A 144179-nucleotide genomic window follows, 5' to 3' on the forward strand; every position below is an offset into this window, starting at 1 on the left:
ACCTCGTCCTCCCTCTGCTGCAACCTGCATTTTGGGTTGGAAGCGAAATGCTTTCCACTGAAAGTTAAGGGAAACCTTGTGCAAACAAATAATCTGCTCAGGGACCAGTCATTTCCAAACTTTACTGTGGTGGTGGTCAGTGGCCTACCTAGCATCTATATGAAAAACATGATTTTTAGTAACAATCCACATATCCCACAACAAGAGTGTACCTAGGAAAAGGCAACATCTGTAGAACATCATTAAAACTACACTTCTCCCTCCGCATTTGCGGTTTTGATTATTCACGGTTTTTAGCTTGCAGGCTCCTCCCCCCCAGATGACATCAGCTTGCATAGAGAAATCACTAATTCCAAGGGTTTACAGAGAAAATCGCTGGTTCCCATCACTTTCTTCACCGTGTTTTGCCTCTCCTTCAGAAACAGGCCAGGTCTCCCGCCAGGTTATTCGCGGTTTCACCATATTCACAATGGTTTTTTTTAGTAGAAAACAGCGAATAACATATGAAAAAGTTATTTGCGGTTTTTCTGTATTTGCAATTCTGTTAATCCCCTATCACAGCGAATACGGAGGGAGAAGTGTAAACATGTCAGACTAGTCCCCATTGATCCTGCACAGTCAATGCTAACAGAGAACCATGTCTTTCGTACACATAGAACACAGAAAACATCTTCGCCCGGTATGGAATATGTAATCATAAACTCCCCCTCCCCCCTTTGTACAAAATTGTAGCGCGGTTTTTAGCACTGGCCGCAACATAACCGCTTAGAAGTTCATAGAATTGGAAGCTAATATTGCCACGGCTGGCGATAAAAAAGCCTGCCTCTGCCCCCCCTCTCCTCCCCGCTTCCATAAAGTGAGGGCCGTTTTGAGCCCAAAGAGAGCCAACAAATATGTTCCTTTTTTGGGCCATGCCATCAATAACGTTTCTCGTCATTCATTTCTGCCAGAACATCTGGCCTTGATCACACGTGCAGAACACAGACCAACTCTATGCAAATACAGGAACACAAATTAAAAGTCCTAATACACATGCACAAAACTCTAATGCCAGACTCTGCATGCATGTAGTACAACACCAGGGAAATAGAAACAGCAGATGTAAATTCTCAAAACCAACATATTTCAATCATTAAGTTGAAAATAAAATCATTTTTCCTACCTTTGTTCTCCATCTCCTTCCTTTTTGTGGTTTGCTATCTCCTCTCCTTCTCTTTCCTCTTCCTATTGCCTACCATGATCTGGCATTTCTCTCCTCCCCTTCCCTTCCCTGCCCCAGAGGTCTGGCATCTTTCTTTTTTCCCTCTCAAATCCCCTCGGTCCAGCATTTCTCTAATGCTCCCCCCCACATATCTCTCCCCATCCTCCCATGCCCAATCTGGCACTTCTTAATTAATACCCTGCTTTTCCCCCTTTGTACTTAAAAAAAAGCAAACAGTTAGTTCAGGGCTGGCATGTTCTTACCCTTCTCTACTGGCTGACCAATGTCGCCTTTACCTTCCGTCAAACTGAAAAAACTGCTGGCCTCGCCAGTGATTCAGCGACGTTGCCCACAGCTCCAGTTCCTGCTTTCCGTCTGCCGCAGTCCACCCAGGCGGAAACAGGAAGTTGCATCATTGGAGAAAGACAGGGCAGACACGGAAAGCAAGAGGGGGAACCGCGGGCAACGTCACTGAATCACTGGCGAGGCCGGCAGTTTTTTTCAGCTTGACGGAAGGTAAAGGAGACCTCAGACTGAACATAAGTCAAAGGCATCTTTAAAAATAAGAGTTTTTAGGCCAGATTTAAATTTGGGGGGCGCACAATTCTTGCCTGGTATGCGAGGCGAGAGAGTTCCACAGTGTGAGACCATGACTGAAAAAATTGACTGGCGAGCGGAATCGTAGTCCAGACTAGGTTGCCTTTGTCTAAACCTTTTTCTCACCTTTTTGTAACCCAGCCTCTCTGTTTTGAAGCCCACAGGTTGCTGTCACAGAAACCTGGAAGTTTTGGGTTGTAGCTGAAGGTGAGCTATGTTCATGAACAGTATTTCTTGTTCTTGGAAGGTTTCAGTCTGTACCTGAGGCAATGAAGAGTTAATTACGTTCCAAAATAACACAGTACACCTGATATCAATGACCACAACACTGGAAAAAGACTTCAACTGTCCCTGTATATAAACCGGACTTTTTCAATACCTGTACAACAAAAAGACATACTTCATAAATACTGTATACCTACCTTTGGCCCTTCCTGTATAGTGTTCCCTCGCAAATTCATGGTTCGTGGATTCACTCATTCCTGTAGTAAAGTCGGGCTAAACCAGTGGTCTCAAACTCGCGGCCCGGAGGCCACATGCGGCCCGCCAGGTACTATTTTGAGGCCCTCGGTATGTTTATCATAATCACAAAAGTAAAATAAAACAGTTTCTTGATCATCTGTCTCTTTAGCTATAAATGACAATATTATTATTAAGACTTGGCCAAAAGGAAAGATTTAGAAACTATAAAGAGTTTTACCTCATGCAAAATTGTCATTTCTTTAATAAGACATTAACTACTTTTTCTGAGGCCCTCCAAGTACCTCCAAATCCAAAATGTGGCCCTGCAAAGGCTTTGAGTTGGAGACCACTGGGCTACACCAATCAGGAGCTGCATGTCAAAGCAGCTCCTGATTGGTGTAGCCCGACTTTACTAAAGGAAGAGGCGGTCGGAGCAGACCGCGAGTGATTTTCGTCACCCGCCGGCGCTCCAGCTGCCCTCTCCTGCCTTTTGACAGGCAAAAAAACCGTATTCGTGGGGCTTTTTTTTTAATTCGCAGGGGGTCCTGGAACAGAACCCCCCCCCCCACGGATTTTGGGAGAGTACTGTATTACACTTTATAGCCCTGTGAAAGCACCTAAAACTGTGCGTAGTGAACTTTGGCAGTGGTCAATGTGCCCTGAGACAGATGGTCAGAGCCACTGCTATAGTGCTTTCACCCCTGGAGAGAGGAGTCAGGATTGGACTCTGATCAGAACAGATCATGCAAGCTTCCGAACTGTGTCCTTCTCATCAAAGAACACTGCTAAGCCTTCTTAATTCATTGCAATTCACTAACCCTACAGAAGGGTGCGTATGGCTGGCTGACAGAATAACAAGCAATTTTTATTAGGCAAATAAAGTAAGAGCTCCTGAATAGTTCATGCTAAGTTTTATGATAAAGTGGTCTGGAATGCCAAACATGAACATTAATATGTAAATGGTATTTTAATTCAAGTCAGCCCAACAAAGAAAATGCCTGTTTTTGTACACACCTACACAAACGCACATACCAGGACCGTGATGTGGGATAATATGCCATTGGCGCCTGTACAAGCCGGCCTGGTTCCAATGCATGTTTCCAAACGCACGTCTGAGTAATAGCAGGCTTTTCCTGGCTCACGAGCGCTGCAAAGAGACACCTGACATTGCTGTGGTCTCTACATCATGCCGTGAACGAAACACGCCTTTTCAACCAGCAGTCACTGGGGAAAACCTAATTGGAAAAGTGTAGGGAGTGTGAGGACCCTGAGGTCACTCCCACACTCTGGAATCTGGTTGGGTTGCTTCACGGTTGCTACTGCATGCATTGCAAAGTTTGGGGGTCATTGCAGATGGTAGAAAGCTGCGCAGAAGCTCAGCACTGAGGGAACACATCACTTTTCGGCAGGGCAGGATTAACTAACGCTGTACTTTCAAAGCCCTAACAATTGCCCACAAGAGAATCTACTCCACCACCCCCTCCTACATAAAATCCAAACTTCCCATCTACAACCCCACTCGCACCCTCCGCTCAAAGTCAGAGACACGCCTATGCGTCCCCCCCGGAAGATCCCTGCTCACAGAAACTGCCCACAAAAGATCCTACAGCCACTTCATTCCACACCTCTGGAACCAACTTCCCCCCCAACTTAGACAACAGAACTCATTATTAGCATTCCGTAAATCGGTAAAAACCCTCCTCTTCAATTAAAGATCTCCTCTGTCTCTCCCCCCCTTATGCCCCACCCTCCACTCTCCTATCTCCTTCCCGAAATTCCAGTATGACCCTCTCTTACTCTATCCACTAAAAAATTGCACCTATACGCTTATAACTTTCCTTAAATTAAACTACTGTATTTCCCCCTTCTCTCTCTCTGCTTAATCTCCCTGTATTTAATTCTCTCCAAAAACTATAAATCCAACCACTAAACCTGTTGTACTACGTATATGTCTAGTTACTCCGCACTGTGTATGTTCATTTGTAAACCGTTCTGAGCTATTGGGAGAACGGGATAAAAATCTAAATAAATAAATAATAGGCCAAGTAGGCACGTGCCTAGGGCCCGAAATGGTCCGGGGGGGCCCGATGAAGGAGGCCATCAACATTGTTTTTTTCCAAACGGCGATGGGCCCTTCCAGCATCGATCGGCAATGCAGGCCCTCCGATCGGCAACCCCCCCCCCCCCCATCGATGGAAAGTAAGACAAGCAAGCCACGCGGGTAAGAAAGGCAACGGGAACTGTAATTGTGCAAGCGGTGCTGCTTCCCTCTGACGCAGCTTCCTGTTTCCGCCTGGGTGCATGGTGGGGTGGGGCGGGGCAGGGGAGGGGCCCAGTGTACTTGTGTGCCTAGGGGCCCTCCACGAATTAATCCTGCCCTGCTTTTCAGTGTTCAGCTTTGTGGTCTGTGTTATATGACCCTATGCTTTGTGGGTATAACACAAACCAGCTTTCTACCGTACATTTTTATGTATTCAATTTTCTATACCAGTGGTTCCCAACCCTGTCCTGGAGGGCCACCAGGCCAATCGGGTTTTCAGGCTAGCCGTAATGAATATGCATGGAGCAGATTTGCATGCCTGTCACTTCCATTATTTGCAAATCTCTCTCATGCATATTCATTAGGGCTAGCCTGAAAACCCGATTGGCCTGGTGGCCCTCCAGGACAGGGTTGGGGACCACTGTTCTATACCATTCTCCCAAGGGAGATCAGAACCGTTTACCTGAATTTATTCAGGTGCTCAAGCATTTTTCCCTGTCTGTCCCGGTGGGCTCACAATTTATCTAATGTACCTGGGGCAATGGGGGGATTAAGTAACTGGCCCAGGGTCACAAGGAGCAGCACGGGTTTGAACCCACAACCTCAGGGTGCTGAGGCAGTAGCTTTAACTACTGCACCACTCTAGAAAGTAAAATGTAGTAAAAGTGAGCCAAGTCTAGGACAATCAAGCCATTGTGACATCACTGATGAGGTTGGCTCTCAGGCATTGGTGGAATGAGGCATTATGATGTCATAATACCAGCTGTAGTTATCAGGGGGGCTCAGAACAGTTTACCTGAATTTATTCAGGTACTCGAGCAATTTTCCCTCTCTGTCCCGGCAGGCTCACAATCTATCTAATGAACCTGAGGCAATGGGGGGATTAAGTGACTTGCCCAGGGTCACAAGGTGCAGCGTGGGTTTGAACCCACAGCCCAAGGGAGTTAAGGCTGTAGCTATAACCACTGCGCCAAACATAATTACCCCTCCCCCTCTACAGCAAATCCTAATTATCAGTATGTGGATTTTATTTTATTACATGTTTTAATTTTTTTTAATGATTGCAAACTGTCTAGATCAATTATTTATTTATTTATTTATTAATTTTCAACAGAAATTATTACAAGCATCTGCTTGTTACAGAAATTCAGATACAGGAAAAAAAAGGACAATTTTTTTGATGCTATTAACTTCAGATCCTCAGACCAAAATAAAGGGAAGATTCAGCCCAATTAAATTAATAATTAGAAGGAGTCAAATTGAAGAGACAGTAAGAAATACAAAAATGGCCCTAACACGATAACAGTGACTTCTAGATTCCTTTAACGCTCCGTCTAGATCAGGGATCTCAAAGTCCCTCCTCGAGGGCCGCAATTCAGTCGGGTTTTCAGAATTTCCCCAATGAATATGCATTGAAAGCAGTGCATGCACATAGATCTCATGCCTATTCATTGGGGAAATCCTGAAAACCCGACTGGATTGCGGCCCTCGAGGAGGGACTTTGAGACCCCTGGTCTAGATAAATTATTGATGGACGGTATATCAACTATCCATTCTCCCCTTCTCTCTCGTCACACCCTCTTCCCAGTACCATTATCCTACCTCCCTCTCCGTTTCGGTTTCCTCCTGGACGTAGCCTATGGGGGTTGGATCGCTGACTGCTACCCCTGGGCCCTGATTTACTTCTTGGAGCAAATGGGGGCATCTTAATAGGACCCTCTGACAAAACCTTTGGAGATGGCAAAACTGAGACCTCTGTGAGGCTGTTTTGTGACTTCCTGTGACTAGTGAAAACAGTTAACAAACACACGGATCATTACTAACAATATCCAACCCACAAAATTGGCAATGAAAAATAAGGTTGAGAAACTATATAGCGGCACAGCAAACCACATTGTCCCCCGACGAACAATGAAACGCTCTAGAATAGTCTGAGCGTCGGGCAGTTCACAACCCATGGGAAAGGGTAAAACGCGGACCTGATGGACCTCGCGGATCTAAACCCGTACGGCCTTAAAAATCTGAGGTCCATGTCGGTCCGTGTCCGTGCCGCTTGTAGTTTCTGTCGCTGACAGACCTTGATGAGATTTTAGTGCTGACGGATCCGTCTCAGCATAGGGAGGGAAAGTGTTAGGATCCGTCAGCGCTAAAAATCTCTTCGAGGTCTGTCAGAGCCAGAGACTTGTGCTGGAGCGGCAGAGCAGAAGCCAAGAGAGCGGGGACATAGGTTTTGGACTTGCGTTACGGAAAAGAAGTCTCCAAAGTCCAGCACTAGTCTCTAGCTCTGACAGACCTGGAAGAGATTTTTAGCACTGACGGATCCTAACACTTTTCCCTCCCTATGCTGAGACGGATCCGTCAGCGCTAAAATCTCATCAAGGTCTGTCAGCGACAGAAACTACAAGCGGCACGGACACGGACCTCAGATTTTTAAGGCCGTACGGATTTAGATCCGCCAGGTCCGTCAGGTCCGTGAGGTCCGCATTTTACCCCTTCCCACAACCCACCAATGTTGGTTTTGGCTGGGAAGCCATAAAGATAAGTGTTGCTGGTTTTTTTTCTTTCTTTCTTTCATACACTTTAATTTAGATTTTTTGATAAATTGGATGAATTGAATTGAATTTTAGATAAGTTTTAAACCTATATAAAAAAAGATTTTTGATATGCTTAATAAAGTCATTTCAAGTTAAGGAATTAAATTATGCACTCAATGAATTAGCTGATAGTTTAACCAACTGACTAAATAAATAAAAATAACAATTTTAAAAGGTAGGAAGGAGGTTCGAAGTAAGTGATTATACCACATGCATTCAGGATGAAAACTTGAAATAACATCTAAGTTATAGGAGGCCTCTTTACTGAGAACAATGCATTCATTATGATACTCCGACCTCTTAAACTAAATTACATTAATTTAATTTAAATTTGATGAATGAATTTATTTATATATTAGGGTAAAAGTGCATGTTCAAGATAAAGATTTATAGGGTAGGTGCGGTTTACTAGTAACAGATCGCTTTATAAATAAGAATCGAGGTGTAAAATAAATACACAAAATAAAATCTATTTAAAATAATTTTTGTATTAATTATCCTTCATACCCCTTTTTTTTTTTTTTTTTTTTGATTCAAGAACACCTCACTGTTGATGAACTGACATAATTAGACAGATCCTTGCTTCTACTGTGCTAGCCAGCCCAAAATAGACTCAGCTCCAAGAATGTCAGTAGAACAGGTGGTAACTAGGTTGTGAAGGCTGACCACTAGAAGCAGGAATGTTCTTTAACTCTTTCTTCTTATGACCTTTAAATAAACGCCAAAGGCAGTGAAGCCAATTGACCCAATTCCAGGCTGGAAACATTTTGGCCACGCCTGGCTTTGAACTTATATCCCAAAGCAGTGTGGGACTTGTAGTGCCCTATCTTGCCATTGAAATCAGTGCTGCAAGTCCCATAATGCAACAAGACGGGGTGGTCTTATCTCCAGCCTGGAACTGAGTAACTTGACATCTCTGCAAAGGGTTGGTTTAAACAGCAGCAGAAAGACAAGATGGGGGAAGATATTTGGTTTTCTGGGTAAATTAATTGTCCGCAAAGAGAAGTTTGTGGCAGGAGTGGGCAACCAGTCTTTGAGAGCCACAACTCAGGGCTAGGTGCACTACGCATGGCCAGTAAGACCGTGTGGGTCGCTGAGGGCCGATTATTTTGGGCCGATTCCAAAAACAGCGATCGATGCTCAAATAAGATTGCGTGCAAATGATTTGCGCGGAGGTTCGCCGTAATTCCCGTCCGATCCCGTCCAATCGATCGCTTTGAGAGCGATTCTCACACATGTGCGGTCTAGCTGATGCAGCGACAGTGTACGCGTGCGCCAGATTTGCTACGTCAGTCACTGGCGCCGTCATTGTTTCCTCTTCTTCCCAGGGAAAGGACAGCCTGCATAAAGCGAAGCCTACGACCGCCATCCATAATGCTGATCGTTGGAGCGCAAAGTGCACGTGTCCCATGGAGCACAAGGCACACACGGTTAACAAACGTTGGTATTTCATGCGATTTTATATAGTACGGCGAGGGGGGTGAAGAGGTAGCAGGAGACTACGCATAAGCGGGGCGTAAATGAGGATGGTACGGTATAAAGTTCTGGCCCAGCTCCTACATATTTTAATCATGAGGGATGAAAATTTTCACCTTCTCTCGTTGGCACCCATATTTTCGCAGCCCTCTCTTATATTTTATATTTTACGCTGTTAATGGGTGTGCATAACGCACGCCTTCAATACATGTGCTCACAATGCGCATATCTAATATAATAAAACCCTTACCTGCGCATGCGTAGTTGAAACGGTGTGATCCCTGCCGCCATGATTTCTGCTTCCGTGGCCGTGTTCTATGTGCGGCATGTGCGGCGGCTTGAGCGGTATGCGCCGGCTTGCGGCACGTGCTGCGATTTCAGCGGCAGTGGCAGTTTGACTTCTGCGCTGCTGCTGCCGGGACACCTCTTCTCACCCCCTGACCAGCAAACGCAGCAGCCACGGGGCATTTGCTAGGCCAGCCTACTTCAATAATGCGAGGTGGGCCGGCCTAGCAAAAGCCCTGAGGCTGCCTGGGCTAGCGGATGCTGGACAGGGGGAGCAGGTAAGGGATGCTGCTGGACAGGGGGGGAGGTAAAAGGAAGGGAGAAGGTCTACTGCTGGACAGGGGGAGCAGGCAAGGGGTGGTGGTAGACAGCCGAGGAAAGAGAGAGAGAGAAAGAAAGAAAGACAGACAGCGGAGGAGAGAGAGAAAGAAAGAAAGACAGACAGCGGCCAAGGAGAGAGAGAGAAAGAAAGACAGACAGCGGCCAAGGAGAGAGAGAGAGAAAGAAAGAAAGAAAGACAGGCAGACAGTGGCCAAGGAGAGAGAGAGAGAAAGAAAGAAAGACAGACAGACAGCGGAGGAGAGAGAGAGAAAGTAAGACAGACAGACAGCGGCCAAGGAGAGAGAGAGAAAGACAGACAGACAAACAGACAGCGGCCAAGGAGAGAGAGAGAAAGAAAGAAAGAAAAAGACAGACAGCGGCCAAGGAGAGAGAGAAAGAAAGAAAGAAAGACAGACAGACAGCAGCCAAAGAGAGAGAGACAGAAAGAAAGACGGACAGACAGAAAGTGGCCAAGGAGAGAGAGAGAAAGAAAGAAAGACAGATAGACAGTGGCCAAAGAGAGAGAGAGAGACAGAAAGAAAGACAGACAGACAGAAGGCGGCCAAGGAGAGAAAGAGAAAGAAAGAAAGACAGACAGACAGCGGCCAAGGAGAGAGAGAGAAAGAAAGAAAGACAGACACACATATCTATTCTAGCACCCATTAATGTAATGGGCTTAAAGACTAGTAACATGTATATATCCCTACTGCACTGTAAACTGTTTTTATGGTACAAATGTTATAAATACTATTATTTTCAGTGCTGAACAGTCGGTAGGACACGTCAGCGACTGGTCTTGACCTGTTGCGTTTTGTGGATTGCTACAGGTGATTGCTGTTTTTTGTGCATGTCGAACCGATGTTAGAGCACTGATCAGTCAGCTACTTTGCATGGCGTTTTAATATTAACAACCTCATTCGCATGGCCGGATCGGTAAGCGAGCGATCACGTGGAAAAAAAACACACAGTGAGCTGTTTTGTGCATCGGATCAGCAAATACGATCGGTCAGTAAACCGGTCAAACCGGTTTAGCGATGATCATTAGGTAATCGGAGACTTTAGTGCACCTAGCCTTCAGTCAAGTTTTTAAGACTTCCAAAATGAATATGCATGAGATCTACAGTATTTGCATAGAATGGAAGCAGCACATGCAAATCCATCTCATGCATATTCATTGTGGCAAGCTTCAAAACCCGACTGGGACCTGCTTGCCCTGCCCTGTTCAAAGAAAGAGAGCAGAGAGTGCCTTGTCTTCAAAACCCTCTTTATTAGCAACCAATGATAAAATCCATGCATAAATCATTTATCTTAAGTATTGTCAATTCTTTATTTCATGTTATGATATCTATGTCACATGGCATTTTATTCCAATAGCTGCACTTTTTACTTAGTATTTTCGAGGCAAAGGAGTCCTTTGCCTAAAAGCAGGATTCTGTAAGCAGTCTGTCAAAAACAACACTGGTTACAGAATCCTATAACTGACTCCCCCCCTACCCCCATCACAGCAGGAGGGATCCCGTCCTCCTGCTGACACCCTCCTCCCCCCCCGAACCCACAATCACCGGCAGGAGGGATCCCAAGCTGGCAAACCTCCCCCCACGACCGCCCCCCTCCACTAACCTCAAATGTTGGCCGGCTGGGTCGTCTCTCTGTCCGTCTGGGATGCACCGGGGAGGGGCCTAGGGCCTGATTGACCCAGGCGCCTAAAACCCTGCCCATAGGAGGGGCCTTAGACAACTGGGCCAACCGGAATTGGGCCAGTTGCCTAAGGTCCCTCCCATGGGTGGGGCCTTAGGCATATGGGCCAACCGAATCTTTGGGATGGGTTGGGAGACTTTAAGAAACAAGGACCTCCTGACTCGTTAGGTTGAGTTTACTAAATATTAACAGTGTGGTCCTTTTTTTTTTTTTTAGGGAATAAACATGCTTGTTTTAAGATTTGACTATTTATCTGCTTTGGGAAATTATGTTTCATGTTCTCTGGTTTGTTGTATCAATAAAGTAGATTTAAAATAAATTAGACATATACACACTTATAACCATAACTAACTTTCTCAGCATATACAACCTTTAGTCTTCATTTTATTTTGTAATGTATATTATACTCGCTGATTCTACATCTTGCTTTCCTTATTTAGAGGACTTGAGTTAAAGTTAAGTTTTATATATATTTCTTTTAAGATAGCAGATTATTTGATTATCTGTTTAGTATCATATTGTATTACATTTAATTTTGGCTTGACTTTACCTTTCTGTACAAGTGGATACTTGATATGTTATTGAAAAATGAAATAAATAAAAAACAAAACAAAACAAAACCATAACTAACCACAACATATGTAGAAAAAACAAAACAAGTTTAGACAAGATTATATAACATCACATTCACAAAGCTGAGCATGAGATCATAATTGCTGTTTCTTTCTCCTCCCTGATACCAGCACCTACTAATTCTAACCAACACATCCTCCATAGCAGCAACTTGTCATGGCCTCCTTGAAATCCAGATACTTTGTACAACCATGAATCTCACTTTTCAAGGCAAAGCAACCAATGTAACTCTGCCTTTCCCTCCTCTGGCACTGTCAAAATCTTGTCCTGTCACATCACACTCTCCTGCAAATACTTAAGGGCCAAACCACGAATAGCCTTTACTCAACCATTTCACTTTTATCCCTATTCTGCAGGGGGCGCTCAGTGGCAGTCCTCGACGTCGAAAATCCAGTCAGGTTTTCAGGATTTCTCCAATGAATATGCATGAGATCGGTTTGCATGCTCTGCATCCATTATATGCAAATAGATCTCATACTTGGAGTTACATAATTTAAAAAAAAAAAAAAAGTTTAAAAACCTGCCTAAATTGGCACTTGGACGATTAAAAAGACAAGTCATCCAAGTATCGAAAATTGAACAGGGTTTTAGATGTATCTAAAACCAGCTTAGGCCTTTTCCTTGCCTCTGTGCACCCAGAGTGAAAAGGGGCATTTTTTGAGGAGTGGGTAAGGCGGGATGTGGGCCGACTTACACTTAATCGTCTGGCAACCATAATCAAAAACTTTGACAGGTTGCCTGGACGGAACTTATACATTTTGACTTAGACCAAGTCAAAACAGGTATAAGTTCTGGATTGGGCCGCTGAACTGATTGCGGCTGCCACGATCAGCTCAGCGGCCAAGGCAACCCATCTCCCCGCCTCCTTAATGATCGCGGCAGGAGGAATGCTCAGTCCTTCCTGCCCAAAGCTGCCACGACCCCCCCCTGAATGATCACCGGCAGGAGAGATGCCCAATCTCTCCTGCCGTGACCCCCCGAACCCTCCCGCAATGTTCCACGGCAGGAGGGATGCACAATCCTTCCTGCTGTGATGCTCCGCGAATCCCCCCAATGATCAACAGCAGGAGGAATGCCCAGTCCCTACTGCCAACACCCCGTGAACCCCCCCTGAAAGTTCACCGCGCCCCCGGACTCCACCAAAAGTTCACCCCCACCTGGACCCCCCCCACTAGGACCCCCCCTGGACCCTCCCCAACCTGGTATAATTGGCCGGCAGGCCCACCTTCAAAGGAATGGCGGGCCTGCCCCTTCCCGGTGCATCTTGGGATGTACCGGGGAGGGGCCTAAGGGCCCGATTGGGCTAAGCACTTAAGGCTCCTCCTGTAGGTGGGGCCTTAGGCACCTGGGCCAACTGGAATGTTAGGCCCATCTTCCAGTGCATTCTGGGATGCAGTGGGAGTGGCCTAAGATTCCAATTGGCCAGATCCCCTATAATGCCAGTAACATCAATATAGCTTAAGATAATTAAATATTCTTTAATAGTAATATGTATGTGTGAGGACTCACCCCACCTTTTACTAAGCCTCAGTAGAGAAGTATTAAATGCTCCGATGCTCATGGAATTCCTATGTGTGCCGGAGCAGCGTTGGAGCATTTAGCCCGGTAGAAACCTCTACCATGACTTAGTAAACGAGGGCCTAAATAAGGAATCCTATGAGTGTCAGAGCATTCAGCACTCCGAGCCATGGTAGAACCTTCTATTGCGGCCTAGTAAAAGGGGGTAAGTAGGTCATATTTCTTTTTGAAATTCAAAGTGGTTGTTGAGAGAATGACCCAAAGCTCTAGGGCGTTATCTTGTTGGGTTGTTGTTGGGTTTTTTTGTTATTTTTTGCCTCGCTGTGTGTATATCTAATATAATAAAACGCTAGCCGCGCATGCGCACTCAGACCTGCGTGATCTGAAATCCCTGAGATGTATATCCGTGGCTTTGCAGACGTGCGCATGCGCGAGTCCCCAGCCTTACTGCTTCCCAGCCGCAAGCGTTTTACTCCCTGCTCTCCAGATCGCGGTGTACAGACAGGTAGGGCACTGGGAGCTAGGGAGAAAGCAAGGGCTCAGTGCATCTTCGTCGTCGTTTTCTCCCCTCCCCCCCAATCCCCGTTGAGCCTCCCACCCGATTTTCTCTTCTCGCGGTCTGGCCAGTTATCTTAGTCCCTTGCCGCCGCCGCCACCCCCTTCCCTTCCCTTCCCACGGTCCACAAACCTCTTGCCTCCAGCAGCGGCTGCAGCACTGTAAATACGCTGCTTCGCAGCCTCTACTGCCTTGATTTGCTCTTCCGTGTCCCTGATGACATCATCAGATACGCGGCAGAGCAAATCAGGGCAATAGAGGCCGCGAAGCAGCGTGTTTACAGTGCTGCAGCCGCTGCTGGAGCCAAGAGGTTTGTCGACCGCAGGAAGGGAAGGGGGGTGGCGGCGGCGGCGGCGGCAAGGGACTAGGGGAGCTGGCCAGACCGCGAGAAGAGAAAATCGGGTGGGCTACGAAGAGACAGGGAGGAACTGGAACGGAAGAGGGAAAGGGGCCTGCTTTGGGGGAGGGGTGTGCTTGGAGGCAGACAGCTTTGCTTGGGGGGGAGACAGAAGGGGGGCCACGAAGACACAGTCAGGGAGGAACAGGAGGGGCAGAGGGAAAGGGGTCTTCTTTGGGGGAGGGGTGTGCTGGGAGGTAGATAGCTTTGCTTGGGAGGGGAGTCAGAAGGGGGGCCACAGAGACACTGTCAGGGAGGAATTGGAGGGGTAGAGGGAAAGGGGGCTGCTTCGGGGGGAGGGGTGTGCTGGGAGGCAGATCATTTTGCTTAGGGGGAAGACAGAAGGGGGGCCACGGAGAGACAGTTAGGGAGGAACTGGACGGGGAGAGGGAAAGGGGGCTGCTTTCTAGCACCTGTTAATGTAACGGGCTCAAAGACTAGTATATATATATATATATATATATATATAATAATGTGTTGGTTTTTATTTATTTTGAAGCTGGCGTTGGAGTCAGTATGTTTTTACCGACACCAGCTCCACCCAAAATTGCTTCCAACTGACTCCACAGCCCTGCTGAGAACTGGTATGAATACCAATAGTGGGGGCTAGAGCAGTGGTTCCCAAAACTGTCCTGGGGGACCCCCAGCCAGTCAAGTTTTCAAGATATCCCTAATGAATATGCATGAGAGAGATTTGCATACCTGTCACTTCCATTATATGCAAATCTCTCTCATGCATATTCATTAGGGATATCTTGAAAACCTGACTGGCTGGGGGTCCCCCAGGACAGGTTTGGGAACCACTGAGCTAGAGATTCTGTAAATAGCATCGAAATGATGTGCGCTAAGTTAGTATTCTGTAAGGGTGGAAAAGTATCTTAATGGTTAGCGCAGTGGACTGTGATCCTGGACAAGTCATTACCCTCAATTGCCCCAAGTACGAACTTTTAGATCAGTGGTCTCCAACCCTGTCCTAGAGGACCACCAGGCCAATTGTGTTTTCAGGATATGCATGGAGCAGATTTGCATGCCTGATTTTTATTCCGCCATTACCTTGAGGTTCAAAGCGGATTACAGAAGAGGATTTCTGGACACGTCCAGAGGTGTTACAGAGTAGAGTGGATTGCTTCAGAGGATTAATATGTTTCATACGGTGTGTGTTAGTCTTCATGGATTTATTGAATAGCAGGGGTTTTATTTCTTTTCTGAAAGTTTTGTAGTCTGGGGTCGGGATTAGTAGATTGTAATGTAATGTAATTTATTTCTTATATACCGCTACATCCGTTAGGTTCTAAGCGGTTTACAGAAAATATACATTAAGATTAGAAATAAGAAAGGTACTTGAAAAATTCCCTTACTGTCCCGAAGGCTCACAATCTAACTAAAGTACCTGGAGGGTAATAGAGAAGTGAAAAGTAGAGATAGAGGAAAAATAAAAATAAAATAAACATTTTAACAAGACAGCATTGATCTAAATACTTTGGAAGGTAGAAGAGAGGAGAGAAAGGAATAGAAGCAGAAGGGGGAGCCGTTGAACAGTAGAATTCTGGAGAAATTTAAATGATAGAAATAGAACAAAACAAAGACAAAAGGCAAAACAATAGATAAGATTAAAGATAAATCATAAGCTGGAAAGAAAAATAAAATAAAACTTTGTCTTCAATCCACGGTTTCAGCGTCAGTGATGAAGTGAGCAAGTAAGTTTAGGAGGAGCGATTGACGTTTCCAGAAAGGGCTTCTTCAGGGAAGAGACTTGGCAGACAGTCCCAGGATGCCTATGTCTCCTCCCCTGCGATGTTCTCCCATCCATGCATTCCCTCCCAGACACACTGCCCGTGCCCCAGCCGCTCCAAGGAGGCTGCCCCAGATGAGGCCCACGGTGAATGCAGGATTCTCTCCTCTGCAGGAAAGCCGCCCGGAGCCGACAGTCGATCTTGAGTTGGCGGTCTAGTTTTGCAGCCTGTGGGGCTAGAAGGCCATTGTACAGTTTTTTTCCGTTTGATGTCTCTGATTGGAGGGTGTGTGAATGGTATCACTTCCAGTATACGCAAACCTCTCTCATGCATATTCATTAGGGCTAGCCTAAAAACCCGATTGGCCTGTTGGTCCTCCAGGACAGGGTTGGGGACCATTGATTTAGATTGTGAGCTCACTAGAACAGAGAAAGCACCTGCATAAGCCCGTCCCCCCATTTTTACTAAAATGTGCTTGGTTTTTTAGCACTGGTCATGGCGGTATCAGGTCTGATGCATTGACATTAAAAACCATTGTAAAAGGGGAGGGTTTTTTTCTTTTTTAATGTGACATTTATTTATTCAATTTTCTGTACCGTTCTCCCCAGGGGAGTTCAGAACTGTTTACATGAATTTATTCAGGTACTTCAGCATTTTTCCTGTCTGTCCCGGTGGGCTCACAATCTGTCTAATGTACCTGGGGCAATGGGGGATCAAGTGATTTGCCCAGGGTCACAAGGAGCAGTGGGGGTTTGAACCCACAACCTCAGGGTGCTCAGGCTGTAGCTTTAACCACTGCACCACTCTAGAAATCAAAACATAGTAAAAGTGAGCTGAGAATAGGACAATCAAACCATTGTGACATCACTGATGAGGGTGAGCTGAGTATTGGACAATCAAGCCATTGTGACATCACTGATGAGGTTGGCTCTTATTGGTGGAATGAGGCATTATGATATCACAATACCAGCTCTAGTTATCGGGGGGGGGGGGGGGGCTCAGAACGGTTTACGTGAATTTATTCAGGCTCAAAGCATTTTTCCCTGTCTGTCCTGGTGGGCTCACAATCTATCTAATGTACCTGGGGAGAGATTAAGTGACTTGCCCAGGGTCACAGGGAGCAGCATGGGGTTTGAACCCACAACCTCAGGGTGCTGAGGCTGTAGCTTTAACCACTGCACCACACTCTACCCCCCTCCCCCCCCCCCCCCCCCCCGCTATAGAAATGATTAATAGTAGTGGTCATAATGACCCGTAGCGAATAATGGCTTTCACTCCTAATGTTGGGCACAAGCATATATGCCTAGCAAAGGCTGGCATAAATACTTGTGCCCAGCTGAAGGCAGGCACACAGATGTGGGCATTCTATAACAATTTACCTAATTTCAGGGAACACCCCTGACCTAGCCTTCCTCTCCCATGACCCCACCCTCCTTGGTGTTGCATGCCACTTATAACTCCTAATTACTAACAATTAAGTGCTTGTTAATGTCCAATAAACTAATTAGTTTGCAGTGGATTTGTGTGATCGAAATGTTGCTCTCAACTTCGGGCAACCTATACAGAATGGGGGGGGGGGGAGGGGGGAGAGTAATATGTGCTGAGGTGAAGTCTTTTTTTTTTCTTCACCTATGATGGTGATTTCTACTAATTTTTCTGTTTAACCTTATAAGAACATAAGAATAGCCTTACTGGATGGGCCCATTGGTCCGTCTAGGCCAGTAACCGAAATTGTAGCAGCATTTCATGCCACCCATCCAGGACAAGCAGTGACTTCTCCCATGTCTATCTCAACAGGAACTTGTCCAAACCTTTTTTAAAACCAGCTACATTGACCGTTTTTACCACATCCTCTGGCAATGCTACTGCATGCTATGGCTGGATGTCTTTTTTGTTTCCTCGGGGTGTCCAACCTCAGCCCTCCTTTGGGTTTTCAGGATTTCCCAAATGAATATGCATGAGATCTATTAGCAGACGACACAAAACTATGTCGGGTAGTTGGGTTACAAAAGGACAGAGAAGAACTTCAGGGAGATTTGAACCAGCTAGAGAAATGGGCGGAAAAGTGGCAGATGAAGTTTAACATAGAAAAATGCAAAGTGATGCACCTGGGTAAGAAAAACAAGGAACATGAATACAAAATGTTAGGTGCAGCATTGGGAAAGAGCGAGCAAGAAAGGGTCCTGGGGGTACTGATAGACAGGACCCTGAAGCCGTCGGCTCAATGCGCAGTGGCAGCAAAGAAGGCAAACAGGATGTTGGGTATGATAAAGAAGGGAATCACAAGTAGATCGGCGGACGTCATAATGCCGCTTTACAGAGCAATGGTCAGACCACACTTGGAATACTGTGTCCAACACTGGTCTCCCTACCTAAAGAAGGATATAACCCTACTGGAGAGGGTGCAAAGGCGAGCCACGAAGCTAGTTAAAGGCATCGAGAATTTGAGCTACAAAGAACGCCTCGGAAAACTGGGATTGTTCACCCTCGAGAAGAGAAGACTGCGAGGGGACATGATAGAGACTTTTAAAATACTAAAAGGATTTGACAAAATAGAGCAAGAAACATCGTTATTCACATTGTCAAATGTGACCCGGACAAGAGGTCATGGGCTGAAACTGAGGGGCACCAGGCCCAGCACAACGAGTGGTGGACGCTTGGAACGTTCTCCCTGAGGAGGTCGTGATGGAGACCAACATTCTGGGATTCAAGAGCAAGTTGGATGCACACCTTCTTGCAAATCACATTGGGGGATACGAGTAAACAAGATTTCTCAGCAGGGAACACCTGGCTTGGCCTCCATGGGTGCGGGTTGCCGGACTGGATGGACCTAGAGTCTGATCCGGCGAAGCCATTTCTTATGTTCTTATACAATGGAAGTAGTGCATGCAAATAGATCTCATGCAAATGTATTAGGAAAATCCTGAAAACCCGACTGGATTGCATCCCACGAGGACCCACGTTGGATCATTTCATATCATTATTTGATCACTGGTGTCAAAATTGGTCCTCGAGGGCCGCAATCCAGTCGGGTTTTCAGGATTTTCCCAATGAATATGCATGAGATCTATTAGCATACAATGGAAGCAGTGCATGCAAATAGATCTCATGCAAATGTATTAGGAAAATCCTGAAAACCCGACTGGATTGCGTCCCACGAGGACCCACGTTGGACCATTTTATATCATTATTTGATCACTGGTGTCAAAGTCGGTCCTCCAGGGCCGCAATCCAGTCGGGTTTTCAGGATTTCCCCGATGACAATGCATTGAAAGCAGTGCATGCAAATAGATCTCATGCATAGTCATTAGGGAAATCCTGAAAACCCAACTGGATTGCATCCCACGAGGACCCACATTGGACCATTTCATATCATTATTTGATCACTGGTGTCAAAGTCGGTCCTCCAGGGCTGCAATCCAGTCGGGTTTTCAGGATTTCCCCAATGACTATGCATTGAAAGCAGTGCATGCAAATAGATCTCATGCAAATGTATTAGGAAAATCCTGAAAACCCGACTGGATTGCATCCCACGAGGACCCACGTTGGACCATTTCATATCATTATTTGATCACTGGTGTCAAAGTCGGTCCTCCAGGGCTGCAATCCAGTCGGGTTTTCAGGATTTCCCCAATGACTATGCATTGAAAGCAGTGCATGCAAATAGATCTCATGCAAATGTATTAGGAAAATCCTGAAAACCCGACTGGATTGCATCCCACGAGGACCCACGTTGGACCATTTCATATCATTATTTGATCACTGGTGTCAAAGTCGGTCCTCCAGGGCCGCAATCCAGTCGGGTTTTCAGGATTTCCCCAATGACTATGCATTGAAAACAGTGCATGTAAATAGATCTCATGCATAGTCATTGAGGAAATCCTGACAACCCGACTGGATCTTCCCCATTCCTCATGCACTTTTCCAAAGCTCCTCCAGTTCCCACTGAAGTGCTCGGCGGCTTTCCCACAGCTGTCAAGAGACTCCGCCTACGCTTGACGTCACGCAGCCCGCGCCCCGCCCTGGCCTGACGTCACCGGTGCTTTCCCCGCGCGGCGCTTGCAGGCTAGTGGGCGCGCGGAGGCTTCCGCCTGGCTCCAGCGGGCCGGTTCTGCCTGGAAAGGGCGCTCGGCAGCGGCTGCAACATGTCGCTTCCCAAAGGTAAGAGAAGGCTCCCGGGCCATGTCCGTGCATCTGCCAACTTCCTTTGCTCCTTCATCGCTTGCATGGATCGGACGCCGGTGCTGGTACCGGTACCGGTATCGTGGGGTCTCTTGGCATCTAATTTCGTAGCGGCAAAGCCGATCGTTGCTGCCGGATTGTTTAGTGGCCGAGCGCTTGGCGATTTCCGCAGACTTTGCAGTGCCGAAACCACCTGCTGTTCGGTTGGGATTCGGATCTGGGCCGGAACCACCTGCTGTTCGGTTGGGATTTGGGTCTGGGCCGAAACAACCTGCTGTTCGGCTGGGATTCGGATCTGGGCCGAAACCACCTGCTGTTCGGTTGGGATTCGGATCTGGGCCGGAACCACCTGCTGTTCGGTTGGGATTCGGATCTGGGCCGAAACCACCTGCTGTTCGGTTGGGATTCGGATCTGGGCCGAAACCACCTGCTGTTCGGTTGGGATTCGGATCTGGGCCGAAACCACCTGCTGTTCGGTTGGGATTCGGATCTGGGCCGGAACAACCTGCTGTTCGGTTGGGATTCGGATCTGGGCCGAAACCACCTGCTGTTCGGTTGGGATTCGGATCTGGGCCGAAACCACCTGCTGTTCGGTTTGGATTCAAATCTGAACCGAAACCACCTGCTGTTCGGTTTGGATTCGGATCTGGGCCGGAACAACCTGCTGTTCGGTTGGGATTCGGGTCTGGGCCGAAACTACCTGCTGTTCGGCTGGGATTTGGGTCTGGGCCGAAACCACCTGCTGTTCGGCTGGGATTCGGATCTGGGCCGGAACAACCTGCTGTTCGGTTGGGATTTGGATCTGGGCCGAAACCACCTGCTGTTCGGTTGGGATTCGGATCTGGGCCGGAACAACCTGCTGTTCGGTTGGGATTTGGATCTGAACCGAAACAACCTGCTGTTCAGTTGGGATTTGGATCTGGGCCGGAACAACCTGCTGTTAGGTTGGGATTCGGGTCTGGGCCGAAACCACCTGCTGTTCGGCTGGGATTCGGGTCTGGGCCAAAACCACCTGCTGTTCGGCTGGGATTTGGATCTGGGCCGAAACAACCTGCTGATCGGTTGGGATTCGGATCTGAACCAAAACAACCTGCTGTTCGGTTGGGATTCGGATCTGGGCCGAAACCACCTGCTGTTCGGCTGGGATTCGGATCTGGGCCGAAACAACCTGCTGTTTGGCGGGGGATTCGGATCTGGGCCGAAACCACCTGCTGTTCGGTTGGGATTCGGATCTGGGCTGAAACCACCTGCTGTTCGGTTGGGATTCGGATCTGGGCTGAAACCACCTGCTGTTTGGCCGGGATTCGGACCTGGGCCGAAACCGAGTAGGTTACAAGCAGGCTGACTTCCCTTCGAACTCTCCAGGCTGCTGGCTGGGCGGTTTCGGACTAATTGAACTAGGATGGTCATTGCAATGGATTGCCTCAGTCCCTGCAATGATAGGTGAGTTTAGGCCAGGGGTTTGTTGCATGATGCTATTTTTGCACTTCTTGGGAGGGGAGTGATTGGAGGCTTCACCTGAATTCTGTTTGGGTTTTTTTTTCCCCTTGTGCTCTCGGGGGTAGCCAGAGAAGAGACCAACCAAGCCTGGTCTGCTCTAGTATAATCTAGGCAAGACCAGACAACAGATCCCCAGGAGAAGGAAGGGTTTCAGAGAACTTGTAAGCTTAGAAAAGGCCATGGTGGTACCTAGGCCAAAGGAGAGCCCACTCATGCTTGGAAGGTTATGCATGTCCTATGTTACTGGACCTGGAGATTCAAGACATCACTTTATATATGTATTTTTGTGATGTTTGTGCATTGGAGCTAGGAAATGTTTGCAATTGGCTATCCCATTTTCTGTGACGTTTGTCCCTTCACAACACTTTCCTGGAAGTGTAAGCTTTTCCACACTGAACTAACTCAAGGGAGGTTCTGTGGGGTACATTGCAGGAGGAGCTGTCGGAGAACCAGGGCAGCCCAGTTCAAATCCTACAGGAGCTCCTTAGGACCTTGCAAGTAGAGAATGACACGGGGGAAAAAAATCTGTCACCGCCCCGTCCCCGGCCCACCATCCTCTGCACCGCCCCGTCACTGCCCCATCACTGTCACCGCCATCCCTTTCACTGCCCCGTCACCGTCCCCGCAGCATCCAGACAGCAATATGGACATTCACCTTATGGGACTGGGTGATATACATTTCAAATGTAGTACTTTTTTTAATATATAAAAATAGGCAAAATTAGTTGCTATTTTATCATTATATTTTCTTGCCATTGGTGCCACACGTGATTTTAAAATGATAAACCAGTTCTGCTAAAGAGGGGAGAATACCCACAACGAAACAGTATTTATGTATTACAGATCTATGAAAGGACTAGCAGCCCCCACCCTCCCTCCACCTCACCTTATATTCCGAGTTTGCCGGCTTTCTTTTTCCCGAGCTGCACGCGTTCAAAAAGCCGTGCACGCGCGGCTGCGCGAGTCAATCAAACTTCTCCTCTCCTGCAACGTCCTGTTTCTGGTTGCGTCAGAGGAGAAGATTGATTGACTCGCGCAGCCGCGCGTGCACGGCTTTTTGAACGCGTGCGGCTCGGGAAAAAGGAAGCCGGCAAACTCGGAATATAAGGTGAGGTGGAGGGAGGGAGCTGGCTAAACGCGACGGGCGGGTGGTGTTTGCGGGGACCGCGCGATCCTTGATGCCTCACTGCGGAGACAAGACCATTCACCGCTCCACGGGGTGGTGAATGGCCTTGTCCCCGCAGCGACTGCTATTTTTATTTCCCCGTTCCGGTGGGTGACCCGCGGCTAAACGCGGCTAGCCGCGGGTAACTGCCACTGTGTCATTCTCTACTTGCAAGTCGCTCAGATACAGTGCCTGGGGTGAATTTCGGCAGTAAATCTACCATTCCTTTAGGTAGAAACTCGGATTGTAAACCATCTTGGGGAGAGGGAAATACCCGCAGGACCTAAATGTGACTTGCCTTGAACTGGGCCTTCTGGGACCTGCCTCCTCCAAACTTCTGGTGGGTCTTGAGCAAGCGTAGATACTCAAGGTCCCATGCTGAGCTGTGATGGGTTTCATAGGTATGTCGGCAGCTACGTTGATGTCGCTTTGGAGGGGGACGGAAGAGAAGCAGCTGAACGCTCCCTGGCCGTGCCCTTCAACCGCAAACCGCCAAACGACATTTCTACTTCCACTTTGTACCGAGCCATTGGAATTGACTGTTCCCCGCAGATTCGATCCCTTGAAGGATGCCTCAACTTTAGAAAAGCAATAGAAACATATCTCTTCACTGGTGTCAGGTCAAAAGCGCACCGGGACAAAGGCGCGCCCAGACAATTGAGTGCAACGCGGGGGTGCGCGCCGCACAAAATTACTGTTTTTAGGGAAAAAGTTAAGTTTACAGTAAAATGTGGACGGTTACAACCCCCCAAACCCCCCATAACGCTGGCGCGATCTCTATTAAGTAAACTGGGGGGGGGGGGCTCCCCAACAAAACCCCCCATTGGATCTCCTAAAAACTGTAATTTTCTTCGACGCGTGCCTCCATCTTGCGCTCAGTTGTCGGCGCGCACCTTTGTCTTTCGAGAGGTTGTCTATGAACCCTCTTCACCTAACTCTCCTGCCCTTGACTGATAGATTACAAAGAAATGTATATTGGTACTGGATACTAGGTTTCTACTGCAGCCTGGAGCGCTAAATGCTCATAGAAATCCTATGAGTGCCGGAGCAGATTCGTGGGTTTAGGACTCGCAACGTCAGTTATTTGCGACTTTCTAAACCCTGGCCTGCCTCCCGGACCTCTCCACGCCGTACCTGGTGGCCTAGCGGTCAAGCGGGCCATTAGCGATCTTCCTACGCCCCTGCTCCGTGCAGAGCCATCAACAAAAATGGCTGCCGTGAGTTCCTGTGGTCTCACGCGACTACAGTGGGAACTCTGCATGGGGCAGGAGCATAGACCACCAGGTAAGGTGTGGAGAGGCCCGGGAGGCGGGGGCGGGTCAGAGTCGGGCCTAAAAGATATTTGCGGTTATTCAATATTCGCGGGCTGGCTCTGCCCCTAACCCCCCGCGAATATGGAGGGGGAAGTGCATATTATGGATATTGATATTAGATCCCTAGTATATGTCGAGTTAGGGAAAGAAACTTGTAACTAGGGAAAATTGTATCCTGTTAACTGTATATTGTGTATATTGACCTGTAACCAATCCTGGGCTCTTTGGAGAGGTCGGGATGGAAAACGAATTAAATAAATCTCTGAGTGGGAAAGAGATATCAAACGCTAGCGGTGACAGTGGGGGTGGGGAGGGAGATGCCGAACACTGGCGGTGGTGATGGGGAGGATAGAGCAGAGAAGATTCTGGAGAGAAGTAGGGTGGAGGAAGGTCCTTGAACCACCCGGAGGACACACAACTGAAGGTTCACCTAGGGCAGGGGGGTCTTAACCTGTGGTGGCCCCCCCCCCCAAGGTGTGCAGGAAGAGGTCAAATTGGGTGAAATCTGAGGCAATTTATTGAACTTTCTAGACCCAGGGGGTAGGATATTCCGGTCCTCAAGAGCCACAAGCAGGTCAGGTTTTCAGGATATCCACAATGAATATGTATGAGATGGATTTGCATGTCCAGCCTCCTACAGATGCAAATCTCATGCATATTTATTGTGGATATCCTGAGAACCTGACCTGCTAACCACAATGAATATGTATGAGATGGATTTGCATGTCCAGCCTCCTACAGATGCAAATCTCATGCATATTTATTGTGGATATCCTGAGAACCTGACCTGCTAACCACAATGAATATGTATGAGATGGATTTGCATGTCCAGCCTCCTACAGATGCAAATCTCATGCATATTTATTGTGGATATCCTGAGAACCTGACTTGCTAACCACAATGAATATGTATGAGATGGATTTGCATGTCCAGCCTCCTACAGATGCAAATCTCATGCATATTTATTGTGGATATCCTGAGAACCTGACCTGCTAACCACAATGAATATGTATGAGATGGATTTGCATGTCCAGCCTCCTACAGATGCAAATCTCATGCATATTTATTGTGGATATCCTGAGAACCTGACTTGCTAACCACAATGAATATGTATGAGATGGATTTGCATGTCCAGCCTCCTACAGATGCAAATCTCATGCATATTTATTGTGGATATCCTGAGAACCTGACCTGCTAACCACAATGAATATGTATGAGATGGATTTGCATGTCCAGCCTCCTACAGATGCAAATCTCATGCATATTTATTGTGGATATCCTGAGAACCTGACTTGCTAACCACAATGAATATGTATGAGATGGATTTGCATGTCCAGCCTCCTACAGATGCAAATCTCATGCATATTTATTGTGGATATCCTGAGAACCTGACTTGCTAACCACAATGAATATGTATGAGATGGATTTGCATGTCCAGCCTCCTACAGATGCAAATCTCATGCATATTTATTGTGGATATCCTGAGAACCTGACCTGCTAACCACAATGAATATGTATGAGATGGATTTGCATGTCCAGCCTCCTACAGATGCAAATCTCATGCATATTTATTGTGGATATCCTGAGAACCTGACCTGCTAACCACAATGAATATGTATGAGATGGATTTGCATGTCCAGCCTCCTACAGATGCAAATCTCATGCATATTTATTGTGGATATCCTGAGAACCTGACCTGCTAACCACAATGAATATGTATGAGATGGATTTGCATGTCCAGCCTCCTACAGATGCAAATCTCATGCATATTTATTGTGGATATCCTGAGAACCTGACCTGCTAACCACAATGAATATGTATGAAATGGATTTGCATGCACTGCCTCCTTGAGATGCAAATCTATCTCATGCATATTTATTGTGGAGATCCTGAAAACCTGACTTGGCTCTGGCTCTCGAGGACTGGAATTGCCGACCCCTGCTCTAGACAGTGAAGGCCGTTATTAAGTTATTAGCTTAGTCATTGATAGTTATCAATGTACATTGCGGTGATTATTGTCAGGTTAGCACTTTTAGCAGCTAACAGTGAACACGGAGCTGTCAGTCACTAGTGAACATATAATTACAGGGGTGTGGGAACCGTACCATAGAGTTTCTTATATACTGCAAATTTCAACAAGGTTTCAATGCAGATTACAATAAGACTCTTAAACCATTAATATGGTTGACAGTCGGTGGAATAAAGAGAGAAGAGGTGTCTTAACATTTTCCTGAATTGGTAATGTGATTCCTGTTGACGTGAGCGCAGTGGGCAGATTATTCCAAACTTTGGGGCCTTGAAATTCAAAAAAAGATTCACACATCTTTTTCCGACGAGCATGTAAAAGAGAAAGAAAGGCCAACCAGAAAGAGTGTGGCGCCACTGGTTAAAGAACCTAAGATTTGCCACTGCTGGGTCAGACCAGCGGTCCATCGTGCCTAGCTCACGCGGTGGACCTCAGGTCAAAGACCAGTGCCCTAACTAAGACTAGCCCTACCAGTGCACGTTCTTGTTCAGCAGGAACTTGTCTAACTTTGTCTTGAATCCCTGGAGGGTGTTTTCCCCTATAATAACCTCTGGAAGAGCGTTCCAGTTTTCCACCACTCTCTGGGTGAAGAAGAACTTCTTTACGTTTCTACGAAATCTATCCCCTTTCAATTTTAGAGAGTGCCCTCTCATTCTCTCTACCTTGGAGAGGGTGAACAACCTGTCCATATCTACTAAGTCTATCCCCTTCAGTACCTTGAATGTTTCGATCATGTTCCCTCTCAATCAGAAACTTGTCCAACTTTGTCTTGAATCCCTGGAGGGTGTTTTCCCCTATAACAGACTCCGGAAGAGCGTTCCAGTTTTCTGCCACTCTCTGGGTGAAGAAGAACCTCCTTATGTTTGTATGGAATCTATCCCCTTTTAACTTTAGAGAGTGCCCTCTCGTTCTCTCTACCTTGGAGAGGGTGAACAACCTGTCCTTATCTACTAAGTCTATTCCCTTCAGTACCTAGAATGTTTCGATCATGTCCCCTCTCAATCTCCTCTGTTCGAGGGAGAAGAGGCCCAGTTTCTCTAATCTTTCGCTGTTCACTCCTCCAACCCCTTAACCATCTTAGTCGCTCTTCTCTGGACCCTTTCGAGTAGGTTGTGGGTTCAAACCCACGTTGCTCCTTGTGACCCTGGCCAAGTCACGTAACCCTCCCTTCCCATTGCCCCCAGGTACATTAGATCAGTGGTTCCCAACCCTGTCCTGGGGGACCACCAGGCCAGTCGGGTTTTCAGGATAGCCCTAATGAATAGGCATGGAGTAGATTTGCATGCCTGGCACCTCCATTATATGCAGATCGCTCTCATGCATATTCATTAGGGCTATCCTGAAAGCTCAACTGGCCTGGTGGTCCCTCAGGACAGGGTTGGGAACCACTGAATTAGATAGAAATTGGAATAAATAATAACCTGCTGTGAACTACTAATGAAAGGATGTCGGCTATATATATGTATGCATGTTTTATATACAGTACTTATATATAATGGGGTCTGTGTGTTGAATACAACACTTGGTAACACATATATAGATGATCCTGAGGGCGGGCTAGTTGCACAAAGTCGCCGTGAGGGAGAGATTGAAGGCAGCTCCAGTTCCCCGCTCCACTGGACCACCAGGGCAGTACTGCAGGCCCGCGGTGGGTCCGGGAAGGGATGCAGATTGACCGCAGAGCCGGCAGACAGGAAGGGAGGAGGGGTCGCTTCTGCCCTGCACCAGTACTTGAATATAAATCGCCGGTTTATTTGCGTCGACCTTTTTTCCTCCTTTTTGGGGGGGGGGGAGGAGAAGGTTACCTCGGTTTATTTTCAGATCGGTTTATATTAGATCAGGGATCTCAAAGTCCCTCCTCGAGGGCCGTATTCCAGTCGGGTTTTCAGGATTTCCCCAGTGAATATGCATTGAAAGCAGTGCATGCAAATAGATCTCATGCATATTCATTAGGGAAATCCTGAAAACCTGACTGGATTGCGGCCCTCAAGGAGGGACTTTGAGATCCCTGTATTAGAGTATTTACGGTTGGGATGGGCTGAAGAGGGCTTTGACGGGAGCTACAATCATTTGGGCTGGTTAAGAAAGGCTGGAGTGAGCTTGGACAGACTTCAACGGCCGAAATATCAAAGAAAAAAAATTAGTCTGTTGAGCAGACTGAATAAACTGCACGAGGTGTTATTTAATACTAGTCTTATAGCCCGTTACATTAACGGGTGCTAGAATATATGTGTGTGTGTCTGTCTTTATTTTTTTTCTCTCTCTCCTTAGCCGCTTTCTGTATTTCTGTCTGTCTTTTTTTTTTTTTTTCCTTGGCTGTCCACTTCCACCCCTTGCCTGCTCCCCCTGTCCATTCTCCCATCCTTTTACCTCCCCTGTGTCCTCCACCACCCCATCACTGCTCACCTTATCCAGCAGAAGCCCTTCTCCCTTTGTTTTACCTCCTCCTGTCCATCATCACCTCCTTCCTGTTCCCCCTGTCTTCATTTTTCTGCCCCCCTCCCTGTTCATCAGCACCTGTTCCCCTGTCCATCAACCCCTTTTCTGCCCCTCCATTTCCGTGTGTTGCAGCATTTCCCTCCCACCCCACTTCCCTGTGCAGTATTTTCCTCCCCCCCCCCATACCTTCCTCCTGAACTCCATGCCCTACTTATGTTAAAATGCTTTCCGGGTTTGGCTGCCGCGGCCTGCAGCCGTCGACAGCCGCCACGGCCGACATCCGACTCGGGCCGCCGCTGTCGACATCCGCCTCGGGGGCGGGGGAGGAAAAGAGAGAGAGAGCTTCGGGCGGCCAGCAGCCGCCGTGGCCAACATCCGCCTCGGGCCGCCGACAGCCGCCGCGGCCGACATCCACCTCGGGGGGAGGGAGAGAGAGAGAGAGAGAGAGCTTCGCGCGCATGCGCACTCCTATCTGCGGTGCCCTACAGCTCACAGAAAACCGGCGCACGCAGATGGGAGTGCGCATGCGCGGCCTAGCGTTTTATTATATTAGATGTTACTATATGGAAAAGTCTGAAGGGTGCCTTGGGTCCCCATCTACCTTGCACCGGTTCTGCTTATGGCCTTTCAATTAAAAAAAAAAGAAATAAATTTATATAATCTGCTTCAAATTGTATTTATCAACTCTTATAAGTTAACAAAATAACTAAAAATTGTTTTACTGAGCTTAGAGAATGACACGGTGTCTTCCCGCTGGTAGCCGCGGGTAACCCGCCAAAATGGGGAGGAGAAAAAAATGGTTGCCGTGGGTCTGAGGACAAAGCCATTCACTGCCCCGAGGAACGGTGAATGGCCTTGTCCCCGCAGTTAAGTATTTTGCATGTGTTGCCTCACATCACCCCTCACGATCGTGCGGTCAGCAGCCCCCCTCCCTTCCTCCCGATTCCTGCAGTCCAGGCATCTCCTTCCCTTCCTCTCACCTTCGTTGGCGATTTTCATTGTTGTATCTCCGAGTGGTACAAGCATTTTTACAAGTCGGTGTGGCTGTCTGAAACTTCTCCTCTGACGCAACTTCCTGTTTGCAGTTGCATTGGAGGAGAAGTCTCAGGCAGCCGCGCGCAACTTGTGAAAAGGCTTATGTCACTCGGAGACAGAACAATGAAAATCACCAACGAAGGTGAGGGGAAGGAGGGAGGGAGATGCCCGGACTGTGGTAATTGGGAGAGAGGTTGTCTGCTGGACCACACAAAGGACACTGAAGGGAAGTAGATAGAGAGGGGGAGGGAAGAGAGGAACAGACGCTGAAGGGAAATGGGGAGGAGAGAGAGGGAGAACACGCTGGAAGGAAGTGGAGGGGGGAGGAGCAGACGCTGCGTGTTAGTGGATAGGAGAGAGAGGGGAGAAAACGCTGAAGGAAAGTGGGGAGTAGGAGAGAGTGGAACAGACGCTGAAAGGAAGTGAGGGGGAGAGAGGGGAGCACTTATTGGATGGAAGGAGGGGATAAAGAAAAAAGGGCACATGTTGGATTGGGAAGACAGATACCAGATCTGAGGGGAGGAAAGGAGGCAAGAGAGGCTAAAAACTACCTGGGAGAGGGAAGGGAAGACAGAGATGCCAGACTGGGGGGGAGCAGAGGGAAGAAGATGGGTGCCAAACCAATGGGGGGGGGGGGTGCGGTGGAGGGAGAGATGGGAGGGAGAGGCGGACAGTTTCTGGTAGAGGCATACAAACAGAGCAGATGCCACATTTTTAGAGCTGACCCCGTGCCTCGGTGCTTCTGATAGCAATGTGCCAGACTGGTTTCATTTTGGAGGGTTAGACTGGAGCTTCTACGAAGCTTAATGGGAATAGACTTCTCCAATGTTAGAGCAGGTATCTCCAGGTCACAGAAAACAGTGTAAAGTTTGGTTTGGGAGCAATCGTGAAATCAGTGTATTATTATAACATATGTTCAGCTCCAAAAATTATTGAACAAAATATAGGATATGATCCATATAAATGTACAAAATACTATAAAAATCAAATACACAATAAAAATGTGTGTGTGAAGTGTTTAGAACCCAAATCTCCTTCAATTGAGCCACTAAAGAGATTACCCGTATTTTTTTGCTCCATAAAACACACTTTTTCCACCCCCCAAAAGGGTGATGAGAACTGACCTCGGCCAATCACTGAGCAGCGCGGGACCAGACAGAAAGTGCAAAGGTCGTGCTCCTGCCTCACGCCGCTCTGCTACCAAAGCCAGCAGGAGAGCGTGCTGGACCACCACAACTTTAAAAAAGTACTGGGGGGCTGCGGACAAGCTCCTTCAGCTGCGGGCGGGCTGCTTTAGGCTTCCTAGCACCAGATGTACCCCTTTGTAGAGGAGGAATTATTTTTCCTTGGTTTTTCCTCCTCTACAGGGGGGTGCGTCTTATGGACAGGTGCGTCTTATAGATCGAAAACTACGGTATCTTGGGGACCATCATCGGACTTCTATGTCCCCATCCATAAAGTATATCAACAATGTAAAGCTGGAGCTGGGCACTTATCTGTATGACTGCAGGCACTTGCTCATTCAAAGTGCTCTCAATGTTCCGCTCCCCCCTCGACCCAGACCTGAGTTTCGCCTAAATGACGTCTTCAGGAGGGGGGTCACATAAACACAGTGAAATGCCTAAACAACAGTGTTCCGGAGCGGCATCTGATCAATGCGCATACTTTGCTGGGTGGTGAGGGCAGTGACCCGAGAACCAGGGAATAGAGAGTACACCTTCTGCTGGTGTTCCTTGTGACCTTGAGCAAGTCACTTAACCCTTTTCGCTGCTTTGGGAAAATTAGATTGTGAGCCCGCTGGGGCCGAAAAGTTACCTGTTGCACGCGATTGTAAGTCGCCTTCAGCTACGACGGGGCAAAGCAATTCCCCTCCCTTCCGATACATCCGCCTCCGGTTACTGCTAGACTCTGTTTTCTGTCCAGCTAATCTGCCTGCCTGGGAAGGCACATGGGTGTGTGTCACCGACATGGAATTAGTGAGGGCTCAGAGTTGCTACCTAATCTTGTATTTTTAAGGAAGAGGGTTTTGCAGGGGGTGCAACACTTGTTTGTGTGTTGCAATAGGTTGAATCGATAAATCATAAGGGGGGGGGGTGTGAAGCAAATTTTTTTTCTTTTTAATTGTGTCTACTTCAGCCTGGAGCAGGTATAAGTATTGCAGGTATTAGTTGCTGAGCAGGGCAGGAACTCAATTGCTGACTCACTGTCACAATAGACATGTACTTGCTGCAACTGACTTCCTGGAAGGCCTTGAGCTGGCCGGGATGCTTAAAAGGGCAACGCAGCCATGATGCAATGTGCCCAGTAGTTGCGTGTTTACCGTTCTCAAGAGCGTGACTGGCACTTCCTTTATCCTGAATGCAGAGGATGCAAGACTTTGACAAGTCTGCATTTCCTTGTAAGAAGGAAAAAAAAAAAAAAAATCTCTCCAATCGCTTCTGTAGAAACAATTTAGCATGTCTGGTACATCATCCCTTCAGAATGAGATTTGCCGTCATGAGCAGGTTCAGTATTCAGCTCCTTAAACCCAGAAATTAAGTAGGAAGTCAGTTTGAAGAGCAAATTTTTTTTTTTCCAGCTCGTCCAAGTGCAGTCCTCAAGCGTAGCCATTGGACAAGATTTTCACCATGCATGCCGTTAGGCAAATGTCTCGTGCATGTTCATTGTGGAGATCCTGAAAACCTGATTGCAGCTCTCCAGGACTGCAGTTTCACACTCCTGCTCTAGGGCAGTGTTTCTCAATTCGGTCCTGGAGTAACCCCTTGCCAGTCAGGTTTTCAGGATCTCCACAGTGAATATGCATGCAAAAAAAATGTGCATATAATGGAGGCAGTGTATGCAAATTACATTTATGCATATTCATTGTGGAGATCCTGAAAACCTGACTGGCAAGGGGGCACTCCAGGACCGATCTGAGAAACACTGCTCTAGGGAGCCACATGTTTTTATGCCCCTGTACCATGCAGAGCAGTGGACCTTGAGCTCCCACCTCCCGATACCGCACCGTGCAACTCTCATTTCTTTCTTCAGTGTCCTTTGTTCCCAATCCTCTCCATTGTGTTCAGGTTGGTCCATACAGAAATATTGGTATAGTGTTCTAGATTTCTGCAATTGAATGCTTGTAGCCATGACTTTACAGCCATGGTAGCTTCCCTCACCTACCCCATGCACCTGTTGCTTCTTCCTGTTTTTTGGAGGGGATGGGGGTCAATCAGGCTTACAAAAAAGAGAAGAAACAAGTTTGAAATGCTCACTAATGCTAGCTGCAGAGGAATGAGCTTTCTGTTCCCTTTCAAACACTGACTTTGGAAAACCACGGGCTCGGCCTTTGGCTCTTCTGCACACTTTTTTGCATCTGAATTTATTTGCAAGAAATTATCTGCCAATCTGAGAGAGTCTTTTTCTTGAGAGAATGCACGGTTTTCTAACAGCCAGCGAATTTACTGCGTAGTGTGGGAGGGAGCAAGATATTGACTCATTCTATGGCTAATGTTAGTGATCCTAGTGCTCCCACAGCCATGAAATGATGGGTAAAGCCCTTAACTGCAGAAATGTAGATCAGCTTACTTTGTGCATATTAACTAACGTGCTGTTCTGGATGCAGATGTGGGTATAATGGCCCACACAGCGCCTTCAGGTGTTGAAATAATTGCATGCAAAATATTCATATTGCTAATCTAGGCTCATGTATGTATGGTTCCATGGCAACCAGCATGTGCTCCTGGGTTTTGGGCACCTTATTTGCATATGATTTGGTTATACCTTTGGGTGTGTTCATTTTTGTGTGTGTGTGTGTGTGTGTGTGGGGGGGGGGGGGGGTTGGAACTATGCTAATGTGGTTCTTGATTTTGGCCACTAGGTGTCACTACAGAGCAATAGTGTGAGATTTCCCTCAAACCCTCTGCTGCTGAGCCTGGATACAATAACACAGGGATCTCAAAGTCCCTGCTTGAGGGCCGCAATCCAGTTGGGTTTTCAGGATTTCCCCATTGAATATGCATTGAAAGCAGTGCATGCACATAGATCTCATGCATATTCATTGGGGAAATCCTGAAAACCCAACTGGATTGTGGCCCTCAAGGAGGGACTTTGAGACCCCTGCATAACACGTTTCTTGGTTGGGGAATCAGACCTAGGTCTCCCATATGGCAGTGTCATGGGGTCAGCGACCCCCCCCCCACCGGATAATTCATGCCGTGGAATAAGTAATTTGTGCAGGGGAGGAATAGACTGGCATGGAATCTCTCTTGCCGATATTCAAAAGGGTTCTCGGGGGCTGCTACTGATTCTCATAGCAGGCACCGAGAATTTATGCATATGCATCACATTTAAATGAGCTCTCCTTGTGATGCATAAAAGAGAGTGCTCCCCCCGCCCATTTTACGGGACAAATTTCCAGTCTCATGCACAATAGCTGCACCCATTAAAAAAGAAAAGTCCACAGCTAAACCAGCAGCCCCTGCTCTCCCTGCCAGCTCAGCTGATCGCAGCTCCAGAGTCACCATCAGCTGAGCAGAGAAGAGCAGCAGCTGCAGGCAGGAGGAGGAGCTGGGCCTAGCAGTTTGTTCTGATCAGGCGCCAGGCACAATTCTCCCCTCTTTTATGGAGCTACTCTGAACAAAATAGCATGCATATGATTTGTAAAAGGAAATCGTTTTCAACACGGAATTTTTTCCTGCGTTGGAGTAGGGTTGCCAGAATTCCTCTTTGAAAATAGAGGGGTGCCTGCCCCTGCCCCATTCCACCCCCACACGAAACTCCCCGAGGTCGAAGGCTGCATTTAGAAGCCTTTGCACATGCGTGGGTGTCGACACGATGATGTCATGTGCATGCACAAGTGTGTAAGATGTCGTCATGGTGACGGCCGCCCGTACGCAGCCTCCGAGCTCAGGACTTCCAAAACCCGTTAAAACTGCCGGGTTTTGGAAATCCCTCCAGGCGACCGGACAGTATCCTAAAAAGAGGACATGTCCGGGTTTTCCCCAGACGTCTGGTAACCCTATGTTGGAACGTTGTGCATCCTTCCCTTAAAGTAAGCAGAAGATTTTTAGCTGTGATTATAAGAGTGGGAACGCTTAGGGTTTTTTTTTTTAAATTGATTCCTCTTGCTGACATTTGGTAATCTGTGTCTTTATGGGAGGGAGTAAGGGGCTGTTAATAATTTTTTTAAATGCTATATTTCCTGTTGCCCTGTAAGCTGTTATCACTGATTTGCCGTGGAATTGATAAAAGGGGGGGGAGAGGCGGGAAAGCCCTTGCTTACGGGGGAGGCAGGTGCCAGTATCCTTCAGGCTCCTGGCAGGGTGGTGATTAAGGTAAACAGCACAGTGTTTCCTTCCTGGGCGTGGGCTTGTGTTCCGATGCCAGCGGCATGGCTCAGTTACAAGCCAGAGCTGGAGGCTGGCATGGGTGGTGGTAGGGAAGCAGCGCCAAATTGGGACCTCTGCTGGGTGCTCCTTGCGTTGGATGTATACGCACAGTAGGTGCTGAGGCAGCTGGGACGGTTGCCCTGTTCTTAAGTGATGAGATTTACGTGAGACCTTGTTCTGTAATTCATATGGAAAGAGGAGTGTTTTTACTTGAGTTTAAGAACATAAGAAAAGCCTTAGTGGGTCAGACCAATGGTCCATCAAGCCCAGTAGCCCATTCTCACGGTGGTCAATCCAGGTCCCTAGTACCTGGCCAAATACCAAAGTGTAGCAACATTCCAGAATCTCAAAGATTAGCAAGATTCCGGAACCTCAAATAGGAGCAACATTCCATGCGGAATCCCCAAAGAGTAGCAAGATTCCAGAATCCCAGAGAGTAACAAGATTCTAGAATCCCAAAGAGTAGCAATATTCCATGCTACCGATCCAGGGCAAGCAGTGGCTTCCCCTGTGTCTTTCTCAATAACAGACTATGGACTTTTCTTCCAGGAACTTGTCCAAACCTTTCTTAAAACCAGCTACACTATCTGCTCTTACCACAACATCTGGCAACACGTTCCAGAGCTTAACTATTCTCTGAGTGAAAAAATATTTCCTCCTATTGGTTTTAAAAGTATTTCCCTGTAACTTCATCGAGTGTCCCCCTAGTCTTTGTCATTTTTGACAGAGTGAAAAATCGATCTGCTTGTACCTGATTAACGCTAGCAGCGTGCTCGATTTTAAAAAAGAAATGGGATATGCATGTGGGATCTCTAGCGGGGTGAAGTCTGGGGGTGGGTCATTAGCATGGGCAGACTTGATGGGCTACAGCCCTTTTCTGCCGTCATATTCTTTGTTTCTATGTTTCTACCTGTTCTACTCCACTCAGGATTTTGTAGATTTCAATCAAGTTTGTTCTTGACTAGAGAATGACACGGGGACAGATTTGTCCCAGTCCCCACAGGAACTCAAATTTCCCCATCCCGTCCCCGTGAGTTTTGTCGCTGTCCCTGCCCCTGCCCCATTCCTGTAAGCTCAGCCTTAACCACACAAGACTTGAACACTTAGGATTTGAAAGTGTTTGAGGCTTGTGCAGATGAGGACGGAGCTTAGGCATTGGTGGAATGAGGCATTATGACATCACAATCTGAGCTCTAGAATGTTGCTATTTAGGATTTGAAAGTGTTTGAGGCTTGTGCAGATGAGGACGGAGCTTAGGCATTGGTGGAATGAGGCATTATGACATCACAATCTGAGCTCTCGAATGTTGCTACTTAGGATTTTAAAGTGTTTGAGGCTTGTGCAGATGAGGACGGAGCTTAGGCATTGGTGGAATGAGGCATTATGACATCACAGTCTGAGCTCTAGAATGTTGCTACTTAGGATTTGAAAGTGTTTGAGGCTTGTGCAGATGAGGACGGAGCTTAGGCATTGGTGGAATGAGGCATTATGACATCACAATCTGAGCTCTAGAATGTTGCTACTTAGGATTTGAAAGGGTTTGAGGCTTGTGCAGATGAGGGCGGAGCTTGCAGGAATGGGACAGGGACAGGAAAAGAACTTGACGATACGGGAAAATAAGTTCCTGCGGGGTCAGGGAAAAATTTGTCCCCCATGTCGTTCTCTATTCTTTACTTCATTTTGTATGAACTGTAAGGATTTTGAAAAAAAAAAAAAAAAAAAACCCAAAACTTCAGCTCTTGCAGAACACAGCAGTAAGACTCATTTTTGGCAAGAAAAGGTTTGACCCTGTTTCCCTTTTGTTGACTTCTGTCTATTGGCTTCCAATCAAAGCACATGTGATATTTAAATTGGCTTGTTTTATGTTGAAAACTTTGGATGGTCTAGCTCAGGGGTAGGGAACTCCGGTCCTCGAGAGCCGTATTCCAGTCGGGTTTTCAGGATTTACCCAATGAATATGCGTTGAAAGCAGTGCATGCAAATAGATCTCATGCACATTCATTGGGGAAATCCTGAAAACCCGACTGGAATATGGCTCTAGAGGACTGGAGTTCCCTACCCCTGGTCTAGCTCTAGAAAGTATCTCGGCTAGTGACATTTCCTCTTCCCCAAGAAGCTTCCAGTTCCCGAGCTTCTCAAGTGCTGATTTTTCCAACTTTTAAGGCAATTCATAACACAATGAGTTTATAAAGCAACTGAAACCTGGACTATTCCCCCTTTTACAGATGAGATGATTTTTGCAAATGTCTTAAGGCTCATTCCTTCCAAAGGTTTTTGACTAAATGTTAATTTCTTATCTTTTGTCGATTTCTAGTTCTGTTATTGTAAACTGCTCTGGACTCAGTGGTGAAGAAAGTGATCTATTCGTGTTAGATTAGGCTTTGCCCAAACTTTTCACCATCAGTGACAGGTGTGTGTGTGTGGGGGGGGGGGGGATTGACCTTTTTCCACCTGTTCTTTCTAATTTGTTGTAGGGAGGTGCCTCTGAGAGGTAGGAGGAGTCAGGACTTGTCTCGGCATGAGAACAGCTGCATGAAGAAGTGGTTTAATCTGGTCAAAGATGGGGGGAGGTGGGTGGGTCGCCCCCATTCCCTTTAATCTGGGCACTGAGTTACGTACGAGGAAAGGCTGAAAAATTTGCGGCTGTACTCACTCGAGACGTTTAAGTATATTACCGGCCGTATCGAGATGGAAGAAGAGATTCTCTTTCTCAAAGGACCCTCAGACACAAGAGGGCATCCGCTCAAACTCAGGGGCGGGAAATTTCATGGCGACACCAGGAAATATTTCTTCACCGAGAGAGTGGTTGATCCTTGGAATGAGCAGGTGATCGAGGCAAACAGCGTGCAAGAATTTAAGAGCAAATGGGATGCCCATGTGGGATCCCTTAGAGCACAGGTGTCAAAGTCAGTCCTCGAGGGCCGGAATCCAGTCGGGTTTTCAGGATTTCCCCAATGAATATGCATGAGATCTATGTGCATGCACTGCTTTCAATGCATATTCATTGGGGAAATCCTGAAAACCCGACTGGATTGCGGCCCTCGAGGAGGGACTTTGAGGGTTAAGCCAAGGGAACCTGTCACCAGGAGTGGGATCCCTAGGATAGTAGACTTGGGGGTGGGTCAGTAGAGTGGGCAGACCTGATGGGCTACGGCCCTTATCTGCCGTCATCTTCTATGTTTCTATAAACTGGAGGGGGAGGGGGAGGAGGTCTGTGTACAGCAGGGATCTCAAAGTCCCTCCTTGAGGGCCGGAATCCAGTCGGGTTTTCAGGATTTCCCCAATGAATATGCATGAGATCTATTTGCATGCACTGCTTTCATTGTATGCTCATGCATATTCATTGGGGAAATCCTGAAAACCCGACTGGATTGCGGCCCTTGAGGAGGAACTTTGAGACCCCTGGTGTACAGGGACTGTTGGGCGTCATTTACGGTTACCAGATTCCCCCGATATATCCTCCTTTTGAGGACACATCTGGGGGTCCGGACGGCTTTTCAAAACCCAGCACTTTTCTCCGGGTTTTGAAAAGCTTGGAACAAATCGCTTTCGGGCAGGAGTGCGCCCGCGCGTTCGCGGATGCCACGTGATGATGTCACACACACATTTGCATGTGCGGACTTCCCCCCCACCCCCCCCCGTTTTACAAAACAGAAGCGCGGTTTTTAGCACCAGCCACTGCGGTAACAGCTCAGATGCTCGTAGGATTCCTATGAACGTCGGAGCTGTTGCCTCCGTGGCTGGCGCTAAAATCCACGCTACTGTTTTGTAAAAGGCAGGGTTTATGAAGAGACGACTGATCTCAGGCAGCAGGTTTTTTTGCGAAAAGCTTGTGCGTCAAGCCATGTGCCCAGCGGCTCTAACAGGTGGCTTTCTGCATTGATGCCAGAATACTCCTGCCTGTGCCCCTTCCCCTACTGGTACCAAGCTCAACATGACTGCCAGAACCTCCAGTGGCAATCTTGCAAGGTTGCCACAGGAACTTTCAGCAGCCATTTTGACGGAGGGGTTTTGACTGAATGGTTTGTCTGTCTGGAACAGACATCAAGAGCCAGGTATCTGCTTTACCAAGCGGATACAGGATATAGACTAGAACAGGGGTGCCCACACTTTTTTGACTCGCGAGCTACTTTTAAAATGACCAAGTCAAAATGATCTACCAACAATAAAATTTTAAAAAAACACAACGCACACTGTACGCATAGAATTGTTAATTATCATTCCTATTCCGGGGTTTTTTCAAAGAGGTCAAAGCAGATGACTCTATGCACTGTCACCTCAGTAACAACCATACAAAAATAGACAAATACCCACCCCCTCCCTTTTTACTAAACCACAATAGCAGTTTTTAGCGCAGGGAGCTGCGCTGAATGCCCAGCGCTGCTCTCGATGCTCATAGGCTCCCTGCGCTAAAAACCACTATTGCGGTTTAGTAAAAGGGGACCATATTGTAAAATATAGACAGCAGATATAAATTCAGACACATTTTGATCACTAAATTTAAAATAAAATCATTTTTCCTACCTTGTCTGGTGATTTCTTGAGTCTCTGGTTGCACTTTCTTCTTCTGACTGTGCATCCAATCTTTCTTTCAGCCTGTATGCTTCCTCTCCTCCAAACCTCATTCCCTCCCCCAACTTCTTCTTCCTCTCTCCCTGCCCTTTCTTTCTTTCTCTCTTCATGCCCCCTTTTTTTTTTCTGTTTCTCTTCTTTCCTTCTGTCTCCCTGCCTGCCCCCTTTCTTTCTTTCTCCTTGCCCTTCCCCAAGCAACTGCCACTGCCATCGGGGAACAGGACCTAAACCTCCACCAATGGATAACAGGCCCCAAAGCCGACGCCGATTCTGCTCCATGCTCTCCCTTCTTCGGGCCGACCAGCATTCCTTTCCCCGACGTCAATTCTGCCGTCAGAGAGGAAGTTCCACCCAGCCATGCAGCGATTGGCTGGCCCGAACTTCCTCTCCGACGGCAGAATTGACGTGGGAGAGAGGAAGACTGATCGGCCCGATAGATCGCCAAGGCAAAGGGAGTCCTGGGTGATCGACTCACTTTGCCTTGGCGAGCTACCCGTCGATCGCGATCGACCTATTAGGCACCCCTGGACTAGAATATGATATAATAATAATTTATTTCTTATAAACCGCCAAACCAATAAAAGTTTCTAGGCGGTTCACAGCAAGATAAGGCTGAACATCCAGCCAATTTACAATACAAGAAAAGCTATTTCTAGAAGATACATAAATGCCTATAGATTAAAAGCATTCACTTTAGAACACTTAAGTTACAAATTTATCAAATAGTTGTGTTTTTAGTTATTTTCTAAAATTATAGTAAGATGGAACTTCTAGCATAATTTGGCCAAACCAGGTATTCAATTTAGCTGCCTGAAAAGCGATTCCGAACTACTAGTTATTAAACAGGAATTGAGAAAACTAGAAAGAACATGGCTTAAAACAAATAAACAGGAAAATAAAAGAAACTGGAAGGAAAAAAAATGAAAAAATACAAAACTCTGATAAAAGAAAAGCGTTCAAAACACTATGCTCAGAAAATAGGAACAATTAAAATAAATAGCAGAGAACTGTTTAAACTGGTAAATAGGTTAACAGACACAACACAGGTTCTGAAAAAGAAAAATGAACGCATCCCATCGGTTGATGCCCTGGCCAGCTACTTCAACGAGAAAATCTTAGACTTAAGAGCAACAATACCTACACCCACACCCGAATTCGAATTCCAGTTCAGACCACATGAAAGGGTGCCCAGAGTGGACATTTTGAGCTCCCCAATTGGCATCACTTTGTTTAACAAATACACCAAATCAAACTGCTTGCTAGACGAAGGCCCATCCAAGATCATGAAAGTGGCAGTACCTGAGTTTAAAAGGGATTTATTTAATTGGATAACAACCACTCTCATCGGAGGGACATATCATGAGGAAATGGGACACATCCTGATCACACCCTTCCCTAAAGACCAGAAAAACTCTATCGCATTGAAGTCCAATTACAGGACCATAGCGAGTATCCCCTTATTCACAAAACTACTGGAAGGACTGGTCAATATGGAACTAATGAATTACCTAGCCAAATGCAACATCCTTAGTGAACACGAATCAGGATTCAGAAAAGGATTCAGCACAGAGACAGTGTTATCCTCAATACTCAATCACCTTTACGGTCTCTTTAGCAAAGGTACTAGTGCTCTGATCTTGCAACTAGATTTCAGCAGTGCTTTTGACCTAGTGGATCATGAAATGATGCTACTTTGCTTGGACGCATTGGGGCTCTCGGGAAGAGTTTTGAACTGGTTTCAGGGTTTTTGACCAAAAGATCATATCAAGTAGTCTGCGATGGGAAATACTCCAGCTCTTGGGAAAATCCTTTGGGGGTGCCCCAAGGCTCTCCACTATCTCCCACCTTATTTAATATCTACATTTCATCTTTAGGTCATCTATTACAAAAGTTAAACCTAAAATACTACCTATATGCTGATGATATCTCTATATTTTAATTCCGCTGAATAACGTGACCAACGAAACTTTAGAACAATAAATAAATTGGAGAAAAATTATATTCATAAATTCACCTAACTTATAATATATCAAAATAAAGTGAATGTAATTATAAATTATTCATCAAAAAATAAAAAAAATATATAATAAAATATGTATTAGAGTGCTCAGTGTGAAATCTTATTCAAAACCAACAGGCTTAAGGAATAAAGATGTATTGTAACTACATCATTGCACTCACCTGCCTACCTGCCCTTCAATACTGGTTAAATCAAATCTGACTCAAAAGATATCAAGCAGTGTAAAAAAGTACTTAGCTGGATCCTGAAGAAGATGAGATGATCTCTGCTGAGATTCTCTGGCGATGTGCTTCCTCCATTAGGGGTTTACATTGTTTCCTCCTGATGAAGCAATTCATAGTGAACATAAGAACATAAGAACTGCCATCTCCGGATCAGACCTTCGGTCCATCAAGTCCGGCGATCCGCACACGCGGAGGCCCCGCCAGGTGTACACCTGGCGTAATTTATAGTCCACCATATCTTTATATGCCTCTCTTAAGGAGATATGCATCTAGTTTGCTCTTGAAGCCTAGGACGGTCGATTCCGCAATAATCTCCTCTGGGAGGGCATTCCAGGTGTCAACCACTCTCTGAGTGAAGCAGAACTTCCTGACATTAGTCCTGAACCTGTCCCCCCTTAGCTTCATTACATGTCCTCTAGTCCGTGTCAAATTGGACAGTGTAAATAATCTTCTCTGCTCTATTTTGTCGATTCCTTTCAGTATTTTGAAGGTCTCGATCATATCCCCACGCAGTCTCCTTTTCTCAAGAGAGAACAATCCCAGTGTTTTAAGTCGATCCTCATATTCCAGTTTCTCCATACCCTTCACTAGTTTGGTTGCTCGTCTCTGCACCCTCTCCAGCAGTTTTATATCCTTCTTTAGGTAGGGAGACCAATGTTGGACGCAGTATTCCAAGTGTGGTCTGACCATTGCCCTATAAAGCGGCATTATAACTTTCTCCAATCTACTTGAGATTCCTTTCTTTATCATGCCCAACATTCTATTTGCCTTCTTTGCCGCTGCCGCGCATTGTGCCGACGGCTTCAGGGTCCTATCTATCAGTACACCCAGATCCCTTTCTTGTTCACTCTTCCCCAGAGTTGCACCTGACATTGTATACACGATCGGTGTTGAGATTTTGGATATTTCAACTTTTCACGTAGTGGAGTTTGGGAGTTTTTGGATACATGGTGATTTTTGTAGAAGCAGTTAAAACAACTTTTTTGTTTTTGGGGGACTCACTTTCATAATACTTTTTTCAAAGCCAGCGTTACCAATATGGATTAGTTCGTTGCATGATTGTTAGCACCTGCAACAACCTACAAGTACACATATTTATATTTCCATCTTGTGAAGATGAGTGTAACAACATTGGACTTTGTATTTATCATCTGATCTCATCTTCTTCAGGATCCAGCTAAGTACTTTTTTTACACTGCTTGATATCTTTTGAGTCAGATTTGATTTAACCAGTATTGAAGGGTAGGTAGGCAGGTGAGTGCAATGATGTAGTTACAATACATCTTTATTCCTTAAACCTGTTGGTTTTGAATAAGATTTCACACTGAGCACTCTAATACATATTTTATTATATATATTTTTTATTTTTTGATGAACAACGAAACTTTAGAACACATTACCCATATCATGACCGAAATCAAACAGTGGACAATCAATTTTAAATTGAAATTAAATGCAGAAAAGACAAAAATTTTCCTGGCAAGCCCAAAAGATAAAATTACCAGAACATCTTCACACCTAAATGGTCACAATTACCCAATAAACCATAAAAATACTAGGAGTCACATTAGACACCCACCTGACCATGATCGAACACACAAACCTGGTGGCAAAAAAGTGCTTTTATGCACTATGGAAACTGAAGACCATTAAAAAATATTTCGACCCTCTTATCTTTTAGACTTCTGGTTCAGTCATTGATCCTTTCCACATTGGACTACTGCAACATCATTTATGTGGGTTTACCTAAAAAAAAAACTGTAAAAAAAATTAAGAATAGTGCAGAACATGGCCGTCCGCTTTAAAAGACAAACTGCTACACTGGTTACCAATGGAGGCGCGAATAATGTTCAAGTTCTCTTGCCTATGCTTTCAACTGGGGTGGGGAATGGCCCCTACCTACCTCTTCCCACATTTCGAGCTACACATTCCCAGTAGGACAACCAGAAACTTCAATCTTTTTGCCTACCCAAGGATCACCGATTGCAAATACAGGTCCTTTATGGACAGAACTTTGACGTCTCAAACTAGCAAACAGCAGACCTGGCCTAGGCGACTCCATCAACAGAGCTAGGCTGACCTACGTCGCATTTTGGAAAGATTTATCTCCTAATCAGTTACCAGTTCTAAACGATTAACTCCATGCTGATAACTTGAGAAATACGTGTACTGTACTAACTGTATTGTATTTTACTAATTGTAATCTGTAATTCGCTGACTGTCCAGCTTTCTTCACTGTGAACCGCCTAGAAGTCGTAAGATTATGGCGGTATAGAAGAAATAAAGTTATTATTATTATTAAAAATATCTTAAAACGACATAATTTGACAGGAGGGTTTGTAAATAACTGGACTTTACGTGTGGGCTTGTTTGAGTAATTTAAGGAGACAAGCTGAAGACAGCGAAAATTGATTTGAAGCAGATTCATGAAAATTTGAATAAAAAACTCTGGCCTCTATCGGTAACCAATGTAATTTTTGGTAATACAGCTTAAGGGACAAGTTAATAGTTCTCAGCTTCCTATGGAGATGCCCATGGATTTTCTCTGAAGGTATTTCAGGAATATTCTTTAGATCCCCAAGAAACATAAGAACATAAGCAGTGCCTCCGCCGGGTCAGACCACAGGTCCATCCTGCCCAGCAGTCCGCTCCCGCGGCGGCCCAAACAGGTCACGACCTGTCTAATTCACCAGAAGGGGCCCCCATGCCGTCTTGGTTTCCCTTCCTAGCCCTCCGGTCTTGCACATGCACGACCTGGGTTTCTATACTTATTTTCTGGTTAGCTTTCTCAATATCCCATGATCCCTTTATCCTTCAGGAATCCGTCCAGTCTCTGTTTGAATCCTTGTACCGTACTCTGCCTGATCACTTCCTCCGGTAGCGCATTCCAAGTGTCCACGACCCTTTGGGTGAAGAAAAACTTTCTTGCATTCGTTTTGAACCTATCTCCCTTCAGTTTCTCCGAATGCCCTCTCGTACCTGTTGTCCCCTTCAGCCTGAAGAATCTGTCCCTATCCACCCTCTCTATGCCCCTCATGATTTTGAAGGTCTCTATCATATCACCCCTGAGCCTCCTCTTTTCCAGAGAGAAGAGCCCCAGCCTATCCAACCTCTCGGCGTATGGGCAGTGTTCCAGCCCTTTTACCAGTTTCGTTGCTCTCCTTTGGACTCTCTCAAGTATCGCCATGTCCTTCTTGAGGTGTGGCGACCAATACTGAACGCAGTATTCCAGATGTGGACGCACCATCGCTCGATACAATGGCATGATGACTTCCCGCGTCCTGGTTGTTATGCCCCTCTTTATGATGCCCAGCATCCTGTTGGCTTTTTTCGAGGCTGCTGCGCACTGTGCAGATGGCTTCAGTGATGCATCCACCAGCACACCCAAGGAATATGCGATTTGGGGGTCCCTTTGACTTTTCACGGTTGCACAAATCACGCAACCACAGAGCAGTGCAAGTGCAAGACAACAAAGTCCTATGAAGCACCCGACCAGGTCATGACCCCAAACACAAATAGTTCGGGAAGCAACTGGAAGGCTTGGAGCGTGCGCGGATGTGTGTGATGTCATCCCCGCACGCTCAGAGGCCCTCCAGATGTGGCCGGGGCTTTCCAAAACCCGGACAAAAGCCAGGTTTTGGAAAGTCCATCCGGGAGCCTGCAGAGTCCTCTACAAAGAGGACTTGTCCGGGTTTTCCTGTCTGTCTGGGAACCCTATCTTAGAGACATGGACAGCACTAAGTGCAAACTCGTGCAAGCTGACATGTTCTGGGTGGTAAGGCGCTGAGAACGGTGTGCAGGCATGTCATTTGACCACTGGTACAGGCTACAGCTGCAGGACGAGTCCAAAATCCCAAAGAGTAGCAAAATTCTATCTATTGATCCCAGGGACCGCAGTGGCTTTCTCCATCGCTGTCTCTATAGCAGACGATTGACTTTTCCTCCAGAGACTTGATCAAACCTTTTTTTATTTACCCAGACTTTTTATTTCAGATCTCTATAGTCTTTTAAAATGAAAGCTAAAAATGGATGAGGTGGTGATTATGAGATGAGACTCCTAGGAAGAAGGTCTTTATGGATTCTGATCTATAGTATGGTGATAAACAAGAGTATTTCAGGGAGGTAGAATAAGCTTTTAAATCATTTTAAAAAGAGACACAAAAGGAAATATACTTTCCCCCTCCTTATTTGCGGGGGTTAGGGGCAGAGCCGGCCTGCGAATATTGAAAAACCGTGAATAATATTTGGGCTGGTTCTGCCCCTAATTCCAGCTTCCTCCGGCTATTTTAAGCCCTTCCCCCTTAAGCCTTACCTGGTGGTCTAGTGGGTTTTCAGGCAGGAGCGATCTTTCCACGCTCCTGCCCCGTGCAGATCACTCACTGGAAAAGGCTGCCTTGAGCTCCCGTAGTCTCTCGAGCCATTTCCTGTGAGCGATCTGCACGGGGGCAGGAGCGCGGAAAGATCGCTCCTGCCCCGAAAACCCGCTAGACCACCAGGTAAGGCTTAAGGGGGGGCTTACAGGGCTTAAAATAGCCCAAAACATTAAAATAAATTTTTGATTTAAAACCGCAAATAAGCGAAGCCATAGATACGGAATTTGCGAATGCAGAGGGGGAAGTGTAGACATTATAGGTCATTTGCCCCATCCCCCATCACAACTCCTCTTTTTTGGCTCGTTCTGTACAGCTTTGGATGCCCCACTTTATATGTCCTCAAAGCAAAGCACATTTAAAACAAAAGTGACACAAAATGTGTTCTAATCATTTCCACCCTCTATTCATACAGCTTCCTGGAAAAGCAAAGTGCTCCCCCTCCCCCCCAAACAGTAGCTCACATGAGTTCTCCCAAAGCTCTTGGCAAGAGGAAGAGACCTCAGCCGCTCTGTACAGTTCCCAATTCCATTTCCTGCCGCCGTAAAGTCATCCACCTCCAAGAAAAAGTGTAGCAGCAGGCCTGTGCTTGCAACAAGTGGCCAGTGGGTGGCAGTCAAAAGCACCACAGGGGCCACGTTGAAAGGTGACGATTGGCAATGTATTTTTGGAAGCGGTGATCGTGCTGGCCAAATCATTTCCCTGGGTTTACGTGCAGCCTCCCACCTCCCCCAGTTAAAAAAAAAAACAAAACACCCCAAGATACCAAAAAGATCAAGTGGAAGAGAAAAATTTCCTTTTATCCTTTTTTTAATGGGTGTAGAGAACTGTACATAATCTAAAAAATCCTGAGTGGAGTAGAACGGGTACAAGTGGATCGATTATTTATTAATTTTTTTACTGCATCAGGATTTACAAAGACTAGGGGACGCTCATTGAAGGTAAAAAGTAAGAACATAAGAACATAAGAACTGCCATCTCCGGATCAGACCCATGGTCCATCGAGTCCGGCGATCCGCACACACGGAGGCCCAGTCAGGTATACACCTGATGTAGTTTTAGTCACCCATATCCCTCTATGCCTCTCGTAAGGAGATGTGCATCTAATTTGCCTTTGAATCCTAGCACAGTGGATTCCGTAATAACCTCCTTTGGGAGAGCATTCCAGGCGTCTACCACTCGCTGTGTAAAGCAGAACTTCCTGACATTTGTCCTGGACTTGTCCCCCCTTAGCTTCAAACCATGTCCTCTTGTCCGTTTAAAACCAACAGGAGGAAATGTGTTGCTAGAGGATGTGGTAAGAGCAGTTAATGTAGCTGGTTAAAAAAAAAAAAAAAGTTTGGACAGGGGGGTCGCGGGTCGGCTGGGGGGGTGGTCGGAGGTTCTTGGGGGGGGGCGGTCGTTGGAGGGAGGGGGGTTTGCGTCGAGGGCAGGAGGGCCTGGGATCCCTCCTGCCCGTAATGTAGTGCGGGGTGGGGGTAGGGAGTCGGCCGGGCAAGAGGGCTTGGGCTCCCTCTTGCTCCGATCATGGATGCGGGTGCGGGTGGGAGCGCGTGCGAGCGGTCGTTCGGGGTGGGGGTGCGAGCGGTCCTGCTGGGGGGGGGTGAATCGGGCGTCAGGCGGGGTGGGAACTATGTAAAAAAATTTTTGTATACCGCGCTCACGCGTATAACGCGCGAGGGGTATGCGCGGTAGGTAAAAACGCGTATAACGCGCGCGTTATATGCGTGAAAATACGGTACACTTCTCCCTCCGTATTCACGGTTTCAGCATTCACGGATTCGATTATTCACGGTTTTTATCTTGCTGGCTCCTCCCCCCAACCGCTGTAGCTTGTGGATCCCTCGCTGCTGCATTCCAATGAGGATGGCTGCTGGAGGAAGAATCTCGGGCCTCACTTCTCTTCATGAAGTCTCTCAGTGCCCTCTTCCTTAGCTTGCATGCACGTGGTGACATGTGCGCACAATGCAAGCAACACGGAAACCTCGAGCGCCGGATCCAATCAGTGGGCGCACAATTCATGAGGATCCAGTGTATTCATCCTTCTCCTGCATCCCAGTTGTTTCTTTAGATGATTCAGGCATCTTCAAGGAGATGAGTAGAAAAGTAATGGAGAGCTGTAGAAAATCAAACCGCTGGGAACGGGCGGAAACCAAAGACTGGGGATTAGGGGGAAGCAGGGGGAAATGGGTAGGGCTCGGGCATGCCCAGTGGGGCCCGGGCACTGCACGTGCTCAGAGGGAAAAAAAAAAAATAAAAAAAATCTCTCTGAGCTATTGGAGAACTTATCCGCAAATTGGGAGCTGTTGGGACAACACCCATATGTGGCTGACTCATCCTGCTTGTCCTAGGAGAAATCACTGATTCCCAGCCCTTTCTTCACCGTGTTTTGCTACTCCTTCAGGAACAGGCCAGGTCTCCCACCATGTTATTCACGGTTTCACCATATTCGCGATGGCTTTAATAGAAAACAGCAAATAACATATGAAAAAATGATTCGCGGTTTTTCTGTATTTGCGGTTCTGTTGATCCCCTATCACAGTGAATACGGAGGGAGAAGTGTAGCTTGCGTGGAAGATATCGGGGCACAGCATATGTAATTCAGGTACTTTATCAAAATTCCCCATCTGTCCCGGCAGGCTCGAACTTTATCGAGTGTGTCTGGGGGAATTAAGTGAGTTGCCCAGGGTCACCAGGAGCAGCAAGGGATTTGAACCCACAACCTCACGGTGCCGAGGCTGTTGCTCTAACCCAGGGGTGTCAAAGTCTCTCCTCGAGGGCCGCATTCCAGTCGGGTTTTCGGGATTTTTCCCATTGAATAAGAACATAAGAATTGCCGCTGCTGGGTCCGCTCACGCGGTGGCCCCCAGGTCAAAGACCAGCCTTACCTTACGTTGATGATTTATTTTTATTTTTTTAAATGTAACTTGCTTAGGATGGTTTTATAAGTCCAAGCATCAAAAGAAATCATATAAGTAATGGGATCTGGCACATTCTGTTTTTACTCATGTTCAACATCAATATGATTTCTCCTATTTCCCTTTTGTTTTTAACCTTAATTGTACTCTCGCCTTTTAAAATTGTATTTCTCCCCACTTCGTTGTGTCTCAAGTCCTTTGATTGTTCCCCATTTTAATTTTTATTGTCAAACGCTTAGCATTTATGATTAACGTTTTAACAAATTTAAATAAACTTGAACTTGAAACTTAAAGCTTTCATAAAGCAACTATGCAGCACTTTCACCCTCTTTCTTTCAGTTCTGGCTGGGGTCCTGTACCCTGAGCTCCTCTGCGGTGACAGCTCCATTGAGGGGTGACTGAGCCTCACCTATTACCCCCCCTGCCCCTCCCAGGGAGATTCTGAAGCCTCAAACTCTTCCCCAAAATATTAGGACTAGGGGGCATGCGATGAAGCTACTAAGTTGCAGATTTGAAACAAACCGGAGAAGATATTGTATTTCTTCACTCAGCGTCTGGGGAATTTGTTGCCGGAGAATGTGGTGAAAGCGATTGGCTTAGCAGGGGTTTAAAAAAGGCTTGGCTAATTTCCTAAAACAAAAGTCCATAAGCCATTATTAAGACAGCCTTGGGGAAAATCCACTGCAGAAAATCTGTTTTACTCCTTGGGATCTTGCCAGGGCTGGCCACTGTTAGAAACAGTGTACTGGGCTCGATGGACCTTCGGGCTTTCCCAGTATGACAACGCTTATATTCTTATATGTTCTTAAATGGCTCCAGAGTGTGGTAGACCTTTATTTTCATGGATAATAAATTCTAGATGCCTTTAGAGCTCTGTATTTTGATTGGTCCAGCTGCCCTCGCTTTCAGCTGGAGGAAGGAGGCTCCATTTTTAGGCTGTGCTATAAATCAGTGTTGGAGAAAATGCAATTGCAGAGATCTGACCTCCTTATTGCGTCCCCTCACCTTAAATTTGCTCATGCATGGCTTGCCTTTCAGGCCATATTTGCAGACTCTCGTTTGTAGGCAAGCCCCAGTATGAGCTGTCTGGGGTGAGAGTCCAATCTGGCCACGTAATTGTAATTTCCTGGTTACCTCACTGTAATATTTATAAGCTCACATTCTCTCTGCATTAGATAATTCTTGTATGAAGACCTTATACCTTTACATAGCAGCATTTAACATGAGCTGCTTCGTGCCTGGTTCCCTTCAGGTGCTTCCAGACCAGTGGGCTCTCTGCCTAGAGAACTTAAATAACTTTTCATAACATGGAATTTTCTGCCTGGATTCTTACTGTGTAGTGCTAATGTATCGGTTTACCCGCAACTCCCAGTACGGTGCTGGTGTGATTCATGTTGGTACCACTTCCCTGCTTATTGGAGATCTAGAAGGGTTTGGCAGCTATATTTCTATTTATGTTATACAGTGGTTAAAATTTATCATAATGTGCGGTCAGTAATTGCAGAAATGTATGATCTCCGGCCTGTTTCTGTAGCATGTTTGGTTTTTTTTTTCCTTCTTTAGTTATGGTGTAGTTAAATTGAAGAATTGAATGTAGTTTGGAAGCTGATATTAGAGAATGACACGGGGACAAATTTGTCCTTGTCCCTGCAGGAACTCGATTTTTCCATCCCCATCCCCATTCCTGTAAGCCAGGAGTGTCTGCCCTCGCCGGGTCAGGTTTTCAGGATTTCCCAAATGAATATGGAAAAAGGACAAATCTGAGGGGAACTGGATAGAGCACAGGAAGTATCCAAAAGAATGTTACCGTGTGGTTTGAAAAGCCAAAAAAGAGTATGAAGAGAGGATAGCCAGGGAAGCACGAAATTTCAAACCGTTCTTTAGATATGTTAAAGGGAAGCAGCCGGCTAGGGAGGAGGTGGAACCGCTGGACGACGGAGACAGGAAGGGAGTAGTCAAGGAGGAGAAAGAAGTGGCGGAAAGACTTAACATGTTCTTTTCGTCTGTATTTACGAACGAAGACACAACCAACTTACCGGAACCTGAGCAATTCTTCAATGGAAATCAAGCAGAAAAATTAACATCCATGGAAGTGAGCCTTTGAAGATGTGCGCAGGCAGATAGAAAAACTAAAAACTGACAAATCCCCGGGTCCGGATGGAATCCATCCAAGGGTTCTGAAAGAATTAAAGGAGGAGATAGCGGAACTACTGCAGCAAATTTGCAACCTATCCCTGAAAACAGGCGTGATCCCGGAGAATTGGAAGATAGCCAATGTTACGCCCATCTTTAAAAAGGGATCAAGAGGGGACCCGGGAAACTACAGACCGGTGAGCCTGACCTCGGTTCCGGGGAAAATGGCAGAAGCACTGATAAAAGAAAACATCGATGAACATTTGGAAAGAAACGAACTTCTGATAACCAGCCAACATGGTTTCTGCAAGGGGAGATCGTGCCTAACGAACTTATTGCACTTCTTAACAAATGGAGTTAACAAACAAATGGACAGAGGAGACTCCATAGACATCATATATCTAGATTTCCAAAAAGCCTTTGACAAGGTGCCTCACGAGCGTCTACTCCGGAAACTGAAGAACCATGGGGTGGAAGGAGACGAACATAGATGGATCAGAAACTGATTGGCGGGTAGGAAACAGAGGGTAGGGGTGAAGGGCCACTACTTGGACTGGAGGAGGGTCACGAGTGGTGTTCCGCAGGGCTTGGTGCTCGGGCCGCTGCTATTTAATATATTCATAAATGATCTAGAAACAGGGACGACGTGTGAGATAATAAAATTTGCGGACGACACCAAACTATTTAGTGGAGCTCGGACTAAAGAGGACTGCGAAGAATTGCAAAGGGACTTGAGCAAACTAGGGGTATGGGCGATGAGATGGCAGATGAAGTTCAACCCAAGGTACAACTATACGATGGGAGGGATGTTAGTGAATGAGAGTACCCAAGAAAGAGACTTGGGGGTAATGGTGGACATGACAATGAAGCTGACGGCACAGTGCGCAGCGACCGCTAAGAGAGCGAATAAAATGCTAGGTATAATCAAGAAGGGTATTACAACCAGAATGAAAGAAGTTATCCTGCCGTTGTATAGGGCGATGGTGTGCCCGCATCTGGAGTACTGCGTCCAATATTGGTCGCCGTACCTTAGGAAGGATATGGCGTTACTCGAGAGAGTTCAGAGTAGAGCGAGATGTCTGATAAAAGCTATGGAAAACGTTTCATACACTGAGAGACTGGAGAAACTGGGACTCTTTTCCCTGGAGAAGAGAAGACTTAAGAGGGGATATGATAGAGACTTACAAGATCATGAAGGGCATAGAGAGAGTGGAGAGGGACAGATTCTTCAAACTTTTGAATAATAAAAGAACAAGAGGGCATTCGGAAAAGTTGAAAGGGGACAGATTTAAAACAAACGCTAGGAAGTTCTTCTTTACCCAACGTGTGGTGGACACCTGGAATGCGCTTCCAGAGGACGTAATAGGGCAGAGTACGGTACTGGGGTTCAAGAAAGGATTGGACAATTTCCTGCTGGAAGAAGGGATAGAGGGGTATAGATAGAGGATTACTGCACAGGTCCTGGACCTGTTGGGCTGATGGACCTCAGGTCTGACCCAGCGGAGGCATTGCTTATGTTCTTAATATGCATGAGATCAATATGCATACAATGGAAGCAGTGCAGGCAAAATCACTGGGACAACCCGACGGGAGTTGGGCACTCCTGCTGTAAGCCAGGGGTGTCAAAGTCCCTCCAGTCGGGTTTTCAGGATTTCCGCAATGAATATGCATGAGATCTATTTGCATGCACTGCTTTCATTGTATGCTAATAGATCTCATGCATATTCATTGCGGAAATCCTGAAAACCTGACTGGAATTGGGCACCCCTACAGTAAGCTCTTGTTTACTGTATGCTAATAGATCTCATGCACATTCTTTGGGGAAATCCTGAAAACCCGACTGGATTGCGGCCCTGGAGGAGGGACTTTGACACCCCTGTTCTAGGTGGCCGCCTAGTCCAGTGGTTCCCAACCCTGTCCTGGAGGAACACCAGGCCAATTGGGTTTTCAGGCTAGCCCTAATGAATATGCATGAAGCAAATTTGCATGCCTATCACTTCCATCATATGCAAATTTCTCTCATGCATATTCATTAGGGCTAGCCTGAAAACCCAATTGGCCTGGTGTTCCTCCAGGACAGGGTTGGGAATCACTGGCCTAGTCTGACTCCAAAGCTGAAGGAAGCATAGCCTGGTCTGGGGCCCTGTCCCAGTCCGCGTGTCTAGCTTTCCAGACTTTTGATTTCACCCGGTCCAAGTGGCTCCTCCTCCTCCAGGGCTGGCTCGCGCCTGGTTTCCTGTGTGACGTCACGGTAGAGCTCGAGCCAGCGGCTGGAGCAAGGGCTGGAGCGCGCGCCGCGCAGCCGGAGAACGAGAGGACAAGACCGGCGGACGGTCACCGAGCCGCCCCCGTGTTTACCGCGCGGACGGGTCGTCATGCATTCTCTTTAATGCAAGCCCCGCCACCGCTTTTGCCCGATTCGTGCAACTTCCCCTTCAAGGCGTGCCGCTTCTGGGAAAAAGCATGGACAAGAAGCGAGGTAGATGTTGCAACGTTAAAGCATGCATGCTTACCTTAGCTTTAGATTGCATAACCCCCCCCCAAAAAAAAACCCAAAAAACCCCAACAAAACACCCTTTTCCGTTCGAGAGTTTCTGTTTTGCACGTTGCTCTTTGGCGTCGAAAAGTCTGAACTTTGGCCAAGCTGCTAAAATGCAAAGTCTTGGCCGTGATTATATGATGAAACTTTTGGGGGGGCAGTCGCAAGCCGTGCCCTCCCCCCCCTTTTTTTGTAATTATTATCTTTTGTTTTTGCATTTAAGGAATTATGCATGAAAACTATCGTGCAAGAAGTTGGAAGTTTGCATTTGGGGGTTTCTTTTGCGCTTGTCACTACTTTCAAAGTGACTTTTGGAAGGTTACAGGGTGCAGGATTTTCCTTGCAGATTTTGCCAAAAGTCAAGAGGGGGGGGGGGGCTTCCATAAAAAGAGCAATGTGTTCACTCGAGAATTAATGGGTAAAGCCTTGTGCCTGGTGAATAAAGACAGTGCACCATCAGGTCGGCAAAGGAATGTTTTTATGCAGGACTTGCTGTGAAATTTAGCTTTTTAATGCTGTCTGGGCTGTGGATTGGAAAGAGATGCTTTGCTTGCAACTATAAAATAGTGTTTTCCTTTTGCTATGGGAACCCTTGGGCAGGTGGGCTGGAAACAAGTTTGCAGAGGGCGCTGAGGGTTTATTTATAGAACCATCTGCCAAAGGGCAAAGGCAAAGACTTATTCGGGTACCAAAGACAATTCTGTATAGTATCTGAAATACATTTTATCCTTCTGAATTGCTATTTTGAAGGGCATCTGTAGTTCCAAAAGCAGGATTTTGTAGGAGCTGTTGATTCAACCATTAGGCAAACCTAGGTGGTTGCCTAAGGTGGTAGCTTTCTGAGAGATGTCAACAAGCAAAACTAGCTGTTCTGGCAGTTTGGTAACTCGTGGAAATAAAAGCAAATTCTTTGACCTGCGGTGAGAGAGGTCAAACAAGTACATAGAAAGCAGAGCTTAATATTAGAGAAAATCGGGGTGGTGTTGGGATGATCATAATAAGAGTTTAATTATCAAAATCTCAGGGTGGGGTGTGAGGCTGAAGGTTCATCTATTCTAGGGTGTCTATGCACTAATCCTGGGTTTGTCCATCTGCATTGGGAAACCTATTTAGGTGGGTGTCTGGAGTGGAAGTCACCAGGTTACATAGCCGGTTTTAAGAAACGTTTGGACAAGTTCCTGGAGGAAAAGTCCATAGTCTGTTATTGAGACAGACATGGGGGAAGCCACTGCTTGCCCTGGATCGGTAGAACGGAATGTTGCTACTCTGGGGATTCCGGAATGTTGCTACTCTTTGGGGGATTCTTCATGGAATGTTGTTGCTCTTTGGGATTCCGGAATCTTGCTATTCTTTGGGATTCTGCAAGGAATCATGATACTCTATGTTGGATTCCAGAATGCTGCTGTTTTTTGGGATTCTGTATGGAATGTTGCTGCTCTGGGTTTTGGCCACCGTGATAACGGGCTACTGGGCTTGATGGACCATTGGTCTGACCCAGTATGGCTTTTCTTATGTTCTAGAGTGCTGAGGAATTTGGGTCCTGCCACCCAAAAATAAATAGGCAATCAGCTAGAACCGGGGCAGGCAGTGACGGTCCTTGAGAGCCACACCCCAATCGGGCTTTCAACATTTCCACAATGAATATGCATGAGATTAATTTGCATGGACTGCTTCCATTGTATGCAAGTTAATCTCATGCATATTAATTGTGGAAATCTTGAAAACCCGACTGGGGTGTGGCTCTCGAGGTTCGTCATTGCCTACCCTCAAGCTAATACAACTGGGAGGTGATGGGACTAAATCGCGCGAGACAACGGCACGCCGACAACTGAGCGCAAGGTTGACGGCGCGCCAAAGAAAAGCACTATTTTAAAGGGCTCCGACAGGGGGTGTGGGGGGGAAACCCCCCACTTTTCTTAACAGACATTGCGCTGGCGTTGTGAGGGGTTTGGGGGGTTGTAACCCCCCACATTATACTTAAAACTGAACTTTTTCCCTAAAAAACAGGCAAAAAGTTTGGTTTCAAGTATGAGGGGGGTTACAACCCCCCAAACCCCCCACAACGCCAGCGCAATGTCTGTTAAGTAAAATAGGGGGGTTCCCCACCAACAACCCCCGTCGGAACCCTTTAAAATAGTTATTTTCTTCAGCGCGCCGTCAACCTTGCGCTCAGTTGTCTGCGCGCGATTTTGTCTATGAACTCAACTGGGATCCTGAACCCTGTGCTGGGGGAGGGGGACAGAGGCTGTATTAGTGAGCAATCTGTAGTAATGTCAGTGTGCTGGTGTGGTCCTAACCCCCGCCACTAGGAAAAAAAAAACCTGCATTCAAGAAATATTCAGGCTATATGGTAACATGACCCAAGGAGCTGTTAGCTGCCTGAGCCATCATTCAGGACATTGCAGGTGACCGGGATTGCAGCTGCAGTCGGAGCGAAACAAATCGTGCAAGCTGGATGAACGATAAGGGCTTATTTTCTACCTGCAAGGAGAGTGGTCAGTTTTCAAATGTTACATTTTTAACATATGCACAATTCTTTGCTGTTCTGGTGGTGGTGGTGGTACAGGGCTTCAGAGGGAGAGCTGAGGCCAGCGTGAGCAACAGGTTGGAGATGCTCCTCACGCTGTCAAATAGAGAATGACACGGGGACAAATTTTTCCTCGTTTCCACGAGTTCTTTTCCTGTCCCTGCCCCATTCCTGCAAGCTCCGTCCTCATCTGCACAAGCCTCAAACACTTAAAAATGCTAAGTAGCAACATTCTAGAGCTCAGATTGTAATGTCATAATGCCTCATTCCACCAATGCCTAAGCTCCGTCCTCAGCTGCACAAGCCTCCAACACTTTAAAATCATAAGTAGCAACATTCTAGAGCTCAGATTGTGATGTCATAATGCCTCATTCCACCAATGCCTAAGCTCCGTCCTCATCTGCACAAGCCTCAAACCCTTTAAAATCCTAAGTAGCAACATTCTAGAGCTCAGATTGTGAGGTCATAATGCCTCATTCCACCAATGCCTAAGCTCCGTCCTCAGCTGCACAAGCCTCAAACCCTTTCAAATCCTAAGTGGCAACATTCTAGAGCTCAGATTGTGATGTCATAATGCCTCATTCCACCAATGCCTAAGCTCCGTCCTCAGCTGCACAAGCCTCAAACCCTTTAAAATCCTAAGTAGCAACATTCTAGAGCTCAGATTGTGAGGTCATAATGCCTCATTCCACCAATGCCTAAGCTCCGCCCTCATCTGCACAAGCCTCAAACCCTTTAAAATCATAAGCGTTCGAGCCTTGTGCAATTAAGGCAGAGCTTACGGGGATGGGCGGGGAAATTGAGTTCCTGCGGGGATGGGGAGAAATTTATCCCCGTGTCATTCTCTACACTGCACCATTCTAGAAATCAATATGTATTAAAAGTGAGCCAAGGGGGGTTGGGATGGGGTTTTTTCCCTCGTTTTCCTTTATTTGTGTTTTTTTGCATTGTACTGAAGAGTTCCTGTACAACAGTTAAGCTGGGTGCTGTGATGGGAAAAAGAATTGAGATATTGTATGATTGTATTTTCAGGCTTTTTGTATTGCTTCTATATTCTCAATAAAAATTAAAAAAAAAAAAAAAAAAAAAAAAGCGAGCCAAGTAAAGCATAATCCAGCCATTGTGACATCACTGATGAGGTTGGCTCTTATTGGTGGAATGAGGCATTATGATGTCACAATACCGGCTCTAGTTATCAGAGGCTGAAGCTTTTCACACTATTTATATATTCAATTTTCTATACTGTTTTCTCCAGGGGAGCTCAGAATGGTTTACATGAATTTATTCAGGTGCTCGAGCACTTTTCCCTTTTGACTCTGTGTTCTCACAATCTATCTGATGTACCTGGGGCAAAGGGGGGATTAAGTGACTTGCCCAGGGTCACAAGGAGCAGCGCGGGTTTGAACCCACAACCCCAGGGTGCTGAAGCTGTAGCTTTAACCACTGTGCCACACTCTGCCACTATCTTTACAAGTTAACCAGAGGCAGTGTTGAAGCAAGATGTGCTCTTTTTGTGTGTGTGTGTGTGTGGGGGGGTATCCTGCCCGCCTGTCTGTGCCAAGTTATTGGTGCATGCATGGGACTTTCAGATTTTTAGAATAAGTTCAATTTTTCCTGAGCAGGAAGGATATGCTCATATGTCCCCTGATTCTATGTGTTTGCGGGAAGCCAGAGCAGCGGATCCCGTCTCTCTGGTTTGTCCCTGTTTGGGAGAAGCATTCAAGATTGCGGCTGACAGGTGGCGAACGCTGATCTCACTGTTCTCTTCTGAGAGAAATCCGTCCCATTCTAATTCATCAAAAGGACGGGACACTTGATGCCGTGCATTACCAAACTAAGGAAACGCTGAAGAGTTGACGTTTTGGTCATAGCTGATGTGAAATGACTAATTCTTACTTTGGGGGGTTTTTAGAGTTGAGAAGGATTAATGCATGTGATGAGGTGGAATTTATTTGCAGGGTGGAGAAGGAATTGAAATATCATTTCACCAAATCTGTCTACAGATAAGAGTAAACCCTTGATTTAATAGTTTTTGGGTTTAGTGGACAAAATTTAGTGGTCTTATGTCCCACCAGTATATTAAAATAAACAATGGAATATTCAGAGGAGAAATCATCTTATAATTTATGTTAAATATTATTTATATATGTACATATATATTGATGAATGATATGTAATATTCTTGCATATGCCTAAATTTATATTTAAAATGAAAATGGATTATCTTGAACTTCAAAGTATAACATTTAATATTTGGTTTTCCATAGATGCTAGTTTTCAGACATTTTGATTTACGGACACTCCTCCCCCCCATTAATCTGTTAAATCGAGGGTTTACTGTATAGCAGAGTCCTGCAAACTTTTCGGCACCGCAGCTGGAAGGCATCTGGAAGTGTGTGTGGAAGTCGATGTGATGACGTCGCATGCATGTGTGATGCCATCGTGTTGAGGACCGTGCAGAGGCCCTCCGGCCGTGAAACTGAACTTGTCACTTCACCGGTGGGGGGTGCTCGAGGAGGGGGAGGGGAGGTGTGGGAAGAGGAGGAGAATCGGCACTGGCTGACTGCCTACAGGACAAGCCTCTCCCGGCTACGATTTATTGAAAAGCTTGGCTCTTTCATAAGAACATAAGAACAGCCTTACTGGGTCAGACCCATGGTCCATCAAGCCCAGTAGCCCGTTCTCACGGTGGCCAATCCAGGTCACTAGTACCTGGCCAAAACCCAAAGAGTAGCAACATCCCATTATCTCAGAGTAAGCAAGATTCCGGAACCCCAAAGAGTAGCAACATTCCATGCTACCGATCCAGGGCAAGCAGTGGCTTCCCCCACGTCTTTCTCAATAACAGACTATGAACTTTTCCTCCAGGAACTTGTCCAAACCTTTCTTGAAACCAGCTACGCTATCCGCTCTTACCACGTCCTCTGGCAACGCGTTCCAGAGCTTAACTATTCTCTGAGTGAAAAAAAAATTTCCTCCTATTGGTTTTAAAAGTATTTCCCTGTAACTTGATCGAGTGTCCCCTAGTCTTTGTCATTTTTGACGGAGTGAAAAATCGATCCATATGTACCCGTTCTGCTCCACTCAGGACTTTGTAGACTTCAATCCTATCTCCCCAGGCTGAAGAGCCCTAACCGTTTTAGTCTTTCCTCGTACGAGAGGAGTCCCATCCCCTTCACCATCTTGGTCGCTCTTCTTTGAACCTTTTCTAGCGCCACTATGTCTTTCTTGAGATAAGGAGACCGGAATTGAACGCAATGCTAGAGGCATAGTTTGGGGTGGGCATGGGGGCAGAGTAGTTCTGATGCTGAAATGATTCCCCCCCTCCCCTAACTTTCTTTTTTTTTTTTTTTTTTTTTTCTCCCTACTTCCCACCAGTAAGCAGGTGAACAAAATCTCTGAATCCCGCCCTTGCTTTAGCTTCTCTGCAACTAACCAGTGTGAAGGTTTGTCTGGCCCCTGTAAACAGGAAACTACAGTATGTTCAGTTCAGGAGAGATGCACAAAGCATTTTTTCCCATAGACTTAAACATGAGAAAATCCCTTTTAGTGTATCTGGCTCTGCCGCAGTTGCTCCTTTCCATCCCTTTCACATCAGAAAGAATGAAAACAGATTGTTTTCTGTGAGAACCTAACCGTTAACTCCTTCGCTTGTTGGGGAGCCTGGTCTGAGTAGACATCTGGTCTTCGGGGCCTGGGCTGGTCCTAATGATGTCCAGATGAAGCTCTGCAGCTTTGCTACACTCTCGACCGGTGTCAGGTCAAAAGAGCGCCGGGACAAAGGCGCACGCAGACAATTGAGCGCAGTGCGGAGGTGCGCGCCGCAGAAAATTACTGTTTTTAGGGCTCCGACGAGGGGGGGCGTGGAGGGGGAACCCCCCCACTTTACTTAATAGAGATTGCGCCGCGTTGTGGGGGCGTTGTGGGGGGGTTTGGGGGGTTGTAACCCCCCACATTTTACTGAAAACTTCACTTTTTCTCTGTTTTTAGGGAAAAAGTTAAGTTTACTGTAAAATGTGGAGGGTTACAAACCCCCCCACAACGCCGGCGCGATCTCTATTAAGTAAACTGGGGGGGGCTCCCCAACAAAAACCCCCGTCGGAGCCCCTAAAAACTGTAATTTTCTTTGGCGCGCGCCTCCGTCTTGCGCTCAGTTGTCGGCGCGCGCCTTTGTCTTTCGCGGGGTTGTCTATGAACCCTCTCGACCGATCCACCTGAGAATTTTGGGTTTAGTCATAAACTCCGGTATTTCATAGGGCAAGAAAGGACCCCTGCGCTTTTGAACCCCGATCATTCAGCGACTGGAAATGAGATTAGCCTATTGGCCTTGTTCCGTTATGTAATCGATGATGGGCTGACTACCAGGTAGACTAGGATGGCACAATTTGGCATTGGCTAGGGTTACCAGAGGTCTGGAATTCCCCGGACTTGTCCTTCTTTTGAGGACGTGTCCGGGGGTTTGGATGGCTTTTCAAAACCTGGCACTTTTGATTAAGGTTTAATAATGTCTGTATTGTAGCAGCTTAACCGTTCTGGGCAGAGGCTTTAAATCTGCCGCGGTAATGGACTTGACCGTGAGCCAGCTCAAAGCACCTCGCTGTCCACCTAATCTTCGTGCTTTTTGTTTTTTTTTTTTTCTTTCTTGTAGGTAAAAAGAAAAAGATCGATTTAAGAATACATGTTCCCATGAAACCACCAGCCAGCAACCCAGCGTAAGTATTGTGCCGGTGGTTTAAAGCTATTTGAATCGTCTGGATTGGGTGGGGCGTGGGGCGTGGGGCATATTGGCTGCCGTCCTGTGCTACCGGGGCAAGAAGGTTTGCCCCCTTCCTCTTACCTAAGAGAGGGCAGTTGGCAATGTTATGGTGGCATGTCCCTTCTGCCACTGTGGAAAGCGGCCCCGGCGTCTCCACCTCTGCTATAAACACAGAATTTGTCTTAACCCTTCTTCTCCCTTTACAGACCTCCAAGGAACCTGGACTCGAGAACCTTTATCACAATAGGAGAGAAGGTAAGCGAAGGAGCTTTGCTTTAATTTTTTTTTTTTTTTTTTTAAATCCTGTAGCTGTGCTTCTAGGCCTGTCCTGGGGGTACCCCACAATTCTAGGGATTCCAGGTCATCAGAATGAGTGTGCATAGGGTTACCAGATTTTACTATTGTAAAACCCAGACCCGCGGCTCTGCTCCCCTTCACCTGCTCTCGTGCTCGGAGCTGCGTCGGGAGGGCATCTGCGCGTGCACGGGTGTGATGCGAAGAGGTCGCCGCGTGGCAGATGCCCTTCCGACTTGAGCTGGAAGCTTTTCAAAATTCCGGACAAAGTGCCGGGTTTTGAAAAGCTGTCCGGGTAAATCCGGACGCCTGGTTATAACCCGAAGTGTGCATGAGAAAAAGCTCTAGTCGAGTGGTGTTCAAGCCAGTCCTCGGGGACCGCCTGGCCAGTCGGGTTTTCAGGGTATCCGCGATGAATATGGATAGAAACATAGAAATAGACGGCAGATAAGGGCCACGGCCCATCCAGTCTGCCCACCCTAATGGCCCACCCCCCCCTAACTACCTCCATGAAGAGATCCCACATGCCAAATAGAAACAGAAACATAGAAACATAGAAATAGACGGCAGATAAGGGCCACGGCCCATCCAGTCTGCCCACCCTAATGGCCCACCCCCCCCCTAACTACCTCCATGAAGAGATCCCACATGCCAAATAGAAACAGAAACATAGAAACATAGAAATAGACGGCAGATAAGGGCCACGGCCCATCCAGTCTGCCCACCCTAATGGCCCACCCCCCCCTAACTACCTCCATGAAGAGATCCCACATGCCAAATAGAAACAGAAACATAGAAACATAGAAATAGACGGCAGATAAGGGCCACGGCCCATCCAGTCTGCCCACCCTAATGGCCCACCCCCCCCCCCCTAACTACCTCCATGAAGAGATCCCACATGCCAAATAGAAACAGAAACATAGAAACATAGAAATAGACGGCAGATAAGGGCCACGGCCCATCTAGTCTGCCCACCCTAATGTCCCTCCCCTACCTTCGCCCTGTGAATAGATCCCATGTGACGATCCCATTTGGCCTTAAAATCAGGCACGCTGCTGGCCTCAATCACCTGTAGTGGAAGACTATTCCAGCGATCAACCACCCTTTCAGTGAAAAATAATTTCCTGGTATCACCTCGTAGTTTCCCTCCCCTAATTTTCCACGGATGCCCTCTTGTTGTCGTGGGACCCTTGAAAAGGAAGATATCTTCCTCCGTCTCTGTGCGGCCCGTGAGATACTTGAATGTCTCGATCCCTAAGACAAACACAGCAACAAGGGTTCTCAACTTTAGAGGTACAGACTTCAACAGCATGGGAGAATTTGTCCAGCAGGAGCTACATAAACAAGCAAAAACTGAAAATGTGGAGGACATGTGGGTCGTCTCTGAAGTCCATACTACACGAAGCAACAGACCGATACATAAAGATAGTAAGTAAACGCAGGAGAAACAAAAGACCCCAATGGTTCAGTAAAGAAATTTCAGACCTAGTTAAACAGAAAAAAGATGCATTTATCGCCTACAAACATTTAGGCAGAAAGGGAGCGAAAGAGGACTATCTAGACATATCTAAAGCTGTCAAAACAGCAGTCAGAGAGGCCAAACTCCGAATGGAGGAAGAGCTAGCACGGAAAATTAAGAAAGGGGATAAATCTTTCTTCAGCTATATTAGTGACAGGAAAAGAAACAAAGATGGGATAGTACGCCTGAAGCAATCGGACGGTAACTTTGCAGAATCAGACTCTGAGAAGGCAGAATTACTAAACCAATACTTCTGTTCAGTATTCACCCGAGAAGAGCCAGGAGTTGGTCCACAGCTGCAGACGGGAGATAACCAGAAAGACCCGTTTCAAGATTTTGAATTTACGCCCAGTAGCGTCTACGACGAACTATCAAGACTCAAAGTAAACAAAGCCATGGGACCAGATAACCTACATCCCAGAATGCTCAGGGAGTTAAGGGAAGTCCTGGCAGAACCATTATCTGTTCTCTTCAATCTTTCCCTAAGCACAGGAAGGGTCCCCTTGGACTGGAAAACCGCCAATGTAATCCCACTCCACAAAAAGGGCTGCAGGACAGAGACAGCAAACTACAGACCGGTGAGTCTCACGTCTATAGTGTGTAAACTCATGGAAACACTGATCAAACAGAATCTTGACACAATCCTAGACGAAGAAAAACTGCGTGATCCACACCAACACGGGTTCAACCAGGGCAGATCCTGCCAATCTAATCTGATTAGCTTTTTTGACTGGGTTACTAGACAACTGGACGCCGGAGAGTCACTGGACGTGGTATATTTGGACTTCAGTAAAGCATTTGATAGCGTCCCTCATCGAAGATTACTGAACAAGCTGAAATCGATAGGATTAGGAGACACTCTAACTACATGGGTTGGGGATTGGCTGAGCGGCAGACATCAGAGGGTAGTGGTGAACGGTACGCCATCCAAAGCATCGGACGTGATAAGTGGAGTGCCGCAGGGCTCGGTCCTGGGTCCGATTTTATTCAACTTATTCATAAGAGATATGACGAAAGGACTTAGAGGAAAGGTATCACTGTTCGCCGACGATGCCAAACTTTGCAACATAGTAGACAGAAGCATATTACCTGATAATATGACACACGATCTACTGCTGCTGGAACAATGGTCAACTACTTGGCAGCTTGGCTTCAATGCTAAAAAATGCAAGATAATGCACCTGGGAAAGAGAAACCCGCGTAGAACTTATGTACTAAATGGTGAGACCTTGGTTAGGACCACAGCGGAACGTGATCTAGGAGTGATCATTAGCGAGGACATGAAGGTAGCCAATCAAGTGGAGAAGGCTTCCTCCAGGGCAAGACAAATGATGGGGTGTATCCGCAGAGGTTTCGTCAGCAGGAGACCTGAAGTTATGATGCCATTGTACAGAGCCATGGTGAGGCCTCACTTGGAGTACTGTGTTCAGTTTTGGAGACCACACTACCGAAAGGACGTGCTGAGGATCGAGTCGGTTCAGCGAACGGCCACCAGGATGGTCTTGGGGCTCAAGGATCTCACGTATGAAGAAAGACTAAAGAAATTGCGGCTGTACTCACTTGAGGAAAGAAGAGAACGAGGAGATATGATTGAAACATATAAGTATATCACGGGACGCATCAAGTCAGAAGATGATATCTTCCGGCTCATGGGACCCTCGACCACCAGAGGGCATCCGCTGAAAATCAGGGGAGGGAAGCTCCATGGAGACTTCAGGAAGTATTTCTTCACCGAGAGAGTTGTGGATCATTGGAACAGACTCCCACTCCAGGTGATAGAGGCCAGCAGCGTGACAGATTTTAAGAGAAAATGGGATACTCACGTGGGATCTTTAAGGGAGTAAACTCAGGGGGGGGATACTTGGAATGGGCAGACTTGGTGGGCTATAGCCCTTTTCTGCCGCTTTTTCTATGTTTCTATGTTTCTATGTTTCTATGTCCCCCCCTCTCTCTGCGCTCCTCGAGCGAGTATAGCTGTAATTTGTCTAGTCGTTCCTCGTATGGGAGATCCTTGAGTCCTGAGACCATCCGGGCGGCCATTCTCTGAACCGACTCCAGTCTCGGCACATCCTTGCGATAATGCGGCCTCCAGAATTGCACGCAGTATTCCAGACGGGGCCTCACCATGGATCTATACAATGGCACGAGAGAGACTTTGAAAACCCAACTGGCCAGGTGGTCCCTGAGGACTGGGTTGAATACCACTGGCTAGTCCATGCAGATTTCTCTCGGACGTTCATTATGGATTTTCTGAATACATAACAGGCTTCGTTGTTTAGGGGAAGGTTAGAGGTTTGGGTTTTTTTTTTTTCCCTCTTGTGTACAACCTCGTTGCCACCTTCCAATCTCTTTAAGAATTTGACCAGGCCATTGGTTCTCCCCCCATCCTGCTTCTTCCACGGATGATTGAAATCTAGTGAAGAGTGGATGGCGTTGATTTGAGTAATGGTTTCCTCAAGTTTTATTTATTATGGGATTGCCTAGTGACCTGATGAGAAACAGACTTGAAATGGCTGCCAAATTCATCTTCTGGCAGCAGCGCAAAGGAATGCATGCAAGCCTAAAAATAGCACACTTCCCGTCTGGGATCTGGCTCTGTATTCGGGTTACTCGAAGAAGGCAGGCTGAAGGTATCGGTCATGGGCTGCCACTTAGTTAGAACATGCGCGTCGTCTCGATGCTCGATTCCTGCAGACGGTTGGAGGAGAGGGAAGCCTCCCTGCGCTTCACGTACCTTTCGGTTCATAGACAACCCCGCGAAAGACAAAGGCGCGCGACGACAACTGAGCGCAAGACGGAGGCGCGCGCTAAAGAAAATTACAGTTTTTAGGGGCTCCGATGGGGGGTTTTGTTGGGGAGCCCCCTCAGTTTACTGAATAGAGATCGCGCCGACGTTATGGGGGGCTTGGGGGGTTGTAACCCTCCACATTTTACTGTAAACTTAACTTTTTCCCTAAAAACAGGGAAAAAGTGAAGTTTTCAGTAAAATGTGGGGGGTTACAACCCCCCACAACGCCCCCACAACGCGGCGCAATCTCTATTAAGTAAAGTGGGGGGGGTTCCCCCCCATGCCCCCCCGTTGGAGCCGTAAAAACTGTAATTTTCTGCGGCGTGCGCCTCCATGCTTCGCTCAATTGTCTGCGCGTGCCTTTGTCCTGGCGCGCTTTTGACCTGACACCGTACCTTTCTCACCTTAACACCACAAGTGCATCGCAGTGTGAGGGCCGTGAAGTTTGTGAGACTTGTCCTGTGGGCTGAACACTGTAATCAAATCTTCTATTTCTGCGTCGCTCATACCTATGCAGGCTCAGGGCGACCGACCTTAAAGAAAGGAGAGGATAGGTAGGATAGGATTGTACTTCTCGCCCTTCTTCCCTAATTGTTTGTAGTTAGTATATATGTTGGTATGTGTTTACTAACCTAACCTGGTTCAGTTTAGTAATTTTAATTTGTTCAAGTTTCAAGTTTAATAAGTATTTGATTAATCGCTTACTCAAATATCTAAGCGATGAACAAATCATTCAATTTACAGATAATACAGGGGTTATAAAAGACAGATGGACACTGAACAAAACATATTAAATTAACGACTAACAGAATAAACAGAAAAGGATAACAAAAGGAAAGGCGGGGTAATGAAATACAATAATAATGACGATAGAAAGAAGGACGATTATGGTAAAAAACAATAGGAGGGAAAAAAGACACTTTTTATTTCTGTACACCGCTTAGAAATTTGATTAAGCGGTATAAAAATTTTTTTAATAAACTTGAAACTTGTAGGAGAGGGTAGGGGAGGAAGTGGAATGGGGGTGGAGAAGGAGAGTACTGGAGATTAATTGTCAAATAGATGAGAAGATGTGGCTATGTTCTGTTCGGGTCGTTTCTGTAAGGTCATTCCAAGTTTTTACTCCTAGAAAGGTAAGCATGGAGATTTTTTTGTGAATGGGAGATTTAGAAGTATTCTGTTCAGGGCTCTGCTCTCCTCTTTTTTTTTTTTTTTTTTAAAAAAAAAGCCCATTGGTTACCCATCAGTCCCAGAATCTCATTGAAAACTCTTTTACGAGCATGCAAAGTTCAACCCGAGCTTCTGGAGACTTGGGATGTCCATACACCTTCCAAGGGTCAACGAATCATTTTGCAGATCTGGAAGCCCTACCTTGATTCACTGCCCCATCGAGCACGGAGTCTGATTTTGAATGACTAGCATTGAGGAGCTGAATTTCCTTTCGTCCTTGGGTCGTCTTCCACCGTGGGGATTGGGGGGGAGTTCGTTGCGTGTGGAATTATGGGTTCTTGATTATATGCTGGTTGATTGACTACAGTGGTGCTACAGATTCTGTTTGTGGACTGGAGTCATGAGAATATGGACTCTGCTAGTTAGATTTCGAATATATTTGTTTTGTTCCGTCAATAAAAATTGATTTGAACATAAAGTTCAATTCAATCACTATCCCTTGTTCATTGACAGACTTCTAATTAATCCCTTACGAATCCCAAAGTCACTGAGATCATCTCAGCAACATCTACTAACCATTCCTTCAATCGGGCAGCTTTTTTACGACACAATGCGTAAAACCATCTACTTGGCCATTGCGCCAACTCTTTGGAACGCACTTTCCCTTACCCTACTGCAGGGGTGTCAAAGTCCCTCGAAGGCCGCAATCCAGTCGGGTTTTCAGGATTTCCCCAGTGACTATGCATGAGATCTATTAGCATACCATGAAAGCAGTGCATGCAAATAGATCTCATGCATATTCACTGGGGAAATCCTGAAAACCCGACTGGATTGTGGCTCTCGAGGAGGGACTTTGACACCCCTGCCTTAGACCATACATGGGCAACTCCAGTCCTCGAGGGCCGTAATCCAGTAAAGCTTTTAGGATTTCCCCATTGAATATGCATGAGATCTATTAGCATACCATGAAAGCAGTGCATGCAAATAGATCTCATGCATATTCACTGGGGAAATCCTGAAAACCCGACTGGATTGCGGCCCTCGAGGAGGGACTTTGACACCCCTGCCTTAGACCATACATGGGCAACTCCAGTCCTCGAGGGCCGTAATCCAGTAAAGCTTTTAGGATTTCCCCATTGAATATGCATGAGATCTATTAGCATACCATGAAAGCAGTGCATGCAAATAGATCTCATGCATATTCACTGGGGAAATCCTGAAAACCCGACTGGATTGTGGCCCTCGAGGAGGGACTTTGACACCCCTGCCTTAGACCATACATGGGCAACTCCAGTCCTCGAGGGCCGTAATCCAGTAAGGCTTTTAGGATTTCCCCATTGAATATGCATGAGCTCTATTAGCATACCATGAAAGCAGTGCATGCAAATAGATCTCATGCATATTCACTGGGGAAATCCTGAAAACCCGACTGGATTGCGGCTCTCGAGGAGGGCCTTTGACACCCCTGCCCTATGGCACGAAGCTAATTTAAATAACTTTAAAATCTTAAAATTTTTATCTTTATAGACGTAAAGCTGCGTGCTCCAGTCAACCCCTTCCCTGATGCTCTTCCCTATGTGTCTTCCTTCTATTTTAAATATTGAATCCTTTACCCTTTTTTCCCCTTGGGTTTTTTTTGTCTCAAAAGTTACTTTTAGGGCCTCTTCTGTCAAACTGAGCGTTGGGATCAGCGCGGGCCATTCAGTGTGGCGCTCTGCATCTAAAAATTGCTAGTGCAGTTTGATAGAAGAGGTCCTTAGATTTGTCATTCCCCTGATTTTTAACTATTTTTAAAAACATTGTAAAGATGTAAACCGCTTTGGTTTATAAAAGCAGTATATCAAGACTTAATAAACTTGAAGCTTTTTTTTGTGTGTGTTCTCTGGAGATGGATCAGCCTGGAAGAGGGAGCCTGGTTTGTGGCCATCTGATGCTGTCACTGCATAAGCTATAACTGAGCTCATGGAACAGGTGCCAGGCTGTGAGTCAGCCCTTAATGCAGGATCAGCAGCTCTGTGGTCTATAGTTTAGACCAGGGATCTCAAAGTCCCTCTTTGAGGTCCGCAATAGAGAGTTGCACGGGGACAGAAATCCCACCCAATCCCGCCCGTCCCCGCCAGGATCCTCTCCGTCCCCACCCGTCCCCGCCAGGATCCTCTCCGTCCCCGCCAGGATCCTCTCCGTCCCCACCCTTCCCCGCCAGGATCCTCTCCGTCCCCACCCTTCCCCGCCAGGATCCTCTCCGTCCCCACCCTTCCCCGCCAGGATCCTCTCCGTCCCCACCCTTCCCCGCCAGGATCCTCTCCGTCCTCACCCTTTCCCGCCAGGATCCTCTCCGTCCCCACCCTTCCCCGCCAGGATCCTCTCCGTCCCCACCCGTCCCTGCCAGGATCCTCTCCGTCCCCACCCGTCCCCGCCAGGATCCTCTCCGTCCCCACCCTTCCCCGCCAGGATCCTCTCCGTCCCCACCCTTTCCCGCCAGGATCCTCTCCGTCCCCACCCTTCCCCGCCAGGATCCTCTCCGTCCCCACCCATCCCCGCAAGGGATCCTCTCCGTCCCCACCCATCCCCATAAAAAGCAGCAATTCCTTCTGACAGGGTCATCAATTCCACAGTTTCTTTTGCTGTTTTCCTTGTGGAATCTCTTTGGTGGAAACCTTTTTTTGTTTTCTGTTCAGGTAATTAACTTATAAACCCCCTCTTTTACTAAGGCTGACGTGTCCATTATATTATATGGACGAACCCTGCTTCCAAAGCCTTCCATCCCCATGGGAGTCCCGTTGGCTAGAGGGGGGTCCCCGTGGGAGTCCTTTGGGCCAGAGGGGGTCCCCGTGGGAGTCCCGTGGGTTAGTGGGGATTCCCATGGGAACCCCGCAGGACCTGCGGGATTCCCGCGATCCCCGTTCCTGTGCAGACCTCTACTCTAGAACGGTTTTATGCTGTCTCTCCTTCCTCTCTCGTGTTAACCTGTCTCCTCTCCTCCTCTCCAGAACTTTGAAGTGGAGGCAGATGACCTCGTGAGCATTTCAGAGCTGGGCCGCGGAGCCTATGGAGTGGTGGAGAAAGTGCGGCATGCCCAGAGCGGGACCATCATGGCGGTGAAGGTAATTGGCACGGAAGCAAGGTGGCCCATCACTGAGCTCTGAGTAGAAGTGATTTCTGGTCAGAGGAATTGGATTTCTAGAAACTTGTCAAATTGGGGGGAGGGGCAGAAAACATTTTGCAGAACGATGAGTCTTTTTGGTGGTAGAATTTCAACGTCTTTGTAATACAATCTGATCCCATTTCGGTGATTTTTTTTTTTTCATGTTGCTGCTTTTCTGATCTGCAGTTTGTGGGATTCTTATCTTTTTTCATTATCACCACGGGCTCGAAGTGACATCCTGAATTTATTGTAATTCTCTCTGGGCCCCGAGCTTGTTGTATTTTTGTGAGGGCACCAGGTGCACCTTCTATTCCTTTCCCCCCCTTTTTTTTTTTTTTCTTCTTCTTTCTCTCTTCTCAGTGTTGGAGTTTAGCTTTTCTCTTTGGCAGTGGGTTATCTGAGTCCAAGCCTACTGCACTAGGGTTCTTATACTTTTCAGAACAGGGAGTTTGGGGTGGGGGTGGGGTGGGGGGGTGTTGAATCCGATCTCATGTATCTGATTATTTTCTTTGTAATTGTGATTCGTGTTTGTTGGTTTGTGTTTTTGTATTTTTTGATAATAAAAATTGATTCAACATAAATTCATTGTATGGCACTATTAACGTTTGAAAATTAATAAAGATTTATAAAAAAAAAAAATTGTTTCTAAATACAACCTTTTACTGTAGAAAATGAAAATATAGTAAGCTTACGTAGTGTCAGCTTTCGGTCTGCAAGTTTAAGATGGTCGACAAGATAAATTGGTAGAAGGCCAAACAATGTTTTGTAAGAAATGCAGCCCAATTTAAAGAGTAATTCCACCCCCCCAAAGCTTGTATGATAAGCTCCCTTCCTGGTAAATTCACAATTCAGTGTCTGCATATAATATAAAAATCGCTTGCTTTGTATCATCTAAAGGTGGTATAACATAACAAATCTTTATATACCGCAAAAGCCTTTAGGTTTGAAGCAGTTTACCAAAAATGGTTGGGGAGAATCGGCAAGCTACAGCAACAGAGAGAGGGCTGAAAATTGTATATAGATTGCATAGAGGGAGGTTAAGCAAGGTTTTATAAGGAGGGAGAAACGTTCATAGTCTTAGAGCAACAACGTGGAATAGAGAGTCAGTGGGATCGAGAGTCTTTTCATAGAAAATTTAAGGTGGGTTGTCCTGTTTGGGGAATCCATGACACTTTATCCCAGTAGCGATTGTAAATGAGGCAGCCGCATATCAACCCGAAACAAAAAGTGAGAAGATTTAGCCTCACCGAGGCTCTAACCTGCATGAAAGGAACATTGATATTGTTGCAGTGAAAATTATGACTGGATGATGACCGACGAGGCCTGCTGTCGCCTCGATTCTAGCCCGTCTCTGCCTCGCCACTGTCGTAATGCCTCGTTTCTCTTTCTTACGCAGAGAATCCGAGCCACGGTGAATTCTCAGGAGCAGAAGCGGTTGCTGATGGACCTGGACATCTCCATGAGGACGGTTGACTGTTTGTACACTGTGACGTTCTATGGGGCCTTGTTCAGAGAGGTGAGATCGGGAAACGGGTGGCAGATAATGTTTGTCTGAATTCCTTTGTATTTCACATAGGCAGATTGCAAGTGTGTATGGGGGGGGGGGGGGAATAGGCGGTAACACCAGTATGGTGGTAGCTGAATGGTTACCAACTTTCCAAATAAATAGAAATATGATAGCAGATAAAGGCCAAATGGCCCATCCAGTCGGCCCATCCGCAGCATCCACTCTCTCCTCCTCTCCTTATTGGCTAAGACTCTTAACATTTGCATCTCCTCTTCCTGTAGGCTAAGGCTCTTCACACCTGCATTGTGAAGTCATAGAGCTTTATGATTATAGAAACATAGAAACATGACAACAGATAAAGGCCAAAAGGCCCATCTAGTCTGCCTATCCACAGCATCCACTATCTCTTCCTCTCCCTATTGGCTAAGGCTCTTTACACATGCATTGTGAGGTCATAGAGCTTTATGGTTATAGAAACATGATGGCAGATAAAGGCCAAATGGCCCATCCAGTCTGCCCATCCACAGCATCCACTATCTCTTCCTCTCCCTTTGGCTAAGGCTCTTTACACATGCATTGTGAGGTCATAGAGCTTTATGGTTTTAGAAACATGATGGCAGATAAAGGTCAAATGGCCCATCCAGTCTGCCCATCCACAACATCCACTACCTCCTCCTCCTCTCCCTGTAAGATTCCATGTGCCTGTTCCATGCTATCTTGAATTCAGACAGTCTTTGTCTCTACCACCTCTACCAGGAGACTATTCCACGCATCTGCCACCCTGTCTGGAAAAAAAAAAAAAAAAAAGTATTTCCTTAAATTACTCCTGAGCCTGTCACCTCTTAACTTGACTCCTCTTGCTCTCCATATCAGCTTCCTCTGACCCACAGGCCTTTTCCTTTCATAGCAAGGATGTGTCCAAGTCACGATCACAATACCTTATTAAAGCTGCAGGTGCTGTGTTCCAGGCCCTGCATCACGGACACAAGCCTGGAGCAGGCAGAACACTTGGCGGTTTGGTGTGTGGACCTGCTACAGCTCCTGCCACGATCAGGCCTTGGACCAGCTCTTACATTTGGAGAAGGTCATTGCCCTTGCCCCTTCTTCTCCTGAGATCCACCTATAGCAATCAGCTGAGGTTTTACTGTAACTTTCCTTTATAAACGGGTTCTAGTTTCAAACCTGAAAGGAGTTTGGTGCTCCGTCCGCAGATGGATGTCTGTAGACGTTGCCTTCCTTTCAGTGACGTAGCACCTTTTCTCGGTGTCAGGTCAAAAGTGCGCCGGGACAAAGGTGCACCCAGACAATTGAGTGCAGCGCGGAGGCGCGCGCCGCACAAAATTAGTTTTTTAGGGCTCCGACGGGGGGGGGGCGCGTGGGGGGGAACCCCCCACTTTACTTACTAGACATCGCGCTGCGTTGTGGGGGCGTTGTGGGGGGCTGAAACCCCCACATTTTACTGAAAACTTCACTTTTTCCCTGTTTTTAGGGAAAAAGTTAAGTTTACAGTAAAATGTGGAGGGTTACAACCCCCCAAGCCCCCCATAATGCCAGCGCGATGTCTATTAAGTAAACTGGGGGGGCTCCCCAACAAAACCCCCCGTCGGAGCCCCTAAAAACTGTAATTTTTTTCGGCGCGCGCCTCCGTCTTGCGCTCAGTTGTCGGCGCGCGCCTTTGTCTTTCACGCCGTTGTCTATCAACCCCTTTTCTCTTGACCGCTGCTGTTATCATTTTGGATTTGGGCCTTGCACATTACCTCGATTAGTCTTTCCAGGGGCTCTGTGTTGTCGTCATCCATGAAGAAGAGCCACTAGTGCCTTTGGGAAAGTTGAATCTCTGCATAAGCACCGCAGCAGGGATGGGTGGAAGTTTTTGTCTGCCATTTTCAGTTCAGTAATGCTCTACTGAAAATGTACTTTGTAGTGTCGTAATACACTGAAGACTAAACTGTAAACTTGGCAAAGGAATAAATAAAAGTCCAGCTTAATTAACTAAGTCCCTCTGAGGAAAATCTAAATGCCTACACGGCGGTGGAAGCCAAATACTGTAGCCAGCGCTGACCTAGCAGTGCATGGAATGAGAGGTATCGGTAATAGATCGCTGTGGTAGCCCAAATTTATTTATTTAGAGGCTTAGATCAGTGTATCGTAAACTGTGTGCCACAAGAGGCCGGCTGGCGGCGAGAGGCGCATCCTGCGGGCAGTCAGCCGGCGCCAGTGTCGCACCTTTCCACGCCTCTTCCCTTCCAGCACCCCCCATTGGTGGCTTATGGCCTCATCTGGAGGGCCTTTGCGCATGCACGGATGTCGACGTGACGATGTCACGCATGAGTGTGATGTCATTGCGTTGACATCCGCGCGCTTCCTGATGCCCTCGGGCCGCGGCCACCACGCTTAGTTTGCTGCGGCTGGGCAAAGTTTGCGAGACAACGCCTTAGATGGTGACACTGCTTTCCTGTAATGGGATGTAAGCGGCTGGATGCATGTGATCTGAAAGCTATTTCTGCCTTTCTCCCCCCCCCCCCCCATTCAACTTAGGGTGATGTGTGGATCTGTATGGAGCTGATGGACACATCTTTGGATAAGTTCTACAAGAAGGTGCTGGAGAGGGGCAAAACGATCCCTGAGGACATACTGGGCAAGATAGCGGTCTGTGTAAGTGGCAGTGTTGTTTTTTTTCTGCGGCCTTCTGCGCATATTTAAGGGAAGGGATGCGATTTGATGCCTTTCTGCCTTGATTAGTCAGTAGAATCTCGGTTATACGGCACCCGTGGGGATTGGTGGATGCCGGATAACTGTTTTTCTGGTGTTGGAAACCTTAGATCTCAAATTCCTCCTTCCTTCTCACTCCGGCATGGCAGTGGTCCTGAGCCGCAAAGCACCCCCCTACCCCCCCCCCCCCCCGAAAGAAGCAGGCGGTGGTCCTGAGCTTCGAATCCCCTTGCTCCCTTCCTTCCTTACCCGAACGGAGGCAGGAGGCAGCGCTCTAAACAGGCTGCTCACATCCAGCCTCTGCAGGGCCTCTCCTCTGATACGTCAGTTCCAGCATGTCCAATGAAAAAAAAACTGAAAAACTATAGAACACCTGCAATGAGATCCCCCCTCCCCGGTGTAATACCAAAGCAACACATGCCTGGTGTGTGCTGTCTATAAAGTTCTGTAAAATTGATATGTTCCACCGTAGCCTAGAATAGCCTGATGGTTCCGCTGTATCTGCCACTGTATAGACAGGAATAGGTGTGATTCTTGCAGTGTATAACCCAAATGCACAGGCTGGTTATTAGTTCTTGGGCCTTGTAGAGTTTATTAGCCTGCTGTCTTTCCATGGTGTGACGCTCCCAAATTTTGTGTTTTCTCTCTCTCTGCTAGATTGTAAAAGCGTTGGAACATTTACACAGCAAACTCTCGGTGATACACAGAGGTAAGTGCTGCCCTCTGCTGGTCGAATGAGGTGACAGGAAGATAGTTGTGTAAAATTCGTGGCTGGAGGTTGCTAACGTCCACAGTAAATCCACAAATTTTAGTTCAGGAACTGCATCAGCCGCCACCCTCTCATGAGTTTTTTTGTGGGTTATCTTCCAGCGGGTCTCGCCATCTCCCGAGTCTGTGTTCCGTGGTCTCAATTGCTTGGCATAATGTCTCCGAGCAGGTTAATTTTAAGCATTTTATGACGGAATCAAATCTCGCTCATACGTCAGGTTATGATGGAGATGTCAGTCTCGTAGATTTGTTGCTATCGGTGCCACAGACTTGTCTGAATTCAAGAAAGCGTGGAATAGGCACGTGGGATCTCTTAGAGAGAGGAAGAGATAATGGTTTCGCGGATGGGCCATTTGGCCTTTATCTACCATCACGTTACAATGTTTCTATAACCATGAAGCTCTATGACATCACAATGCAGGTGTAAAGAGCCTTAGCCTATAGGAAGAGGAGATGCAAATGTTAAGAGCCTTAGCCAATAGGGAGAGGAGGAGATAGTGGATGCTGCGGATGGGCCATTTGGCCTTTATCTGCCATCATGTCTCTATAACCATGAAGCTCTATGACCTCACAATGCAGGTGTAAAGAGCCTTAGCCTATAGGAAGAGGAGATGCAAATGTTAAAAGCCTTAGCCAATAGGGAGAGAAGGAGATAGTGGATGCTGCGGATGGACAGACAGACTGATGGGCCATTTGGCCTTTATCTGCCGTCATGTTTCTATTGGCATTATAAAGTGTAAAATATACATGACAATGACCTAAGGTGCACCTGGAAATATGTTTTTTAATTAGGCCAGTGGCACTAGTGCGATGGGACACATGAATAGCCTTACCAGGTGAGACCAATGGTCCATCCAGCCCAGTAGCCCATCCTCACAGTGGCCAGTCCAGGTCACTAGTACCTGGCAAAAACCCAAATAGTATCTTTCCCCCACAATTTCTTGGCGTCGGGTCATATGTATCAGTACTTCTCTTTTTCGATGCCAGTTGCTCTGTCATGCTTTTGGAGGTTTTGTTTTTTGCACACCGCTCCGAGCGACTAAACGTACTCGAAGAGATGTCGATGCAGTTCAGGGGTCTGACGATAGTGCGAGATGTCTTCTCGCCATCACACAGCTGCCGTGATCTTGGAAGCTGTTCCTGTGCTTTCAAAAAGTATTTCCTGTCTCTAAGATAGTAGACTTGGGGGTGGGTCAGTAGAGTGGGCAGACCTGATGGGCTATGGCCCTTATCTGCCGTCATCTTCTATGTTTCTATGACTTCCCCCCCCCCTTTTTTTTTTAACCCTGTCTAGATGTGAAGCCCTCAAACGTGTTAATTAACAAAGAAGGTCATGTGAAGATGTGTGACTTCGGTATCAGTGGCTACCTAGTGGATTCTGTTGCTAAGACGCTGGACGCCGGCTGCAAACCCTACATGGCTGTAAGTGCAGGTGGCCCGGGTAGAGGGAAATCTGATAAGCGGGATAACAAATTTTAATAAAATTTGGAAAACTACCTTAGGAATCCCTGGTGGTTTAGTGGATTCTTCGGGGGCAGGAACGATCGTCACATATTCCTACTTCCTTCCGAAAACACCTGAAAACTTGGCTTTTCTCTAAAATGTAATTACCCCTCCCTCTTCGATATATTAAGTCCCTCTAAACTTTCTCTTTACTAAGTCCCTCAACTTTTCATTGGAGTTCCTTTCTATATCAATTCCTGTAAACCGTGCCGAGCTCTATATATGTGGAAAGGATGCGGTATATAAACTTAAGGTTTAGTTTAGTTTAGTCCTACTCTGTGCCTCTGCTCCGTTGCAAATGGCCGCGGAGGCTGCCGCAGGAGTTCCCGGCAGCTATTGAGATGGAGCAGGGATGCAGGGCAGGAACGAGCGGGGTTTATTCCTGGTTCATAGACAATGGCGCGAAAGACAAAGGCGCGCCCGGACAATTGAGCGCAGCGCGGAGGCGCGCGCCGCTCAAAATTACTGTTTTTAGGGGCTCCGACGGGGGGTTTTGTTGGGGACCCCCCCCACTTTACTTAACAGACATCGTGCCGGCGTTATGGGGGGTTTGGGGGGTTGTAACCCTCCACATTTTACTGTAAACTTAACTTTTTCCCTAAAAACAGGGAAAAAGTTAAGTTTTCAGTAAAATGTGGGGGGTTACAACCCCCCACACCCCCCACAACGCGGCGCGATGTCTATTAAGTAAAGTGGGGGGGTTCCCCCCACGCCCCCCCCCCGTCAGAGCCCTAAAAACAGTAATTTAGAGCGGCGCGAGCCTCCACGCTGTGCTCAATTGTCTGGGCGCGCCTTTGTCCCGGCGTGCTTTTGACCTGACACCTTTATTCCTGCTCCTGGAAAAGCCAATAGAGCACCAAGGATTCCTAAAGTAGGCCCAGGGAGAGCCTAGAGGTGGTTGGTGGGGTGGGGGTGCGGGGGACATTTTGTTTTAGCTGAAAATGCTAAAATTTGGATTTTGGGCCAAAGCCAAAATTCAGTTGGCCTCTAGAAGCTATTTTCATATGGTGGTGAAGAGGCTTCAACTGGACTGGCTGTTCTGGATGAATTTGTGATGATAAATGAACATAAGAACAGCCGCTCTAGGTCAAACCAATGGTCAGTCTGGCCCAATCTCCTTTATCTGCAGTGGCCAATCCAGGTCAAAAGTTCCCGGTAGACACCCAGATAGTAGCAACATTACGTGCTACCAGTCCCAATACTCTGGCCTTGGTAAACCATTCATAATACCACAACTATATCTCTCAATGCCGCTCTCTCTTCTTAATAGATTGCTGTAGTCAAACTATCAGGGCTTCAGACATGCCATTTGGTCACCACACAATCCAGAGCAAGCAGCGGCTTCTCCCATGTCTGTCTCCATAACAGACTATGGACTTTTTCTCCAGGAACCTGTCCAAACCCCTTTTTTTAAAACTCAGCTATGCTAACCCCTGTTATCACATCCTCTGGCAACAAGTTGAATGAAAACATATGTCCTCTTATTTGTTTTGAAAGTGTTTCCATGTCAGCTATCTCGTTGAATGTCCCCTGGTCTTTGCACTTTTTGAAAGAGTGAAAATCGATTCACTTTTACCTGTTCTACTCTGCTTAGGATTTTGTAGAGCTCAGTTATGTTCCCCTCCCCCCCTTCAGCTGGGAGTCCTCAGGTCTTTGCAGGGTGGTTTCTTTTCGTAGTTAATGTGCATCGGGAGGGAGCCCAGTGGATCTAAGTAAAAACAGTGGATCTCTCAAATGAACTACAGCAAAGGGGGTAGATTTATTATTATTTTTTTTTGCTATGGGCAGATGTGCCCTGGTAATGATGTCATAACTTAATTAGAAAAGGGAGGATGTTTCTCCGCTGTTTATTTAATTGCTGTAAACCGAGTCGAGACTCGGTATACAAAGTTAAGCTTTAGTTTAGCATGCTGTATATCAGGGGTCTCAAAGTCCCTCCTCGAGGGCCACAATCCAGTCAGGTTTTCAGGATTTCCCCAATGAATATGCATGAGATCTATGTGCATGCACTGCTTTCAATGCATAGTCATTGGGGAAATCCTGAAAACCCGACTGGATTCTGGCCCTCGAGGATCGGAGTTGCCCACCCCTGATCTAGACCAGGGGTTTCAAAGTCCCTCCTTGAGGGCCGCAATCCAGTCGGGTTTTCAGGATTTCCCCAATGAATATGCACGAGATCTATGTGCATGCACTGCTTTCAATGCATATTCATTGGGGAAATCCTGAAAACTCGACTGGATTGCGGCCCTTGGTGAGGGACTTTGAGACCCCCTGCTGTATATAGTTCTTAGCAAGTCCAGTAATTCAAGAGCTGTGTGTTTTTTTTTAAATTGTTGCAGCCTGAAAGGATAAACCCAGAATTAAACCAGAAGGGATACAACGTGAAATCCGATGTGTGGAGTCTCGGGATTACGATGGTACGTGAATGCACACTGCTTATTGTCTAAATGAGATGTGGAGAGTGAGGTGTTTGCTCAGGATCTGAGTTCTTCTGCAGGTGTCTTAAAGACTCTTCTTATCTCTTGTCGTCTTGGGACTGTTGCTATGGGGTTCAGTAGCCCTGTCCCTGAGCACCGGGGCTCAGTTCTGGCCCTGAAACCAGAGCCTGACTAGAGGAGGCGGGGAATCCATAGGAGAGAATGACACAGGGACAAAATTTGTCCCCATCCCCGCGAGCCCTGCCTTCATCTGCACAAGCCTCGGACATTTTAAAATCATTAGTGTTCGAGGCTTGTTCAGATGAGGACAGAGCTTGGCAGGGATCAGGGATGAGGCTGGGCCAGAATTTATGGGGATGGAGATGGATCCCATGGAGATGAGGACAAATTTCCCGGTGTCATAGTTTAATGCAGCCCCTCGTCAATCTGTTCATTGAAACATTGGCTGTGAAGCTATGTCAGCATATTGCAGCTAAGACTTATCAGCTGTCTGGTCTGAAGTAGAGAGTTGCGCCCATCCCCACCAGGATCCTCTCCGTCCCCGCCAGGATCCTCTCCGTCCCCGCCAGGATCCTCTCCGTCCTCACCCGTCCCCGTCAGGATCCTCTCCGTCCCCACCTGTCCCCGCCAGGATCCTCCCCGTCCCCACCAGGATCTTCTCCGTCCCCACCCATCCCCGCAAGGAATTACCTCCATCCCCGCACGTCCCCATAAAAATCAGCAATTACTTCTGACAGGATCATCATTTCCAAAGTTTCTTTTGTGTTTGCGCTGCTGTTTTCCTTGTGGAATCTCTGGTGGAACCCTTTTTTTGTTTTCTGTTCAGGTAATTAACTTATAAACCCCCCTCTTTTACTAAGGCTGACGTGTCCATTATATTATATGGACGAACCCTGCTTCCAAAGCCTTCCATCCCCGTGGGAGTCCCGTTGGCTAGAAGGGGGTCCCCATGGGAGTCCCTTGGGTTAGGGGGGATTCCCGCGGGACCCCCGCGCTCCCCGTTCCCGTGCAGACCTTTAGTCTGAAGTTGTGAGGAAGCGTTTACTAGAGGCTGTGAAGCCAAGTGGGTACTGTAGGAAGTGGTTACCCACTCTCCTCCCCCCCACCCCCCCATCATCGCATTGTCCTGCAGTGTGGCTCAGGGAGTATGCACATATGTGAGTTTGATACCCAGGCTGCTCTATGCTGCTGCGAGGACGTGAGCTGTGTGCGGGGGTGGAGGGGGGGGGAATGCAGGTTCTTACATCATCACAGGGGTTCCTAGGAGTAAACTATATTGGTTACCTATGCAACGAAGAGTGCGGTTCAAGATTGTTGCAATTATACATCAGATATTGTACCATGCTTCCCCAAAGATCTTACAAGAATTCTTCCAGATCTATAAACCGATAAGTTAAAAATACTAAAATTCTAGGAGTAATTTTTGATAATAAACTTAATTATCATGATCACATTAGTAGTATTGTTAAAACCACCTTCTATAGATTGCGGAAAATTCGATCCATTTCTAAATTCCTCTGTCCCAGAGCACTTAATATTCTTATCCACTCTCTGGTGATGTCTAAAATCGATTATTGCAATTCATTATTTACAGGAATTGCGTTACAAGAAATTAAACGTTTACAAATTATTCAAAATGCTTCTATTAAATTAATAACAAAATCTAAAAAATTTGATCATGTGACACCACTCCTTAAAAAGGCTCATTGGCTTCCTGTTATACATAGAATTACTCATAAATTATGTACAATTATCTTTAAAACATTAGAAAATAAGACTCCAGCATTTTTATTCAGATTACTTATCCCATATTCAGTTAAAAGAACTTTAAGATCTAGTGAACGGAACCTTTTATCAATTCCTTCGTTAAAAGTTATTAGCACAAGAAGACAATTTATCTTCTCATGTACAGCTCCCCAGATCTGGAATGCGCTTCCCATGTTTTTACGGGAGGAGAAGGAGTTTGGGAAATTTAAAAGCGAATTAAAAACCTTTTTGTTCAAAGACGCATTTGCAAATTAATTAAATTTTATTATAAAGTGTTATTCTAGTGAATTATTTTTCTCTCTTTTGTTTTTTTAATTTCCTTATGTATTTTCCCTGTATGTTCTTTCTTTACTATAAAAAATGTATTTCACCCCCTCTTACCTTTTGTTTAACGTTATAATTAATTAACTGTATGTAATGTTTTCGTTTCCTTACATGTATATTTTATTGTACATCGCTTAGAAATCCGATTAAGCGATTCAACAAGCCAATTAATAAACTTGAAACTTGAAGAGAGCGTAGCGATGTAAATGGAATGAAATTAAGTTTGGAGGGTAGAATGTCGACTACACATGCTAGGATGGGAGCATCAGTGATAGCCGTGGCTGGCGTAGAACTACGGAATGCCTTGCCTGGTATTTGCGGTTCTGTATGGGGAGGATGAATTTTAAGATAATGCTGAAAGCTCAATTATTTACCAATGCCTTCCTATGCTAAGGCTTATTCCAGCTGATAATCTCCTTTTTAGCCAGCTTGTATTTCTGAATTGATTGAATGTGCGTTCTAAACCTGTTCATAATTTTACGTATGTGATATGGAAACTGCATAGTTATAGGCGGTATATAAATTTTTTTAATACATCTGCAGACATGGTGTGTATTTCATCTTGCTAAGAAGTGTAAAGACTTTTTAACGTCTCGCCTCGCCCCCTTCCTCCCCAGCTTGAGATGGCCATTCTGAGGTTCCCTTACGAATCCTGGGGAACCCCCTTCCAGCAGCTGAAGCAGGTGGTGGAGGAGCCGTCGCCCCAGCTCCCAGCTGACCGATTTTCCAAAGACTTTGTGGATTTCATAGCACAGTGGTGAGCACTGGACAGACTATTATTTTTTTTGTCTTCTAGCCATAACGGAACGAGGGCTGAGAGAACTGCAGCGGTTGGTCTCCACGAGTGGTGCCCGGTTCTCGATTTTGAATTGATTCATTTGGGGAAAAACTGGAAGAAACTTTACCCACCTTCCTCCTGCTGTTGCCCAAGCCGCCGCCGCTTCTCTGGAGCAATGGCAGCGGGAAAAAAAAAGAAAAAAAAAAGCTGATCATTGTGGGGCCAGAGTCAGCATTCGCACTAGCTGCCTGTCCCGCTCCCCTTAGGCATCACTTCCTGTCCTGGGGCAGAACTGGCAGCCTGCGCAAATGCTGACTTCCTGCCGTGAGTAACTTCTTTTGCTGCCTGTCGAGAGAAGCGACCGCAGCGGTGTGGGTATCGAGACGGGAGGGCGGAACAGAGAGGGAGGCAGGCTCTCCCCAGGATTTTTTCGCTCAGCAAGCCTTGCCTATATTAATACATTCTTTAGTGATTCAGCGGGTCGATTACCGTAACTCACTTTATGTGAGACTATGACTGAAAGATAGTCGTAGACTTCAAACAATTTAAAATACGGCCATCCGATTGGTTTACAATTTACGTCAATTTGATTGTGAAACGCCTTCCTTGAAAGAAGTTCTTAGGTTGACTTTTAACCCTTTCAGGACCAAGGGACATATTTGTCCCATAACTTTAAAATCCTATCAATTTTGATTGGGATAGTCTACAGTTCTAAATTTGATATGTACGGATTCCATAGGATACTGCCTTTATGTAAACAAACTGGTTCCGACATTCATTCATTAGCGTCGTTGCCAGATTGACGAGAAGATTCACTTGCCACACTGTCCATAAGCCAGAAGTGTGATTTAAAAAAAAAAAAAAAATAATGATATTTCACAAAAAAAATCAATTTTTTGGCATCTGCAAGCCCTTTTTACCATAAAAATGTCGTCAAAACCACAAAAATTGGCCTACGATCCTTATGGTCCTGAAAGGGTTAAAACATGCTTTTGCTAGTTCCATATCTGCCATTAAGGCCATTGAGATCATCAGTTCCAACATATCGAGAAATAGTTTACAAACACATTAGGGCCGCTGTCTTTTCAGTAACCGGCCCTAAATTTTGGAACTCTTCGAACACTGCCATTATCTCTAAGATCATTGAACTCTTTGGATAAATGTAAAACTGATCTTAAAACATTTTTATTTGCAGATGCTTATAAAACATAATAAATTTTGTCAATAAAATAGCACGGTATAATAGTTTTAACTGCAATTTTTATGTCAGTTTTAACCATGTGTGATTTGTTTCAATCTGTTTATTGATTGTACTATAGAATTTTAGATTGTAAGCTGCCCGGAATGATTGCCAATGGCGCGGGATAGTAAGATTTTAATAATAAACTTGGATGTGGCGTTGGCTGTGGCCAGAGCAAATCCGGAATGTGCCTCAGAATGGGGATTAATAAAAGTATTTATGAAAGAAATAAAATCACCACATTTCTCTTCTAGCTTACAGAAGAACTCGGCGGAGAGATTGAGCTACTTGGAGCTCATGGTAAGTGTCGTAGCCTCATAGAAAGGTTTTCCTGCAAATGGGCAGCTACATAGTTGTCTTGGCTAAGACATGACTGAAAAACAGCTGTGGGATGAGTAGGGCAGGAGAAACCAGGCCAGGGTCTCCTAGGCTGCTGGTTGATATCCTGAGATCCCCCAGCTTCAGAAAAATAGGCCGAGACACTTCAGAGGGCATGGCAATGAGGAAGTGTTATATCGGGAGGGGGGGGGGAGGAGGCAGGATCATCCTTTGGCAGTGTTAAATCCAGTCTTAGGGGCACACCCAGCCAATTAGGTTCTCAGAATATCCACACTTAATATGCATGAGACAGATTTGCATACCAAGAAGGCATCCTGAGAACCACCTTGGCTGGACTGAGATGGGCTGCTCTAAGGCACAGAGACATTTGAGGGGGTTCCCACATTTTCAGACCTTGCTATAAATAATATTTGAGACACACCACACGTTACTACACACATTTCAAAAATGGATCTGGCCTTTTGTGTAGCTCATCTCTCTGCATTTTGGCCTCTTGTATGGATGGAGCTGTGGAACCTCTAAAACCCCCATCTCGGTTGGCATCAAGTAAACACCCTGGCAGCCAGCTGGGGAGGCAATGCACTGAATTTCTCCTAGACCTGAGAGCTGACCTGTGGCTTTAATCTGCATACTCCAGTGTCTGATGCCGTCGGCTCAATGCTTCACTCTGTACGCACAAAGACTGATGCAAAGGAGGGCGAATGTTCCCTTCCAGTTTGGTTAGAGTGTAACGGATAGATTCTGAGTATTGGCGTCGGGGGTTGGGGTGGAGGTGGGGGGTTGATTTGGATTCTTAAATTCATTGTTTGCTTTGTAATTTTATTGTTGCCTATGTTTTCCTTTTGGAAATTTCAATAAAAATCATTTCACCATAACAGAAGGCAAATGTCAACAGAGAGGTTTCTGATCTCGTTTTTGTTCTGCTTTTCCCCCCGATTGCAGGAGCATCCGTTCTTCAAGTTACACAGCAGCAAAGAGACTGATGTTGCCTCCTTTGTGAAGGAGGTTCTTGGGGATGAGTCTAATTGACGCCCCCCCTTCCTCCCGGGCCACTGTATGCTAGAGCTGCCTTCGACTGGATTCGCGATTCTCCGTTTTCTGTGCAGTGCAAGAGAAGACAAAAGGGCCGTTGCTGAAAGATCCAAGTTTTTCCTGGGGGTTTTCATAAGTCTGTTTCCCTCCCTCCCTCGGAGCATTTAACAGTTCAGCAGCAGAACCAGGGACTACGTTGCACCAAATGGAAAGAGAGAACCTTAAAAAAATTGGACTGATATTTGCATAAGGCTCTATGCCAAGCCTAGTTGGGCTTCCCTATGAAACGGTTCCTTGTGTGCGACGCCATCGGAATATCACCGTTGGATTCATCCTTACCCTAGAGCCCTTCTGCTGTGGAACTTGGCTGCCATTGGGTGCGGCAAATTCTACGCTGGCGGTGATTGGTGCAGTGACCCCTGTAGGGAAGTTACCCACGTTCTTTGTTGGTCTGGGGGAATTGGAAATGCTACCATTTTAAACATGTATATATTTATAATGAACTGTTTTAATTGTTCAGGGGTTTTGGAGGGGATCTCGTGCCTTTTTCTTTCTTTCTTTCTTTGTAATCTGATAAAGATTTTGTGCAGGATATTTCACTGTGCATGAACTGGGTTAACAGTGAAATACCAATAGTTATTTTGTGTGTACGTTTGTGCTCCTGCATTTCTAGTTCTGTAACTTAATAACTTGATGAATTTTGTATCTGGACAGAGGTCCAGTTCTGTAATTTGTGTGAACCGTTCCAGCTGGCGACTCTGGCAGAATGAATTTTGAAGCCAGTACTGATTTTTGTACCTTGATATCGAGTGGGGAGAGAACTGCAGGGGTATTGGGAGAGGTGCAGGGATAATTCATTACGGCTTACCCGCTGTTGATGATTTTTCTAAATATGCAGCCGGTTCTGGGGATGGAAACGCAGCAGACTTGAAAAGCTCAGTTGCAGCCTGGATGAGGTTTTGCCTTTTGGCACCTAAAACACGAGCTGTGAAATGCAGCTGATCAGGTTGTCCTCCTGTGTCTTGTGGCTGTGGCGGTGCTAGGTGTTGGGTCCTGGGTTTGATTTCCATTTCAGACTTTCGGTTCTTCTGGTAAGCTAGGCGTGGGTTTCAGTGGTGCCAGTGTTCACCGTTCCTGGTGAGAGGACTTTGGGCATCTTGCAACACTGATTCTACTATTTATTATTTCTGTAGTGCTACCGGACGCACGCAGTGCTGTAAAGGGGACGGTGTAGTGCAGTGGTTAGAGCTACAGCCTCAGTACCCCAAGATTGTGGGTTCAAACCCACTCTGCTCCTTGTGACCCTGGGCAAGTCACTTAATCCCCTCATTGCCCCAGGTACATTAGATAGATTGTGAACCCACTGGGACAGACAGGGAAAAATGCTTAAATTTCACAAAATAAATTCATGTAAACCATTCTGAGCTCCCCTGGGAAAATGGTATAGAAAACTGACTAAATAGTGTGAAGAGTTTCAGGTTCTAATAACCAGAGCTGGTATTGTGACATCATAATGCCTCATTCCACCAATAAGAGCCAACCTCCTCAGTGATGTCACAATGACTTGATTGTCCTATACTAGACTCAGTTTTACTACATTTTGGTTTCTAGAGTGGTGCAGTGGTTAAAGCTGCAGCCTCAGCACCCTGAGGTTGTGGGTTCAAACCCGTGCTGCTCCTTGTGACCCTGGGCAAGTCACTTAATCCCCCCATTGCCCCAGGTTCATTAGATAGATTGTGAGCCTGCCAGGACAGAGAGGGAAAAATGCTGAGGACCTGAATAAATTCAGGTAAACTGTTCTGAGCCCCCCTGATAACTACAGCTGGTATTATGACATCATAATGCCTCATTCCACCAATGCCTGAGAGCCAACCTCCTCAGTGATGTCACAATGGCTTGATTGTCCTATACTAGACTCACTTTTACTACATTTTGGTTTCTAGAGTGGTGCAGTGGTTAAAGCTACAGCCTCAGCACCCCCGAGGTAGTGGGTTCAAACCCACACTGCTCCTTGTGACCCTGGGCAAGTCACTTAATCCCCCCATTGCCCCAGGTCCATTAGATAGATTGTGAGCCCACTAGGACAGAGGAAAAATGCTTGAGTACCTGAATAAATTCATGTAAATAGTTCTTAGCTCCCTTGGGAGAACGGTATTGAAAATTAAATTAAAACAAATAAAGGGCCAGGATGATCCACTGTCATCTAGTTCTGTACAAGGCACTCTGTGCAGAGTGAACATTTAGGCTCGTAGGCGCCGTTGAGCGCAATTGTCAATTACCAATTGGGCGCCGTTTATAGAACACCTAAGTGGTCTTAGGCGTTGAACCCTTGGGCGCACTCCCATTTATGCCAGGGATTTCTTGGCCTACATGAGTGCGCCAAAGTCAAACCACGCCTAAAATCCATCCAGAACTCGCTCCTGTCCACGCCTATTTTCCTGGTAGGTGCCTCAGTGTAGACGTTTAATCTTGAAGTGGTAGGTGCATACCAAATAATTCATTAAAAATAATTTTTTTTTAATGGCGCTTTCAATTATCGGCGCTGATTAAGCCAATTTAAGTTGGGTGCTTGAGTCGTCTAGACCAGTGCCTCTCACTTCCATTATATGCAAATCTCTCTCATGCATATTCATTAGGGCTATCCTGAAAACCCCATTGGCCTAGTGGTCCTCCAGGACAGGGTTGGGAACCACTGGTTTACAGAATTGGGGCCTTGTGCCCAACTTCAGGTGCGAGCACTTTTGCCGAACTGCTGGCAGGCACGCAAATACAGGTATCCTACATCATCGTGCCTAAATTCTGGAGCTACCTCTTCCTTTGGAGTTGAACACCGTGAAATTTATAGAGTAGTGTGTAGGGCAGGTATGCACTTAACTGGAAGTAATTAATTAACTCCAGTAATTGTTAGTACCTAATTGACTAATTAGTTTATGCGCGGTTCTGGGATTTGCTCCCCAATCTGAGCAGCCCATGCAAAGTTCAGGGATTAGTAGCTGGATTTTTTTTTGTTGTTGTTTTCAAAATTTTTATTTTATTTTAACAAAGCCACATATTAAATAAAACAGTCAGAGCACATCCAAAACTGGTTCAAAACTAAAGATAAGATAGTCATCCGTGGGGTTTCTGCACGGAGACTAAAGAACTCAACAAGACAATTCAAAAACCATCTCCCCATCCCAGTACCACCTTATATCATCCCCCCCACCCACCCTCCTCAGCACTCCAGTGTCAAAACGCCAAAAAAATTCAACAGGACACTTTGGGCACCATGGGACAAACTATCCCAAACAGGAGACCAACTGGCCCGGAACTTTCCAACAACAAGGCCCACAATTCTTATCATCCAAATATTCATATTCAAAACTTGAAGTAGCTGGATTTTGGGCCCACGATTTCGGGGCTTTGGAAGGTGCCCCCTGGTACTGTTCCTCTCCCTCCACTGACTATGCAGGGTTGCAGGATGTCTCGGGTCTGGTTCTGATTTGAGCTGCAAAGGGTGAGAGAATGCAACTTTTTTTTTTTTTTTTTAGATAACCCTTGCCTTTGAGACCCATTGCTACCGTGAAGCATTAGCTGGGAGTGCAGCGCTGACATCTGGAAATAGCGGAGAAAGCTTCAGGATTAGTTTTAGCTCTAATCTGTTTAAAAAAAAAATAAAAATTCATAGGTTTTATTGGATCATAGACAACCCCGCGAAAGACAAAGGCGCGCGCCGACAACTGAGCGCAAGACGGAGGCGCGCGCCGAAGAAAATTACAGTTTTTAGGGGCTCCGACGGGGGTTTTTGTTGGGGAGCCCCCCCCCAGTTTACTTAATAGAGATCGCGCCGGCGTTGTGGGGGGTTTGGGGGGTTGTAACCCTCCACATTTTACTGTAAACTTAACTTTTTCCCTAAAAACAGGGAAAAAGTGAAGTTTTCGGTAAAATGTGAGGGGTTACAGCCCCCCAAACCCCCCACAAAGCGGCGCGATCTCTATTAAGTAGTGTGGGGGGTTTCCCCCCACGCCCCCCCGTCGGAGCCCTAAAAACTAATCTTCTGCGGCGCGTGCCTCCGCACTGCACTCCATTGTCTGCGTGCGCCTTTGTCCCGGCGCGCTTTTGACCTGACACCGGTTTTATTAGCCTAAGTAAATGTGCTGTCCTGCTGTTGAGCTTTCCGATGGGAAGGGAAGGGAAGGAGCGTTCCGATGCTGATGTGTAGATGTTCCAGAGATCACTCGTAGCTTAGATTTTCTTCCCCACTCTTGAATCGCCAAAACTATGAGCAAATTACCTCGACTGTGCTTTCTAGGTACTGGCCCCAGGTCTAGGTCTAGGAAGGGGGAGAAGCGGGACATTTTGGCTGAAGCCTCTGACAACACCCCTTTAGCAAAGCAAAATACGGTTCATAGTCTAAAGCGCGCGCGGACAACTGAGCGCAGGACTTCATTGCGCCGAAGAAAAAATGCATTTTAAAGGGCTCCGACGGGGGGGGGTGTTGGGGGGGAAACCCCCCCCCACTTTACTTAATACAGATTGCGCTGGCTTGGGGGGGTTATAACCCCCCTCATTATACTGGAAACTTAACTTTTTCCCTCTTTTTTAGGGAAAAAGTTAAGTTTTCAGTATAATGTGGGGAGTTACACCCCCCACACCTCCCTAACATGGCAGCATGAGGCAGCGCAATCCCTATTAAGTAGAGTGTGGGGGGGTCCCCCCTACACCCCCCGTCAGAGCCCTTTAAAATATGGGTTTTCTTCGGCGCGATTAAGCCCTGCGCTCAGTTGTCTCTGCTCGGTTGTCGGCTCGCCTTTGTCCTCGCGCGCTTTTGACCTGTCACCGCAAAATACTGCTACTGCCATCTGACCCTGGCTAGATCCCCTTCTTTGGGTATTGCCTAATGAGTCATGCTAACTTTGACCATGATAACCCCTGAGTTCCCCCCTCCTCCCCTCAATAAATTATTTATCTGTGTCCTTGTGTGCTGGTGGTTGGTTTGTTTGCCTTATGCTTTTTGAAAGATGTAATGTAATGTAATTTATTTCTTATTCCGGAAAGATGTGTTCTCCAGGATTGAAACCCACACACAAACTGCAGGGTGCTGGCATTGCAGGACTGGTACCACAGATCCGACCCAGTTCTGAAAGCCCTTGAAACATGGGATGTTCTCCTCCATGACTTTGTGCTTTGGAGCGCTGCGATGTTTGGGTGGGAGGGGCTTGAAGGTTCCTGTACTTGGTTGAGCAGACGCTACATTTGATGTCGCGTTAATATGAAAAATGGACCCTCCCGGTGGCCATCTCAGTCCACCGGGTAGGCAGAAGAACATGATTAAAGAGTGCGGTTTCACTGCATAAGTGTTTTTGATTTCAGCGCCGTGTCACCAAAATATCCCCTGAAGCAGGCGTCTCTTCTAAACGCTGAAAGTGGGATCCTCTGGTTTTAATATAGACTTTTATCATTGCTCCCTTGCCATCCAAATCCAGCCAGCTGTGACGTCTGTGTGCACATGTGCGTGTACCTGGCACGAACAGCAGTGCTGCTCTGGGCTCCTGAGGTGTGCACCTGTTGTATTGCAGTGAAGGGAAGAGGTCGAAAGCTGCCGTAATGTGGGAATGGATCTCTCTTCCTCTGCATCGAAAGGCTGAAGCAAAATTGTGTGCACTGATTAGCCTCCCATTGGTTTTCAATAAAAATGAGAAATTTTTTAAAAAATTTTGAAACATTTTTTGTAATTTGTTCTTCCAACCAAGGTTGGTGTTTCAGAAATACCAACTGCTTTGAACGATTAGATCAATATTTTATGTTGAAACATTTTATTGAATAAATCAAATATAGAATAATACACAATATGCTCATTACAATTAAATTCAAAGCTCAAATATTACATAAATAATATCATTTCTCCAAAATATATTTTCCGTATTACCATATATACCCCCTTCACATCCCCCCAAATTTTTTAAACAACAATGTAATAAATTAATTATATAAATATACAATTCAAGAAATTCCAAATAATATTATCAACAAATAAATTCCCTCCCCCCATAATGAAAGATGGCACACATTACAAAGTGTTAAGAAGTAATGAAAGTTTCTTATTCCTCAATATATAACATTAAGACTCATACTATGAGCTCTATGGGAAAGATTTTGAATATACGGATTCCAAATTTTCAAGAAATATTAGATAATTAAAATTTTACCGGTTGCGATGTGTGAAAAATAAAATGTGGTGGGCGGGTGGTGAAGGAAACGAAAAGCCAGATTTCATATTTGAGGAATGGTTTTGACCCTTCACAGTCTCCAGTTCGTAAAAGTCGATTTCTAGAAAGGTACTTCCTTAAAAGTATGTCAAAGCCCCGTATCAGGGGCAGACTTGATGGGCCGTGGCCCTTATCTGCCGTCTATTTCTATGTTTCTATGAACTTTTGACAACATAAGAACATAAGCAGTGCCTCCGCCGGGTCAGACCATAGGTCCATCCTGCCCAGCAGTCCGCTCCCGCGGCGGCCCAAACAGGTCACGACCTGTCCAAATCACCAGAAGGGGCCCCCATGCCACCTTGGTTTCCTATTGAGTCCTATCTTCCCATCAAAGTCCTAGCCCTCCGGTCTTGCACATGCACGACCTGGTCGGGTTTCTATACTTATTTTCTGGTTAGCTTTCTCAGTATCCCACGATCCCTTTATCCCTCAGGAATCCGTCCAATCCCTGTTTGAATCCTTGTATCGTACTCTGCCCAATCACGTCCTCCGGTAGCACATTCCAAGTGTCCACGACCCTTTGGGTGAAAAAAAACTTCCTTGCATTCGTTTTGAACCTATCTCCCTTCAGTTTCTCTGAATGCCCCCTCTTACCTGTACAAGGGTAGATAGAACCTGTTTGAGAAAACTGAACTCAGCATGGGCAGAAGCTTCCACCTCTTGTCTTTTTTAATGCACTGCACAACTGGCGTAAAATGCCCAAGAAATCGCACCAGCCATTCTTTCAACACCAATAAGAATCCTCTGGCAATTAACTCGTTTTTATAAATTCTAAAGGGTCCTCAGATCCAACTCATGGATAAGTGGTCACATGCATTGCATTTCTCAATGGACCCCTTAGAAGGTGGATCTTAAAAGTGAATTAAAGATTCCATTGTCTTTTTTTTTTTTTTTTTTAAATTCAATTGCCATTAAAAATAAACATTTTTTTCATGTAACTATCACATTTATTCTCCAATGTATCAGCAATATATCAAGTACCTGACATGGGCACAAAATGAATGGAAGGGAATGAGGTGAATAAAATGAACTAGGGCATACTGAGGGAACTGTGTGAAGTAGAAAATGACACGAGGACAAAATTTTCCCCCTCCCCTTGGGAGCTCATTTTCCCATCCTCATGAGTTCTCTTCCTATCCCTGCCTATTCCTGAAAGCTCCGTCCTCATCTGCACAAGCCTCGAACACTTTAAAATCCTAAGTAGCAACATTCTAGAGCTCAGATTGTGATGTCATAATGCCTCATTCCACCAATGCCTAAGCTCCGTCCTCGTTTGTACAAGCCTCAAACCCTTTAAAATCCTAAGTGGCAACATTCTAGAGCTCCGATTGTGATGCCATAATGCCTCATTCCACCAATGCCTAAGCTCCGCCCTCATCTGCACAAGCCTCAAACCCTTTAAAATCCTAAGTGGCAACATTCTAGAGCTCCGATTGTGATGTCATAATGTCTCATTCCACCAACGCCTAAGCGCCGTCCTCATCTGCACAAGCCTCAAACATTTTACAATCATAAGTGTTTGACGCTTGTGCGATAAAGGTAGAGCTTACAGCAATGGGACAGGGATGGTGACAGCTCGCGGGGACAAAATTGTCCCCATGTCATTCTCTACTACTATTAATTATTTCTATAGCACTACCAGACGCATGCAGCGCCGCATAGAGTCACAAAGAATAAGAAAGTCCCTGCTCGAAAGAGCTTACAATGTAAACAGGCAAGACAGACAAACAGGATGCCATGGATACAGTTAAGGGGAACGGTTAATCTGCTGGCTGGGTTGGATTGAAAGCTATATCAAAAAGGTGGGTTTTTAGTTTGCTTTAAAACAAGGGAAGAGACTTGGCAGACAAACTCGGGAAATTTATTCCAGGCATAGGGGGCAGCTCGATGAAAGGAACGAAGGCTGGAATTGACAGTGGAGGAGAAGGGTAACACTAAGAGTGACTTATCTGAGGAATGGAGTTCTCTGGGAGGTGTGCGAGGAGAGATATTGAGGGGCAGGAAAATGAGCACACTTGTAGGTCAGCAATGAGATCTAGTGTGAAGGTGCTGTGATGAAATCATGCCACGATGAAAGACAAGGAAGTTGATGCACAGAGAAAGTGCTGATGGAAAGTGAAGGGCATACTGATCTGATGAAACCATGCAGAGAGAGATGCTGGAAAGCATCCCAAAATAAAATACAGTAACACCTTGGATTGCAAGTAACTTGGTTTGCAAGACAAGCAAAACATTTTATTAAATTTTAGCTTGATATACAAGCAATGTCTTGCAATGCAAGTACATACAGTGATGCCTTGGAATCCAAACTTAATCCGTTCCAGAACCCCGTTCGAGTTCCAAGACAATTTTTCCCATTGAAAATAATAGAAAGTGAATTAATCCGTTCCTGGGTCCCACAAACTCAAATTTGAACAGCAAATACACTGGATTTTAAGATAAAATATTAACAAACTAGTGTTTAAGCCCGTTAGATTAACGGGTGCTAGAATATATGTGCAGACTTAGGCTTTTCTTTTCTTTTCTTTCTTTCTCTCCCCCCTGTCCAGCGGCACCCCTTCCCTGCTCCCCCTGTCCAGCAGTAGCCCTTCTCTCTTCCTTTAGAAACATAGAAACATAGAAATAGGTGGCAGATAAGGGCCACGGCCCATCTAGTCTGCCAACCCCAATGACCCTCCCCTACCTTTCTCTGTGAATAGATCCCACTTGTCTATCCCATTTGGCCTTAAAATCAGGCACGCTGCAGGCCTCAATAACCTGAAGTGGAAGACTATTCCAGCGATCAACCACCCTTTCAGTGAAAAAGAATTTCCTGGTGTCCCCGTGCAGTTTCCCACCCCTGATTTTCCACGGATGCCCCCTTGTTGCCGCGGGACCCTTGAAAAAGAAGATATCTTCTTCCACCTCGATGCGGCCCGTGAGATACTTGAATGTCTCGATCATGTCACCCCTCTCTCTGCGTTCCTCGAGTGAGTACAGCTGCAACTTATCCAGCCGTTCCTCGTACGGGAGATCCTTGAGTCCCGAGACCATCCGGGTGGCCATTCTCTGGACCGACTCCAGTCTCAGCACATCCTTACGGTAATGCGGCCTCCAGAATTGCACACAGTATTCCAGGTGGGGCCTCACCATGGATCTATACGATGTCATAATGACTTCAGGCTTACGGCTGACAAAACTCCTGCGTATGCAACCTATGATTTGCCTTGCCTTGGATGAAGCTTGCCCCACTTGATTGGCAGTCTTCATGTTCTCACTGACGATCACCCCTAAGTCTCGTTCTGCTTCAGTTCTTGTTAGGATCTCGCCATTAAGGGTGTAAGTCTTGCATGGATTTTGGCTGCCCAGGTGCATGACTTTGCATTTTTTGGCATTGAAGCTGAGTTGCCAGGACCTAGACCAGCGCTCCAGTAGGAGTAGGTCGTGCATCATGTTGTTGGACATTGAATTTATGTCTGTTGTTCTTTTGCCCACTACATTGCTTAGTTTGGCGTCATCGGCGAATAATGTTATTTTACCTCGCAGCCCTTCTGCCAAGTCTCTTATAAAGATGTTGAATAGGATCGGGCCCAGGACCGAGCCCTGCGGCACTCCACTGATTACCTCCGTCATTTCGGAGGGGGGGTGCCGTTCACCACTACCCTCTGAAGCCTACCTCCAAGCCAGTTCCCAACCCATTTCGTCAATGTGTCGCCCAATCCTATTTGATGCAATGTTACACATCACCACAAGGGGGCAGCAGAGTGCCACCATGCCGAATTCTCCCCTGTCCTGTTTCCACTTGGTAGCTCTATTTATAACCAGTTAGATCTGGATATTTTATTTTTATTTACTTTCTTTTTTAAACCAAGCTTTTATTGCTTAACAGAACACAAATGGGATCTAATGAAGGAATATGTCTCATAATTATGTGCGTAAGGGTTTGATTTTCTTGTAGGGCGTTTGAGTACTTTAAGTCATATTGATGACCTGAGATTACTTTTCAGGCCCCTAAAAATAGCTTGTGGTAAACATGAATCACTCTAAAAACAAGATACCAAGCTGAAGGAAGTCTGAACTAGTGGCAGCCCTGAAATGATATTTACTTAAAAAATATATAGTCCAAAATGTGACAACAGGCCATAGACAAGTCCAGTCTTGTATGGAGACAGTTCATCATCATGGTTGCTTCATTAAACGTACCACTACATAATAGTAAATGGAGTCAGTGGTCAGAAAATATAAACAACTTCTAAACTATTCCCGCTATAGCCAGTGTTACTAGTGCTCAATCTTAACATTAAAAAGGAGGAAAAGCCTCAGAAAATCAGGGGGTAGGATCAGATCTAATCGCACTATACCAAAAAGGTTCAAGACAATATACATCCATAAAAGCTGTAGAAGAATACAAAAGCAATCAATAATTAAAATATTATCATACCATAAATATTACAACAAATCATATACAAAAGTTTTCATATTTTTACGAAGCCTGGGAGAAGCCTTAAGAGTCTGAGCCAATCAGGGCCTTAGGCCCTGCCCGGTGCATCCCAGGATGCACTGGGAAGGGGAAGGCCCACCATTTTGAAGAAGTGGGCCTGCATGGCTGGAGGGACTGTATCCCTCTGGCTGTCATCTTCTGTGTAAGGTACAGGGGTGGGTCGGGGGCATGGGGGATTTGGGTGGCCATGGCAGGAGGGGCCTTAAGCGTCTGAGTTAATCAGGGACTTAGGCCCTCCTGGTGCATCCCAGGATGCATCAGGAGGGGAGGGCCTGCCAGCGGGAAGACATCTCTCCTGCTGTCCTCTTCTGTATAAGGAACAGGGTGGGTTCCGGTGGCTGAGGCAAGAGGGAGTGGCAGGAGAGAGTCTAGACCTGTTGGTAATTTCGGGTCATTAGAAGTTGGCACTAGATTTTGTGCATCCCTAAGCAATGTTAGGGCATCGGTCGGAGTGTTCATTTTAATATTAATGATCTCATTTTTAATACAAATGAGCTCATTTGCATAGAAAAGTCGAAGGGTGCAATGAACGCACCAAAATGCTCACAGTGAGTCATTGTGTGCATCAGTCAGCAAATTACTTTGACGCTAAACCAGTTCAAACTGATTTAGCGATGATCGTTAAACGCATGGTGAGTTTAGTGCATCCGGGCCTCAGTGGTCTCTCAAGCTGAGTTGGTCAGGTATAGCAGATATCCTCCTGTCCCTAAAGGACTTACAGTCTGAGGCCCCAATGCACAAAAGCTTTCTGTGGCAGCAAGACTCGTTAAAGCAGTCTTACTGCCGTGGGAAAGCTCTTCTCTCAATGCACAAAAGGGTTCTCCATGGCTGCTACCGATTCTCGAAACAGCCACCGAGAACCCTACGCAAACGAATGGCAAAGAGCTCATTAGTATTTAAATGAGCTCTCTTTGCAACGCACAAAAGGAAAGGTCCTTCTTTTACAGGCATTGCTGTGTGAGGCATTCAGAAACAAAAAGCAGTGGAGAAGGGACACAAGTCAAACCATGATGTGGACAAATACGTTTATTTAAGGTGTTGAAGAAATTTCAGATAAAATCACACAAATCAATCAATCAATAAACCGTGGCAGGCATATAAAGTCCTTTGTAAATAAAACATATACTGGACCCCAACACGGTCCATGTTTCGGCCACAACGGTTCTACCTCCAGTACAGTTTTACATCCATAGGTACCTTTATTTTATTTTTGCGGTTCTGTTTTTTTAGGCTACCTCTCGCACCCCTGAAGAAGGCCATTGTGAACATAAGAACAGACTGGGTCAGACCAATGGTCCCATCAAGCCCAGCAGCCTGTTCTCAAGGTGGCCAATCCAGGTCACTAGTACCTGGCCAAAACCCAAGGAGTAGCAACATTCCAGAATCTCAAAGATTAGTAAGATTCCGGAACCCCAAATAGGAGCAACATTCCATGCAGAATCCCCAAAGAATAGCAAGATTCCGGAACCCCCAGAGTAGCAACATTCCATGTTACTGATCCAGGGTAAGCAGTGGCTTCCCCCATGTCATTCTCAATAACGGACTATGGACTCTTCCTCCAGGAACTTGTCCAAACCTTTCTTAAAACCGAAACACGGACCATGTTGGAGTCCAGTAATAGGTTTAAACGTTATCTGTCCACATGGTGGTTTGACTTGTGTCCCTTCCTCACTCTTTTTTGTTTCTGTATTTCACCCATGGGCTGTTTTTTTTCTTTGTATTGTTCAATACATTGTCTGAGGCATTCAACACACAAAGAACAGCCGTATCCATTTTTAAAATTTTTTTTTTTTTACAAAAGCATTTGTTGGAGTGGGCTGGGAAAGCAGGGGCTGCCGGCTCAGCTGCAGCTAGCTTTTTTTTTTTTTTTGAATGAGCGTAGCTGTCGTGTGTGTTTTGTGCTGCGCCCATCTAAAAAAAAAAAGCTGCCGGAGCCAGCAGGGGAAGCGGCAAATCAGCTGAGTATGAGCCGCTATGCAGAGCCGCCATCAGCTGGTTGAAGAGAAGGAGAATGGCGGCTGCAGGCAGGAGGAGGAGCTGTGCCTAGCAATGTGTTCTTCTGAGCAAGCGCCTTTTTACCGTGGCTACTCTACACGAATAACATGCATATAATTTGCATGCTATTATGCTGAGCGTCACCCGGTAAAGAAAAATCGCTCCCACTATGTTACTTTTTTTTACTGTGGTGTCGGAGTGTTGTGCACTGGGGCTTGAGGGTTAAAAAGGCTGCATTGCATGATTACCATAGACCCCATTTTATGCAAAGGGACTTAAGGCCCCATTTACAAAGCTGCGGGAGAATCTACTTTTACTGGAAAAATGGTCTAGTACTTGGCAACTAAGCTTTAATGCCAAAAAGTGTAAGGTTATGCACCTTGGTAGCGGTAACCCCTGCAGAACATACACCCTGAATGGTGAAACCTTAACAAGAACTGTCGCAGAACGGGACCTGGGTGTAATCATTAGTGAAGATATGAAGACCACCAATCAAGTGGAGAAAGCTTCAACCAAAGCTAGACAAATGCTGGGTTGCATCCAAAGAAGTTTTGTCAGCCGAAAGCCTGAAGTTATAATGCCGTTGTACAGGTCCATGGTGAGACCTCATCTGGAGTACTGTGTTCAGTTTTGGAGGCTGCACTATCAGAAGGATGTGAAGAGGATGGAGTCGGTTCAGCGAATGGCCACTAAGATGGTCTCAGGACTCAAGGATCTCCCATATGAAGAACGTCTAAGCAGGCTGCAGTTACATTCTCTCGAAGAACGCAGAGAGAGGGGAGACATGATAGAGACGTTCAAATATCATACAGGCCGTGCTGAGGTGGAGGAAGATATCTTTTTCCTTACAGGTCCCACGGCAACAAGAGGGCATCCGCTCAAACTCAAGGGTGGGAGACTTCATGGCGACATCAGGAAGTACTTCTTCACCGAAAGGGTGGTTGATCGTTGGAATGGTCTTCCACGTCAGGTTGTCGAGGCCAACGACTTCAAGAGACGATGGGATATACATGTGGGTACACTCCGGGGAAAGCTTAAGGGGAGGGTTCTTTTAGGGGGAGGGTTCTTTGAGTGGGCAGACTTGTTGAGCCGACGACCCTTTTCTGCCGCCATACTCTATGTCTCTATGTCTATGTCTATGGCTTTGTACAAGAGGCCTTTATTTACTAACAGCAACTGTTAATGGCATTAACACCCAGCCGCGGTTCGAGGCCACCCAGAAATGCGCAGACATCAACCTGATGATGTCATACACATGCGTGACATCATCATGTCGACATCTATGCGAAGGCCCTACAGATGTGTGTGTGATTGTCAACTGGAGAAGCGTGGAGAGCAGTAGAGGTGCCGGAGAGGAGGAGAGGTGCTGACTGTCTACAGGATGCGCCTCTCTCCGCGTCAACCGGTGCCGGTGACTCTCCTCCTTGCCGGCGTCTTGTTGCACACTTCGAATCCAGTGTGCCGCGGCACACAGATTGCGATCCACCACTCCAGTAAATCTAGCACTGTTTGCACTTGAGGCACTGGAAGGTGAAGTGGTTTGCCTCGATTGCCAGCCGGCTGCTCCGTGAAATGAAACCCACGAACTCGTGGTTTGCTCTTGTCACCTTCACTTTGGACTTAATGCGATGATACTTCTACTCTTGCACATTTCTGGCTCTGGAGGTCCTCATAAGTGTCAGTCTGCAGCAATCTCTTTTCCAAGAACCTCGTCAGCCGAAGCGCTGACACAGCTCTCCCTGACCATTATTGATCGCCGCTAGATTTTTTTTCCATAATAAAATGAGCCATGAACAGGTTTTTGGACGTTTAGAGGGGTAATGCGTCAGTTATAATTTCTTTTATTATGGTGATTAAATTGAGTGAAGAAATGTTAAGAGAAACCTGTCCAGGGCGTCTCCAAGGACTTTTCAAGGACAGTGGAAAAGGGAGATGAGGCTGGAGAAACTCAGTCTTCACTGACATTCCGACAAATTCTTGACTTCAGAGCATGAATAGAAACCGAGAAAAATGAAGGCGGATAAAGACCATATGGCCTATCTAGTCTGCCTATCCCAGGGGTGGGCAACTCCGGTCCTTGAGGGCCGGAATCCAGTCGGGTTTTCAGGATTTCCCCAATGAATATGCATTGAAAGCAGTGCATGCAAATAGATCTCATGCATGTTCATTGGGGAAATCCTGAAAACCCTACCGGATTCCAGCCTTTGAGGACCGGAGTTGCCCCATCCTCTCCCTTAGAGCTCAAATGTACTTGTCCCAAGCTTTCTTGAATTTAGATGCATTTTTTTGTCTCTACCACCTCCGCCGTTCCACGCATTCACCACCCTTTCCCTTTCCATGGAATGGCTAGGGCAAGGGTAGGCAATTCCGGTCTGTGAGAGCCGGAGCCAGGTCAGGTTTTCAGGATATCCACCATGAATATGTATGAGATGGATTTGCATGCTCTGCTTCCTTGAGATGCAAATCTATCTCATGCATATTTATGGTGGAGATCCTGAAAACCTGACCTGGCTCCGGCTTTCGAGGACCAGAATTGCCTACCCCTGGGCTAGGGTTACCAGACGTCCGGATTTCCCCGGACGACTTTTCAAAACCCGGCACTTTGTCCGGGTTTTGAAAAGCTTCCTCAAATCGCGTCAGGCAGGAAGTCCGTGCATGCATGGATGCCACCTACCTGCCAGCCATGAGCAGGCAGCGGCGGGAGGGGGGGGGGGGGCGGAGGGCTGGGGCAGGGATAGGTGGGTGGGCCTGGAGGGGTCCAGATTTTCCGATTGGAGGGGCTTTAGGCATCTGAGCCAATCAGGGCCTGAGACCCCTCCCTGTGCATGATGCACCGAGGAGGGGATCAGCGGGCCTCAGAGCTGGAAGGACCGAGTCTCCCTCCTGCCCTCTTCTCACAAAAGTACTGGGGGGTGGGGTTCAGGAACAGCATCCAGTGGCAGGAGGGAGTGGACATCCCTCTTGCCTTTTTGGGAGGGTGAAGGAGGGAGGATGTTTGGGGTGGCATCTGGCACAGGGGGCCTCCGTTGGCAGGAGAGCGTGGGCATCCCTCCTGCCAATTTTCTCTGGTGTAGGAGGGGGGTTTGGTCCCCAGTGACAGTTCATCAGGGGGATGTCGGGGAGGGCCGTCATCAGCGGGGGGGTGCTTTTTTTCTTTTTTTTAAATGGGGCAGATATTGTGCGTGTGTAACACACACAAAGCATCTGTGCCCATTACAAAAAACAAAAAGAAAGAAAGAAAAAAAAAAAAAGGTTTCTTGCCCCAAGTAGCTGAGTGGCAGGAGGCTGCTTCGGGGTTTCCCCTGCCGGCTCTGCGCATGTGTGAGAGTCGCTTTCACCGCGATCAATCGGACGGGAGAGACGAGGATTACGACAAACCTCCGCACGAATCATTGGCATGCAAAATATTTAGTGCATCAATCGCTCTTTTAGAATTGGCCAAAAATCGGAGCGGACCCACACGGCCTTACCAATCCTGTTTAGTGCCTCTAGCTCTCGGTCGCTTGAGCCAGCTCTAGCTCCTATCATGCTAAACCAGAAGGCTACGTGAGCGTTTTCCATAAGCGCGCATGAAAAATGGGATGGAATATTAGATCCTCGTCTTCCGTCACTGCTGCTGCCGTCCAAGGGTGACCCATGGCTGGGGACTTTGTGCTACGCTTAGTATGCTTCTGTCTCCTGACTAATGTTCCTCTTGTAACAATCAGATCATGGCAGCCAGGCTCCAGCGAAAGCACTTCTAATGTATTTCATGGCGCAGTTCGCTAAGAAGGAAAAACGTGATAACAATGCTGTCTTATGAGAACAAGTGATGTCACTCGAGTGGGGGAGCCTGTGTATTGTGTTAGTACAAAAAGTCATTGTTCCTATTGTATCAGTTGATATGAAATAATGTGTCATTCAAACCCCCCCCTCCTGTTTCCAAACCCAGTTATACAAAAGTACATTGTGCAATCTATTGGAGACACTGGGGAAAGGACAACAGATAAATGCACATTGCCGACTGTTATTAGCAATTACCCTCTCCGGGTTACCCTCTCAATAATGGCCTATGGACTTCTCTTTTAGGAAATTATCCAAACCTTTTTTAAACCTCACTAAGCTAACAGGGATGAGACGACTTCTCTATGAAGAAAGGTTAAAGCGTCTAGGGTTCTTCAGCCTGCAGAAGAGACGGTTCAGGGGAGATACGACAGAGGTCTGTAAAATAGAGTGGAGTGGAATGGATGGATGTGAATCGCTTGTTTACTCTTTCCAAAAATGCTAGGACTAGGGGATATGCAAGGAGGCTGCTAAGTAGTAGATTTAAAACAAACAGAAGAAAATATTTCTTCACTCAATGTGTAATTAAAATTTGGAATTCATTGCAAGAGAATGTGGTGAAAGTTGTTAGCTTAGCAGGGTTTAAAAAAAGGTTTGGCTAATTTCCTAAAAGATGGCTTGCGGATATCCACTGCTTATTCCTAGGATAAGCAGCATAAAATCTGTTTTATTAATAATAATAATAATAATAATAATAATAACAGTTTATATACCGCAATACCGTGAAGTTCTATGCGGTTTACAAAGATTAAGCAAAGGTACAAATTGATTGACTTTAAGAAGGGAGGAAGAAAGAGGGTTAATAGGACAGGAAATCCATTTTTGAGGAGAGAGTGATCAATAGAACAAGTTAATCGCTATAGAGGGGAGAGAGAAGAGAGGGTCAGTTGTCTAGATACTTTAGGAACAGGTGTGTTTTCAGACGTTTCCTAAATTCCTCATAAGTAGTGGATCTATCTAGGTACTTGTGACCTGGGTTGGCCACTGTTGGGAACAGGATACTGGGCTTGATGGACCTTCGGTCTGTCCCAGTATGGCAGCTCTTACGTTCTTATGTGAGCCAAGTAAAGGACAATCAAGCCATTGTGACATCACTGCTGAATTTGGCTCTTAGGCATTGGTGGAATGGGGCATTATGACATCACAATCTCAACTCTGGAATGTTGCTGCTCTTTGGGTTTCTGCCAGGTACTTGTGACCTGGGTTGGCCACTGTTAGGAACAGGATACTGGGCTTGATAGCCGTGCGGTCTGTCCCTCTTATGTGAGCCAAGTATAGGACAATTGAGTCACTGTGACATCACTGAGAAGGTTGGCTCTTAGGCATTGGTGGAATGAGGCATTATGACATCACAATCTCAGCTCTGGAAAGTTGCTACTCTTTGGGTTTCTGCCAGGTACTTGGGACCTGGGTTGGCCACTGTTGGAAGCAGGATACTGGGCTTGATGGACCTTTGGTCTGTCCCATTATGGAAGTTCTTTTTTCTTAAGTGACTTGTCCAGGGCCACAAGGAGTTGCAGTGGGAATTGAACGTGATTCTCCACACTGGACCTGCTCGGTCTGTCTCTTTTGCACTTTTGCCATCTCCCTTCAGCCCTGACTCTCTACTTCTCTCCAGTCCCACAGCGCTCCCTTGTGTCTTTCCCTCTGTGGCTACTGGAGTCTTTGCAGTATGGTGCTTGTATACAGTATGCTGATTTGCACATGTGTACTGTCGCTTTCCACAAAGAGACAGCATGTTATGCTAAGTGCATTTCAGAGATAGATGGGGCTTTTGAGTTTGGAGTAATTCCAGCAAGGGGAACAGTTGTTCCAAACTGCAGAAAAAAAAATCATTTTAAATGTACACCACAGAAGGGGAGCAGGGACAGCTATGCTAAAGACAAAGAAATATGTCAGACATTATAAATAATGGAGCGAAGGTCTTTCCCAGTTGAAAGGAAGTTTTAGAGGGTCATGGTACAAAGCCACAAGGGGACAGACCTGGGATTAACGGAAGAACATATTTCTTAAAGAATAGATGATAGATATATGGAACAATCTCCAAGGGGAGGTGGTGGAGGATGAGACTATAACCAGATTTAGTTCAAGAAAAGCCCGAGAGAAGCAGAAAGGACTTTTCGATGCAAGGAAGTGGGTGGGTTAAGCTTTGTGGTAGTCTATCAGGAATAATCAGGCAAGAGTCGTGTCTTGCAGTCTTGGCCTGCTAGAAACACTATTATTTGTCTGTGTTCATTGCTCTTTGCTGAAGGAGTTTTTAACATATAAATCAAAGGGATGTACAAAATAAAACAAAATTAAAATTTGGAAAAGAACGCCATTAATTTACAAAAAAGTCACCAGTCATATCAAGGCACGTTCACTCCATGATTAGCCAACACCTCTGAGAACGCCTCACCAAACAAGTAAGAGTAGCTTTGGAATTTTTTTGAAAGCTGGTTTGGTCCAGGGGTCTCCTCTGTCTCCATTGCTTTTTAATGTTTATTTGGCCTCTTTGGGCAACAGATTATCTCCGTTTAAAATTAAACTATTTAGTTGTGCTGACGATATTACTATTTTAATCCCTGTCTATACTTCTCTTTCTCAAGTAAAACAAACTATAGTAGAGACCTTACAGATAATTGAATTTTGGATGTCAGAATTTAAATTGAAAATGAATACAGAAAAAAAACAAGTTTTTCTTTGCATCACTAAATTTAAATGAAGATGTTACGTCAATTGTAAATGATACAACTTATAGCATCCAGTCGACCTTAAAGATACTTGGCGTAATTTTAGATCGTACTCTTACAATGAAAAATCAGGTTGACTTGTTGGTTCAAAAGGGCTTTTATATTTTGTGGAAACTAAGAACTATTAGAGCGTACTTTATAGTTAATTCCTTTCGATGGCTGGTTCAATCACTTTTCCTTAGTCAGTTAGACCAGTGGTTTTCAACCTTTTTACACCTATGGACCGGCAGAAATAAAAGAATTATTCTGTGGACCGGCATTGGTCCGTGGACCAGTGGTTGAAGAACACTGGGCTAAGTCGTGGGCCAGACCCCGCCCATCTCTATCCAATCTCCACCCCAGACCCCACCCCCATAATAGTACTAATTGCACCTTGCACGTCCCGTGCCTCATCTGGAAGCCTTCTCTCTGACGTTGCAACGTCAGAGAGAAGGCTTCCAGTTCAGGTGCAGGATGCCCGTAGGAGCCGCTGTCCGTGGCTTTGTGCACTGAATCAGTTAGGAAGAGGGAGCTGGCTCGAAGATAACGCCGCATTGATCGCACCGTGGACCGGCAGTTGAAGAACACTGTTTTGGGCCTGATGCATGTGCTGGCCCTGTGGACCGGCAGGAAATTTCTGTGGACCGGCACTGGTCCATGGACCGGTGGTTGAAGAACACTGAGTTAGACTATTGCAACATTATTCATCTTGTTGGTACCCAGAAAAACCTCCTTAGACTGCGCATAATTCAGAATGCAGCAGTCGGACTGATTTTCAACTTGAGGAATTTTGACCACATTACTGATTCTTATCGTCGACTGTATTGGCTTCCAGTGGAGGCGCAGGTAAAGTTTAAGTTTGGCTGTGTTTGCTTTAAGGCACGAAAAGGCTCAATCCCTGAGCTTCTCATGGAGTCTTTTAATAATAATAATAATAACTTTAATAATAATAATAACTTTATTTTGTATACCGCCATACCCAGAGAGTTCTAGGCGGTTCACAGCAGTTAATAAGATTACACACGAGATAACATTGGAATTAGCAATTTTTTGGAATGTACATGTCGTTGAAGTTCACAGGGAGATACAAGGAATATAATACAGTAATATACAAGGAATATGCGAGTAATATTATTATAAGTTCTAAACATCTTAGAAAATCGCATCCACTGTTTTCATAAGGGATGTAAATACAAGAAATTTTAGGAACGACTGCTATCTTTTCAGGCAGCCTCATGGACTAGGGATTTAACTCATATATTTACATTTCCAATTTCATACCAACAATTTTGTTGTGCCTTAAAAACGTATCTTTTTAGGGAATCTTTTGGAATTAGAATCTAGATCCTTATTCATTTGTATGACTAATTTTTGTGAACCGCATAGAACTTAATGGTATTTGCAGTATACAAGTGAGTTTTATGTTATGTTATGTTATGTTATGACCTGGGTTGGCCACTGCTGGAAACAGGATACTGGGCTAGATGGACCATTGGTCTGACCCAGTATGGCTATTTATTTATTGAAAATAGTTATATCCCGCAAATCCAACAATGCTAATCGGACTCCAAAAATACATACCGTACATAATCAAAAAACAAAACAAGACAAAATCACAAAAACAACCAAAAACAACAAATTTAAAACATCATAAAAACTGGATAACAAAAAAAACAAAACAAAACAGCTCATACAACTAGAAAAGGTATTCAGTTAAACCCACTTCAGGCAAATTTATAACCTTATAAATCGACGTACAAATAAGACTGTTTTCACACCTCTCCTGAACTGAATCAAAGTGCCTTAACTCCAAAGGAAGAGTATTCCAGCAAACCGGACCCTGAATGGAAAACATAGTTTTACAAATTACAGATAGCTTCGCATAGGTCAAAGATGGCACTTTCAAACTGACCCTGTCCGTAGAACGTAATGTGCGTGATGGCTGATAGACTTGCAGACCAGAGCGCGACACTGTCGGGCGATTTTCTGCAACAGCCTAAAGATAGTACATAAGACCCTAATTCAATTCTAAGGTCGATCGGTAACCAATGTAGAGCATGCAAAATCGGCGAGATATGATCGAATTTAGAGGCCCGTATAAGAGGCTATTCTTTTGTGAGCCAAGTATAAGACAATCAAACCATTGTGACATCACTGAGGCTGGCTTATAGGCATTGGTGGAATGAAGCATTATGACATCACAATCTCAGCTCAGGAATGTTGCTACTATTGAAGTTTCTGCCAGGTACTTGTGACCTGGTTTGGCTCCTATAGGAAACAGGATAATGGGCTTGATGGACCTTCATTCTGTTCCAGTATGGCAACGCTTATGTTCTTAGTTAGTTAGGTGTGATCGACTCGTATTCGAGTCCTAGCGACTTGATAAATTACAGATCAAAAAAAAAGATCGGTTTTGTGCTAGTCCAGTAATGTCCTCCAACGTCATCCCCATCTGATTGGTTACCCTCTTCGCCGGTTCCTCTGATCTTCTGAAGATCCTGAAGTTCCTAGACAACTGACCCGCACACCACTCTCAACAACGGTTTTCTTGACCTATTTCTCACTCTTTTCTCTCTTCAGATTACTCATTTTGTACCTCTTGTAATCTTTTGTAAACCGCATAGAACTTCACGGTATTGTGGTATATAAACTGTTATTATTATTATTATTATTATTATTATCTTCCCAAACGTAATGTCCTTCTCCAATGATCTTTCGCTTCTGACAGAGTGACCAAAATAAGACAGTCGTAACTTCATTTGGGCTTCGACTGACAAAGCCGGTTTGATCTCTTCCAGAATTGATTAGTTAGGTCTTCTGGCAGTCCACGGCACACATAAAATCCTTCCCCAGGACCAAAACTCAAATGAGTCAACCTTCTTTCTGTCTTGTTTCCGTAATGTCCAACTTTCACATCCATAATTGACCATTGAGAAAATGAGGTTGTGGACACTGTTCATATATGTTCCTACAATAAAAGAGAGGTTGCTTGAGTCTGAAGGGATTTGGTAACTGTATATTTCTGGGAAGTCACTAATGTACCGAGGATCAATTTTTTTCCATGACATATAGTCCTAAGAGCTGCCAGTTCTAAGTACCTCATGTAACAGTGGGTCTGGGAATTCCAGAAGGGAAATACAGAGACTTGGTTGCCGACTGACTCCTAGACAAAGATCGAATGGGGAATTAATTTTTTTTTTTCCAATTATAACCTTAATGGCTATTGAAAAGCATTAACAGTGTATCATCACCTTGAAGAATGGAAGCAAAGGATTCTGTTGTCTGAAGGCCCAATTCATGGCCTATAAATGATTTAGAGCCGAATGTACTAGGCATAACGGGAAAAGCCCTTTACCTCTTTGATAGAAACGGGCTCCCGATGTAGCAAGTTGACTAGTCTGCCCCAAATGTCATCTGTAAGGCCGTTCTTAAATGACCCTTTTTCCCCCGAAAATAAGCCCTACCCTCAAAATAAGCCCTAGTTAAGATCAACCCCCAAAGCCCCCCCCCCCCCCCGAATGTTCCCAACACTCCCTGACTCCATTCCTGACACTAGTGCTGCCTGATTTGCTGAAAAAATTGGACTCATCAATTCAGCAACTCTACTTCATCCTTCTTGTCCCTTTATTATGGAATGCTTATAGGTTCTCCTATACAAGAGGCACCCAACAAGTCAAACTCTCCCTTCCTTCAGTGAAAGGAATCAAAGGAGTCAAGAATTTCAGTCAATCCTTGGTTTTCACATTTTCTCAACTACGGAACAAACTTCCTCTTATTTTAAGGGGTCCTGGTAAAGATAGTAGTATAGTGCATAAGAACATCAGAATAGCCTTACTGGGCCAAACCAATGGTCCATCAAGCCCAGTAGCCCGTTCTCACGGTGGCCAATCCAGGTCCCTAATACCTGGCCAAAACCCCAAGGAGTAGCAACATTCCAGAATCTCAAAGATTAGCAAGATTCCGGAACCCCCAAATAGGAGCAACATTCCATGCAGAATCCCCAAAGAGTAGCAACATTCCAGAATCCCCAGAGTAGCAACATTCCATGCTACCGAATCGATCCAGGGCAAGTAGTGGCTTCCCCCATGTCTGTCTCAACAGCAGACTATGGACTTTTCCTCCAGTAACTTGTTCAAACCTTTCTTAAAACCAGATATGCTATCCGCTCTTACCACAACCCGGAGTTCCAAATGCTCTGATGCTCATAGGAATTCTATGAGTGTCGGAGCAACATCGGAGCATTTAGCACTCAGGCAGCAGTAGAAACATTTACCGTGGGTTAGTAAAAGTGGGGGACTCAGGAAAATGTTAAAAAGAATGGATCAGTATGGAATAATGAGAGACTCCCACAGTCAGAGGAAAAGGGACGGAGAGAGAATTGTCAATGGCAACCTGAAAAGAATGGCTAGAAAGAAATGAAACAAACCAGTCTAACACAAGTACCCCTGCTGAGTCTACTTTTAACTTTAGCCTTGGTCCACAGTCTGGGAACCATTGGTTTAAGGCAAGACAAATCAACCTAGTGTCATACATCAGCCCAACAATGTCATAAGAACATAAGAATAGCCTTACTGGGTCAGACCAATGGTCCATCAAGCCCAGAAGCCCGTTCTCGCAGTGGCCATTCCAGGTCCCTAATACCTGGCCAAAACCCAAGGAGTAGCAACATTCCAGAATCTCAAAGATTAACAAGATTCCGGAACCCCCAAATAGGAGCAACATTCCATGCAGAATCCCCAAAGAGTAGCAAGATTCCGGAATCCCCAGAGTAGCAACATTCCATGCTACCACTCCAGGGCCAATCAATGGCTTTCCCCATGTCTTTCTCAATAACAGACTATGGACTTTTCCTCTCCTGAAGTTATGATCTAATTCCACACCGCATCTTCTGATTGAATTTGTTACACACATTACTCCGTGATGAAGGACACCACTGAACCCAGATTTAAATCTCTACTGCCAACCCAGTTCCAGATTAAGTGTGTTAATTAAGTGTACTAGATATTTAAGCTCAGGGAGATGGAAAACTCATTAGGAGGGTTTAGATGAATAATTAAGAGGCAGCTGCTGTAAAGAGCTCAACTTGCACCTCTGACAAGTACAACTGATTAATCCTCTTGGGAGAGCACAAAGCACTAACCAGGCCTGAGTGGCACTGGCCCCAAGCCAAGTACCATGTGAGACACCGAGTGGAGATAGCGCTTGCTAGTCTCATTAATTAAAAATGGGAAAAGGGGGGAAAAAACAAGCCTATTGTATCTTTGGCCTAGGATCAAATGCCAATGTTTTCTCCTCTGCTGAATGGCCATGAGTTTGACTCTTCCTACGGGTTTCCAAAGAAGTGAATGTGCTTTTGGTTGACATCAGTCTATTGCCTGGTTTTATTTTCTTGTCTTTTTACCTTAGTCATTCACTCTTGGCCATTCTCTCCCTTCGCATTTCTGTTGACTTGTGGCCTACCACAGACTAAAGCAGCTCTGTTGTACAAAACCCAATCAACGTTTCTAGCACTTAGAAATACCATCAATACTGCCTGCTTCCATTCATTATATCTGATGCTCTCCACCCTTCTGATAGTTCTAGACCTAGAGTTCCAATTTACCTAAGAAAACCAGGACAGCCAGCGAGGCAAGAGTCTACCGTATCACTTAGCTCAGTGTCTCTCAAACATTTTTAGCTCTGGCACACTAAATGGAGCAAATGTTTTTCAAGGCACCCTAAAACGGAGCAAATGATTTTTGAGGCACATTATAATTGAAAGTATATAATTGGAAAACCAACAAAAAATTAAACTTGAGAATTATTTAAAGTTCTTTAAGCTATGTATGGGTAATTGTAACAGTGAAACTATAGTAGATAGAATAGAATTGCTAATCAATGTGATGGATGTGCTTGTTTTTGAGGGCAAATTAACTCAAAATGCGGCTTGATAGTTGACAAGCAAACACGCATTTCATCATCCACCATCTGCAATTGTTCTCTTTTATTTTTCAATTTAGTTTCTGTCAGAGCTGAAAATTTGCAAAGATAAGAAGATCCAAACAGAAACAAAGCTCAAGTTAGGATAACTACTGCTTAAAAATAAAAAAAAACTGAATGATGCTACTAGGAAAAAAAGGCCATTTTGTCAAATTGGTTATCTAATGAACCTCCGAGATCGTTGATGATAGTACATGCTTCTCTGGAATGTAGGCAATTTGCTGATCTTGACACTGGTCCTGGCCGTCGCTTCTGTTTGATCTGGGAACACTTTTGGATGGATCTCACTCCTCAAGCACGGAGTCGATTATTAAATTTGTGACTTTGCTTGTTTGATGCTTCGTGTGCTCTTGGACTGGTTTCTTTGTATGAGATAAGGGGGGGGGGGATCGTAATGTGCATATACCCAAGAAAATTGTTATATTTTGTCTGCCTGTTTGCTTGCACTTTGACATTTAATAAATATATTTAAACATAAAAATAAAATTACTTGCTGTCAGTTTTCAAGGACCAACCACATCAAAGAAAGAGAGTTCAGCGTAGAGAATGACACGGTGATAGAATTCATCTCCGTTCCTGTCCCCACGGATAACCACGGGAAACCATCTTCATGTCATTCTTTAAGAAGAGAAGGAAGAATCAGAGTACGAATGGTACTGATCCTCAAGCTTTGCTGTGAAGAATACTGGTGTAGAAGGACTGAGGCTGAAATAGACACTAGAAAATGGCATGGGATTATTTCCCGCGGTTATCCGCAGGGATGGGAACGGTGATGAATTTTGCCACCGTGTCATTCTCTAGTTCAGAGTTTGGTAATATTATAGAGGAAGAAGCAACAGGCTTTAGCAGTTTGCTGGATCTGAGTGGAGAAGGAGAGAGAGGAGCCAAAGATGACCCCGAGATTGTGAGCTGATGAGACAGGGAGGAGGAGAGTGTTGCCCACAGAAATGGAGAATGGGGGGAGGGGGGTTTAGGTGGAGAAATAAGGAGCTCTGTCTTATCCATATTCAGTGTGAGATGGCGGTGAGAAATCCAGGCGGTATTGTCGGATAGGCAGGCTGAGCTTTGGATCTGGATTCCTGTAGAGATATCTGGTATGGAGAGGTAGATACGGGAGGGAGTGGGTATATATGGAGAAAAGGAGAGGTCCCAAGACAGAGCCTTCAGGTACACCGATTGACAGTAGGATAGCAGGATCCCCCCCTGCATACACTGAAAGTGCGATGGGAGAGATAGGAAGAAGCCAGGAGAGAACAGACCCCTGAAATATATCGAGGAGCATGTGGTGATCAACCGTATTGAAAGCAGCAGATAGATTGAGAAGGATGAGTATAGAGTAGAGGCCTTTGGATCTGGCCAGGATCCAATAGAAGCGAGAGTGCATTTCAAATTCTACTGCTTACTTTACAAGGCTCTCAACGGAGAAAGCCCAACCTACAGGAATAACTGACTAAATCAATCCTCCTCAACCAGACACAGAAGATCCCACTCACTATTCTCTCACCCATCATCCAAAGATGTCAAACGAAAAAAACTTTTTGATAACCTAACAGCCTCCAAAGCAGCTAAACTGGACAGACAAATCACCACTCTGTTACCTTCGATTACAGACTACAAAGCCTTCAGGAGAGACATTAAAACCATACTCTTCAAAAAACACATAAAACCAATCCCAACCCAATATCCAACACTCTATTTACCCTTAGATCTCTCTAATACTCTTTTATCTACCAAACGTTATCTAAAACCCATAATTTCACCCTATTCTTATCTCCTAAAGACCTCCACTTCCCTTTGGTAACTCTTTACCCAACATATATTACCTTAAAAATTCTATGTCATCGCTTATTCTATTCCTTCAAATTTTGAATGTAATTTTTATTTTAGTTTGGATGTAATCCGCCTTGAACCGCAAGGTAATGGCGGAATAGAAATCACTAATGTAATGTAATGTAATGTAACTTTAGCAAGAGCAGTTTCTGTGGAATGGAGTGGACAAAATTCAGATTAAACTGGGTCAAGAAGAGCTTGAGATGAAAGGAAGTCCAGACAATGGCAGTGAACAGCATGTTGAAGTAGCTTGGATAAGAAGGGGGAGGAGGAAGATGGGATGATATTTGGAGGGGGATGTGGGGGTCTAGTGAGGGTTTTTGGAGCAGAGGTATACTAAGGCATGTTTGAAGGCGTCGAGAACAGTGGCAGTAGAGAATGAAAGGTTGGGGAGGTGATAGATAGGAGGGAAGGCAGTGGGAGAGATAGCGCTGAGTAGGTGGGTGGGTGGGTGGGAATCGGATCAGAGGAGGAGGAGAGAAGATGTGCAGTTTCCTCTACAGTGATTTCAGAAAAGGAGGAAAAGGTGGCAGGGGTTGAAAATAGGGTTACCAGATTTTCCGTCTGGAAAATCTGGACCCCCCCCTAGACCCGCCCGCAGGCCCGCCCAGTCCCACCCATCCCTGCCCCATTTCTGCCCCATCACACCCCCAAGCCTGCCTCAGCCCCGCCTCCAATCCCGCCCCAGCCCCACTCCCTCACTGCCTGTTCTCGTCGGCAGCACATCCACGCATGCGCGGATGAGACGTAATGACATCATGCGCGGATGCCCTCCTGCACGAAGGAAAGCTTTTCAAAACCCGGATAAAGTGCCGAAAAATGGCCATTTTAGAAAAAAAAAAAAACAACAGGATCGACGTTGTGCAGTTTTGAAAACGGGCAAATTTGGTAATGGATTTCCGCGCATCTTCCGCAAAATGTCTGAACTTGGATTTGGACAGCATATCGAAAATGGCCCCTCCCCATCACCCATTTCATGGCAGCAGTAAAAATGACCTTAACGTGTGGAAAAAAACCCCATGTAAGAGTGCGCTAAGGCCACTTTTTACCGCAGCTTAATAAAAGGACCCTTTAATAAACGAGAAATTGGATCAAATTCACCATTGGTTAGATGTTAATAAGCTATCTTTAAATATTCTTAAAACCAAGGTTATGCTTTTTCCTTGGAAAGACTGTAGTAAACCAATTATCCCGATTTCTATTAATCATACTCCTCTGCTGATTCACCAAAATATTAAGATCCTAGGTATAACATTCGACACTAAATTATCATACCACGATCATATAAGCAATGTGGTCAAATCTACCTTTTTTAGATTACGCCAAATTCGATCTGTTGCAAAATTCTTATGCGAAAAATCTTTAAATATCCTAATACATTCCCTTATCATTTCCAAATTAGATTATTGCAATGCTTTGTTCATGGGCATATCTCAAAAAGAAATTAGACGCCTTCAAATCATACAGAACGCTTCCATAAAATTAATTTATAAAGCTAAGAAATTCGACCACGTCACTCCTTTACTTAAAGAGTCCCACTGGCTTCCCGTGGTACATCGTATTCTATATAAAATTTGTTTGCTTACGTTCAAATCAATAATGTCCCAAACCCCAGCTTTTATTTTTAGAGTTCTAATTCCCTATATAACTTCACGAACACTTAGATCTCAGGACCAACATCTATTGGCTATTCCATCATTGAAAGTTATAAACACTAGACGGCTTACTATTTTTTCAGTGACCGCACCACAATCTTGGAATAATCTTCCTATTTATATTAGAGAAGAAAAGAACTTAGTTAATTTTAAGACTAAGCTTAAAAGTTTCTTATTCAATGATGCTTTTAATTAATATTCAATGATGTTTTTAGTTAATATATAACTTTATAATCTTTCTTATCTTTTACATTTTTACTTATGTTTTTATTCCCTCCCTATTGTTGTAATCCTGAAATATAAAATTTGATACATAATGTAACCCTTTAAATATCGTTTTCCTAATGTTTCATGATTGTAAGTTTTTGTAATTATGTAATTTTATTTGTCTATGTAATAACTACCCCAAGTTTTTATTTATTCATTATTGATTGTATATCGCCTAGAATGTAGAATAGGCGATTAATCAAATTGCATAATAAACTTGATAAACTTGAAATAAAATATACGAGAAAGTGCTTCCTACCCCATAAATATAGGATGATGTGAAGACCTTAGTCTGTCTCATGCCTAAGCGTTGATCTTGCAATTGACAGAAACTCCAGCAATCTAATTATAAGCGATGAAAAGCAACGAACGATCTCCTCCCTCCCCTGCTGAACGCTGTCACTCTGCCTTCATCAAAGTCGGCAATCGCTTCTCTCCGGGATCTGCCATGGGTCTCCCCCCTGGTGTGTTTCCGTTGTATCCAAGTAACATTTTAGGTGTGAGACAGCAAAAAGGGAACGCGTTCTATTTTAATTAATCCTTTTGGAAACGCTGCCCTCTTCGCAATTAAAACTGTTAATGTGCCGGGACAGAGGAGGAAGTGCTCTCCTGAGGCCACAGATGTTGTTTTTTGGGCCAATGGGTTATAATTAAACTACAATAACTTGCTGAGGGGAAGGGGGAATTACTGTTGGCTTGATGGCAGGTAAAATCCACCCCAAAACAGCAGACGGGCTTAGAGAGCGTAACATCCAGTTGCTGTACACTTCCCTATACGTATTCGTGGTTTCAGTTATTCGCGGTTTTTCGTTTGCAGGCTCCGCCACCCCAAATTACAGGAAATCGCGTTACAGGAACAGGTCAGGTTATTTGCAGTTTTAGCATTTTTTCTAGGTTTGGGGTTTTTTTTTTTTTTTTTTTGTAATTGTTTATTTATGACAAGAGAAAAACAGCACAGCAAAACATTAGGAAGATCCAACAACAATACAGGCAGGCAATCTGCATAACAACAAACCTCCTGATGTCACCCCCCCTCCCCCTCCCCCCCCCCACCCCCCTAGTGACAGCACCCTGCTCCCCCCAAAAACCCAAGAACACCACCAATAGGCACAGTGGCACCCCCAACGTGAGGAAAAGTAGAAAAATCAGAAAAGAAGTGGACCAAAGGTCACAGACCCCCCATAAGAACCCCAATAAGACAAACCCCCACAGATCTCATCCGGTCTGAGCCAATACCTCATCTGACCACAGAACTATCCATATCCAGACCCTCCATTGCCAGGTATCGCCCCCAAATATCATGATATTGCTGCCATTTTCTAGTCAACAGGGCCGAGAGCCGATATTTCTCACACACCCAACCCAATTTCTCTCGCACCAGAGCCAAAGTAGGTGAAGCAGTACTGCGCCAGTGTTGAGCCACAGTCAGCCTAGCCGCTGTAAAAGCCAAGCGCACCAATCTATCCTGGGTGTCATCTACCCCTCCAGAGGGAAACCCCAACAAGGCCACCTCAGCTCTTTTCGTGAGAGGCACTTGAAGGAGAACCCCCACATACTTAAACACCTGGCTCCAGAAGTCTTGAATGGAGGGGCAACTCCACCACATATGAAAGAATGTTCCCCGCTGCCCACATCCCCTCCTGGGTTTTTTTTTTTTTTTTTTAACAGAAAACCGCGAATAACATGCGAAAAGTTATTCACGCTTTTTCTGTATTCGCTGAGTTGTTTTACCCCTATCACCGCGAATATGGAGGGGGAAGTGCATTTCGGTTTCTAATGGGACTAGATCTTCTTCTCATGATGCGCAAATGCAGCCGACTCTGGGATACGCAGATTGGCAATAGATTTTGAGAGACAAGTGGTGAAAGAAAAACATAGGCCTGGATTCTCTACAGTGATGGACTAAGGATAAGCAGCACCTGGGGTGGTGGTGCCCCTCCCCTGCCCTCTTCCCATCCACCCCTGTGCGTGTACCCCCTTCCCTTTATAACTTCTCCGTGGTGAGCAGCATGCCCATGTCGGTGTCTTCACGGTGGCCAATTCAGGTCACCAGTACCTGTCAAAAACCCAAAGAGTAGCAACATTCCGGATTATCGAGTTGCAGCATTCCATGCGGAATCCCCAAAGAGTAGCAAGATTCTAGAATCCCAGAGGGTTGCAACATTCCAGAATCCCCAAAGAGTAACATTATTCCATGCTACCGATCTAGGGCACGCAGTGGCTTCCCCCAAATCTGTCTCAATAACAGAGTATAGATTTTTCCTCCATCCATTTCTGAATACAGTTCAAGCTCCTCTTACTGACCTATAAGTGCATTCGCTCTGTAGCCCCTCAATATCTCTCCTCCCTTATCTCCCACTATGCTCCCCCCCCAGGGGAACTCCGTTCGTCGGGTAAGTCCCTCTTATCTGTACCCTTCTCCTCCACTGCCAACTCCAGACTCCGTCCCTTCTTTCTTGCTGCGCCATAAGCCTGGAACAGATTGCCTGAATCAATGCGTTGTGCTCCGTCTCTAGCTGTATTCAAATCCAAGCAAACACCCCGTTTAAAAAAAAACCAAAAACTGCTTTCAACTCTTAACTCCCACTCACTGTCAGATACCTAGACCCATTGTACCATTCCTTCTGCCAGAATCTTCCCAACCCTGAGATGTCCTGTCTTTCTGTCCAAACTAGATTGTAAGCTCTTCAGAGCAGGGACCATCTATTGAATGCTAAATGTACAGCGCTGCATACGCCTTTCAGCGCTATATAAAAATGATAAATAGTAGTAGTAGAACTTGTCTAAAACCAGCTCAACTTTCTTAAAACCAGCTACATTAACCACTCTCACCACATCCTCTGGCAACGCATTCCAGAGCTTAACTACTCTTTGAGTGAAAAAATATTTCCTCCTATTGGTTTAAAAAGTATCTCCTTGTAACTCTAGTCTTTGTCATTTTTGACGGAGTAAAACATCGATCTACACCACTCAAGATTTTGTAGACTTCAATCCCTTAGAGAATAGTTAAGCTCTGGAACGCGTTGCTACAGGTTATGGTAAGAGCGGATAGAAAGCTGGTTTTAAGAAAGGTATGGACAGTTTCCTGGAGGAAAAGTCTTTAGTCTGTTTTAGAGAAAGACATGGGGAAAGGCACTGCTTGCCCTGGATCGGTAGCATGGAATGTTGCTACTCTGGGGATTCCGGAATCTTGCTAATCTTTGAGATTCTGGAATCTTGTTACTCTCTGGGATTCCAGAATCTTGCTACTTTTTGGGGATTCCTCATGGAATGTTGCTCCTATTTGGGGTTCCGGAATCTTGCTAATCTTTGAGATTCTGGAATCTTGTTACTCTCTGGGATTCCGGAATCTTGCTACTCTTTGGGGATTCCTCATGGAATGTTGCTCCTATTTGGGGTTCTGGAATCTTGCTAATCTTTGAGATGCTGGAATCTTGTTACTCTCTGGGATTCCAGAATCTTGCTACTTTTTGGGGATTCCTCATGGAATGTTGCTCCTATTTGGGATTCTGGAATCTTGTTACTCTCTGGGATTCCGGAAACTTGCTACTCTTTGGGGATTCCTCATGGAATGTTGCTCCTATTTGGGGTTCCGGAATCTTGCTAATCTTTGAGATGCTGGAATCTTGTTACTCTCTGGGATTCCGGAAACTTGCTACTCTTTGGGGATTCCTCATGGAATGTTGCTCCTATTTGGGGTTCCGGAATCTTGCTACTCTTTGGGGATTCTGCACGGAATGTTGCTCCTATTTGGGGTTCTGGAATCTTGCTAATCTTTGAGATAATGGGATGTTGCTACTCCTTGGGTTTTGGCCAGGTACTATGGACCTGGATTGGCCACCGTGAGAACGGGCTACTGGGCTTGATGGACCATTGGTCTGACCCAGTAAGGTTAGTCTTATGCACTATACTACTATCTTTACATGTGTTTTTTTGACGATCTAGGTGTGAGCATTATACCCGCTCTGCAGCTGATGTACATGGTTGTGTATAAATTATATATGTGTATCTGCGTTGCTACGCCAGGCTTCTATAAAGGAAAATAGGTACCCAGAAAGCTTCCTGTATTTATTAGAGCTGAGCAGACATCATTTCAGGGAAAACGGAAAACTTTTTTATTTGATAAATTTTGATTGTTTTATAAAAAGGATTTCTTTTCATGTGTTATTGCCTCTTCCCAATTTTGTATTGGTTCCTTAGGCAGCCCCTCCCCCCAGACACTGCTGTTTCATATAGATTTTTATTTATTTATTTATTCAAATGACAAAAGCACCTCATTTTGAGAAATAACTCTTACTTCTCACATTCCATCCAGGCCATTAAGATCTGAGGACAAACCTCTTCTTCTCTCAATCCCTTCTTTAAAAACCATCAATATTTTCTGTGACTGCCGCCATCTATGGAACTCACTACCCGCTCACCTAAGAGAAGAAACTAATCTAGATAGATTTAAGGGTAATTTGAACGACTTTCTTTTTAAAGGTGCATTCGATCAGTGAAAGCTAAGATAAAAAGCCACTCTAGAGCAGTGGTCTCAAACCCAAAGCCTTTGCAGGGCCACATTTTGGATTCGTAGGTACTTGGAGGGCCTCAGAAAAAAATAGTTAATGTCTTATTAAAGAAATGACAATTTTGCAGGCGGGAAAACTCTTTATAGCTTATAAATCTTTCCTTTTGGCCAAGTTTTAATAATAATATTGTCATTTATAGCTAAAAAGACATATGATCAAGAAACTGTTTTATTTTACTTTTGTGATGATGATAAACATATCGAGGGCCTCAAAATAGGACCTGGCGGGCCACAAATTTGAGACCACTGTTATAGGCTACGGCTCTTTACACCTGCATTGTGATGTCATAGAACTTTATGGTTATGGAAACATACTAACTTGATGGCAGATAAAGGCCAAATGACCAATCCACAGCATCCACTATCTCCTAAGTTTCCAAGTTTCCAAGTTTATTAGTTTTTAATATCCCGACCATAAAACAAATATCTGGCCGGTTAACAATGTAGTTTAAAAAAAGGGGAGTAAAAGGGAAGAATAAATAGATAATTTAAGTGAAACATAAATGACAAAACCAGACAAACTTGACTGTGAGGATAGTAAGGGAGGAGGGGGAAAAGTTACATTTGATAAGAAGAAAAAGGAAGAATGGGTAGGGAAAAAACGTGAAGGTGAGGGCAAATTGTAGTGATAATTGCTTGCAGGAGAAGAGAAAAAAGAAATAAGAGAAGAGAGAGAAGATAGATAGAAGAAAGTCTAGGTTAGGTTAAAAGCGTCGTGAAATAAGAAAGTCTTTAGACCAGATTTAAATTTAACAAGCTGTTGTTCGTCGCGGAGGTATTGTGGCAAGGAGTTCCATAATGTGGGGGCAGTGACAGCAAAATTTGTTTTCCGAGTATAGTAGAAATCTTTTAGAGGGGGGATGAAAAGAAGTTTTTGATCAGATGATCTTAGAGTGCGGGAGGAGCATTGAGGTATCAGGAGTTTGTCAAGGAATGAAGGTTGATGAGATTGTTTAATTTTAAAGCAGAGTAAGATGATTTTATAGGTGATGCGGTGGGTGATAGGGAGCCAGTGAGCTTCTTTTAATAGTGGGGTAACATGGTCAAATCGGCCTTTTTTATAAATAAGTTTTATTGCAGTATTTTGTAGTAGTTGAAGGCGACGTAATTCTTTTTGGGGAAGGCCATTGAGCAGGGAGTTACAATAATCTAAGTGGGAGATTACTAATGAATGAGTCAATACTGTAATAGAGTCAGTGTCCAAGATGGAAAGTAGGGATCGAATAATGCGCATTTTGAAGAAGCAGACTTTAACGATTGAACTGATATGATCATGGTAAGTGAGATCTCTATCAATAATAACCCCTAAAAGTTTAATTTTACTTTCCATGGGAAGTGGAATAGATTTAATAGAGATAGTTCCTAATAGAAATTCAGAAGATTTAATTGGAAGGAGGAGACCACAGGATTTCTCAATGTTGAGAGAAAGTTTGTTTGTGTGGAGCCAATCATATATGTTATCTAATTTATTGTTAATATCTTTTATTTCTGAAATGTTAGTGGTGTTGATTGGATGAAGAAGTTGTATATCGTCTGCGTATGCAAAAATTGTAAATCCTATTGATTGGGCTAATGTAAGAAGGGGGGAAAGGAAAATGTTAAATAGCAGAGGGGATAGAATTGACCCTTGAGGGACTCCGAAAGATTGTGGTAGGTTTGGCGAAGTTTCGTTTTTAAAGTAGACTTTAGAGCAGCGATTGTGAAAGTAGGATATAAACCAAGAGAGTGCAGAGCCGGTAATACCGCAGTCTTTAAGTCTTGTGATAAGAAGAGGGTGGTCGATAGTATCAAAGGCTGCGGATAAGTCAAGAGAAACTAGAATAGCTGATTTTTGATGATCATGGTAGTATTGTATAGTGGAAGTAAGGCCTAATAATGATAATTCTGTAGAGTGTAAAGAGCGAAACCCTGTTTGGCAGGGATGTAATGCATGGGTTTTCTCCTCCTCTCCCTATTGGCTAAGGCTCTTAACATTTGCAGCTCCTCTTCCTATAGGCCAGTGGTCTGAAACTCAACCCCTTTGCAGTGCCACATTTGGGATTTGTAGGTACTTGGAGGGCCTCAGAAAAAATAGTTAATGTCTTATTAAAGAAATGACAATTTTGCAGGAGGTAAAACTCTTTATAGTTATAAATCTTCCCTTTTGGCTAAGTCTTAATAATAATAATGCCATTTATAGCTAAAGAGACATATGATCAAGAAACTTTTCAAAATGAAACTTATCAATTCTAACATTTGCAACAAATTGAAAACCCGCAGGGGGCATCTACCTGTACAGATGTGCAATTATCTGAAATTTCTGGCAAGATATTTTTCACCTGTTTAACATATCACAAGGGAACACCCCTTGTGATATATAAGAACACTGCTAGGGTAGCGAATGTCAGAAGATGGCAAAATGAATTAACAATGAAACACCATAGATCTAACAGTGGCTTGAAAATAGATTTTGATTAGTGGGTAAAGGAAGGAGCAACAAAAGAACTACATCAAAATGTTTCTAATATTGAGAATGGCAAAAAAAGAGAAAAATGTTTGGTATGCTTCATTCAAGGCCGTCAAACAGTTCTTCAAAAATCTTATAACTACATCTACCTCAAGAACACCAACATATACCTGCTAAGTTATATCAAAAATATTCAGCCAGGGTTTAGGTTGCCTGTCTTTCAGAGGCTCTTAAAAGCAGTAACCCAATGTTTGGAAAGATTATCTGCTGCAGTATGAGCTTCATTGACCACTATGATCTCAAGGGAGCAATCTGTCAAGGGTTCCTTCCCCTAAGCATGCTTTTTTATTAATATTATTGTGTACTTAGCTGCAATAATAAACCTATTATTAGATGTGAATATAGGTAGGACAATTGATTTGGTATGAACATATGCATATACGCAGGACGATCGATGTGCCGGTAACATAAGTAGGATGATTGATTATGCCATAATTATGCCGGTATTAATAACTCCGTATTGTAACACCACTACAGAAGCCCCCTGTAACACTGTATAGAACCCATGTATTGTAACACCTTTACAGAATCTCATGCAAACCGCTCAGAATTGACTCCCCAGTCATTAGTAACAGTATCCCTCCCCCTTCCCTGTGCAGCAGTAGCATGTTTCCCCCTTGCTTTTGCAGCATTTCTCCCCCCTTGCCTTTGCAGTATTTCTCCCCCCTTGCCTGTGCAGTATTTCTACCCTCCCCCTTCCCTGCCCAGCATTTCTACCCTCCCCCCTTCCCTGCCCAGCATGTCTGGCCAGTTCCCCTGCTGAAAGCCATGGGCGTCTATACCTCACCAATCTGCGGCTGCGTCGGAAGCCTCCTCTCTGATGTCATGACATCAGAGAGAACGCTTCCAATGCAGCGGTGGATCGCACGAGGAGCGGACGTCCGCAGCTTTCAGCAGGAGAGCCAGTCAGAAGCTGAACAACGTCGGTGAGCACCCACGGACATCCATGTTTACTGCCGCTGCTGCTGGTTAAGGAAAGGCAGCAGCGGCAGAATAGGGAGGGTGGCCAGCTGTGCACCCCCTTGGGATGTGCACCCGGGGCGGACTGCCCCCTTCCCCCCCCATTTGGTACGCCACTGATCTCACTTATATCTATGCGTATTACTGCAAGTAATGTGCAATCTTAATAGAGCATTTGGTCAATTTGATTCAAACATTCTTGGATCGTCGGAAATTAATGCAGAAATCCATTTCGTTTTACGGAAAAACTGCTTAAATCGTCAGCGATCCTTTTATTCATTCTTTAAATGAGATTTTATTGTCATTTTCTCTTATTTAATTATTTAGAATTTGTAGCTAGAGCACTTTTTTAGCTGAAGCTTAAAAAGATAAATGCTAAAACAGCTAAAAAAAAGTGCTTTAGCTAAGAATTCTAAATAATTAAAGAAGAGAAAATAACAATAAAAAGTCATTTAAAGAATGAATATAAGGATCGATAACAATTTAAGCAGTTTTTCTGTAAAATGAAATGAAGGATTAATTAATTTATTTTAAAAATTTCTAAACCGTTTATAACTAAACGGTTCACAAAGTTACAAACATAATTTAAAAACAGAATCATCGTGAAGCACAAATAATCCTAAGAAATCATGTTAAAAACATTATTAGAAACTCGGGACTCCTTTTACTAAGCCGCGACAGTGTTTTTAGCGCGTGCAGAATTTCAGCGTGCACTAAACCCGCGCTACGCAGCTAGAACTAACGCCATCTCAATGCTGGCGTTAGCGTCTAATGCACGCACGCTAAAACCGTTATTGGAGCTTAGTAAAAGGAGCCCTTAATTTCCGATGATCCAAGAATGTTTGAATCGAACTGACAAATGCTCCATTGAGATCGCAAATTACTTGCAGTAATAAGCTTTTCAAAATAACTACCACTACTAGTTTTCTAATCTAATCTAATCTAAACCTTAGGTTTGTATACCGCATCATCTCTACATTCGTAAAGCTCGACACGGTTAACAAGAGTTAGGGTAGAAAGGAACTCCAGTGGAGGGAAGAGGCAAAATGCGGAGAAAAATTTAGAGGGCTAGTATGACCAGAGAAGGAGGAGGAGTTACGTTTTCGAGAATAACCAGGTTTTCAGATGTTTATGGAAGAGTTGGAGGGAGCTCAGATTCCTAAGAGGGGAGGTAAGGTTGTTCCAGAGCTCAGTGATTCTGAAAGGGAGGGAAGAACCTAGATTTCCTACAAGTGAAACGCCTTAGGGTAGAAAGGAACTCCAGTGGAGGGAAGAGGCAAAATGCGGAGAAAAATTTAGAGGGCTAGTATGACCAGAGAAGGAGGAGGAGTTACGTTTTCGAGAATAACCAGGTTTTCAGATGTTTATGGAATAGTTGGAGGGAGCTCAGATTCCTAAGAGGGGAGGTAAGGTTGTTCCAGAGCTCAGTGATTCTGAAAGGGAGGGAAGAACCTAGATTTCCTACAAGTGAAACGCCTTAGGGTAGAAAGGAACTCCAGTGGAGGGAAGAGGCAAAATGCGGAGAAAAATTTAGAGGGCTATTATGACCAGAGAAGGAGGAGGAGTTACGTTTTCGAGAATAACCAGGTTTTCAGATGTTTATGGAATAGTTGGAGGGAGCTCAGATTCCTAAGAGGGGAGGTAAGGTTGTTCCAGAGCTCAGTGATTCTGAAAGGGAGGGAAGAACCTAGATTTCCTACAAGTGAAACGCCTTAGGGTAGAAAGGAACTCCAGTGGAGGGAAGAGGCAAAATGCGGAGAAAAATTTAGAGGGCTAGTATGACCAGAGAAGGAGGAGGAGTTACGTTTTCGAGAATAACCAGGTTTTCAGATGTTTATGGAATAGTTGGAGGGAGCTCAGATTCCTAAGAGGGGAGGTAAGGTTGTTCCAGAGCTCAGTGATTCTGAAAGGGAGGGAAGAACCTAGATTTCCTACAAGTGAAACGCCTTAGGGTAGAAAGGAACTCCAGTGGAGGGAAGAGGCAAAATGCGGAGAAAAATTTAGAGGGCTAGTATGACCAGAGAAGGAGGAGGAGTTACGTTTTCGAGAATAACCAGGTTTTCAGATGTTTATGGAATAGTTGGAGGGAGCTCAGATTCCTAAGAGGGGAGGTAAGGTTGTTCCAGAGCTCAGTGATTCTGAAAGGGAGGGAAGAACCTAGATTTCCTACAAGTGAAACGCCTTAGGGTAGAAAGGAACTCCAGTGGAGGGAAGAGGCAAAATGCAGAGAAAAATTTAGAGGGCTAGTATGACCAGAGAAGGAGGAGGAGTTACGTTTTCGAGAATAACCAGGTTTTCAGATGTTTATGGAAGAGTTGGAGGGAGCTCAGATTCCTAAGAGGGGAGGTAAGGTTGTTCCAGAGCTCAGTGATTCTGAAAGGGAGGGAAGAACCTAGATTTCCTACAAGTGAAACGCCTTAGGGTAGAAAGGAACTCCAGTGGAGGGAAGAGGCAAAATGCGGAGAAAAATTTAGAGGGCTAGTATGACCAGAGAAGGAGGAGGAGTTACGTTTTCGAGAATAACCAGGTTTTCAGATGTTTATGGAATAGTTGGAGGGAGCTCAGATTCCTAAGAGGGGAGGTAAGGTTGTTCCAGAGCTCAGTGATTCTGAAAGGGAGGGAAGAACCTAGATTTCCTACAAGTGAAACGCCTTAGGGTAGAAAGGAACTCCAGTGGAGGGAAGAGGCAAAATGCGGAGAAAAATTTAGAGGGCTAGTATGACCAGAGAAGGAGGAGGAGTTACGTTTTCGAGAATAACCAGGTTTCCAGATGTTTATGGAAGAGTTGGAGGGAGCTCAGATTCCTAAGAGGGGAGGTAAGGTTGTTCCAGAGCTCAGTGATTCTGAAAGGGAGGGAAGAACCTAGATTTCCTACAAGTGAAACGCCTTTTAGAGAGGGAAAGGAAAGTTTCAGTTTTTGGGTGGATCTGGTAGAATTGGGGTTAGAGGAGTTCCAAGAAAGAGGAATGAAGGGAGGGAGGATACCGTGTAGGATCTTGAAAGTGAGGCAGGCAAATTTGAAGTGGACTCTGGAGATAATCGGAAGCCAGTGGAGCTTGGATAAAAGCGGTGAGACGTGGTCGAATTTGCTTTTTGCGAAGATAAGCTTAGCAGCGGTATTCTGAATCCGCTGGAGTCTTTGAAGGTTTTTCTTTGTTAGGCTAAGGTAGATAGAGTTGCAGTAGTCCTTACTGAATGCATGCCGAGGATCTAATATTAATTAATGTATCTAATATACAGTTAACGGTTTACAATTTGCCATAGTTGCACTAGAAAATGTGCAATTCAATCTTCCCTAACCCAGGGGTGTCAAAGTCCCTCCATGAGGGCCGCAATCCAGTCGGGTTTTCAGGATTTCCCCAATGAATATGCATGAGAATATGCATGAGATTGCATGCACTGCTTTCATTGTATGCTAATAGATCTCATGCATATTCATTGGGGAAATCCTGAAAACCCAACTGGATTGCGGTCCTCGAGGAGGGACTTTGACACCCCTGCCCTAACCCAACATATACGGAAGATCGAGTGCCAATAGACATCTCTTGTAATCCACCGGCCGCGACAGGTGAGTTAGATGGGTGTCAGGTCAAAAGCGCGCTGGGACAAAGGCGCGAGCAGACAACTGTGCGCAGCGCAGAGGCGCGCGCCGAAGAAAAAGACTGTTTTTAGGGGCTACGACGAGGGGTGTGGGGGGAACCCCCCACTTGACTTTAAACAGACCGCGCTGTGTTGTGGGGGCGTAGGGGGTTTGGGGGGTTGTAACCCCCCACATTTTACTGAAAACTTAACTTTTTCCCTGTTTTTAGGGAAAAAGTTACATTTTCACTAAAATGTGGGGGATTACAACCCCCCAAACTCCCCACAACACCGCCGCGATCTGTATTAAGTAAAGTGGGGGGGGGGCTCCCCAACAAAACCCCCCGTCGCAGCCCCTAAAAACAGTCTTTTTCTTCGGCGCGTGCCTCCGTCTTGCGCTCAGTTGTCGGCGCGCGCCTTTGTCTTCCGCGTTACTGTCTATGAACCGTTAGATGAAGAGGTAACTTTTCGTTGCTCCTTCGGGGGACCTGATCTGTGAAGGCGGACCAGCCACGATATGTTCCTTATTCCTCTGAGCTAGGAAATTTCAGTCTCCGCAAAGCGTACTGCGCATTACCGGCAACTCACTTTGGATAACTTATCAGCTAATTAGTTGCCATAGTGAGCCACTGCGAGAACTTCGGGAAGGAGAAATGATATAGGCAATCCTTTTCTGCTGTGGCCCTGTTACCATAGTGACTCGGGTTGTCCATGGCGACCAGTCGGTTTCCATGGATATCACCGTTGCATTCGTTTGAGGTTATTAATGTCTTAGAGAAGACAGCACAATATTTAGTACCAGAAAGGACCTCTTTGTACCTTTTCATTAGCTCCCCCATTTTCCCTGGGACGTCGAAGGTCGGCCGGGGAAGTGGACGCCGCGCATTTTCCACCTCAGACCCCAGAAGGCTTGAGAAGACCTTTTTCTCTTTCATTTCAGCAATTTTCAAAGAAAACGTGCAACTTGCATTAAGAAACACAGCCCAACTCTATAAAACCGTCATCGAATTAAAGAGTTAAAAATCTCCCCCAAAAACAAACAGTAGGGAATACCTAGAGATGGACTTAGCAAGCCCCGGAGGAGGGGAAACCCAGAACAAAAAAGGTGCTGAGGTAATAACTTGACTATACTAATTACATTGTTTAGCATTGATTCTGGGATAAACAAATAATTTTCATTGAAAAAAAGGAAAAAAGTTACACAGGTGAATTTTGGCCAACCCTTTATCCAAGAACTGTTTCAGTTGAACTGACAGTCACTAAGATCCCTCTTTGATTTAGATAAGTTTTGATTTTTGCCGTTTGTTTTTCATCGATTGTGATTTTTTTTTTAAAGTTTGCAGTCACCTTATATGATTTTTTAAACAGGGCTGACATATGGATTGTTTGTCTATTATTAATTGAGTGGACCTATCTCCAAAGGAGCACCAAACATATACATATCTATTGGCCTTACCGCATTTGCATATGCTGATGATGTGCAGTTAATCCATCCCATTGATCTTAATAACATAGAGGACGTCGCAGCCATCAATCAGAAACTAGAAAAAATTAAATCATGCTTAGATTCAAATAGGTTGTCCCTCAATATCAATAGATCAAAACTAATGATCTTTCCCTTTAAAGATGGAATAACCCTTCAGGCCCCCTTGAAATCTGAATCTCTCCCAATCAAAGTTGTACCTACTTTAAAGCTGGTAGGAGCCACCTTTGACAGTAAATTTTCCTACCATTATCATATTAGTACCGTTAGTCTTAGGGGTTTTGTCAGCAGAAAACCTGAAGTCATAATGCCACTGTACAGATCCATGGTGAGACCTCATCTCGAGTATTGTGTTCAATTCTGGAGACCACACTACCGGAAAGATGTGTTGAGAATTGAGTCGGTTCAGCGAATGGCTACCAGGATGGTCTTGGGGCTCAGGGATCTCACGTATGAAGAAAGGCTAAAAAAACTGCGGATGTACTCACTGGAGGAACGAAGAGAGAGGGGAGACATGATTGAGACCTTTAAGTATATCACAGGGCGTATAGAGGTGAAAGATGATATCTTCAGTCTTACAGGGCCCTTGGTGACCAGAGGACACTCGCTGAAAATCAGGGGAGGGAAATTTCAGGGTGATGCTAGAAAGTACTTCTTCACCGAAAGGGTGGTCGATCATTGGAACGAGCTACCTCAGCAGGTGATTGAGGCCAACAGCGTGTCAGATTTTAAGAGAAAATGGGATATTCACATGGGATCTATAGGGGAGTAAAAGTCAGGGAGTGGGTCATTGGTATGGGCAGACTCGATGGGCTATGGCCCTTTTCTGCCGTCAATTTCCGTGTTTCTATGTTGTCCAGAAAGTTTCCATCGTCTTAGAATGATACGCTCTCTTTCAAAATTACTAGAAGCAGCTTCCTTGAATATATTGATCCACTCTCTGGTAATTTCTTGTATAGATTATTGTAACGCCCTTTATAAGGGCATTACTAAAAAGGAAATAAGACGCCTTCAGATAATGCTGAACACAGCTATCAAGATTATCTATGGAGCTCAGAAATATGATCATGTTTCGCCTCTCCTGTTCAACGCACACTGGCTACCCATTGAACACAGAATTAGTTACAAAATCCTACTTTTAATTTTTACAACACGTTCAAACAATCAACCAGAGTTCATAGATAGACTCTTGATTCCCTACAGTCCTTCTACATCGCTTCGTTCAATGTCACAGAATCTCCTTGTCGTTCCATCACTAAAATCAATCAACACGTTGAGATCTAACAATTTCGCTGTCACTGCACCTTCTCTTTGGAATTCGCTGCCTAATCCTTTACGCATCGAATCCGTATGAAATCAATTTAAATCAAAATTAAAAACGTTCTTGTTCCAGGATGCTTTTGGACAATCACCTGTCCTTTTAAGGACGAAAACTAAGCTTTATAGCTTTTTACCCTCAGCTATTGTTTTTTCCCCTTTTTATTGTGCTCTTTTCTTCAAGTAGTTCTAGCCCTTTTTTCCCCATAAGTTCATATGTGTTTTATTAACCTACCCTGGTCTTGTTTAGTACTTCTAATTTTAATTTGTTTATATGGAGATTTTTTTTGCATTGTACACCGCCTAGAAATTTGATTAAGCGGTATAAAATTTTTTTAATAAACTTGAAACTTGAACATATTCACTGGGATTTTGATATTTGGTTTTGAAGGTCTCGATCATATCCCCTCGCAGTCTCCTTTTCTCAAGGGAGAACAATCCCAGTCTCTTGAGTCGTTCCTCGTATTCCAAGTTCTCCATACCTTTTATTAGCTTCGTTGCTCGTCTCTGCACCCTCTCCAGCAGTTTTATATCCTTCTTTAGGTTGGGAGACCAATGTTGGACACAGTATTCCAAGTGTGGTCTGACCATTGCTCTATAAATCCGATCTACTCGCGATTTCCTTCTTTATCATGCCTAACATTCTGTTTGCTTTCTTTGCCGCCGTCGCACATTGTACCGACAGTTTCAGGGTCCTATCTGCTGTTATGGTATCCTGTTCTGACACGAGGAAGGAGGGTTTGGTCTCCAAACATTAGTCAAAATGTATTAAAATTAGTCCCTTTTGCTAAACGGGCGTTTCAGTACCTCAGACATGCCTTGGGGGATTCATGTCGCCAAAATTCCAGCGCATTTCCATTGGGGCTTTCTGTTCGCAATTTAGCTCTCCTGCACGTCTGCACACAGGGGACGCCCGTTTAGCAAAATATCGGGAATCAAAATTGATTGCGAACGTCGAGAATTATCATTCAAACCAGCGCTGGTGTCCTGATGGACAAAGAGAAGTGGTCGCCTAATTTTTCTTTCTCTCTTGGATTTATTGTTTTTTGACGCTACTGTTACTCTGAGAGAGGTGAATTTTGCACAAGTTGTATTTTATTGAAAAGACCTTTTTGCGTGAGAGCAGAATTTATGAGGGTTGAGAGTCAGACGATTGAAGGCTGGAACTTGTGGATCGGGATCTGGAATAACTGTGCCTGCGATTTGTTCGTACAAGTTCTGACACCTCTCTACCTCTATTTCTTCTTTCTTTCTTTTTTAGTTCCTCTGTGGTGTTTTCAGCTAACGAGAGCTTTAAGCAATTTAAATCCTGCAATGCGCTGTCTCAGTAGAGTTTAGAGTTTTTAAATAAGACTGTTGATGCATAGTAACATAGTAGATGACGGCAGATAAAGACCCGAATGGTCCATCCAGTCTGCCCAACCTGATTCAATTTAAATTTCTAAATTTTTTCTTCTTAGCTATTTCTGGGCAAGAATCCAAAGCTCTACCCGGAACTGTGCTTGGGTTCCAACTGCCGAAATCTCTGTCAAAACCTACTCCTGCCCATCTACACCCTTCCAGCCATTGAAGCCCTCCCCAGCCCATCCTCCCCCAAACAGCCATACACAGACACAGATCGTGCAAGTCTGCCCAGTACTGGCCTTAGTTCAATATTTAATATTATTTTCCAATTCTAGATCCTCTGTGTTCATCCCAAGCTTCTTTGAACTCATGTTTGCGATGCTGTTGACCTTTTTTGTATGGTGAGACTGTGACTTGCTCTGGCTTTCTATCATTGGTTCTAAAAAACCTTCCTGTTTTTTAAATTGTATCAATGCTGTGGAAAATACCCCACTGAAGAGCATAGTTTTCAAGTTTCAAGTTTTTATTGAATTTAATATACCGACCATCAACATACCTGGCCGGTTTACAATACTAGAAAAAAGAAAAAAAAGAGATAAAAAGTAAAAATAATAATTATATATATATATATGGGGAAGAGTGAACATCAAAAGACAATAGACAAGGACTTACATGAATTTGAGGGAATTAAGGGGATGGAAAGTCAATAAATACATTATTAAAATAAAAGTTAAAAGAAAGGGAAGGGGGGAGGGGAAGATATAACATCAGGGATAGGGTCGCTTCATAACAGTGGTTGAGATAATTTGACTGGTTTTGGGGAAGGAAGTATTTAGAGATTATGATATGCATCTTGAAAAAGAAAGGTTTTTAGTTTGGTCTTGAATTTATCGAGAAGATTTTCATGACGAAGTTGAGGTGGCATGGCATTCCATAAGGTTGGAGCAGCTACTGAGAAATTAATTTTCCTAGTGTAGTGGAATTCTTTGATGGAAGGAACGGCCAGCAAGTTTTGATCGGCTGATCTGAGGGTCTGAGGAGCACAGAGAGGGATAATAAGTTTATCGAGAAAAGATGGAAGACGTGAGAGTTTAATTTTGAAAACCAGCATTAAGATTTTATAGGTGATACGGTGTGTGATGGGTAACCAATGAGCTTCTTTCAAGTTACATGATCATATTTCCCTGCTTTATGTATAAGTTTGATTGCTGTATTTGTAGGAGCTGCAAACCGGGAATAAGGAATGATGGTAACCGTGCCCAATAGGACCTGTTTCGCTAATCGAGTTAGCGTCTTCTGGGGATAATCACGGAGCAAATAAATGCAGAGTATCAGTTGTTCACAGAATTATGGCGCGTTGTTAGTCACCAAAGTTTTCTCTTTTCCCTGCTGTCAGCGGGAACAGTTCAACAAGCGATTTGAAAAATGGCACGTGACAGCCTGAATGGAATCTAACGAAGAGAGATTCTTGATGCGTTTTCACTTAAGTGGGGTTTATTACCCAGCACTCCTTGTTTTCAGTCGTTGCTCTTTAATGGGGAATTTTTCACCTTAAATAGGGAGCATTTTCCACAGCATTGATAAAATTAAAAAAACCAGGAAGGTTTTTTAGAACCAATGATAGAAAGCTGGAAGCGATAAGCCTCAGTGCAGTTTGCCATGAGTTGGACTCTGAGTGGGTTTTTGAGGTTCTTTTCCTTCCAGACATACATGCTTACTTTTTTAAATTGATGTCACAAGAACCCTATTTGGCTTGTACATTTATTAATTTATTTTATTTTTAAAATTTCTATACTGGTTTAAAAAAAAATCTTTATTAATTTTCAAATATTAACAGTGCAACACACAGGTATAAGAACATATAACAAGTCAAGAAAAGCACATTCTTCTTACAGATATTCAAAATCAATCATTTTATCCTACCCACCCACCCATCGATTAATCAATAACACAAATGTATATACTCTTTCAATAACCTACACTTATTTAAAATAATACAATAGTACAATCCCTCCCACCCTGGATGTTCTTATGTTCTTAAATGGCACAGAAATTAAAGACAAAAACCAACTACAGAGAAGTAATAAAAGATGTCAACGGGCCCCAAACCCGTTTAAATACGTTACTATGCCCCAGCATTTCAGCATTCATTTTTTCATACCTATAACTGGAGCATAGGTTCGCCCTCCAAAAAGTAAAATTGAGGTGATCCCAATTCTTCCAATTACATGTTATCATCTGCAAGGCTATCCCAGTCATAATTAAGAAAAGCCGGCATTTATAAGAAGATGTATGACGGCCTCCTAGCAATGCAGGCAGCGAAACTGGACCCCTCCATCTCCAACCTGTTGACAGAAACAATTGACTTTAAATCTTTTCGAAAAGAAATCAAAACTCTGCTATTCAAAAAACATATCCAGCCTTCTCAACCCTCCCTCTCTTCTTCCCCCCCTTCCTTGCAATTCTCCCGTCGACCTCCTCCCCTTCAATGACTCTAACCTGTAACTTTCCCCCACAACCGCATTTTCCCTAAAGTTATTCCTCAAATTTCTACCTATCCTCTATCATTCTAAAGCCTCTCCTATGTACCCAATCGCTAATTTGTAACTTCCTGGTAATGTCCAGCTATCTTCAAATGTAATCCGCCTAGAACTGCAAAGTACAGGCGGAATAGAAGTCACTAATGTAATGTAATGTAATGTATAACGGTTCAGAGGGGACTTAACATGTAGTAACGTTCCACATATTACTACTTCATAAGTCAATGGAATTGATGACTCTAGTATAACATTAATCTGTCCCCATATCGACTTTACAAGGAGTTACATACTTAAAATATTAAAAGTCTATACAAAATAAAACCTAAAACAGACAAGTTCAGTCTTACATAAAATTAATTGCTCAGAAAAATGCCTCAACATTGTAGGATTGGGAGGTTCTTTCTTCATCTTGCGGCATACTATGGTTTACCTTTCATGTATTTTTTACTTTTAATTTGTAGTTCTCCCGACTTTCCTATTGTTTTATGTTTGTCAAGTATTGTTTAGTGTGTATTTATTTTTTTTATTGTCTCCCCCTTTTTCATACAAATTGTAAAATGCTTAGAAGTCTTGATTTGCGTTTTATCAAAATTTTAATCAACCTGAAAACTTGAAACTTGACTGTGACGTGTCCGGCAGGTGTTTAGAGTGAGCGAAAGCCCAAGGATACTCGGTCTTCCTTGCCCATTTACTATCCAGAATGCAATACAATAATGGAAGCACGATAAAATGCATACAAGAAATATACATTCCTACTTTGATTATAATCAATACAGCGTCTGTTGAACATTGACCAAGAAATGTACTTGAAAGGATACAGCTGAGCAAAGCGTCTGCCTCCTACATTAAAGCATATAAATATCTAGGCTCTAGTCTAGAGGGTCCATTTTGCTAGTGGCCCTGCTATTTTAGCCTGCACTTTTTCTTCCTTTTACAACTCCTCTGAGAGCAGCTTCCATTGATGTGTCGCTCAGCAACCCTTCCATTTCTTCTTTCTTCACGTACCAGTCAGTTCAGAAGTGGCCCTGCTCCAGACTTCTGCGTTACGGTTGACGTTGACATCTACCTCCCGGCTGGTTGTAAAAGGATTCGTATTAATGGTGCTTTACAGATTCCCAACAGGACTGAGGGTGATGCTCAAGGAGAAACACTGTATACATAAGAACATTGCTATACTGGGACAGACTGAAGGTTCATCAAGCCAAGTACAATAAAACCGTGGTTTGCGAGCATAATTCGTTCCGAAAACATGCATGTAATCCAAAACACTTGTATATCAACGCAAATTTCCCCATAAGAAATAACAGAAACTCCACATTCCCAAAACTTTAATACAAAATACTGTATGTACTCATATTGCAAGACTTTGCTCGTTTAGAACAGTCACTACACTCCAGCAGCGTCAGAGAGAGAGAAGAACCGTTGGCTCAGTTGTGATGATGTGATGTGTGTATTTTGTATGTACTCGTATTGCAAGACTTTGCTCATTTAGAACAGTCACTACACTCCCGCAGCATCAGAGAGAGAGAGAGAAGAACCGTCTGCTCATTTGTGATGACGTGACGTGTGTATACTGTATGTACTTGTATTGCAAGACCTTGCTTGTATAAAATGCTTTGCTTGTCTTGTAAAACACTTGCAAACCAAGTTACTTGCAATCCAAGGTTTTACTGTATGGGGTTACCAGATATCCGGGAAAACCCGGGCAAGTCCTCTTTTTAAAGGACTGTCCTGGTGTCCAGATGGATTTTCCAATCTGGCAGTTTGTCTGGGGATTTGGAAGGCCCAGAGCTCGAGGTCTCCGAGCATGGGTGGATACGATGTGATAACATCACAGTCATGTACAAACGCATATGATGTCATTGAGTCAAATCAGCGCATGCTCGGAGGCCCTCCAGATGCAGCCCGGACTCAGGGAAGGAGAAGAGATGAGGTTTGTGAGGTGGTGAAGTAGGGGCAGAACAGGATGGGGGCAGAATAGGGTGGGGCCATGCAGTGGCGTACCAAGGGGGGGGCGTGGGGGGCAGTCCGCCCCGGGTGCCAAGCCCTGAGGGGGTGCTCCCAGTCCGGTCCGGTTCTCTCCCCCCCCCTGCGCCGGGTGTCGCGTCTGGAAACAACCTGCAGCAAGATCGCGATGCTAGCGATCTTTGCCTGCTTCAGCTGTTTCCTCCGCAACGGTCTCGCCCCTCCTCTGACGTCAGAGGAGGGGCGGGACCGCGGCGGAGGAAACAGCCGAAGCAAGCAAAGATCGCTGGCATCGCGCGACCTTGCTGTAGGCTGTTTCCCCAGGGAAATGAAGCGTGGAGGCCGGGGGAATGAGCAGTGCTTCATGGTGGTGGTGGTGGGGCCGAGCGGTCCTTCGGGGTAGTGGGGGGGGGGGCAGCAGGTCTTCAGGGTGGGGCGGGCAGGCAGACCTTGTTAAGGGGGGGAGACAGGCCTTCAGGGGGACAGGCCTTCAAGGGGGACAGGCAGGCCTTTGGGGGGGGATGACAGGCCGTCGGGGGGGACGTGGACAGGCCTTCAAGGGAGGGCACAGGCCTTCAAGGGGGGGACAGGCAGGCAGGCCTTCAAGGGGGGACAGGCCTTCGAGGGGGGTGTAGGTCTTTTGGGGGGTGCAGGCCTTCGGGGGGGGCAGGCCTTCAAGGAGGGGCAGGCCTTCAGGGGGGCAGGCCTTCGAGGGGGTTGTAGGCCTTTGGGGGGGTGCAGGCCTTCGGGGGGGTGCAGGCCTTCAAGGGGGGGACAGGCCTTCAAGGGGAACAGGCAGGCAGTCCTTCAAGGGGGGGAACAGGCCTTCGGAGGGGTGCAGGCCTTCAGGGGGGTGCAGGCCTTCAAGGGGGGGGATAAGCCTTCAGGGGGGGCAGGCCTTCAAGGGGAGCAGGCAGGCAGGCCTTCAAGGGGGGGACAGGCCTTCAGGGGTGGGATGCAGACCTTTAAGGGGGGGACAGGCTTTCAGGGGAGGGGGGTCCCTGGTGTAGAAGTACACGGAGGGAAGGGGGAGGGGTTCAAAGAGACGTGCATATGCCGGACTTTGGGTGGGAAGAAATAATGGGTCTGAAAATAGAGGAGAGAGAGAGGTGATGGACATGGGTTTTAGGGAGGGAAGGAACAGAAAGGGAGAGAAGTTGGACACAAGGGATGGTGTGGAGGGGGGGATAGAGATACTGATTAGGATGGTAGTTGGGAAAAGAAAGGGAGAGATGGTGGACCCTGGGGTGGTGGGGAAGGAGGGAGAGCTGCTGGATGAAAGGGTAGTTAAGAAAAGGTGGATCTGTGGAGGGAGACAAAAAAAGGAAAGATGCCAGACATCCGGGGGAGGGAAGGGAAACGGAAGGGGTGGACAGAGATGGCAGATAGATGGTTAGCACGGAGAAAGAAGAAAGAAGGAGACCCTGGCAAGCAAGTTATCAGAAGACAACCAGAGCCTTGGACTAACAAGATTTGAAAAATAACCAGACAACAAAAAGGTAGAAAAACTAATTTTATTTTCTGTTTTGTGATTACAATATGTCAGATTTGAAATGTGTATCCTGCCAGAGCTGGTGTTAGACCGCAAACGTGAGCTAGGATTTAACAGAGAGAGGAAAAGTCCTTTTTGTTTCTTTATTTTATTTACACCACAGCGCCAGTGTGGTTAGGAGAAGCCAAAGGAGGGTAAAAAAGCTATAAAATAAACCCACCAGGATGTTTGAAAAAAAACACCCAATTGGGCAGGAAAATCGAATCGATAAACCAATTCAATAGGCTGAATCGAATCAAAATTTTTTTTCCTGAATCTGGCAGCACTAGTTTGCGCTACTGTCTTAGACTTTAGGACCTGGGATTGGGGAGAGATGGCACCCTCAGTATTTTATAATGCAAGTGAAATGAGGATTTGGTCTGATTTTGAAGGGTCTGCACTCTGCAGAACAAAAATATTGTATAGGCCGGGGACATGAGACAGCAGGAAATGGGAACTTTTCTTCCTTCTATTTTTGTGAATGGCAAGGCTAAGGATGTCAGAGAGTTCAGTTAAAATATGTGCTTTATAAGAAAATATAATAATGTGTTTTATAAAGTTTATAACATTGCTGGCCTACCCGGTGAGGTGTTCCTAGTGGTGGTGGTGGTAGCGTGTCAATGTGTTGAGAGGAAGAGGTGATCTGGGAAATTCTGCTGAGCAAACTCCGGGCCCATTTCCACCCCCCAGTTAGTCCACTCCACTCAACTGGTTCACACATTGAGTGGGTCTTTGTGTGTTGTTCCTGGGTAGTTGTTTTGGGATCTCTACCAGTGGTTTGTCAGTATTTCCTTCTGGTCCAAAGAAGGAAACTTTGTTAACCTTAGCACTGACCTACAGAATATGTTTGTAACAGCGCTGCTTGTGTGGCATTAGTCTATGTAGTGATCGAAAGAAAAAAACAGACCTTTGCACATTTTTGCACTATATGGTGGGTGTATGAGGAGATTCACATTTCCTGCACAGCTAAGTCCGTGTGAAGTTACCTTGTGCTGTATTTGACATCTAGCAAAGTCTCTGTTTGGAAGGAAAGATCTCAGCTTAAAAATGAAGTGGCCAGAAATTATGGTAAAAGCAGATAGCGTAGCTGATTTTAAGAAAGGTTTGGATAAATTCCTGGAGGAAAAGTCCATAGTCTGTTATTAAGACATGGGGGAAACTTCTGCTTGCCCTGGATCGGTAGCATGGAATGTTGCTACTCTTTGGGTTTTGACCAGGTACTAGTGACCTGGATTGGGTTCCATGAGAATGGGTTACTGGGCATGATGGACCATTGGTCTGACCCAGTTAGGCTATTCTTATGTTATGTTCTCATCTGTAGGGGCAAACTAGATGCATATCTCCTTGAGAGAGGCATATAAAGATATGGTTGGCTATAAAATAAGCCAGGTGTATACCTAGCAGGGCCTCCGCGTGTGCGGATGGACCGAAGGTCTGATCCGGAGATGGCGCTTCTTATGTTCTTATGTTCTTATGTTTTCACTTCTTATTTTAATGTATTTTTTTTCTGAGAACTTATCAGTGTTTTTTATAATGGGAACAAAAATGGAAGAGAATTAATGTGTGTGGAATGGGGGGGTAACTAATTTCTTCAGCTAAATAATTCAATCCACCTCAACCAGACATAGGAGAACTCACGCACCATTCACACACCCTCCAACCAAAAACGTCAAAAGAAAAAAACAGTTCGACAACCTCCTAGCCATTCGAGCTGCAACACTCGACCCCCAACTCTACAACCTATTGACCTCGACCACAAACTACAAAACCTTCAAAAAAGAAATAAAAACCCTTCTATTCAAAAACACATAAAACCGAACTAACACAATCAGAACTGTCCCAAGCATCACCTGCAACTACTCCATATGTACTTCTGATGTCATGACAATTCAGACATAATTTATGTTATGTTATGGTATGTTTGGAATAATGGTTACATATATGAGGTTCAATAAAAGAAAATTTTCACTGCCTGTTTCTATTATGACCATTTATTCAGTTTCATGGTTATTACATGGGGGTGTGTGTGTCAAAAAATTATGGGCCCCGGGTGCCACATTCCCTCGCACCTCATTAAGGAGAAGAAAACAGCATTTCTTTCCTACAAACGTACGCAGAGAAGGGAAACTAAAGTAGAATATAAGACCAGGTCCGCAGCGGTCAAAACAGCAGTTAGGGAGGCCAAACTTCGAGTGGAAGAAACTTTGGCAAAAAACATTAAAAAAGGGGACAAATCTTTCTTCAGGTATATTAGTGATAGGAAAAGGAACACAGACGGCATAGTACGCCTTAGAAGACTGGACGGAAACTATGCAGTGGCGGATTCTGAAAAAGCCGAAATACTAAATGAATATTTCTGTTCAGTCTTCACCTGTGAGGCACCGGGACACGGACCACAGTTGAAGGCAAAACAAATTGCGGAAGACCCGTTTCAGAATTTTGAGTTCACACCTGAAGACGTCTACAGCGAGCTGACAAGGCTCAAGGAGAACAAGGCCATGGGACCGGACAATTTACACCCAAGAGTGCTTAGAGAATTGAGAGATGTTCTGGCGGAACCGTTGGCGGTGCTCTTCAATCTCTCACTAAGCACGGGGAAAGTTCCGTTGGACTGGAAAACAGCCAACGTCATTCCTCTGCATAAAAAGGGTTGCAAGGCTGAGGCTGCGAACTATAGACCGGTGAGTCTCACTTCAATAGCGTGTAAACTCATGGAAACACTAATTAAGCATAAATTAGATACGGTCTTGAATGAGGGGAATCTCCAGGACCCCAGTCAACATGGATTCACCAAGGGTAGGTCCTGCCAGTCCAATCTTATCTGCTTCTTTGACTGGGTAACAAGAAGGCTGGACTCGGGAGAGTCCTTAGACGTCGTATACCTTGACTTCAGCAAGGCTTTTGACAGCGTCCCACACCGCAGACTGCTGAACAAGATGGAATCGATGGGGTTAGGAGTAACACTAACTGCATGGGTTAAAGATTGGCTAAGTGGCAGACTTCAGAGGGTGATGGTTAATGGTACCCTCTCCAAAACGTCGGAAGTGACCAGCGGAGTGCCGCAGGGCTCAGTCCTGGGTCCACTCCTCTTCAACATATTCATTAGGGATCTGACTCAAGGGCTTCAAGGTAAGGTAACCTTATTCGCTGATGATGCCAAACTATGCAATATCATAAACGGCTACAATCTGAAGAATACTATGGAACAGGACCTCCGTACTTTAGAAAGTTGGTCCTCTGTCTGGCAGTTGGGCTTCAACGTCAAGAAATGTAAGGTCATGCATCTCGGAAATGGAAATCCATGCAGAACTTACACCTTGAATGGAGAAACTTTGACCAAGACTACAGCAGAACGAGACTTGGGAGTGATCATCAGTGCAGACATGAAGACTGCTACTCAAGTGGAGAAGGCTTCATCTAAGGCACGGCAGATGATGGGTTGTATCAAGAGAAGTTTCGTCAACAGGAAGCCTGAGGTCATGATGCCATTATACAGAGCCATGGTGAGACCTCATCTAGAATACTGTGTGCAATTTTGGAGGCCACATTACCGTAAAGATGTGCTCAGAATTGAGTCGGTTCAGCGGATGGCCACCAGGATGGTCTCGGGGCTAAAGGGTCTCTCGTACGAAGAGAGACTGAACAAATTGCAGCTCTATACTCTCGAGGAGCGTAGGGAGAGGGGAGACATGATTGAGACATTTAAGTACATCACGGGAAGAGTCGAGGTGGAAGATGATATCTTTCTTCTCAAAGGACCCTCGAACACAAGAGGACATCCGCTCAAACTCAGGGGAGGGAAGTTTCGTGGAGACGTCAGGAAGTACTTCTTCACGGAACGAGTGATAGAGCATTGGAACAAGCTTCCAGTACAGGTGATCGAGGCCCGCAGTATCCCAGACTTCAAGAATAAATGGGATACCTATTTGGGATCACTGCGAGAGTCATACCAATCAATAGGGTCGCTAGGATATAGACTTAATAGAGCAGGTCAGTAGAGTTAAGGGGGCCAATAGACTTAAAAGGGGGTCAATGGTATGGGTAGACTTGATGGGCTGTAGCCCTTATCTGCCGTCATCTTTCTATGTTTCTATGTTACCCTAGGTACGCCATTGGGGCCATGTGTTCCTTCCTGAACAAATCTGGTAACCCTAGTCCAGTATCTTGTTTCCTATGGTGGCCAATCCAGGTCACAAGCACCCAGTAAGATCCCAGAAGAGTAAAAGATCCTAAAAGAATAAGTATTTCAAGTTTATAAAAATGTTAAGATTAGAGACAAAAGACTACAGAATATCCAAGGTAAAGAAATGAATCTTTGAATAATGCAAACAAAATCAAGTGTCATAATATTTCTTACCACTAGATGTCACTGTTACTAGATTCCAAGGCATGCATTTTATAGTTTGTACTCAGATAACCCGATTCTATATAGTTTTTTTTTTTTACAAAATCAAGGCTGATTAGTTGGGCACTAAGTGCCAATGTGTAAAAGCTAGGTTCACTGTCTAGCCTTAGGAGTTACTGGATGTTCTAACTTTAGGCGTGCCAGGGTTTTCTTGGCCTAAAAGCATTCGCCCAAGTTAGACGTTCAGTGGTGCTGAATTCAAAACCAGATGCCTAACTGAAAAACACATCCATGACCTGTCCCTAACCATTACCACTTTTAGGTAGGCATTTTAGACTAGACACCTACTTTTTATAGAATGGTGTTTTTTGAGCTAGGAACCTAACTTGCAATTAAGTCCAATTAAAGCCAAGTAGAAGTGCCAATTATCAGGGCTGATGAAGCCTATTAATCAATTAATTTAGGTGCCTACAATGGTCAGGCGTGCCGATGTAGGTGCACTTTATAGAACTGTGTGTGGGGGGGAGGAGAGTGTCACTATACAAAGGCAATTGCTATACTTAACTAGCATTATAAATTAGGAACCTAGGGCTAGATTCACAATCGGTTTACGATCAGTTTGCGACCCCTTACCAAACAAATTTCCCTCCGACCTTATTCACTTCTCTCTCCTGCGATCCGCTTCGAATCCGTGCATGCAAATGAGGAGAAATGCATGCAAAGCAGACAGGGACGCGATTCACCAACCAAAATGTTAAAACCGGGCTGGCCAATCAACCCAAGAAACGACTGCTGGAAACCAGTTGAAAACGTCTTTCCGACTCTCCAGCTCCATAGAAGCTCTGCTCTGCCTCGATCGCCGCCCTGCTCGTCCCCATCTCTCCTGCCTGCTCCTGCCCTTCCCCGCACTGCGAGCCCGTGGTTTTAACCCGCGGGTTAAAACCACGGGCTCGCAAGGCTAAAACAAAAAGTAAAAGTAAAAAAAAAAAAATGATCGCAACTCCGATGGGCATGCACAGACCATCTACAGATGGTCTGCGCATGCGAGGGATCGCAGAAAAGTGATCCGTGCCGGCAGATGGGGGCGTTCCTCCGATCGCCCCCATCTGCATATTTTTCTTTTCTGAATTCGTCGGACCTGCCCAGATCGGCCCGATCGGGCAGGTTGGTGAATCTGGCCCTCAATCTAAAAAGTATTACAGAGACACCTACGGGTCTTGATATGATACTAGTTCAACAGGGTATACGAGGGGGTGCGGAAAAATTCTCAGTCCAACCAGAAAGAGAATAACTTGGACATGGTTCAATCAATGATCTGAAACAATGTAAAAGAATCCACCCCCCCCCCCCCGTGAATTTCGTTTCTGCAAATTGGCACTTAAGGAAATAAGATAACACTCTTTTCAGCTCCAGTGGAAAAATAATGCTCAGAATTTAGGAAGTTGGTGGGTTGGGCCCAGAACTTTTCAGCATTCCCTTGTAGGTGGAGGAAGTTAGCTCCTATTGATGTCATTAAGATCGGTCTTTTTACCTTTTTATCACAGGTCCCATATTACCCAATAAGATTAGTGGTAACAGTTCAATTACATGTCTTAACAGTAGCCCATGTTAATAACTTCCCCCTTTAATTAAAGAAAAAATAATTCACTGCTATATGTAATAAAAGTGAGCCAAGTCCAGGACAATCAAGCCATTGTGACATCACTGATGAGGTTGGCTCGTATTGGTGGAATGAGGCATTATGACATCACAGTATCTGCTCTGGTTACCAGTGGTGGAGACTACAATGGGGATAGGTGGTAGAGGCTTATGGGGGGGGGAGGGGGATATTAAACACGGGATTGTGTGTCACCCTGATGTTGGCTACTGGTCAAATTTCAAATTCATCTTGAACGGCCTGTGTTAGTTTTTAGGCTTAGATCGGGCCTAGGCCCTGCTTATCTTTGTGAGAAGATTTCTGGCTACCTGTCCCTCTCAACCTGTCTCAGCCTGCTAAATGTTTCATTGGTTTCGAAGATCTGGTCTCAGGTCTAAGAGGTTTTCAGTAGCAGCTGCCAAGATGTGGTATGACTTGCCCTGTGACCTTCACCTTGAAGAGGATTATTAATATCATAGAAAGAAATGGAAATCTCATTCTTTTACCTTTTTCTTCTCTTAAATGATTGCTGAGGGAGCACTATAAATTGTATTGATTGTTTTTATGAGAGAACGGTTGTGATTTGGCTTAGTTTCAAAGGGCAGCTTGTTATTCTACTTGAATATGTTCTTATTAATGCTATTTTCATAGCTATCGTTTGATTCACTTATAAGTTATTTGCTTTCTGCACTATAATGAGCACTTTTAAAAATAATAATCTGTGGTATATGAGAATGGTCAATCGATAAATTAATGAAACAGTCCCAGAGTTTAAGAGGGCATAGGATAAGTACAAAGAACTCTTAGGACCAGATTTACTAAGCCCACCGATCGTGTCCCAACCACTTAGCGACCCCTTTGTGACCCCGACCCGATTAACTAACCTTCCTCCTGAGCATATCCGCATCTGATTCACGCATGCAAATGAGGGGGAATGGCATGCAAATACAAATAAAAAATGATGGACTGATCGAAAAATAAGCGACTGCAGAGGAGAAGTCGCTCAGGTCCTTTCCGACTGCCCTGCTCTCTGCTCTTCTCTGCCCTGACTCTCTGCTCTTTTCTGCCCCGACTCTCCTGCCCTTCCCCGCAGTGCAAGCCCATGGTTTTAATCTGCAAAGTTAAAAAAAAAAAAAAAAGCAAAAAAGTAAAAAAATGTTTCCATCTCTGCCGGGCACGGAGGGTCAGCGCATGCACAGACCATCTACAGATGGTCTGTGCATGCGTTGGGATCGCTGGACAGCGATCTGTGCGGTCGGTTGAGGGCATGATTTGCATGAGGGCGATTCGTGATCGGCCATGGATCGGATCGCTCACGGATCGGATCCGATCTGTGGCCTTTGTGAATCTAGCCCTTAGTTACCGCATGTGAAAAGATAGGACAATATATTACAGTGTGGCCAGTGGATTAATAAGAGGGGGGGGGAGTGGTCCGCCGCGGGCGCCATCATGATGGGGGTGCTGGCACCCCTCCTCCTCTCTGCCCCGACTCTTCCCACTCCTCCCCCGCCACACGCGTGCCAACTTCAAGGTGGTCCTGGATAACGCTTGACTTGCTATTCTCCGCCTGCTGCTAGAGACGTGTACGTTTAAGAGCACAATGCAAGAGCCCTCCTCAGTCACAACTCCCGACGATGCAGTTCAGCGAAACACAGTCCTGTGTCGGGCGTGACTGTGAGAGTTTGTGAAGAGTGGATTCATTGAAGAGCACGATTTACCAGCCTCTTCCGAGTGGCATCCAGTGAATTGATCATTAAAGATTAATTCAGCATACAGTGAATGTTTGGTGGATATATCGTATGGATTTTTTTAAAAAACGGGACACTGATTGAAACATTGGCTGAATATTTGGGTTGACGGTGAGGGGGGGGGAGAGAGTTTGCATGGGAGCAGTTTACTAGGGGTAAAATGATAATTTGATTATATTTAATGCAGATTATTTAACCATGTGTGTTGAAAAACAGTAATAAATTATGGCTTCCAGTTGATTACGGTAGAAGTAACGAGTGTGCATGAGATAAATTTTTACACGTTCATTATGGTAGCCTGAAAACCCAATAGCCAAACAGCTTAAGAGTCATTAGATTGGAAGATTATAAAATAAACAGAAAAGGAAATCGAGTTGTCTGTCGGGGCTCTATGTTGGGCTGGAGAGACTCTTCTCTCGACTTTTCTTAGCATGGTGGCTGTAAGTTATTTTGGATAGTTAAAAGCACAGGGAAACATGAACTAATCTAGTTGTTCAGTACCTGTCGTTAGAGGCTAAGTGATGACAGAATAACTGCTGTAGTTAACGGTCTTATCCTCAATCGTGTCATATGACTCGCCTAATCTTAGCTGCTGACATTCAAGTACGTGACCTGTAAAATGTTTATAAATATCTCATTTTTAAAAATCTTCTGTCGGGGGGTAGAAGTAGGACTTCATTTATTTCTGCTATATTCCTAGATGCAGAGGGTGAGGAATCCCTTTGGAATCTGAAACAGAATATATAGAACTTTCATTTTGTTATAGATGGAGACAGGGAGTGAATTGTATCTCCTTAATAAAAAGATCATTATCAACAGGAACAGAGCGGAAAGTAACGAACACACAATACTTCAACTGCGAAAACAAAACCGTGCCATCTAGTGGCCTTACGATAAATTGCAGCCTCTTGTAGGCTTTAAGTTATGGCTTTTGTACATTTCAACAACTACCGGTAGTATCTTTCTGAAATAGCACCAATCAAACCATTAGGCAAGACTATACCCCCCCCAAAAATGAAATTGCCATTAAAAGCAATGACCAGAAATGCTCGCAGTCTAAGCGAGCCCTGATGTTAGAGGCAGACTTGGGTATTGTTGCTATCACAGGGACATGGTTCAGTGATTCCCATGGATGGGATGCAAGCATACTGGGCTATTATTATTTTTTTTTTTTTTAGGAAGGACAGAGATGGTCAAAAAGGCGGAGGAGTAGCTCTCTATGTAAAGACCGATATCCAAGCGACTGAAAGGCAGGGGGCGTGGGGAAAGGAAGAGCTTTTCCTTTTGTACTTTCCCCCCTTAAGCTGAGGACTCCAGCACGCTCTGCCTTCTCTCTTGCTACCTCTTCTTCCATGGAGGCTGGTCACAGGCACGTACTGCTCGTGTTTCTCCCTTATACCTCGGTCCCTCTTGGATCTCTCTTTATATATCTGGATACTGGACTCAGGTGTCCAAGTCATTCACATCTGTTGAACCCTGGCCTTCTTTGTCTCGACTCCTGAAGTTAGCCACTGACTCTACTCGT

General features: G+C 45.3%; 1 protein-coding gene across 2 annotated transcripts; it reads left to right on the plus strand.

The window, feature by feature from the left end:
* The first annotated feature begins 19779 nt into the window (after positions 1–19779).
* Positions 19780–84928, plus strand: MAP2K3 (mitogen-activated protein kinase kinase 3). Of its 2 annotated transcripts, none has more exons than XM_033915178.1 (12): positions 19780–19892; positions 60712–60775; positions 61026–61074; positions 69581–69694; positions 71132–71251; positions 73781–73897; positions 74612–74663; positions 76017–76144; positions 78565–78642; positions 81372–81511; positions 83027–83072; positions 84054–84928. In XM_033915178.1, the coding sequence occupies exons 1-12, from the start codon at positions 19877–19879 to the stop codon at positions 84138–84140; spliced, it is 1011 nt and encodes a 336-aa protein (XP_033771069.1). In that variant the 5' UTR covers positions 19780–19876; the 3' UTR covers positions 84141–84928. The 2 variants fall into 2 exon arrangements, with proteins under 2 accessions (XP_033771069.1, XP_033771070.1); XM_033915179.1 differs by lacking the exon at positions 19780–19892 and adding an exon at positions 53249–53476.
* The last annotated feature ends 59251 nt before the right edge of the window (positions 84929–144179 follow it).

Source organism: Geotrypetes seraphini, chromosome 11 (genome assembly GCF_902459505.1).
Source record: "Geotrypetes seraphini chromosome 11, aGeoSer1.1, whole genome shotgun sequence".
Taxonomy (NCBI): Eukaryota; Metazoa; Chordata; class Amphibia; order Gymnophiona; family Dermophiidae; genus Geotrypetes; species Geotrypetes seraphini.

Bases quoted from the DNA above. Each gene is read 5' to 3' on its own strand.
- MAP2K3 (XM_033915178.1), top strand. The intron at 78,643-81,371 runs GTACGTGAATGC...CTTCCTCCCCAG, and splicing joins GGAGTCTCGGGATTACGATG to CTTGAGATGGCCATTCTGAG. The intron at 81,512-83,026 runs GTGAGCACTGGA...TTTCTCTTCTAG, and splicing joins GTGGATTTCATAGCACAGTG to CTTACAGAAGAACTCGGCGG.